General features: G+C 37.9%; 4 protein-coding genes and 2 long non-coding RNA genes across 34 annotated transcripts; 4 read left to right on the top strand and 2 right to left on the bottom strand.

Annotated features, from left to right (window-relative positions):
• The first annotated feature begins 49,440 nt into the window (after positions 1-49,440).
• Positions 49,441-50,467, top strand: LOC110864632 (AT-hook motif nuclear-localized protein 23). Its single transcript, XM_022113744.2, has one exon. The coding sequence runs from the start codon at positions 49,512-49,514 to the stop codon at positions 50,268-50,270; it is 759 nt and encodes a 252-aa protein (XP_021969436.1). The 5' UTR covers positions 49,441-49,511; the 3' UTR covers positions 50,271-50,467.
• Positions 50,468-55,681: 5,214 nt separating this feature from the next.
• LOC110864634 lies at positions 55,682-61,529 on the top strand. 13 transcript variants are annotated; one of them, XR_004860041.1, is made up of 12 exons: positions 55,688-56,169; positions 56,351-56,402; positions 56,583-56,667; positions 56,797-56,979; positions 57,065-57,167; positions 57,255-57,381; positions 57,501-57,578; positions 57,702-57,777; positions 57,988-58,095; positions 58,606-58,822; positions 60,230-60,295; positions 61,296-61,529. It is a non-coding gene; the product is annotated as an uncharacterized LOC110864634 (long non-coding RNA). The 13 variants fall into 13 exon arrangements; XR_004860040.1 differs by having other exon boundaries at positions 56,583-56,675; XR_004860039.1 differs by having other exon boundaries at positions 55,689-56,169; positions 56,775-56,979.
• Positions 61,530-61,599: 70 nt separating this feature from the next.
• LOC110864633 (heavy metal-associated isoprenylated plant protein 4) lies at positions 61,600-64,740 on the bottom strand. Its single transcript, XM_022113745.2, has 4 exons — positions 64,565-64,740; positions 63,670-63,830; positions 62,137-62,224; positions 61,600-62,047 (listed from the first exon to the last, which is right to left on the bottom strand). The coding sequence occupies exons 1-4, from the start codon at positions 64,674-64,676 to the stop codon at positions 61,704-61,706; spliced, it is 705 nt and encodes a 234-aa protein (XP_021969437.1). The 5' UTR covers positions 64,677-64,740; the 3' UTR covers positions 61,600-61,703.
• Positions 64,741-67,820: 3,080 nt separating this feature from the next.
• On the top strand, positions 67,821-69,733 carry LOC110863732. Its single transcript, XM_022113063.2, has 2 exons — positions 67,821-67,972; positions 69,318-69,733. Exons 1-2 carry the CDS (start codon positions 67,892-67,894, stop codon positions 69,606-69,608), a joined length of 372 nt encoding a protein of 123 aa, XP_021968755.1. The 5' UTR covers positions 67,821-67,891; the 3' UTR covers positions 69,609-69,733.
• Positions 69,734-73,655: 3,922 nt separating this feature from the next.
• On the top strand, positions 73,656-138,564 carry LOC110864636 (3-hydroxyisobutyryl-CoA hydrolase 1). Of its 5 annotated transcripts, none has more exons than XM_022113747.2 (14): positions 73,656-73,881; positions 75,070-75,150; positions 75,324-75,392; positions 75,557-75,608; positions 75,750-75,829; positions 77,438-77,521; positions 77,687-77,771; positions 80,746-80,831; positions 80,938-81,062; positions 81,234-81,294; positions 81,532-81,630; positions 82,791-82,892; positions 83,501-83,542; positions 84,511-84,875. In XM_022113747.2, the coding sequence occupies exons 1-14, from the start codon at positions 73,864-73,866 to the stop codon at positions 84,646-84,648; spliced, it is 1,122 nt and encodes a 373-aa protein (XP_021969439.1). In that variant the 5' UTR covers positions 73,656-73,863; the 3' UTR covers positions 84,649-84,875. The 5 variants fall into 5 exon arrangements, with proteins under 5 accessions (XP_021969439.1, XP_021969438.1, XP_021969441.1 ...); XM_022113746.2 differs by having other exon boundaries at positions 81,529-81,630; XM_022113749.2 differs by lacking the exons at positions 75,070-75,150; positions 75,324-75,392; positions 75,557-75,608; ... (8 more) ...; positions 83,501-83,542; positions 84,511-84,875 and adding exons at positions 132,726-132,806; positions 132,972-133,040; positions 133,166-133,217; ... (8 more) ...; positions 136,193-136,234; positions 138,280-138,564 and having other exon boundaries at positions 73,715-73,881.
• On the bottom strand, positions 88,639-91,853 carry LOC110864637. 13 transcript variants are annotated; one of them, XR_004860037.1, is made up of 13 exons: positions 91,586-91,853; positions 91,489-91,510; positions 91,295-91,367; positions 91,133-91,186; positions 90,874-91,045; positions 90,711-90,797; positions 90,488-90,551; positions 90,105-90,167; positions 89,963-90,032; positions 89,782-89,873; positions 89,617-89,692; positions 89,470-89,525; positions 88,639-88,982 (listed from the first exon to the last, which is right to left on the bottom strand). It is a non-coding gene; the product is annotated as an uncharacterized LOC110864637 (long non-coding RNA). The 13 variants fall into 13 exon arrangements; XR_002549956.2 differs by having other exon boundaries at positions 89,617-89,704; positions 91,586-91,851; XR_004860036.1 differs by having other exon boundaries at positions 89,617-89,698; positions 91,586-91,851.
• Positions 138,565-144,179: the final 5,615 nt, after the last annotated feature.

Genomic DNA, 144,179 nt, shown 5'->3' with positions numbered 1-144,179 from the left:
ATGATATCAACTATGTCACGATACTCCCCCACCGGGCCCACCGGTGACACGTGGAAATTAGGGGTGTGACAGGTTGGTATCAGAGCCAACACTGAGTGAATTAAACACTAGCCTTTTATGTTTAATCTCAGTACACGAATTGCACATTCTTCGAGTTCCGAGTCTAGATAACGAACATAGGACAAACTCTGTTTTGTTTTGTTATTCGGTCTTTTATTTTTATATATATTGGTCGTTATCTTAACCATGTTTGCAGGTCGAAAATGCCGCCAAGATTTTTGAGAGGTCGAGGCAAGGGCCCAGTTACGGGCCACGATCATGAAGCCGGGCCTTCACACCGGCGAACGCCTTCCATCACCATGAGTACTAGCCCGCAGGAGCCGTGGAGGCTCTACGTTGAACCCGGGAGGCGATCGGTCTCTCTCAGTTCCTCACCTTCATATTTGCATTCTTTCGGGCCGTAGTCTGAGAACGAGCCCGACAACCAACCACCTTCTTTTAGACCTTTGCAAAGATCGAACTCACACCATTCCTTTGATAACCCTACCCCTGTCTTCCAGAGCCGGTTTAACCCGGCTAATATCTTTCAAGAACCCGTGGGTTTTAACCACTAGGACCTGAGGATCACTTCTCAGGGGATCACGCGGACGACATGGACGAAGACACGGATCCCGTGGAGCCTGCGTCCGGAACACCGAACCACCCCATTGAAATCTCCGATGGGTTACCGTAGTCCTGACGGTTACGAGGCGAGATTCAGGCAGATTGACTGGTATTTCACTCCCTCTCACCACTCGTCCCCTTATCAGCAGCAACAACAGCAACAGCAGGAGGATCCTTCCGAGGATTCTCGATTCGTGGCAGTCACTCCGCCACCACCACCACCAGTGGAACAGCAACCGCCTCCGGAGCCACCGAGGCGGTGAAGGTCAAACGCACGGAAGTCCGTGCGAGGAGGAGTCCGCATCAACACTCCTCAGCCCTCGAGTGGCAGTCATTATCCGCCACTCCAAGAAGAAGAAGAACCAGAGATGGGGGGTCCATCAAACCCCATCCCAGAGATCAACTTTGCGCCTATGGCACCACCAGTGGGTTTTGATAACCCAATACCTGCATACGCCGGTTCAGCGGCTTATAACCCTTTTGAGCAGCCTGCGCATACCCATTACAACTATGCTAATGTGGACCCATACCAGGAAGCATGGGACTATAATGCTAGTCACCCAGAGGGACCCTATGGTGGTCTTTGGACCACTGGTTACCCAACTTATGGGTACCAGCGTCCGCCACCTCCTCAACCTTTGTACCAGCCGCCGCAGCCACAATTGATCCCGCCTGAGCGCCAACAAGAGGTCCTTGAGAGATTGGACCGATGTGAACGAGAAATCCGAACAGAGCGCAGTAACACACGAGGATTATTCAAGGGATTATCAGATTTGATCAAAGGGAAGTCCAAAAGAAGGGGTCATTGAAGACCTTTTGTTGTTTATTTATTTTAGTTGTAATCAAGTCCCTGCGTGGACTTTTTGCTTCAGTACTCAGCCCCTGCGTGGGCTTGTCATTTTGTATTCTGCCCCTGCGTGGGCATGTCTTTTAGTTGACCCATGCGTGGGTTTGTTTTGATTGTCCGCCCCTGCGTGGGCATTTATTTTCGTAGAAGTCCCGTTTAGGGCGAATGATGTACTTGTTTAAAACAATTTATGAGATGTTCTAGTTAAATTTTCATCTTATTTATTATTGTTAATTATGTGCATAAAACATGAAAATAAATGAAAATAATTATAAGATCTGCCATTATCCTAAATGGTAAAATCTAAAAAGGGACAAAGACCTAGCCAAATGTTATCATAAAACAAGGCCAAGATGGTAGTTCCATAATTAGATTAAGATCCATATTAACATCTCAATTTAGGACTATTCTGCGTTAATTATTAAAGGAATCTTAGAGGTAAAACCTAGCCTTATGTTGTTGCAGACATGGCTAAGATGGTAGAACCCACATAATAGATTCCAACTATTGTTGACATCTCTGAGTATGTTAACATCCTTGGCAAACGGTGAATCATTAAAGTCACACAGGCCATCCTTTATAAAGGGTTAATTTAAATTCCCTTAATTATATAACCGCCCCTTGTGGACGAAGTGCCTGTGGGCAAAATGTCCTCTGGGACTAAAGACAGTGGTAGCTTATGACTCCCTGTCAATAACAGGTGACGAACTGTGGTTCAAACCTGAATACCGGGACTTTGTAAATTCCTGGTTCATAATTGAATTAAATTGTCCTTGTGACTAGGCCTTGTGTGCTATTATTAATATATTTTTAGGGTAATAATAAAGATCCTAAATTTTAACAAATTAACCTAAAATGGCAATTTAAAACCATGGTTAATAGAATATAAAATGCTGTAAAAACCTTTATATAAAACCTTTCCCATTAATTATATGTAGCAATTGAAGCTACATGGCTGGGTCGGATGAAGTGAATAGCCATCCGGTGGAAAACCATGATAACGCCAGAATACAGTTGACTGGTGCGGAGCTGCAAGCACTAGTGGACAACGTCGTTGCAAAAGCTTTGGATAGATAGTACAGTGAGTCCTCTGGGACCCAATGTAGAACTCTGTCTACACCTCATTCCAAGCCAAAGACCCATTCCGAGGCTCATAGCAAACCACCCTCTGTCCAGCCTAAGTCTAAGAAGGATGAACCTAAGAAGGATGATGATCGACACTCATCGAATGAGAACAGTGTTCACCCCAAGAAGATATGCACCCCGCTCTAAAGGATGCACATACAAGTATTTTGTATCATGCAAGCCCCGAGATTTCACTGGGGAGAAGGGCGCTGTGGATTGCATGACCTGACTGGATGAAATGGACACTGTTGTGGACATTAGTGGTTGTGCTGAAAGGGACATGGTAAAGTTTGCATCCCAGTCATTCAAGGGTGAAGCCCTAGCATGGTGGAGGTCATTAATCCAAGCCTCTGGAAAAGTTGCCTTGTACAACATGTATTGGGAGTAATTTGTTGCTCTTATCAAGGAAAACTACTGCCCTCAGCATGAGGTTGAAAAGATAGAGTCTGATTTCCTATCACTGGTCATGAAGAACCTGGATTGCCAGGCGTATCTCACAAGTTTCAACACCCTGTCAAGATTGGTCCCGTACCTTGTGACCCCGGAACCCAAAAGGATCGCACGTTTCATTGGGGGTTTGGCCCCAGAAATCAAAGCTAGCGTGAAGGCCTCTCGGCCCGCTACTTTCAGATCTGTAGCGGATATATCTCTGTCCCTCACACTGGATGCAGTGAGGCAGAGATCATTGAGAAATGCTGACTCAGAGAAAAGGAAACGTGAAGATGATAATTCACGTCGGTCAAGCAAGAAGCATAGGGGGAACCGTGACCACAAGAAAGGGTCTGAGACCAAGAAGGGTGATTAGCAGTCGGGCGATAGGCCCAAGTGCAAGGTTTGCAAGAAGCACCATTTCGGGAGGTGCATGTATGAACAGAAATCCCAGCCGAAGGCGTGTGGGATTTGCAAGTCCTCTGAGCATAGGACCCTCGAATGTAAGAAACTGAAGGATGCAACTTGTTTTAGTTGCAATGAAAAAGGGCATATCAAGACCAACTGCCCAAAACTGGCGAAGAAGGCTGAAGAAGGGAAGAAGACCAACGCCAGGGTCTTTCAGATGAATGTTCAGGAGGCCATCCAGAACGACAACGTTATAACCGGTACGTTTCTCATTAATGATGTTTTCGCAAGAGTATTGTTTGATTCTGGAGCAGATAAATCCTTTGTAGATAATAAGTTTTGTGAGTTGTTAAGATTACCTGTTAAAGCCTTAAGTATGAAATATGAGGTGGAATTAGCTGATGGAACCATGGAAACAGTTTCGACTGTGTTAGATGGATGTGTTATATCCATTAGGAACCACTCTTTTCCTTTATCCCTGTTACCCTTTAAGTTAGCCGGTTTCGATATAGTGTTGGGCATGGATTGGTTATCGCGTAACCAAGCTCAGATAATGTGCAATAAGAAACAAGTGGTGATCAAGACTCCGTCTGGTGAGCCACTTACCATTCAGGGAGATACTCAACATGGATTGCCTAAGCAAGTGGCTATGCTAAAGGCATCCAGATGTTTGAAGAAAGGTTGTGTCATTTATATGGCACGGGTAACCATTGGTGAGGAGAGACCCAAGATTGAAGATATTCCAGTCATCTCTGACTACCCCGAAGTTTTTCCAGAAGAACTACCTGGTTTGCCACCAGATAGACAAGTGGAGTTCAGAATCGACATCATTCCAGGAGCAGCTCCTATTGCTAGAGCACCATATAGATTGGCGCCAACAGAAATGAAGGAATTAAGGACACAGCTAGATGATCTACTTGCCAAAGGTTTTATTAGACCTAGTTCATCTCCTTGGGGAGCACCGATCTTGTTTGTCAAGAAGAAAGATGGTTCGATGCGTTTGTGCATCGATTACCGTGAACTTAATAAGGTCACTATCAAGAATAGGTATCCTTTGCCCAGGATCGACGACCTGTTCGACCAGCTTCAAGGAGCGAGCTATTTTTCCAAGATTGATCTAAGGTCAGGCTACCATCAATTGAAGGTCAAGGATGAAGATGTACACAAAACTGCGTTTAGGACTCGTTACGGTCATTATGAGTTTCTAGTGATGCCTTTTGGGCTCACTAACGCACCTGCCACATTCATGGATCTCATGAATCGCGTCTGCAAGCCTTATCTAGATAAATTTGTCATCGTCTTTATCGACGACCTTCTCATCTACTCGAAGAGTCAAGCCGACCATGAGAAGCACCTTCGATGTATTCTTAAATTGCTTCATCAAGAAAAGCTCTACGCAAAATTTTCTAAATGTGAATTTTGGCCACGAGAAGTCCAATTCCTTGGACATGTTGTGAGTGAGCGTGGTATCCAAGTAGATCCCGCTAAGGTTGAAGCTGTCATGAATTGGCAGGAGCCAAAGACGCCTACGGAGATTCGTAGTTTCCTAGGACTAGCAGGATACTACAGACGCTTTATCGAAAATTTCTCAAGAATTGCAGCACCCCTGACTTTACTCACTCGCAAGAATTGCAAGTTTGATTGGGGGCCTAAGCAGCAAGAGTCATTCGACATTCTGAAGCAGAAGTTGAGCAACGCTCGAGTACTGACATTGCCTGATGGAATAGAGGAGTTTGTAGTATATTGTGATGCATCACACACCGGGATGGGTTGTGTGTTAATGTAGAAAGGCAAGGTCATTGCCTATGCTTCACGACATCTAAAGGTGCACAAGAAGAATTACACCACCCATGACTTGGAGTTGGGTGCCGTTGTATTTGCACTTAAACTTTGGAGACATTACCTGTATGGGACTAAATGTGTGATCTATTCTGATCACAAAAGCCTTCAGCATCTGTTCAATCAGAAGGATTTGAACATGAGGCAGTGACGCTGGATGGAAACTCTGAACGATTATGATTGTGAAATAAGATACCATCCAGGCAAGGCCAATGTGGTCGCGGATGCCTTGAGCAGAAAGGAAAGAGTGAAGCCAACCAGAATCAATGCCAATAGCATTGAAATCAAGAATAGTTTGAATGAAAGGTTGTTAGCTGCACAGAAGGAAGCTGTGTCAGAAGCTCACTATCCTAATGAGAAGCTGGGAGTCACTGAAGAGCAGTTATCCTATGGCAAAGACGGAATCCTGAGATTAAATGGAAGAATATGGGTTCCTGTTTATGGAGGACTTCGAGACGTTATCCTTCAGGAAGCCCACAGTTCCAGATATTCCGTTCATCCTGGAGCGGATAAGATGTACCAGGATGTGAAGGCAAATTATTGGTGGATAGGCTTGAAGAAGTCTATAGCCACCCATGTAGCCAAATTTCTGACGTGTGCTCAAGTCAAGGCTGAGCATCAGAAGCCGTCAGGTTTGCTACAACAGCCTGAAATTCCCACTTGGAAATGGGAAATGGTGACAATGGATTTCATCACCAAGTTGCCTAAGACACAGAAGGGAAATGATACTATATGGGTCATAGTTGACAGACTGACCAAGTCAGCTCATTTCCTACCCATTAAGGAAACTTACAGTTCGTACATGTTGGCCCAACTGTATGTTGACAAAATCGTATCCCTGCATGGGGTACCAGTGTCTATTATATCTGATAGGGATACTAGATACACTTCGCATTTTTGGAAGAGTTTACAACAGTCTCTGGGGACGCAATTGAACTTTAGTACAGCTTACCATCCTCAGACGGATGGGCAGAGTGAGCGTACCATCCAGACATTGGAATACATGCTTCGGGCATGTTTGATTGATTTAGGAGGTAGTTGGGATAAGCACCTACCTTTAGTCGAGTTTTCCTATAACAATAGCTATCATACCAGCATTTAGGCTACGCCTTTTGAGGCATTATATGGTAGGAAGTGCAGAACGCCCATTTGTTGGGCAGAAGTAGGAGACACTCAATTATCCGGTCCCAATCTAGTCTTTGAAATGACGGACAAGATTGTCCAAATTCGTGACCGCCTAAAAGCTGCACGGGATAGGCAGAAGAGCTATGCTGATAAAAGGCGAAAATCCCTCAAGTTCGAGGTTGGTGATAAAGTTTTGCTCAAAGTATCACCTTGGAAGGGGGTGATGCGATTTGGTAAAAAGGGTAAGTTAAGCCCAAGGTATATAGGACCATTCGAGATCATCGAATGTGTTGGGTCGGTGGCTTATAAGTTGAACTTACCTGAAGAGCTCAGTGGTATTCACAATGTGTTCCACATCTGCAATCTGAAGAAATGTCTAGCTGATGAATCACTAGTCATACCACACACAGATGTGCATATAGATGAGAGCTTGAAATTTGTGGAAAAACCTATGTCGATTGAGGATCGACAGGTAAAGAAGCTTCGAAGGAAGTATGTGCCTATTGTCAAGGTCAAATGGGATGGCCGTAGAGGTCCCGATTATACGTGGGAGTTAAGAGTCCACAATGAAAGAAAAATACCCTCAATTATTTCAATAAATCTCGAGGTCGAGATTTCTTTTAAGGGGGTGAGGATGTAACACCTCGTAAAATCATACCCAATAAAATAAAGACACGTGTCATGAGACAAACGTGTCAGGAACCCGGATCAAATAAAGATGTATGGTAGGATTTAAAAAGGGCGTCATGTTATTAAAGATACCTCTGAACGACCCAAGGGCGACATGTTATTAAAACACCTCTGAGCGACCCGAATCATCAATCCCAAGATCCTTAAATCATTTTGATAAACATCTGATATATTAACCGATTGCTTCTAAATAAATAAAATTCCATGTTTTATATGGAAATTGGGTCATTAAGGATGTTACTACTAAAATCCTGATTTAATTCCTTGTATAAGGAGGATTGAAACTAGCTTAATAAAACATGTTTAACCTTTGTGAGAATCCAAGATTTAATCCTTGAAGTTTCCGTCAATCTAAGCTTTTACAAGATGCCAAAGTTGTAAGAAACATGCTAGGCATGCAAAGGCTGAGCAAAATTGTAACACCTTGAAAATTCGTGTCCAATAAAGTATAAACACGTGTCATAAGCTCTGAACGTGAGAAAGAATACTTTGGAGGGACTAAAGTTGACAAACAGGGAAACTATGTGAATATAAGGGTCCAAAGTGTCAACAATGGATAAATATATTCTAAAATAGCCCTACATAATGTTTTTACCTTCCAACGAATAAATCATGGATCATACGAAGCGAAACATAAAGGAAAGTGAGGAATTACAAACTACAGGGGCTAAAAGTGTCAACATGTGCAAAGTATACCTCTGAGTGACCTTTTGGCAGACCCGAAGCTTTGTAATGGTAAAATATACTCACTAGAATATGTGGTTAAAATTTCATAAAGTTTCGTTATCGCATGAGAAAGTTATGATCAAATTCGTGTTCGCGGGGTTAAAAGCGTCAACATTGAATTCTATGGCCTTATGAGTGGTTACAAGGTTGGTCAAGGACTTAACCAAGTTAGTAAAAGTCCCAAGGCCCTTAAAAATAAGGTTAAGAGGTCAAAAATGCAAAAACAAAGCTTAAAACCACGTTACAAAGGACCAGGGACCAAAAGTGCAAAAGATGAAACTTGTTTGGCAGGTTTTGCCGGTCCATGCGGCCCGCATTAAAACTCCCTATACCCTCACGCGGGCCGCGTCAGGGTGCCAGCGACAGAAAAACTTTGGCAGCTGCCAGTCAGACCTGTTAACCGACTTTGTGGCCTGTAAACTGATACCAGGGGCTGAACAAATGGGTTTTCATGCACTAGGGACAGTTGTGATGATCAGGGAGCATGCATAGGCTCTTGTGGCATCATCTTATGAGATCAAGAATGCTATATAAGGAGATGAATGTTGTGAACATTTGGGCATTCATTTGCAAAGTTCACAAGTATACTCTCTGGAGCTCTCTGGTCAGCAAGCACTCATCCTTAGGCTCTCTAATCTCAATTAGGACTCTTGTAAGTGTCCTTAACCCTTCCTAATTCGTTTTAGCTTAGTTAATTAGCTAAAAGTCAAACCGTCATAATTAAGGTTTGACTTCGTGATTAATTAAAATGTGCTCTGTCAAATCACGAATTAAAAGTACCTTTAAGTAGGTAATTATGTGGGTAACAAACCCTTAATAGGGTATTTCCAGATTCCCACTCTAACTATGTTAATTGTCGAGTCAAAGCTTGTTATAAAAAGTCAACAGAAAGGTTATTTGCAAATTAATACATAATTAGCAATGTAGGTTACATGCAACCTGTTTGATCATTAAAATAACTTGGTAATTAATGTAAGAACATGTTCCAACATGTTCAACTCGACAATTTTCAGTTTAAGCTCGGTTTGGAACCGAAAGTCGCAAAGTTTGACTTCTGCTTTGACTTTCAGTTCTGACCCGTTTAAGCCAAGATTAGGATTGCCTTAGAGCTTCTTTTGAACCTATTTACATGTTAGTATAACCCTCTGAGATTATACAACTTGGTTCATTAGATATCCTATTCACATGCATGTTTCCGTTAATCGCTTATATGTTGACCATTATGCCCAATTGACCTTAAAACGTGATTTTTGAAAATGTAAAAGGGTAGGCACCTTAGCTACTGATTTATAAACTTGCACCCAAAATTTGAAGTCAGTTTGAGGTCTAAATTAAGAGTTATGCTCAATAGCGTAATTAAGAGCTTCTTTACTTATTAAATGGCGTAAATTATGTATAGCCTATCAAAACCCAAATTTTTATACCAAACTTTTTACCCACTGTTATAAAATAATATTTTGGGATTTTGGTGATTTTTATTTATTTTTAGGCTGAGCATAACTTAGTATTCTAAGATTAATTCGGTTTATGCCAGTTTTGCCCTTTTTAGCCATAAAATGAGTTTTACAAATCCTTTTGACCTCAAACCAATTTCTACTGATTTGTTATGATAAATAAATTATTTTGAGCCTTCTGGAATATTAAAAATATCAGCTTTTTACAGAAAACCCGGAAATGTCTCCAAATCGCCTTTTTAGGCATTTTTAACGCATAAGTGTGCACTAGAACCTTATTAAGCTTAAGGGATTGAACCTATTTATGTAATTAGTTAATTTTTATATTTTAAACAGTAGACAAATGTTTTGAACTCAGAATTCCAGAATTGACCTTTTAGGCACATGTGAAATTACCAAAATGCCCCTACGGTGCATAGTAAGGTTAAAGATAATAAATTTCACATAAATTTGATACCCTACTGTTATAACTTAGTAAATTAAGTATATTTACTAACTTAATCAGACCTGTAACTCAGGTTATCATTTTAACCCTTTTACACCTTATAAAATGACCAAAACGCCCTTATGAGGCATAGTTTTGGTTTAAAATCATTTGGGGCATAATGGAAGGTATCATTCTGATATCACAACATATTTTAAGCATATTGACTACAGAAACTTGTATTTGACTCTTATGGTTACTCGTTACGCATTATACGCGTTCGGATCGGCTTATGTGACTAGTTTGGCCATTTTAGCCGAAACGGGCCAAACCATATCTTTTTGGTCTCAAAATCCAGAATGTGATTATGTTACCCATATAAAACAAGTGTGCAAGCTTGTTGGGACAAAACCACATTCTAAAACGGTCTTCGCCTTATTGTGCGTTAAAAACCGTAATCTTTATATAAAACTAACCGGTCTAAGCTTAAGACCCGTTAGGATTCTAATAGGTTATTAAAACCTTAATTTCCAGATCTAGGAGCCCAGTAAAAGCTACGTGCATTCATTATATTTGGTTTATACTTTGCTCAGGTAAATACGTTTAACTTATTTTCCCTATACGGGCTTGGGGTACGGTATATAAAATACCGCTTGGTCGGGGAATTGACCTTAACCGGTCTTGGTTATGCGCAGTCAAATTAACCCGTTTGAAAATGTTGTTTTGTTTGTTTAACGCCTTTGGGGGCTTAATGACCATGTCCCGGATATCCTTGGCATCATTCAAAGAATGGCCACGACCTTAGCACTCGGGTGTAGGCGTACACCCGTAGTGTTGTACAACATGTATAATCGTCGGTACGAGAGAAGTCTCGCGGCGGAATTATATTAAGTGGTGTGTCTATTAATCTTTAACCCGGCACGACCCGGGCTACCGAACGTAGAACGAACATGTAATTCTTTTACAAGATTATTAAGCAAAAATAATTATCCCAAGTTATAAAAAGTTTTATGCCACGTGCATTTAAATCAATTTTAAACATTTTCAAAACGAGTCAGTTAAATTGTATTTACCAGTGTAAACTGACGTATTTTCCAAAAAGACTAAGTGCAGGTACTACGCGTAATAGGCTGGTCACTCCTTAAGCATCCATAGAAGTCTCGCAAGCTTAGGATGCATGAAGTCTGTTGAAATGAAGTTTCCTTTTTATTTGATTCTGCCTGTGGATTCTATTTCGACAATTTGTGATACTCGAATATTACAATAATTTAAGTTGAAATGAATCTATCTTTGCTTCCGCTGTGCATTATAATTTGTGTTGTTTGACTATGACGATATCAACTACGTCACGGTAATCCCCCACCGGGCCCACCGGTGACACATGGAAATTTAGGGGTGTGACAGGTTGGTATCAGAGCCAACACTGAGTGAATTAAACACTAGCCTTTTTGTGTTTAGTCTCAGTGCACGAATTGCACATTCTTCGAGTTCCGAGTCTAGACAAAGAACATAGGACAAACTCTGTTTTGTTTTATTTTTGGGTTTTATTATTATATGTTGTTGTTGTTATCTAAAACTTGTATGCAGGTCAACATACCACCAAGATTTCTTCGCGGTCGAGGCAAAGGACCAGTCACGGGTCACGATCACGAAGCCGGGCCTTCGCACCGGCGTACCCCATCCATTACCATGAGCACTAGCCCACAAGAGCCATGGAGGCTCTATGTCGAACCCGGGAGGCGGTCAGTCTCCCTCAGCTCTTCACCTTCTTCACAGCACTCCTTTGGGCCCCAATCGGAAAATGAGCCCAACGAGCAACCACCCTCTTTCATACCTTTGCAGAGATCCAACTCTCACCACTCCTTTGGTGACCCAACCCCAGTTTTCCAAAGGCGATTCAACCCGGCCAACATTCTTCCAGAACCTATGGGTTTTAACCCACTCGGACCAGAAGACCACTTCTCTGGGGAAAATGACATGGACGAGGATACTGATCCCATGGAGCCTGCTACATGAACGCCGAACCACCCCATCGAAATCTCGGATGGGTCATCTTTTCACGGATCGCCTTATCGCGGTCCGGACAGCTACGAGGAGAGGTTCCGGAACATCGACTGGTATTTTACCCCCTCACACCACTCCTCTCCATATCAGCAGCAGCAGCAGCAACAGCAACAGGATCCTTCTCAGGATTCTCGTTTTGTGGCGGTCACTCCACCACCACCACCAGTGGAACAGCAGCCGCCTCCCGAGCCACCGAGGCGGAGGAGGTCAAACGCACGGATGTCCGTGCGAGGGGGTGTCCGCATCAGCACACCCCAACCATCAAATGGCAGCCATTATCCGCCACTTCAGGAGGAAGAGGAAGAACCACAGATGGGGGTTCCATCAAACCCCATTCCAGATGTTAACTCAGTGCCTGTGGCGCCTCCGTTGGGTTTTGACAACCCAATCCCTGCTTATGCCGGTTCTGCGGCATACAACCCATTTGAAATGCCGGGCCACAACAGCTTTAACTATGCCAACGTGGACCCATATCAGGAGGCTTAGGATTACAACGCTCGACACCCTGAAGGGCCCTATGGTGGTCCTTGGACTACCGGGTACCCTCCATATGTGTACCAGCAGCCACCACCTCCTCAACCATTGTACCAGCCGCCACAACAGCAGCTTATCCCACCAGAACGCCAGCAGGAGGTCCTTGAGAGAATGGACCGTTGTGAACGGGAAATCCAAACTGAGCGCAGACACAACAGAGGTTTCTTCAAAGGACTATCAGATTTGATCAAAGGAAAGTCCAAAATGAGGGACCATTGAAGATCTCAGTATTTTAGTTGTAATCAGTCCCTGCGTGGACTTGTTGTTCTGTATTCAGCTCCTGCGCGAGCTTGTCTTTTTGTATTCTGCCCCTGCGTGGGTATGTCTTTCAGTTGACCCCTGCGTGGGTTTGTTGTTTGTTAGTGTGTTTATTTGTTTGTTGTATTTCGCCCCTGCGTGGGCATGTTGTTTGTAGAAGTCCCGTTTAGGGCAAGTGTTGTACTGTTGAATCTTTATTAATGAAATGTTGCATTTAAATTTTCATGATTATTGTTATAAATAAGTATATGAATAAACTTAAAATAAAAAGGTAAAAATGAAAATAACATTTCCTAAAATAAAGAAGACCTACCATTAATTTAAAATGGCAAAATCTAAAAAGGGACAAGACCTAGCCACATGTCATTTTAAGACAAGGCCAAGATGGTATCTCCATAATTAGATTCAGGTCCGTAATTAACGTCTCAACTTAGGATTGATCTGCGTTATAAAGAGAATCTAAGGGGTAAAGCCTAGCCACGTGTCGTCGCAGACATGGCCAAGATGGTAGAACCTGTCTAGAAGATTCCAAATTCTGTTAACATCTGTAAGTATGTTGACATACTGGCAAATTGTGACACAGTAGAAGTCACATAAGCCATCATTGAAAATTGGGTTAATTTAAAATTCCCTGTAAGTAAATGTCCATTCCTTGAGAATGAAGTGCCTACGGGTAATAATTAATGTCCTAGGGACTAAGAGACAGTTTGAGTCTGCAACTCACTGTCTAGAATAGGATAATGAACTGTGATTCAGACCCTAATACCTTGATTCTGTAAGAATCCGGGTTATAAACTAACACTGTCCTTGTGACTAAGTTATATGTTAATTCTTAACTATAATATAGGATTATAATACAGATCCTGAATCAATATTTGATTAATAAATTAACCTGCAATGGCTATTTAAAACCATGGTTAATAAAATACATAAAATACTGTATTAAGCTTTTAAATAAAACCTTGCCCATTATTGTTTATATGTAGCAGTGAAGCTACATGGCTAGGTCGGACGAGGTAAATAGTCGTCCAGTGGAAAACCACGATAACGCAAAGATACAGTTAACTGGTGCGGAGTTGAAAGCACTGGTAGATGATGCGGTTACAAAGGCATTAGAAAGACAGTACAGTGAGTACAGTGGGACCCATAGTAGGACCTTGTCTACACCGCATAATAAGTCTAAGACTCATTCGGAGGCTCACAGCAAGCCACCTTCTGTCCAACCCAAGTCTAAAAAGGTGGAATCTAAGAAGGAGGATGATAGACATTCTTCGAATGAGAATGGTGATCATTCCAAGAAGATCGTGCTTTATGATGCCCCACGTGCCAAGGGTTGCACGTATAAATACTTTGTGTCTTGTAAACCCCGGGATTTTACTAGGGAAAAGGGGGCAGTGGACTGTATGACTTGGCTTGATGAGATGGAGACAGTAGTGGATATAAGTGGCTGTGCTGAAAGAGATATTGTGAAGTTTGTGACACAATCTTTCAAAGGTGATGCCCTACAATGGTGGAAGTCGCTGATTCAAGCCACCGGGAAGATACCTCTATACAACATGTCTTGGGAACAATTTGTTGCCCTGATCAAGGAGAATTATTGTCCCCAACACGAGGTGGAAAGGATAGAATCTGATTTTCTGTCCTTAGTCATGAAGAACCTGGACTGCCAGGCGTACCTCACAACCTTCAATACCTTGTCAAGGCTAGTTCCCTATCTTGTAACACCTGAACCGAAGAGGATAGCCCGTTTCATTGGGGGTCTGGCCCCAGAAATTAAAGCGAGCGTCAAGGCCTCTCGGCCCACTACGTTTCGATCAGTAGCTGACATATCTCTGTCCTTACACTAGACGCAGTTAGACAGAGATCCCTGAGAGCTGCAGATGCTGAGAAACGAAAACGCGAAGATGATGGTTCACGACGCTCAGATAAGAAGCGTAAGGGCAATGACGACCACAAGAAAGGGTCGGGATCCAATAAGGGAGATCAACAGTCGGGTGAAAAGCACGGGTGCAAAGTTTGTAAGAAGCACCATTTCGGGAAATGCAGGCAGGAGTCTAGATCCCAATCTCAGCAGAAACTATGTGGGATTTGCAAGTCCCCGGATCATAAGGCATTAGATTGCAAGAAACTTAAGGATGCCACCTGCTACAATTGTAATGAGAAGGGACATATTAGACCCAACTGCCCGAAACTTGCCAAGAAAGCAGAAGAGGGAAAGAAGACTAATGCAAGGGTCTTCCGCATGGATGCAAAGGAAGCTATTCAAGATGATAATGTCATAACAGGTACTTTTCTCATTAATGATGTCTACGCAAGGGTATTGTTTGACTCTGGGGCGGATAGATCCTTTGTAGATAATAAGTTCTGTGAACTGCTGAAATTACCTGTTAAAGTTTTAAGTATGAAATATGAAGTGGAATTAGCTGATGGAACAATAGAAACAGTTTCGACTGTGTTAGATGGATGTGTCTTATCCATTAGGAACCACTCTTTTCCTTTGTCCTTGTTACCCTTTAAGTTAGCAGGCTTTGATGTAGTAATAGGAATGGATTGGTTATCGCGTAACCAAGCCCAGATAGTGTGCAACAAGAAGCAGGTAGTAATCAAGACCCCATCTGGTGAGCCACTCACTATTTAGGGAGATACTCAACACGGATTGTCAGAGCAAGTGGCCATGCTTAAGGCATCCGGATGCACGAGTAAGGGTTGTGTCATTTATATGGCACAAGTAACCATTGACGAGAAGAAGCCCAGGATCGAAGACATACCAGTTATTTCTGAATATCCCGAGGTTTTTCCGGAGGAACTACCTGGTTTGCCACCAGATAGGCAGGTGGAATTTAGGATTGACATCATCCCCGGAGCTGCACCAGTAGCCAGAGCACCATATAGATTAGCACCAACGGAGATGAAGGAATTAAGGACACAGCTAGATGATTTACTAGCTAAAGGTTTTATTAGACCTAGTTCATCTCCATGGGGAGCACCAATTCTGTTTGTTAAAAAGAAGGATGGATCAATGCGTTTATGCATTGATTACCGTGAGCTAAACAAGGTTACTATCAAGAACAGATATCCTTTGCCTAGAATCGATGATCTATTCGACCAACTACAGGGAGCGAGTTACTTTTCTAAGATAGATCTCAGGTCAGGCTATCATCAATTGAAAGTCAAAGAGGAGGACGTACATAAGACCGCGTTTAGGACTCGTTATGGTCATTACGAGTTCCTAGTGATGCCTTTTGGGCTCGCTAACGCACCTGCCGCATTCATGGATCTCATGAATCGCATATGCAAGCCTTATCTGGATAAATTTGTCATTGTCTTCATCGATGACATCCTCATCTATTCAAAGAGCCAAGCTGACCATGAGAAGCATCTTCGGTGCATTCTTAAGCTGCTCCATCAAGAGAAACTCTATGCCCAGTTTTCAAAGTGTGAATTTTGGCTTCGCGAAGTCCAGTTCCTTGGACATGTTGTGAGCGAACGTGGAATTCAAGTGGATCCCGCAAAGATAGAAGCTATTATGAACTGGCAAGAGCCAAAGACACCTTCAGAGATTCGTAGCTTCCTAGGTTTGGTTGGATACTATAGGCGTTTTATTGAAAACTTCTCAAGAATTGCAGCACCTTTAACGTCGTTAACACGTAAGAACATTAAGTTTAATTGGGGGCCTAAGCAACAAGAATCTTTTGATATCTTGAAGCAGAAGTTAAGTAACGCACCAGTGCTGACTCTACCTGAAGGCATTGAAGAATTTGTGGTGTATTGTGATGCATCACACACCGGAATGGGTTGCGTGTTGATGCAAAAGGGCAAGGTCATAGCCTACGCTTCACGTCAATTAAAGGTGCACGAGAAGAATTACACCACCCATGACTTGGAATTGGGTGCCGTTGTATTTGCACTTAAGCTTTGGAGGCATTATCTGTATGGGACGAAGTGTGTGATCTATTCCGACCACAAGAGCCTTCAACACCTGTTCAATCAGAAGGATTTGAACATGAGGCAGCGACGATGGATGGAAACCTTGAACGATTATGATTGTGAAATAAGATACCATCCAGGCAAGGCTAATGTAGTCGCAGATGCTTTGAGCAGGAAGGAAAGAGTTAAGCCGATAAGGATCAATGCCAAGAGCATTGAAATTAAGAACAGTTTGAATGAAAGGTTGTTAGCTGCACAGAAGGAAGCTGTGTTGGAAGCTAACTATCCTGAGGAGAAATTAGGAGTAACTGAAGAACAGTTGTCCTACGACAAGGACGGAATGTTGAGGTTAAATGGACGAATATGGGTTCCTGTATATGGAGGACTTCGGGATGTTATCCTCAAGGAAGCCCACAGTTCCAAGTATTCCGTCCATCCTGGAGCTGATAAGATGTACCAGGATTTAAAGGCAAATTATTGGTGGATAGGCTTGAAAAAGTCTATAGCTGCTTATGTAGCTAAATGCTTGACGTGTGCTAAAGTCAAAGCTGAACATCAGAAGCCGTCAGGTTTGCTGCAACAGCCTGAAATTCCCACTTGGAAATGGGAAATGGTAACGATGGACTTTATCACCAAATTGCCTAAGACACCGAAGGGAAATGATACTATATGGGTCATAGTTGATAGACTGACTAAGTCAGCACACTTCCTGCCCATTAAAGAAACCTTCAGCTCTGACATGCTAGCTCAACTGTACGTGGATAAGATTGTGGCTTTGCATGGCGTGCCAGTATCTATTATCTCAGATCGGGATACTAGATACACATCTCATTTCTGGAAGAGTTTCCAACAGTCTCTGGGCACTCAATTGAATTTCAGTACGGCTTACCATCCTCAGACGGATGGGCAGAGTGAGCGTACTATTCAAACGTTGGAAGACATGCTGCGTGCATGTGTAATTGATCTAGGAGGAAGTTGGGACAGGCATTTACCGTTGGTCGAGTTCTCCTACAATAATAGCTACCATACTAGCATTAAGGCTGCGCCATTTGAGGCACTATATGGTAGAAAGTGCAGAACGCCCATTTGCTGGGCAGAAGTGGGAGATACGCAATTATCAGGTCCTGACTTAGTCTTCGAGACAACGGACAAGATTGTCCAAATTCGCGACCGCCTGAAAGCTGCCCGAGACAGGCAAAAGAGCTATACGGATGAAAGGCGAAAACCTCTCAAGTTTGAGGTTGGCGATAAAGTTTTGCTCAAGGTATCACCTTGGAAAGGGGTGATGCGATTTGGTAAGAAAGGTAAGTTAAGCCCAAGGTATATAGGACCATTCGAGATCATCGAATGTGTAGGATCAGTGGCTTACAAGCTAAACTTACCTGAAGAGCTCGATGGTATTCATAATGTATTTCACGTCTGCAATCTGAAGAAATGTCTGGCCGATGAGTCGCTAGTCATACCACACACAGATGTGCATATAGACGAGAGCTTAAAATTTGTGGAAAAACCTGTGTCGATTGAGGATCGACAGGTAAAGAAGCTTCGGAGAAAGCTTGTGCCTATTGTTAAGGTGAAGTGGGACGCCCGCAGAGGTCCTGAATACACGTGGGAGCTAGAATCCTCAATGAAAGAGAAATACCCTCATCTGTTTCCTTAAATCTCGAGGACGAGATTTCTTTTAAGGGGGTGAGGTTGTAACACCTTGAAAATTTGTGTCCAATAAAGTATAAACACGTGTCATAAGCTCTGAACGTGAGAAAGAATACTTTGGAGGGACTAAAGTTGACAAACAGGGAAACTATGTGAATATAAGGGTCCAAAGTGTCAACAATGGATAAATATATTCTAAAATAGCCCTACATAATGTTTTTACCTTCCAACGAATAAATCATGGATCATACGAAGCGAAACATAAAGGAAAGTGAGGAATTACAAACTACAGGGGCTAAAAGTGTCAACATGTGCAAAGTATACCTCTGAGTGACCTTTTGGCAGACCCGAAGCTTTGTAATGGTAAAATATACTCACTAGAATATGTGGTTAAAATTTCATAAAGTTTCGTTATCGCATGAGAAAGTTATGATCAAATTCGTGTTCGCGGGGTTAAAAGCGTCAACATTGAATTCTATGGCCTTATGAGTGGTTACAAGGTTGGTCAAGGACTTAACCAAGTTAGTAAAAGTCCCAAGGCCCTTAAAAATAAGGTTAAGAGGTCAAAAATGCAAAAACAAAGCTTAAAACCACGTTACAAAGGACCAGGGACCAAAAGTGCAAAAGATGAAACTTGTTTGGCAGGTTTTGCCGGTCCATGCGGCCCGCATTAAAACTCCCTATACCCTCACGCGGGCCGCGTCAGGGTGCCAGCGACAGAAAAACTTTGGCAGCTGCCAGTCAGACCTGTTAACCGACTTTGTGGCCTGTAAACTGATACCAGGGGCTGAACAAATGGGTTTTCATGCACTAGGGACAGTTGTGATGATCAGGGAGCATGCATAGGCTCTTGTGGCATCATCTTATGAGATCAAGAATGCTATATAAGGAGATGAATGTTGTGAACATTTGGGCATTCATTTGCAAAGTTCACAAGTATACTCTCTGGAGCTCTCTGGTCAGCAAGCACTCATCCTTAGGCTCTCTAATCTCAATTAGGACTCTTGTAAGTGTCCTTAACCCTTCCTAATTCGTTTTAGCTTAGTTAATTAGCTAAAAGTCAAACCGTCGTAATTAAGGTTTGACTTCGTGATTAATTAAAATGTGCTCTGTCAAATCACGAATTAAAAGTACCTTTAAGTAGGTAATTATGTGGGTAACAAACCCTTAATAGGGTATTTCCAGATTCCCACTCTAACTATGTTAATTGTCGAGTCAAAGCTTGTTATAAAAAGTCAACAGAAAGGTTATTTGCAAATTAATACATAATTAGCAATGTAGGTTACATGCAACCTGTTTGATCATTAAAATAACTTGGTAATTAATGTAAGAACATGTTCCAACATGTTCAACTCGACAATTTTCAGTTTAAGCTCGGTTTGGAACCGAAAGTCGCAAAGTTTGACTTATGCTTTGACTTTCAGTTCTGACCCGTTTAAGCCAAGATTAGGATTGCCTTAGAGCTTCTTTTGAACCTATTTACATGTTAGTATAACCCTCTGAGATTATACAACTTGGTTCATTAGATATCCTATTCACATGCATGTTTCCGTTAATCGCTTATATGTTGACCATTATGCCCAATTGACCTTAAAACGTGATTTTTGAAAATGTAAAAGGGTAGGCACCTTAGCTACTGATTTATAAACTTGCACCCAAAATTTGAAGTCAGTTTGAGGTCTAAATTAAGAGTTATGCTCAATAGCGTAATTAAGAGCTTCTTTACTTATTAAATGGCGTAAATTATGTATAGCCTATCAAAACCCAAATTTTTATACCAAACTTTTTACCCACTGTTATAAAATAATATTTTGGGATTTTTGGTGATTTTTATTTATTTTTAGGCTGAGCATAACTTAGTATTCTAAGATTAATTCGGTTTATGCCGGTTTTGCCCTTTTTAGCCATAAAATGAGTTTTACAAATCCTTTTGGCCTCAAACCAATTTCTACTGATTTGTTATGATAAATAAATTATTTTGAGCCTTCTGGAATATTAAAAATATTAGCTTTTTACATAAAACCCGGAAATGGCTACAAATCGCCTTTTTAGGCATTTTTAACGCATAAGTGTGCACTAGAACCTTATTAAGCTTAAGGGATTGAACCTACTGATGTAATTAGTAAATTTTTATATTTTAAACAGTAGACAAATGTTTTGAACTCAGAATTCCAGAATTGACCTTTTAGGCACATGTGAAATTACCAAAATACCCCTACGGTGCATAGTAAGGTTAAAGATAATAAATTTCACATAAATTTGATACCCTACTGTTATAACTTAGTAAATTAAGTATATTTACTAACTTAATCAGACCTGTAACTCAGGTTATCATTTTAACCCTTTTACACCTTATAAAATGACCAAAACGCCCTTATGAGGCATAGTTTTGGTTTAAAATCATTTGAGGCATAATGGAAGGTATCATTCTGATATCACAACATATTTTAAGCATATTGACTTCAGAAACTTGTATTTGACTCTTATGGTTACTCGTTACGCATTACACGCGTTCGGATCGGCTTATGTGACTAGTTTGACCATTTTAGCCGAAACGGGCCAAACCATATCTTTTTGGTCTCAAAATCCAGAATGTGATTATGTTACCCATATAAAACAAGTGTGCAAGCTTGTTGGGACAAAACCACATTCTAAAACGGTCTTCGCCTTATTGTGCGTTAAAAACCGTAATCTTTATATAAAACTAACCGGTCTAAGCTTAAGACCCGTTAGGATTCTAATAGGTTATTAAAACCTTAATTTCCAGATCTAGGAGCCCAGTAAAAGCTACGTGCATTCATTATATTTGGTTTATACTTTGCTCAGGTAAATACGTTTAACTTATTTTCCCTATACGGGCTTGGGGTACGGTATATAAAATACCGCTTGGTCGGGGAATTGACCTTAACCGGTCTTGGTTATGCGCAGTCAAATTAACCCGTTTGAAAATGCTGTTTTGTTTGTTTAACGCCTTTGGGGGCTTAATGACCATGTCCCAGATATCCTTGGCATCATTCAAAGAATGGCCACGACCTTAGCACTCGGGTGTAGGCGTACACCCGTAGTGTTGTACAACATGTATAATCGTCGGTACGAGAGAAGTCTCGCGGCGGAATTATATTAAGTGGTGTGTCTATTAATCTTTAACCCGGCACGACCCGGGCTACCGAACGCAGAACGAACATGTAATTCTTTTACAAGATTATTAAGCAAAAATAATTATCCCAAGTTATAAAAAGTTTTATGCCACGTGTATTTAAATCAATTTTAAATATTTTCAAAACGAGCCAGTTAAATTGTATTTACCAGTGTAAACTGACGTATTTTCCAAAAAGACTAAGTGCAGGTACTACGCGTAATAGGCTGGTCACTCCTTAAGCATCCATAGAAGTCTCGCAAGCTTAGGATGCATGAAGTCTGTTGAAATGAAGTTTCCTTTTTATTTGGTTCTGCCTGTGGATTCTATTTCGACATTTTGTGATACTCGAATATTACAATAATTTAAGTTGAAATGAATCTATCTTTGCTTCCGCTGTGCATTATAATTTGTGTTGTTTGACTATGACGATATCAACTACGTCACGGTAATCCCCCACCGGGCCCACCGGTGACACGTGGAAATTTAGGGGTGTGACAATAATGGTCCCTACACTACAGTAAAAGCATGAGAAATTCGGCATTATACATTGCATGGTCAATACTTGAAAGTTGCAAAAATTTTTGGTTCTGGTCAGCGGTTACGGACCGTATGGCCCTAGGCTTACGGTCCATAAGTTGCATACCTGGGCGATTTCAGCAAAGGTCGGTTACGGACTGCAACCATTTCAGCATACGGTCTGCAAGAGGAGCATACGGACCGCAAGGACTTAGGCTTACGGTCCGTAAGCCTGTCGCTGGCAGCAGAAAATGGACAGCTGCCTGTTCAGCCTGTTACACCGACTTCATGTCATGGTTTTCGAAACAAGGGACTTGCTAGGTAGTATTTAGCCACATAGGGACACCTGGGGTGATCTTGTAACCATCCTAGACTTCCATGTCTTGATCTTAAGCTCCTTTGTTCACTATATAAGGACTTGAGTAGTGACACAAGAACTTGTTCATTTTCATTCGCACTCAAGGCATTCTCTGGAGCATTTCTGGACAGCAAACAAGTTCTCATTAAGTCCCTAATCCTATTTAGGATCTTTGTAAGTAATCCTAATCATTCATAATTAAGTTTAGCTTAGCCAATTAGCTAAAAGTCAAACCGTCGTAATTAAGGTTTGACTTCGAGATTAGTCCATAATTACTCAGTCAAATCTCGAATTAAAAATACCTATAAGTAGGTAATTATGTGGGTAACAAACCCTTAAAAGGGTAATATCAGATTCCCACTCTAACCATGTTAATTGTCGAGTCAAAGTATACTTTAAAAAGTCAACAGAATGCTTAAATCCAAATTAACTCATAATTAGCAATGTAGGATACATGAAACCTGTTTGATCATTAAAATAACTTGGTAACTAATGTAAGAACATTTCCCAACATGTTCAACTCGACAATTTTCTATTTAGACCCGGTTTGGAACCGAAAGTCGCATAGTTTGACTTTCGCTTTGACTTCCAGTTCTGACCCGTTTTGTTCAAGTTTAGGATTGCCTTAGAGCTTCTTTTGGACCTAGTAACATGTTAGTATAACCCTCTCTGATTATACGGCTTAGTTCACTAGTTGTCTAATTATTATGCAAATTTCCGTTAAATGCCCATATGTTGACCATTATGCCCAAATGTCCATAAAATATGATTTTTGAAAATGTAAAAGGGTAGACATCTTAGTTACTGAATTATAGACTTGTAACCAAAACTTGACATCAGTTTTAGGTCTATATTAAGAGTTATGCTCATTAGCGTAATTAGAAGCTTTCTTAGTAATTAATTAGCATAATTAGCATGTAGCCTATCTAAACCCGATTTTTATATCAAAACTTTATACCCACTGATATATAATAATATTCTGGGAATTTTAAAGATTTTTATTTATTTTTAGGCTGAGCATAACTTAGTGTTCTAAGCTTAATTCGGCTAATGCCGGTTTTGCTCTTTTTGGCTATAAAATGAGTTTTATAAATCCTTTTGACCCCAAACCTTTTTCTACTGATTTGTTATGTTAAAATAATTACTTTGAGCCTTCTGGAATGTTAAAAATATCAGCTTTTTATACAAAACCCGGAATTGGCTCCAAATCGCCTTTTTAGGCATTTTTACGACATGGTATGTACCAAAACTAGTCTGTATGTATTAAGGTTGATACCTACTGATATACTCAGTAAATTTTTATGTTTTAACAGTAAACTAAAGTTGTAAACTCAGGTTTCCAGTTTTGACTTTTTAGGCTTATGTGAAATTACCAAAATGCCCTTTTGGTGCATAGGATGGTTATAAATAATAGAATTCACATATGAGTAATACCCTACTGTTATAACTTAGTAAAATGAGTATATTTACTGATTTATTCAGACCTGTAAATCAGAATATCATTTAAACACTTTTATACCCTTTTAAATGACCAAAATGCCCTTATGAGGCGTAGTTTGAGTTTAAAATTATTTTGGGCATAATAGGACATATCTTACTGATATCACAACATATTTGGTGCATATAATCTCAGGAAACTTGTATATGATTTATACGGTTACCCGTTACGCACTTCCGCGTTCGGATCAGTTTGTGTAACTAGTTTACACATATTAGCCGAAACGGGTCAAACCGTATCATCTTTGTCTTAAAATCCAGAATGTGTTTAGTTTACTCATATTATACAAGTCTCCAAACTTGTTGGGTCTCAAATCACATTCCTTCCCGGTTTTCGCCTTCCATGCGATTAAACCGTATTTATCCTTTGAAACTAACCGGTCTAAGCTTCGGCTAAATAAAAGACCCGTTAGGATTCTAATAGGTTATTACAAAAACCTTCGTTCTAGAATAGGAGACTAGTAAAAGACACTTGCATTTGCTTATTGTGGTTTATACTTGCTCAGGTAAATACTTTTAACTAATTTTCCCTTATACGGGCTTGGGGTACGGTATATAAAATACCGCTTGGTAGGGCAATTGACCCTAACTCATTAGTAGTTGTGTATTATCAATGTGACCCATTTAAAAATTGGTTTTGTTTGTTTTACGCCTTTGGGAGTTTAATGATCATGTCCCGGATATCCTTGGCAACATTCAAGAAATGGCCACGACCTTGACACGCGGGTGTAGGCGTACACCCGACAATGTGTCCATATTATTAAGGTATAACCGTTGGTTTCCCGCCGCGGATTTATACTATGTGGTGTGTCTATTTATCTTAAACCCGGCACGAACCGGGCGACTAAACGCATAACAAACATGTAATTCTTTTACAAGTTTAGATTTGATTAATTATCCCAAGTTATAAAAAGTTTTGTGCCATGTGCATTCAAATCAATTTTTAAAACATTTTCAAAATGAGTCAGTTAAATTGTATTTACCAGTGTAAACTGACGTATTTTCCCCAAAAAGATTAAGTGCAGGTTCTACACGTAATAGGCTGGCCACTCCTTAGCATCATTAGAGTCTCGCAAGCTCGGATGCCATTATCTGTTGAACAATTTCTCCTTTTTATTTTGATCCGCATGTGGATCTATTTCAGCTACATTGTGATACTTGGATATTACATTTTGTTTGGTTGAAATAAATCTATCTTTTTTGCTTCCGCTGTGCATTATAATTTGTGTTGTTTGACTATGATGATATCAACTACGTCATGATACTCCCCCACCGGGCCCACCGGTGACACGTGGAAATTATGGGTGTGACACCAAAAAGGCAAGAACACCCTCGTCCCAAGCTCAGTCCGTTGCTCGTGATCAAGAGTATGATCTTAATTTGGATGATTTTGATGATTCTTCTTCCCGCCCACCCGGCAGAGACATGTCAAAAAAACGGATTCAAAGAACGAGATCGGGTTCGGCATCGGGTCCGGCCCCAAGTTCGGCCTCGGGTAAAGGGTTGTACACCGACCAGTTGGAAGATCTTGGGACGAAATTGATACATTTAATTTCCTCCAACAACAAAGGATCGAATTGAGGAAAAATATCCAAGCGTCGTACGATAAAAATATATCTCTAGAAGAAAAACGCGAGGATATGAGTCATGCCCGTTGATCACATTACCGGCCCACAATTGGCAATGACGTTGGAAATGAAAGAAGAAATCATGAAAAAATATAATATGGAGAAATAATGAAGTATTAAATTTTATATAGTTTTTTTTTTAATTTTATGTAGTTTTTTTTTTATTTTATGTGGTTTTTTTTAATTTTATTTGTAGTTTTTAAAAATATTATATGTAATCTTCCATTTTAATTAGTGTAGTTTTTAAAATTTTTAATAGTTTAAAAAAATAATAAAATACACATGGCTGGCCACGCCAGCCAAAGCCACTCCACACCACACCCAGCCGAAGCCACGCCCACACCACACCTTGTGGATTCCACACCTGTCACGTGTCGAGCAATGCCCCCCCCCCCCCCCCCCCCCGCCTTAAGGCTGATGATTCCATCCCTCGCGACAAAATAGATTATTCACATTGTGCTGTCTACAAAGCTGAAAAAAAAAACAAACATAAAGTACCCAAATTTAGATTCTTATAGGTTGTTAGGAATTGATGCACGATTTCCCAAAATCTGTACTAAAAAAAACAACCAAAAAAATACACAAAACAATCAGATACACGTACAATTTGGTCAATTGATCAGGTAATTCATGTTTGCATAATGAATATTCACACGAATATGTCAAATTGCAGAGATCAAATACTAAAAACGAATTGGTGGGTCTCATGGAGCGAATGGGCTGGAACGAATTGATGAAAAAAGGCCTAAATCGTGCGGTTTGGGTGATTGAACAATTGGTCTGATGGAACGATGGTTGTGATCTTGAATCCGAGGACACACTTTTAACTGCTTAGGGTTGAAAAATTTTGTAGATGAAGAAGATTTAGGATTAGGGTTTGTAAGGGAATGGAGAGAAGTTGGGTATTAGCGGGGATTTAAAAAAAAAGAAAATTAAAAAAATTAAGAAGTGACAATTTTACCCTTCATTAAACTGAAAATTTTAACTGGGTTTAGTTTTTTGGACTGAAATGACACGTTTCGAGAATGTTAGAGAGGAAAATGGTACAATTTTGAAATTTAGCCTGAAATGGTATAAGTGGACAAATCATAGGGACGTAAATGACACTTAACTTTTTATTTTACTTTTACAATTGGTTTGGCATGAGACACCTCATGGTCTTCCAATATGTAGGTCATAGGTTGAAATCTCACTTGGTGTAATATTTTCTAGGTGAACAAAGAGTTTTACCATAGTGGACCTTTGAGTAGTGGGTTTTCCCTAGAATGGTGGGCGGATCTGGTCACCAACGCTGTTTGTGTTCGCAGGCGATAAGTGGCCTTTCTACAATGAGTTTGCTCGAGTGGCTGAGCTTGTATATTATTTGTTGGCAGTTCAAAAAAAACTGAAATTAATTCTATAAATATTTGTATATCTATAAATATTTGTATATGTTTGTGAGTACGCCAACAGTTATCATTCATATATAAATCGTGGAGCAAAGTTTTTATAAATATCATTTTTTTTTTGTAGTGGTAAGTTTATTATTCAAAGTTTATCAATATTTATAGTAATATCTTCATTTGCACACAAAAAAAGAAACAAAGAAGAATAAAGAAAAAAAACTTTACCAGTGTTACTTTGGTGGATTAGGCAATGCCAAGCCTCCTTGCAGAGGCACCAAACTCTATCCTGAGCCCACCTAGGTTTTCGTCCCACCGCATGTTACGTCAGAGCGTTCTTCTCTTGTGGTGATAAAACGACTGTCAAGTGACGACCGATGATATGGTTTTGCCAGGGGAACACCCAAGGCTTTTCAATAAAATCTTTGTAACCAGCGTGGGTCCAGTTAAAACAACATAGTTTGACCGAAGTGAGGTAACGAGGCTTTTCAATTTGGGATTATAGTCTAGTGGTATCTTGGTGGTGGGATAAGGTTTATGACCATTAGGTCATGGGTTCGATTCCACAAAGGGGGTTTTTCCCAGATTTATTGGGTTTCCTCCTGAATTGGTGTATAGGCATTATTGCCTAGTGGAGATGGATATGATCGGGTGGTTCTGCTGGTGGCACGATGATACTGCAGTGGTCCGTCAATCATCCAAATTTGTCGTTCAAAACAAAAAAAAAAAAAAAAAAAAAAAAAACATAAGCTAATACAAGGAAATCCTCATTCCAAAAAAAACCAAACATGTTCCTCATAACTTTTAAATGAGTTAAAAAATATAGTTGATTTTATTCTTTTGTTTGTCCTTTACGCAAACGCAATAACAAACATGTTCCTCATATGCAGCTTTATTTTTTCAAGTTTATTATTGTTTGTATAAATAAAAAAAATAATAAAATTGCAAAACGAAACTTAATACTAGAATTTGGTGTGTTGATTTGTGTCCAAAAGAATATTTTCAGGCTTTTTATGTTTGTCCAAGAATATGACTCCGATACTTAGTCGCAGGTTAGAATGATCACAACGTAGTGTCAATATTAAAGGAAGAAATGATTGTTGTACTAGCTATAATCTTTATACACTTGTATCTATGTCTTTTTGGAACTGAGCTGACAATATCTGAATGATTAAGTGCTGAACCAGTAAGATGTCTGAATATTAGGCCATGGGGTATACTCTAACATCTACAGTGTTAACAATGACATGACATGTTAACTAACATTGCAAACCACTCCCTCGTTGTGTTAAAGTGCATTAAATGAGTTATGTGTTAACATGTTAACCCAATGTTAAAAGATTGAATTAATTATTATTTTCATTTTTGTACAAAACCCAATGTTAAAGTGCATTAAATAAGTTATGTGTTAACATGTTAAACCATTACCTTAGAGTGAGACAAAGTGAAATGAGGAAAAAAAGTTGATATGTCTCTTAGGTGGAGTTAAGTTAGGTTAAAGTATACCCAAATGCCTTAAGAGCCTTTATAATGCTTAACCGTTCAGAGACAAATGTCTAACCAATTCAGATTAGAGGTCTTAACCATTCAGAGGCAAATGTCTGACCAATTCAGATTAGAGATCTTAACCATTCAGACTCTGTATAATGCTTAACCATTCAGAGGCAAATGTCTGAACCATTCAGACATCTGCTCGTGAAACAAACAGTCTGAACCATTAAGTGATGAACCAGTAAGAGGTTTGAACCATTAAGAGGTAAACAAACAGCTTCTTAATATATATACTACGTATTATTGTATATTGTGAAAATTGTTTTGTTAATTAACATTGTAGTGTCGATTTATATAGTGATCCATAAATAGTAAGGGGCGGGAGGGGGTGGCCGACCCCTCAAACTTTTCGCTTAGTAGTGGAGAGTATGTAGTTTTCGTATAGAAATTTTTGGGTATATACGTTTACGACCCCCCCCCCCGGTTTATAGAATTTTTTTGGTTTGGTGACTTCCGCCCACGGTTAGAAATCTCAAGCTTCGCCACTGCTACGGGTAAAGTGCAAAAATAATTTTTTACATTTTAAATTTAAATCAATCAAAGTTACAAAAGAGTCCAATTCTATTCATCTGTATCAATCTATCCATATATCTATCGAATTTGATTTTTTCTCCATGTTATCCCATTATTTCCAGTCAACAACTTTTGCAAACTATTCGATAGTATGGATTGATTTATTATTATTACAAGTCCATGCGTTGTAGCGGTTGTCATAAAACTGTGTTAAGTAGTAGTAATACTAAACAACTGTTAGCGAGCACCAACACTGGAAAACCTCGTAAAAACAAAATAAATAAAAACGGAAAAAAATAACGACAAGCGAAAAGTAGACGCAAAATCTTTGAATCACGCATACTCGTTGCTGATAAATTAAACCGAAATGTAAAACATAGAAAAAATAACTAAGTCCATACAGGACCCGCGTGTTGGACGAACTTGTCAAACGCAGAAAAATAGATGTGACGCGACGAGCCAGTCAAACGGGAAAAAAATATACGAAAAAATGTTGAACCCCACACGCACATTGTGGTGCGTTAACTAACAAAATTTAGAACGAAATGAAAAACTTGGGAAAAATGAAAAGCATGGTGGACCAAAATTGAAAATAAAAAAGAGTTGGGTTAAATTGGAAAAGGTGAAAAACTTTGGGCTAAAAGTAAAAAAACAAAGGGTTTAAATTGCAAAAAGTGAAGTTATTTATTAATTTTAGATAAAGATAAGGATAAAAATAAGTGATATCTATATATTGGTTATTAATTAATATGGGGAAGGTTCAAATGAAAACCACTTTTTATTGTGAAAACTTGAAAACTAATTAAAAAAAGCTAAAAAAACATACAATTTTTTTTTTTTTGCAAACCAAAATTCGCAGGTTTTTTTATATAAAAAAAATTTTCAAAAAAAATTTTTTTTTTTGTGTAGTGCACATGTGTAATACTACACCTGTGTTACACATGTACACTACACAAATTTTTTTTTTTTTGAAAAAAAGTTTTTTTTATATATAAAAACCAGCGATTTTTATAAAAAAAAATTGAAAAAAAAAATTTTGTGTGTTTTTTAGGCTTTTTTTAATTAGTTTTCGAGTTTTCACAATAAAAGTGGTTTTCATTTGAACTATCCCCTAATTAATATTAATATTAAAAGAAATTTATTAAACAAAGATAAATAAATTTTATAAGGTTGAAGGAGAAAATGTCATGTAACATTATTTGGAGTCTTTCATTATAAATTATATTATTAGTATCCCATGGATTCAAAATTACAAAAATAAAATTATGTTTACTACGGGTCTCTTTAAGTTTAAAGATAAGCCACTAAAAGTATTAGGGTAGAAGAAATCAACTCATTTACCATTTGTTTAGTTCGAGAAATCAACTCATTTACCATTTGTTTAGTTCGCCAATACATGATAGAAATCAACTCATTTAACAATATCGAAGTGTATTTGTTGATGTGGTAAGTTATCGTGATTGTCGGTATAGTGGTGTTATGACGAACCAAACTGCTTCTTAACAAATAATATCGCTACCAGCATTGTTGTTGGTGAAACCAGTACAGGTACTTGTTTTTAAGGTTTATAACTGATACACAGCATGTGTTGGTATTCCTTTTAAATATATTACAACTTTATTTTTTTTGTCATGTGAGACAACTTACAAATTTGATACAGTGTCTAATAAAATTTCTAATATAACCATCACAATGTACTTATTTTTATTTAAATTTTAATATAAAAATGTTTTTTGCCTTCACTTTTTTTATGTAATTACGTTTAAGACTACTGTTAATAGCAATTTCTGTTTTCCACCTATAATACTGTCCGCAATGCAAGAGGCTGCATTTACTACATGCATCCTAGTCATCACTGCCACATCAGCTTTTAATCCATTCTTCCCACATGCATTCTCTCTCCTCTTTTTAACTCCAACCCATTCTTCCCACATGCATCCTCTCTCTTCCACATCACCATTCCTTTTTCTATTTTTCTTTAAAAACATTTAATTTGTAATCTTAAAAAATATTTAATAAATAATTGTAAAAATATATTTAAATAATATAAAATAAAAAAAAAGCTAAAAATAAACATTTTATTGATCGCTACTGGGCCAAAGACCCATTCCAGAAGTGTGGGTATTTCGGGTGGGAGGGTATTTCAGGTGGGAGGGTATTTCGGGTGGGTAGGGGTATTTCAGGTGGGAGGCACTTTCGGGTGGGGTGTTTGGTCCAAGGGTGGGTATTTCGGGTGGGTAGGGGTGTTTCGGGTGGGGTGTTTGGTCCAAGGGTGGGTATTTCGTCCAAGGGAGGGTGTTTCGGGTGGGTATTTCGGGTGGGGTGTTTGGCAAAAATGGCACTTTATTAATTATATAAAACATATATTAATAATATAGGACCCACCTTTACCTTCTCTCTCCTGCATGTGTGTGCATTTCTCTACGTGCAAACCCCCTTAAATGCTATCAACTCCAGTGCTTCATTTACAAATGCGTCCTTCACGTCATCAAATGCATCCCCTTCAAGTACGCATTGGAGGCAGTCTAACAAACGCACTGAACGTGCGTACGCTAAGCACGCTGCATCATGCGATTGCATTATCTGTTTCTGCCTATAATAAGTGCACTACACTGTTTATACATCAAACATAACTATTTTTAGATTAAATTAAAAAATGGACACAAAGATACCCTAGTTATATAAAACATAACGATTTTGAGATTAAATTTTAAAAAAGACACGAAAATCATAATAGGTCATTTCAAATAATTTTAGTATAGTACATGAATATTATAGGCACATGTGGGATATGGGGACACCACTTTTCACTTTAAATGACTGTTTCTAAATCAAATGGGGAAAGGACTCTCACTTGGTGAGCACTTGGATAATGATAGGAGACTCAGACCATGTATAGTGGGTAATATTCATCCTTGGACGTTCTGCGTCATGTGACAGCCCAGTCAGCAATGGGGCATTATTAGGCGTTTTCTAAAATGGGTGTAGTGAGGATGGGCATTACTGGGCATTATGTTTTGTAGTAAAATAAAATAAAAAAAACATTTAAAAATCTTATTGGCTGAAGGGTATGGTCCCAGATCTCGCGTAAGCACGACCGCGAGTGACCATTACCCTTATCAAAAACCCCCACCAGCAAGAACTTATATGTGTCCGTGCGGGCATGCGCGAACACAGCTGTCGAATCCAATCTGTCAAGTGATGGGAAAATAAAGATAGACATAAGCGATGCTGCCTGGCACCTCATCTTATGAATATCTCCTTACCTTGTGTATGAAAACGGGTGTACGCATAGCGATGCGGCCTAGCACCGCATCCTATGAACACTTTCATCATGACAAGGAATCTGGACAACAGCAACAGTCAACATAAACGGTGATGCGGCCTAGCACCGCATCCCACAGTCTTTGCCAGGGTGGGAAAGCGGAAACAACAGCGGTTACCACAGGCAGCGATGCGGCGCGGTACCGCATCCTACCCACAAGGCAAGTGGGACTGACACTGCAGTGCAAGTGACACCAATGACAGTCGCCTGTCAGCCCATACGTAAGCAACAGACTGACACCGCAGTAGGACGTGGCTTCACCTCCACAACCGACAAGCCTGACACACCTGCATAAGGGCGACGCATCGTCAGTCTATCAACTCAATCACCCTCCTTCACTCCTCGCCTATAAATACCCATCCAAAACCAGGTTTGAGGTATCGCTTCTCTACTCCCTCACAACTATTACTAACACACACTTTACTTCTCAAGCAAATTACTGATTCTCACGCTGGAGAGTGGTAACAAGGAGCACCCCCACCCCTTTCTCTTTGTTACGAGTCACGGTGTGTTTTCCTTGTGCAGGAGACAGCCCAGCTGACGGTTCAGCCACCGATCCTCGGAAAGAAGGGATTAACCCTACTTGACGAGACCAGTAAATTAACCTCTCCTGGTTAACAACTGTTTCATCATTGGCGCCCACCGCTACTTTTAACACTTTTTACGCAACTCTTTCTTTCTGAAGATCATATCTGATCGTCCAAACAATGCTACCGGGGATAATATAAACCCCGTAAACCTAGGGCCTACGGGTACTGCTCCCCCAGCCCAAAATGTTGGCCACATAGGCACATCCGCAGCAGGGGGCACTCCCCCCGCGGTCACACCAAATCTGTCACAGTATGCTTCTGTGATACCTCCAGGCATAGACCTTCATGCTTGGTATTTACAACAACAAACTATGCTGGCCGCAGCATACAGTAAAGATTGCGCTGATACGCAAATTCCTGGCGGTCCCACACCCGCACCATATACACCTGCGGTCGTATCTTGCAATACGATAGCAGGATCCCCATACATCCAGCCTCTCGCAGTAGGCACGAAGACCGCGGTTCCTCTTACTGCAAGGTCCGCACACTTGATGAGGAAGATTCCTCATATGGGTCCCGCCGCAGGGGCCCCAAACAGAGCCGCCTAGGCCCTCATGGCAAAACTAGGCGACAGTCTACAGCCCATCGCGGCTCCGACATCCACAGCCGCCTGGGACCGCAGTCCCATAACGAAGGGTATGGTCGTACCGACCCGGACGACCATACATATTGCGGGGAATCCCACACAACCAACAGCAGACCAGGAGGACGCAATTATGTTCCTCCCACTGAACCCCGCACTACATACCTCCGCGCTGCAAAGCGCCACCAAAGCCAACCCTACAGGCCAAAATCTGCGGCCGAAAACTCCAAGTTCGTCCGGGAGGTTGCCCACGCGGATGTCACCACGACTAAATTTCCACTAACGATCGGGAAATACAATGGTTCGTCTGACTAGGACGACCACATGAATATTTTTACTGGCGCCAGGTGCAACGGCAGGTGGGACGAGTCCACCTGTTGTCATTTTTCCCCCAGACCCTTACTGGTCTGGCGAGGGCTTGGTTCGATTCTTTGCCAGTGGGATCACTGGCTTCATTTGAGAACTTGCAAGCAAAGTTTCTCGCACATTTCATCCATCAGCGACGTCACGAACGTGATTCTATAGACGCCATAAACATCTGGCGCGGAGACAACGAATCTCTCGAATCGTTTGTCATCCGTTACAACAAAGAGTGCCTGAATATAGGCAGCGTTGAAGACCAAATGGCACGCAACCATTTCATTCGAGCCATCAAGGACGAAGAAATGGTTATGACCATCTCAGGCAAGAAAGGCTTGCCAAAGAAATGGGACGATGTCATGGCCGCGGTCAAGACATACGCTCAGACTCAGCGGTCCCTCAAGCCGCACGTTACAAAGGCACAGCCCCAAGCGGAAGGCCAGTCCTCCCGCCAAGATCCCAAGCGCAACAACAAACGCAACCGGGACACGTGGAATCGAGGCAACGATTCCAAGTCATACGTCCCGCGTAGTCACCAGCCCAACGCAAGGGCAACAATCAATGCCCAACGCGAAAACCAGGCATCAAAAAAGGAATCTCGTGACCCTAACTGGACCGAGATTAACCAGTCGCCAAGCGACTTCCTCCTTACGGACGCGCAATTCTTGCGACCAGCCCAACCAATGAAGTCCAAGAAGAATCAGGATCTCACACTTTACTGTGAGTATCACAAGGACTCGGGCCACACAACAAACAACTGCATTAGTCTCCGACTGGAGATTTAACGAACCCTGAAAGAGGGGAAGTTGCAACATTTGTTGCCAGCCGCGCAAAAGCAAACTAAGCGCATCACCCCCCACAACGAGGGTACCTCCGCAGGTAAAAGGACCATGCATGTGGCTTCAACCTACATGATCAATGGAGGACGTGGAAAGCCGCGCAAGGCGGGAAGGAGACCGGACAATGACTGGAAAGACGAACAAGTCGTTTTTCCAAAATTTCGAAGCGGCCCGCGCGACAGACGCGCCGCCGTTATCACAGGCTACCTGTCTCACTACTGCACGGAGCGATTATTCATCGACCCGGGCAGTACATCTGACATCATATATGAGCAGTGCTTCAACCAGTTCGATCAAGAAGACAAAAATCGGTTGCAGCCGGTAGATTACCTTTTGGCCGGATTCATGGGGGAAACCGTATTCCCCCTAGGCCAAATCACTTTCCCCGTGCGCCTCACCAACGGAAGGCACACGTGAATAGAGGAGGTAAACTTCATGGTTTTACCCCACACCTCCAAATATGACGTACTTCTCGGGAGGTAATCTCAGGGCGATTTCAACATGATTACATCCGTCTCCCACTCTGCCATCGGTTTCCCAATCGAAACGGGGGTTGCGATAATATACGCCCGCAGAGAAGTTATGACCACGGACGAGCTGCGTCCGATCAAGATGGCGAGGCTAACTCCCAGCACCCAACCGGAGAAATGGGTTCTTAACGCAAGACACTCAGAACAAACGGTCACGTTGGGTCATGCCTTGTCCAACAACAACAGAGCGCGCCTGAAGCAGCTCCTCTTCAGAAATCAAGATATTTTCGCATTGACACCCGCAGACATGACAGGGGTGCAACGCGAAGTCGCGAAACATTTATTGAATACCTTACCAGGTATCAAACCAGTGATCCAAGGCCAACGCCACCTTGGGTCCACAAAGAACGAGGCGATGCATGAGCAGGTCAAAGAACTGCTCTCTGCAGGCATCCTGCGGGAAGTCAAGGACCAGACTTGGTTATCCAACCCAGTCATGGTAGAAAAACCAAACGGGGGCTGGCGCATGTGCGTCGATTATAAAGATCTCAACAAAGCCTGCCCCAAAGACTGTTACAAACTTCCCGAAATCGACGAAAAGGTCGATAACCTCGCCCCGTTTCGATGGAAGTGCTTCCTCGATTGCTACAAAGGCTATCACCAAGTACAAATGGCAATCGAGGACGAAAATAAAACGGCATTCCGCACACCTACAGGGAATTACTGTTACACAAAAATGCCGTTTGTATTGCGCAACAAGGGCGTAACCTATCAAAAGTTGATGAACGACACTTTTGGTGATCAAATCAGCAAAAGTGTCGAAATCTATATGGACGACCTGGTCGTCATGAGCATGGAAGAGGATACCATGCCCAACGATATTGAAAGAACATTCCAAACTCTGCGTAGCATCAACATGAAGCTCAATCCAGGGAAATGCTCGTTTGGAATGGAAGAAGGCAAATTCCTTGGGTTCATCATAACTAAAGATGGAGTCAAGGTGAACCCGGAAAAAGTTCAGGCGATCGAGCGCATGCCATCGCTTTCTACGATGAAAGAAATGCAACGACTAGCTGGCAGGCTAGCCGCACTGAACAGATTCTTAGCCAATCATGCAGCTAAATCTTACCCTTTTATCAAAACTCTGCGGAACTGCTTAAAAAAGGAACAGTTCCAGTGGACCGCAGAGGCTGAAAACGCTTTACAAGAGATGAAAGAGTGTCTGATTCAACTCCCAACTTTAACCGCGCCATGCAAGAAAGAACCACTCATCTTATACCTATCTGCCGCAGACAATGCGGTAGGTGCAGTACTCATAATGGAGCGGGAGGGAGTTCAGACACTCATCTACTACATCAGCAAAATGATCAACGACCGAGAGACAAGGTACTCTATCATGGAGAAGTTGGTACTCGCACTAGTACACGCATCGAGACGGTTACGACGTTACTTTGCAAATCACGTCATCACCGTATTAACCAACTACAGGATCGGGCGGATCCTCTCCAAACCCGACATCTCTGGGAGATTAGCAAAATGGGCCATTGAACTAGGCGCGCACACATTGACCTACAAACCGCGTCCCGCGATTAAAGGCCAAGTTCTAGCTGATTTTGTTGCCGAGGTAACGGCGAATCGCATCCAGGAATGCGAAGAAGAACAAAAACCCACACCACCACCATCCACAACAGATACTTGGGCACTATTTACCGATGGTGCATCCAATGAGGATGGTGCAGGTGCGGTTCTGCGACTCGTCAGCCCCGATGGCCAAGAACTCACCTACGCAATCCGCCTCGATATCAAAAGCACAAATAACGAGGCAGAGTATGAGGCTCTACTAGCAGGGCTGCGTCAGGCAGTTAAACTCGGCGTCCAACATTTGGAAGCACACGTCGACTCACTACTCGTTGCAGGGCAAGTACGTGGCGACTATGCCGCAAAAGGGGATATTATGATTCTCTATCTCGAACAAGCCCCATAACTGAAGGCAAATTTCACTTCCTTTAATATCCACCATATCAACAGGAGTGAAAACAAACCTACGGATGCACTTTCAAAACTCGCATCCACCAGTTTCCAACACTTGGCAAAGGAGATACGCATTGAGATTCTGCAGAACCCCTCAGTACCACTGCGCCAAGTCAACGTCATCCAGTACGGTACAACATCCTGGATGACACCAATCATTGCATACTTGCAATCAAGTGTTACTCCCGAAAGCAAGGCAGAGGCACGCAAGTTGCAATACAAAGCGTGTCATTATCAAATGGGAGACGGTATTTTATACCGCAAATCATACCTGGGGCCACTCCTACGGTGCGTCGACCCCCAAGATGCCACGTATCTAATCAAAGAGATACACGACGGAATATGTGGCATACACGCGGGCCCACGCATGGTGGTGGCCGAAATCATGAATGTCGGGTACTACTGGCCTGGCATGCACCTGGACGCGGTCAAAGTCTTACGCAAGTGTTTCAATTGCCAGCGGCATGCTCCCAAAACCTTGCGCCACAAGAACAACCTGATCCCCGTCACCACCGCATGGCCATTTCAAAAATGGGTGATCGATGTGGTGGGACCATTTCCAGACGCACCAGGTGCGGTGAAGTTTATCATAGTGGCTGTTGATTACTTTACAAAATGGGTAGAGGCAAAACTGCTCGCCTCGACCACCGCTATGATAACAAGGAAATTCGTTTGGGAACATATCATCTGTCGTTTCGGTTTACCGATGTGTATCGTTACCGACAACGGCACCAATTTCGCTGCCGACGACTTCCAAAAATGGCTAAAAGAACTAAAAATTGAACACATATTCTCCTCAGTGGCGCATCCGCAAGGGAATGGCCAAGTAGAAAGCATCAATAAAAGTTTAGTCGAAGGCATCAAGGCACGGTTGGGAACAGCCAGACGCGGCTGGGTCGATGAACTCCCTAGTATCTTATGGGCTCACAGGACCAGCCCAAAGACAAGTAACGGCGAGACACCCTTCAGTCTGGTCTATGGCTCGGAGGCGGTGGTCCCCGCTGAAGTAGGTCTCTCTTCACCCCGAATGTTGGCTATCAACAAGATAGACAATGGCGTTGAACGCAAGATTGACTTGGACCTCCTAGAGGAAAGTCGTAAAAACGCAGCAATCAACGAGGCCAAGTACAAAACCAAACTTGAAAAGTACTAGAATGCACGCGTTCGCGTTTGCACCTTCAACCCGGGAGACTACGTCCTTCGCGACAATGAAGCATCTAACGCGGAACGCCCAGGAAAACTTGCTCCAAGTGGGAAGGACCCTACCTCATCCAAGAGGTCCTGGGCAAAGGCGCGTATAAACTACAAACATTAGAAGGCGAACCTATCGCACGCACATGGAATGCACAGCAGCTTCGACGCTGTTACATGTAAGCCATGTTTACATTTTCCATGTAACTTATCTGGCCGCAGACCATTTGCAAATAAATAAATGACCGATTCAATGCAATATTGTTTGTTTCCTTCTATTACAAATGCGTGTTCCACTTTGCGGTATCTGCAAAAACAGATTGGCAAAATCTTCATTCGCGATACCCACACAAAGTGGTAACCACACACAAATATTGTAATAGCCCAGCAAAGGCAAAACGTTAAATGTCTATCCGGCTGGATACGCACATACGGTTTTCACCAAACCTACACAATTCCTAAATCTTAACGGGATGAAAATAGGAATTGACCAATACTCATACGACAAAGGTATAGAGTATACTCAACTGCGCTTCACAGCCAAATAGAGTCATCGATATACGCGCTCACACAAAGAAAGTAAAAGATTTTTTTACATACTTTGAGCCGCACATACTTGCATATCACCTAGATATGCAAAAGGCAAATTCAGACTTAGTGCTATTCACAATAACATTAACTCATACACGTTCAAACACGCAAGTAATAAAAAACAATTGTACAACTTGAACAAAACGATTAAACTTTATATTCAAAAAATTTCTACACATACGCGGTGCCTAAGAGATTTACATAAAGTTTTCTAAACATTTGCATCAAGTAGGAAACCAAAAAGGGCACGCAGGCCAACCTAGTCCTTCTTAGTACCGCTGGTACCCGCATCACCCTTGCCACTACCAGCGTCTCTTCCTCCTCTTCCTCCTCTTCCTCTTCAGGATCACCAAACAACAACCACAAGCGGTCCACGTAATCCTCCGCCTCCAAGTAGTTATCAATATCATTAAGGGCGGAAAAGGACAGGTTGTTGTACGCTTCAACAGCTGCTGCAAGCTGCGCTTCAGTATCTACGCCATGAAACCCAGACCGTTCATCAGTAAATCTGCCTTGGGATAAGAGGTTCATATGGCTAATGCATCGGTTGTAACCAGCCTAGAAACCCGCCTCACGCGCGCGCTCCTTAAGCACATCTACAGCAGCTGTGTTCTCAGGCGCGTCAAGAATGGTTCGAACAATCTGCAACACACAAGCAATAAGATTAGAAAAGGCAAACCTAAAACAATAGCAAAGGTACCGGGTACTTACATGCCCGATACCGTGATCACGCATCCCATCGCGATCTGCCTTAAGCTGATCAAATGAAGAAACCAAGCTATCTCTAGCCTCGGCAGCCTCCCTTGCCCGCGCTTCAGCTACGGCTGCACGGGCAGTGACCTCCGCAAGAATAGTCACACGGTTCTGCACTTCAGCCTGTCAACAACAAAGAAAACACAAGTATACAAAGATAATCAATCATACTTGTGAAACAAAGATACAAATTCAAGAGCAAAAGCAACTCATACCTGGAGGCCCTCAACAGTCTTGTTTAAGTTGGTGCGGTAAGCGTTTGCCTCTTCAAGAGCCTTGCCAGCGCGGATCTCCGCCTCCTTGGCCTCTTTGGCAACCGCCTCAGCTGCGGCTTTCTCCTTGACCAAAGCAGCATTCGCTGCCTTGACATTAGTCAGCTCCTGACGAACACGAAAAATCTTTTCATTCTGTTTGGCCCAAGATTCTTTCCAACTCTTTCGCTCATCAGAAAGCGATTCTTTCCAACTCTTGCGCTCATCAGAAAGCAATTTGGCAAGAGTACGAACCTGTTTAAGGCCAGCAGTCGCAGCCCACTCCTCAGTCTGCTTATAATGCTCAAAAGCAGCCTTCTCCCTTTCAAGCTGCTCCGCACCCTCCCGAGCAGCTTTCACCAACGCTTCAGCCTCAGCCCGCAAGCGAGCATTTTCCTCCTCCATGCGCCCCAGCACCTTGAAGTCTTCCTTAATGGCATTTGCCATTATGGAACTCTCAACAAGCATGGAGGAGAGTTAGTTGATCCGGAGCTCACGGGGCAAAGCGCGGGCCTGAATAACCTCAAACGGGGTGCCCAAACCACCCAAAATCTCCTTGCAAGCGGAGGGATCATTCGAAATATCATCCCCTTGCATAATACTCCAAGGGGGACGATGATAGTTCACAGCCCGGTCACCCGTATAAGTATGATAATAAAACTCCAATTCAGACTCACCAGGCTGAATGGAGGGTCCCTCAAAGCCCATACCCACAGCAGCAGGAGATTTATGCGTTTCAGCATCAGCAAATCTCAAATTTTCGATATTCAGCGGGGAGATCAGATTATCATGGGAATCCACCGTATCAAAGATCTGATACGCGGTCTTCTTCCCAGTATCCTCTGCCTGCACAGAGGGCTCAGTCACCACTTCAACCGAAGGGCCTCTTGTAAATTCTTTATTAACCCCGTATCCGTAGCCGCGTCATACGTGGTGGAAAGAGGGCATCAAAAAAGGAGAAACCTCCATCTTGCGGTTCTGTGAACAAAGCAAAGACAACTATCAATTACAAGTTACAATGACAAACACTTGTAAAGTTAGGATTCACTTACCAGCCACAACCGCAGGCTTCGGCTGCGAGACAGCAGTTGTCCGTTTCGTTTGCAACCTCGGACGTTTCTTCTCGCCAGCACCAGCAGCCTTCTCTTCTGCCTTCCTCTTATTCTTCCCATCAGCAGGCTTGGAACTCGCAGAGGATCCACCTGCAGCCGCACCACCACCTGGAACACCCAAACCCTCAAGGGTGTCAGACACTACCACGTAATTGGTGTATCTACGGAAACGAGAACAAGAGATACCTACCGCGTGCGGCACCAAAGGAGGAACAACTGCGGGTTCATGCTTTTTCCTCTGGTGACCCCGCACAGTTTTCTACACCTGCTTCTTGGGAGCACCCTTCACTTCAAAATCTCTCAAGGCCCCAAGATCACATACGTTTAAATCGTCAAGCAAACAAGTCAGCAAGGACATCTCCTTTACAAAGCGAATAAGGAAATAATCTACTATACCTTTGCCTTGCGGCAGTGGTTCCTTCATCGCATCGCGATCAGGGATGCGAAAGTTGTCGAGGATGGTCAAGTTAAAACCTTCTTCACCCTCCGCGACCGCAACTACCTCAACCTTGCCCTTGAAATCCGGATCAAATATCCTCCACAGGGCAGCATCCTCTGATAATACACTTACAAATCAGTAACAGAGAAAAGGAAGTAAGAAAATCGCACAAAAAGAAAAGTACTTACCACCACTTTTCTCCCGCACAACGGGCCTTGCCTTCTTATTCGGCCTGCTCAGCATCATCCGCAGCACCCACAACTGTGAGTTGTCCAGCTTCTTGAACTCAATGGTCCGCAACTTTGGGAACCAGTCCACTGTATCAGCCCTGGGAACGTCAATGCTCTCCGCTAAGATCGTCTCGTTCACATTCCGAAAAGTCATCCTGTCAACGATCGCGGCAGCCTTAATATAGAAGAATTTGGTTTTCCACTTCGTAATACCTTTCGGAGGGGTCATCAGCTTGGTGCTACCATAGCGCTGAACGAAAGAAAAGAAACCAGTGTTCACTGTCAACTGGTAAAACCGCCGGAAGTCATCAACAGTAGGTTCCATACCAAGAGCACGAAAAGTGTACTCAAAGTTTCGAATCCGAATCATCCCGAACGGGCTCAGTTGGGAAATATGGATATTGTAATACTCCAAAACTTTGGCAACAAACACCGTCAACGGCAGTCGGAGGTTGCAATCAAGAAAGAAGTCAGCCCACAAGGTAACGTATCCCGCCGGAGCATCGGCACCGGTGTCACCTTCCTGTGGGTAGACAAACCCATACTCTGGGGGCATCTGGATACTGGTCATTAGGGTATCAAGCTGACCCTTCGACCACTTCAACACTGGTAAGCCCCCGCCGGGGGTAGCACCACTTTCCTCCTCCTCCGCCGCCGCCGGCAATGAAGGATCTGGGTTTTTACCCTCAGCATTATGTGGATTCGATGGTTCAGCCATCAGACAATGTAATGAAGAAGATAGAAGATGAGTTCAGAAGAAATTCAGAAACCTCACCGGAATATCAAACTAGTTCTCGGAGAAGACCAAGGACACTCTCTTTCTCTCACCGGAAATTTTTTGAAATTTTGAAGAAGTGAGGGGAAACCACAAACAGTTTCCCCTTTTATAGTCACCGCAATAAATGCAGAACAGAAACCGAAAGGTCGTGGGAAAAAGAACAAACCATGCAACGACACGTGTACAGCGACGGTTCCGCTGACGGTTACCACGCGTGAATGGCCGTTCACGCGCCTGACAAAGAGACTTTTACACTCCTGCTACATTGCAGTGATTGTCTCGGGCAGTGCAAACGTCCTTTCATTTTAGCACATGTCAGACAAATCTTACCAACTTCCACCAACTCGCACGTGCGGTCTATAACATTTCACAAAAGAACGACAACAAAATTCAGCATGAAGCGGCATGCGGTTTCTCTGGTATAACGCACCATAACCCATACCGCATGTCGTTTTTTACATCCCCTCAAAAAATAGAAAAAATATATTTACACTATGTAAAGGGGATAAATCAATATCCGCATATACCCACGAGCATACGTGGAATATGCGGAGATGACACACACGAGCCCGCACAGGTGTGTCAGATACTCAGAACCAGCGTTGTTCTTTGAACTGCGAAAACCGCTTCTCAGGAACAACAAAACCGCATCTCCTTGAAGTTCTTCAAGCTTCAAATCCCTCGTGTCCGGTTCACAACCGCAGAGGGTACGTAAACAGCTTCTCGTTAGGGAAAAGGATAAGTATGATGAGCGACCGCACATCAGCAACCCTGACTCCTGATCCTTCAAGAGCCATATCAAAGAGAATTTCTCTTTTAAAGCGAGTCTTCTGCTGCAAACCACAGACACTCATGAGTAGCTGCGGCGGAACGCAACTATTCAAAGGGTAGCTACAGAAGAGCCACAACTAAGTCATCATGCGGTTGAGCAAAACTACTTCCAAGAAAACTGAACTGCTTTCCAACGAAGCATGAAGGAAAGTGGCTACAAAACGGATGCGGACGAGGTTCACCCAGATATCAAAGTATCTAAGGTGATCTCCTTGAGCAACAAGCCAAGCAACAGTGGTAACAAGTCTGCTTATGACTTTGTTTGCCCACTTATGAGTTGGATAGAATAAACAATGGTGGGCACAGCCATGCCTATGACCATGTTTATTTGACCATTATCTAGATTCACATTGTTTGACCAAACACGGCCAACAATGACGTAAGTACCCCAAGTTGTTCGACCAAACATGGCCAGCAATGCAAAGGAACGAGGTAACCGCAAAGGATGTGCGGTTACTTGAGAGCTAACTGGAAGAACATGAACACCCCACAAAGTAGGCATCATCGTTGCATGTCCAATTGCTGAACATAGAGCTTGAGCAAAGCACTTACAACATTGCATCAGCTACCGCAGAGGTTACAACTAGAGTTGCAGTTACGGACATCTTCCGTCACCGTCTCAAAGGTTGGTTCGAAACCCTGCCGACATATTCAGTCACGATCTCAGAGGTTGGTTCGACACACCAACAGGTGGCACCCAACCCTGATGACATTAGAAAAAGGTAGACCATACTACCAGATCAAAACCCTAGGCTGAGAATTTCGCATCAGACGAAAATTGCTCACCGGTACGGAAGAGACGTCACATGACTCTACCGGATCCCCAGCTTGATTTTCTAGAAGCAGGAGCCATCTACATGGCCAAGAATCTTCTCCAAACTACGAACTACCTTCTAGACACCATAGTCCAGTACTCCTCCCACATGCAACTTGCACAAGGGAGCAACACTAGACTGGGGGACTTGAAGGGGTATGGTCCCAGATCTCGCGTCATCATGACCGCGAGTGACCATTACCCTTATCAAAAACCCCCACCAGCAAGAACTTATCTGTGTCCGTGCGGGCATGCGCGAACACAACTGTCGAATCCAATCTGTCAAGTGATGGGAAAATAAAGATAGACATAAGCGATGTGGCCTGGCACCGCATCCTATGAATATCTCCTTACCTTGTGTATGAAAACGGGTGTACGCATAGCGATGCGGCCTAGCACCGCATCCTATGAACACTTTCGTCATGACAAGGAATCTGGACAACAGCAACAGTCAACATAAACGGCGATGCGGCCTAGCACCGCATCCCACAGTCTTTGCCAGGGTGGGAACATGGAAACAACAGCAGTTACCACAGGCAGCGATGCGGCGCGGCACCGCATCCTGCCCACAAGGCAAGTGGGACTGACACTGCAGTGCAAGTGGCACCAGTGACAATCGCCTGTCAGCCCATACGTAAGCAACAGACTGACATCGCAGTAGGACGTGGCTTCACCTCCACAACCGACAAGCCTGACACACCTGCATAAGGGCGGCGCGTCGTCAGTCTGTCAACTCAATCACCCTCCTTCACTCATCGGCTATAAATACCCATCCCAAACCAGATTTGAGGTATCGCTTCTCTACTCCCTCACAACTTCTACTATCACACACTTTGCTTCTCACGCAAATTACTGATTCTCACGCCGGAGAGTGCTAACAAGGAGCACCCCCACCCCTTTCTCCTTGTTACGAGTCACGGTGTGTTTTCCTTGTGCAGGAGATAGCCCAGCTGACGGTCCAGCCACCGATCCTCGGAAAGAAGAGATTAACCCTACTTGACGAGACCAGTGAATTAACCTCTCCTGGTTAACAACTGTTTCATCATTGGCCAAGCAAATGGAAGCTCAAATGTGATTGGCCAACAATCCCCCCCATTCGATGTTTTTCAAACCACGCCAAGGGGTTTTTTTTGCAAGATAACGCCTAATCACGCCCAGGGGGTGGTGAAGTGGCGTTTTTGGGCGTGATTGGGTAATTTAAAAAAAAAACGCCCCACCATGCTTGGTCTCAGGAAAATCTGGGTTTGACCATTAAGTCAAGCGAGTTTTACCGGTAATTTCACCATTATGTCTACGGGCGGGTGGGTTATTGGGTTTTCTCCGGAATTGATGGTGGACTCGGGTTACTCTCAGAGTACTCCGTTTGGTCCAATGAGTGCTCCGAAAGTGCTTAGGATTGATTCTGTTAGCCGTTAAAAAATGACTGTTATATGCAGCTTCACCAGCTTGTTGTAAGTTAGTGTTCTAAAAGTATGTGAAGCACTGGTTAGTACCGTGCCGGCGTGCCATTCAGTGCACAGAAAGCAATAACATATATACCAGAATTCTACTCAAGAATATTGTCCGTTCATTATTGTCTCATCGATTGAGTGCAACATTGACCCTAGAGAAAAAAAGGAAATCAGTTCTCCATAAATTATATATAACTACAAATTATATATATATATATATATATATATATATATATATATATATATATATATATATATATATATATATATATATATATATATATATATATATATATATATATATATATATATATATATGGTTGGGCTATATAGAAAACCCTAAAAATTTAAGAAACGCGGGAAACTCAAAGCTCCCGACTTTTTTTTTTTTAAAAAAAATAACACATGTAATATACATGTTTTTAAGAGTTTTGGGCCAAAAAAATCAAAAAAGCACCGAAGGGTTTTTTTTTAAAAAAAAAAACAAATTTCAGCAACTTTCAGCATTTTTTGTCTAACACATGTTAGCCACCGAAGTTTCTGGAACTTGTTTATTTTTTTTAAAAAAAAGTACTCGGCGCTTTTTTGTTTTTTTTTTGTCCAAAACTCTTAAAAACATGTATATTACATGTGTTATTTAAAAAAAAAAAAAAGTCGGGAGCTTTGAGTTTCCAGAGTTTCCTAAAATTTTTAGGGTTTTTTGTCTAGCATTAGCTTATATATATATATATATATATATATATATATATATATATATATATATATATATATATATATATATATATATATATCTATCTACAAAGGACATGGTTAGCAATACACTTCGTTATTTGTCCTGCCAAATTATGATCTTGTCATTGTTCAAATTTACATTTTTGTTTCTGTTTTTGTTTTTTTCACCCTATCAAATTACGATTTTGCCTCGAGTTTAAATTTACAGTTTCGTCATTGTTTTTGTTTCTTTGGCTCTGACAAATTACGATTTACCCCCATTTTAAAATTACAGTCATGTCATCGTTTTGGTTTTTCTTTTTTCGACAAAAGTATGGTAGTGTTTTGTTTTAATTGGTTGACTCGATTTAATTTTTATTCGTGCCAGGCAGTTGTCTGACACTCGTTCATTTGTCTTGACAAATTACTAGTTTAAAATTAAAGCCTTGCTATCATTTTAGTTTTTTCCTTTTTAGCAAAAGTATGGTAGTGTTGTGTTTTGATTGGTTGACTTGATATAATTTTTATTGAGATCGTGTTATGAGTAGTATGTATAAGTAACCGAAACACAAACATACATGTTATAAGAGTGAGAAATATTCGGTTTAGCGTCCTCCGACGCGAACAGGACATAAAACTAGTTATAAACGATGATCAATTGTCTTTCTTCTTCTTTTGTTTTTTATATTAATATTAATCAAAGATGTGTACAAATTCAAAGGTCAGCCAAACTAAAGCAAGATTCGATCAAAAAGTAATAAAATTTTGCTACGTACAAATTGCTTTCAAAAAGCCCGAAATCACAATGTACTTTGATATCTTTTCAATATTAATTCATTTGTTGTATTCGTTGATTTTATTTTCTCTTTCACTTTTATGTGGACAATTAACACGAGGCACCCCTTTGACATTAGGACAAAAGAGTTTCGATGTAACGTGACATTTGGACCAGGGCCACCATGACCCCTCATGTTACACAGAGGGAGCATAATGCGACATATGTGTAAATGCGCAAATATTGACTTGGTGTGTCAATGTCATGTTGGATACTTTGGGCCATCATGACCCCTTATGTTACACCGAGGGAGAATAATGCAACATATGTGTAAACGCGCAGATATTGACTTGGTGTGTACGTCGAATGCCATGTTGGACACTTTGGGTGGTGGATGTTTCATCATAATGATTATGTATGACACTCAAGATATATCGAAACTAAATAAGTTGGAATGATGTGTGTTAAAAGGGCCATGATTTAGCCCCACGTTACATATTGTGAAATATGGCATTAGAGTCATTACGCATATGAATGGGTCGATCTATATAGTTAAATATGGGTTAAGGATGACTAATAATGCGAAGCATAATGAATGTGTGGCTTTTATCTGCGGTTTTATAACACCTCGTTTTTCATTAGTAGAAACAATTATTATCAAGTCCATTTGAGGACCCATTATATTAAATGGATGAAAACCATTCATGTAAATTCCAGCAAATTCGATTTTAGGGACAAATTAGATACAATTACATTAGGATTGATTTCTCTAAGACCTAGGACCATAAAAGACAGATTAGATAACATTTGTCCTCAATAAACTCACGAACCCTAAAATTTGATAGTAGAGGATTGAACATGCATCCTTTTTTGGGCGTTTATTCCCAACGAAATCAAAACCACTAGAGACAACTTTTTTAAAAATAACTTCTTTTTACAACTAATATCATATTATCAAGCATTTGAAAGAATTTGAAATTACATCACTTTTATGAAAGGCAAGCCACTGAACTACTAAATAAGAGTTATTAGGTACAATTAATCAAGCTCCTTAAGTGTGTTTGTGTGTTCTTTAGCAAGTGAATGAGAGGAAATGGTTTAAGCCTTGTCATATTTCATCCAATGTCCTGTCCAAATAACCAAATATCCATTTTATACATTTTTGTAAACAAATATCATTAAATTCCATTGGCAATTACAAGAATCCAAGATTTGAACTTTGGTTACAAAAGGAAAATCCTCATGTCTAAGTGGCATGTGACCATGTGTAACATTATATATATTATAATTACTATTATCCATCTTTTGTGAATAGTACTCTAACTTTTTTACTCATCAATTTTCAGCATTAACACTTATAGCCCCTTAACTTTCTAAAAACTTTACAATCGAGCTCTACATATTTGTCTTGTACGTGTTAGTATAAATTCAAGCTGCTTTATGTTTTGAGTTAAATTTTTCACGTAAATGACTTGGGTCAAATATAATATGTTCTTTTGCTTATTATTATGTACATTTTTTGTTAGTATATGTTTTGGCGTAAATTTTTTTCCCCAGAAATGAGTCTACTCAAATATAATGCGTTTTCGTGCTTATTTTTATGTATGATTTCACTTTATCTACATTTTGACGTACAATTTTTCGGGAACCTTAGGTCAAATATAGTATTTTTTCATTAAACGGTATAAATTCAAGGTATTTTACGTTTCAACATCATGGCAACGCACAGGGCAAGTTACTAGTTAGTTATAGTATTAAAATAATTAAAAGTAAAATGCCACTGGATTATAAAAAAATAAACCTTGAGTAGCTTTGGTTATTTGTAAGTTTATTCATCAATAACTTTGTATAACCATTTTTAAAACTGTGTAGTTGTTTCATTAAAAAATAAAAAAAAATGAATGTCACGTTATTTTCACGTAGGTTATAGGTTCTCATTAATTAAACCATTAACAGTTTGTAAGACTGAACGATGCGGGCGGCAAAATGGCATGAAAGCCTCCTCAACGCCGGAACACCACCCCATGTGGTGGCGTGGGTTTTTCCACTGCGTGGGTGGGTGGGTGGGGGGGTTAAGGTGGTGAAGTGGTGGGCGGTGATTGGTGGGTGGAGTTAGGTGTAATTTTGATTGGTTCGGTTTTTTTTTTTTTCAAAACGTCCTCTTTCAAGCCCATTTCACCCATGATTTCTTTAACACATCATGTGCAGATTTAACTTTCTCGTGACTCTTCATGTCCTTCCACACCAGATAATCTTATAATGTTTGAACCTTTGGTTCTCCTTTTCTTTGAAACCAATTCAACATATCGATCCATCCTTGGCGCTTGTTAAGGAGGTAACGCCCCAAGCCATAGCGTCCTAATGAGTGGCACGACTCGATGTATGGCTCTCTATCTAAATGATATGATAGTGGTTTAACACCAACAACACATAATAAAATACTTCTTTATGTCATTTCTAGAAATCTTGATGCTACCATACGGCCATATGGGGTTAAGCTCTCCCTCATTCTTCCCACGTGTCATAAAATAAAACCCTCATTTCTTTTTATAAGTTTTAAAAACCTTAATCTCCACCGTTACCATCACACTTTATTCTTCTTCCTCTCTTTTGTTCCTCATTCTTCTTGTACACACATGTCTACTTCCCCTTTCAACCTCCACCAAACCCTCCAAACCCGCCCGGATTCCGAAGACGACAACAACCAAACCACTTCGGAATCCGGGGACGGTTACGGCCGCCGCCCGCGCGGCCGTCCTCCCGGTTCCAAAAACAAGCCAAAACCACCCGTAATCATCACCCGCGAAAGTGGCCACACTCTCCGCGCTCACATCCTCGAAATCAGCGACGGATGCGACGTGTTCGAATCCGTCTCTGATTACGCTAGGAAAAAACAACGTGGGATTTACATAGTCAGCGGTACCGGTACCGTAAACAACGTTAGTTTACGGCAGCCGGCTGCCGCTGGCTCTGTTCTCACGCTGCATGGCCGGTTTGAGTTACTTTCGCTATCGGGTTCATTTTTACCACCCCCGGCTCCACCGGGTGCTACTAGTTTGACGATTTTTTTGGCGGGTGGACAAGGTCAGCTTGTTGGTGGTAATGTGGTTGGTGCTTTGGTGGCCTCTGGGCCGGTGATTGTTATAGCTGCTTCTTTCACAAATGTCGAATATGAGAGGCTCCCGTTGGATGATGACATCCAAGACGAAGCCGCTGCAAGTAGCGGTGGAAACGGGGACGAGGATGGTGGTGTTGATGTTGGTGTTGGTGTTGGGGTTATGTTTCCTGAGTCTTCATCTATAGGGTTGCCTTTCTTTAATTTGCCGGTTAGTGTGACTAACGTGGTTGATGGTGGTGGTTGGTCTGGTAACGCGGCGAACCAGCCGCAGTTCTAAGGAAGAAGAGAGGTTGTCAACTTGTCATCGATTTGATCTTCATTTTTGTTGTGTTCAATTTGTTTGGGGTTTGGTTAGGTTTCAATGTGTTGATGTAGTTTTGGTTTTTGGTTCTTTAGATTTGCGAATTAAGATATTGGTTATGTCTGTCCTTGTGAAACTATTTTGATATTTTGAAAAGTAAGGTTTGCTATGAAGGTTTTGTAATTAATAACCTTTCTTGGGTTGGTGAGTTAAAATAGACCAACACAACAGTCATGCACCACTCACTAGTAATACGGGTGGTATGACATTTTTGTCGTATCATATGCGTCGTATAGACTATTGGCTGGTTATATAGACTAACACACAATTCATACACTATTGGCTGGTTATATTGGTTGTATAACATTATGATACGTCGTACAGACTAACACACAATTCATACACTACTGGTTGGTTATATTGGTTGTATAACATTTTCTCTGTATCATATTCGTTGTATAGACGATTGGACCACTACTTTTTTTTTCGAACGGAGGCTATTTTATTAATCAAAACAAAATAGGAACAAAGGGCCAACAAGAAGCTGAGAATGTCGAAAGAAATATAAAAACGACATTACAATATAATCTCTTGCATTAAACGATATTCATACACTTCTGATTAGCTATATGGGCCGTATAACATTTTCATCATATCATATTGGCCGTATGAACCAACACACCATTCATACTGATACACTACCCATTAGTTATATAAGTCGGGTCGAAAAACATTTGTCACGTCATGTGGGTCGTATAAACTAATTAACTCACCATTTATACACTACAGGCTAGTTATACGAGCCATATAACGTTTTCGACATATCATACCGGCTGTATAGGGTGTTATAGCACGGGTGTTTGAGTTTCTAACTGGGTTTCACATTATTCGGGTTTGTTTTGACTTAACAATCATAATTATTCGGGTTTAATTTGTTTTGACTTTTAAGGAAAAAGATAAAGAATTAATGTCAAGATTTTGTATTAGGTTGGTCAAATTTAACGATCTTAACGGATACTTTTATCCTTTTATGAAGCTGACTCCATTGTGAGTTATAGAAAAAGAAAAAAGAAAAAAGAAAAGTAAGAGGCATGTGAAGACCTAGCCTTCTTTCCAGAATGGTTGTACTTTTCTTTTTTAAATCCTCAACGCAAATTTTAACAATGAAAAACAAATATATACAAACAAGAGTGTCTTCAGTCTTCACTACCATACAGGCGTGTCTTCAGTCTTCACTACCATCATTATCTTCATACCGAGTACACTGTTGCTAGGCTTTATTGCTATAAAGTGATGGGAGTATTGGACGACTCAGGTTACTCGGAGTACTTCGTTTGTCCAGTGGGTGTCCCGTGAATGTTCGAGATTGATTTGTTGGCCGTTAAAAAAAAGTGATGGTAGTATTTATGCAATAAAAACCTTAAAATTCAATAAGTTAATTTCAAAAAAAAAAAAAAAAAAAAAAAAAAAAAAAAAAAAAAAAAACCATTATTTGCAGAAAAAAAGTAGTGAATGAAAATCAAGTCTTTTTAGACATGTATACACATTTGTTTATTTTAATAACCACTAATTAATTGAAAGTTTGGAACGTTCATAGTATGCATGTTGGCTTAGTCTAAATTCTAAACCAATGCTTTTAGGGGAGGCGGGGTGGGACGATTTTGTTCCGTGATAAACCATGTTCAACGCGTGGAGAAGTGTACAAGACCACCGCCAGTGCCACCATCATCTATAACGCGTGGAGAATTTTTCCCGTGATAAAATTCACGCGTTATGTCTTGTTCTGTGATAATTGGATGTGAGGGGGTGTGAGGGTTTATTGTTGGGTCTTGTGAGTGATGACCATTGCCACTAAAAAGGTTGTGAGTGATGGAATAATGGTTGATGACATGGCGGAACTTGATTGGATGTTGTGAGTGATAGAATTTTTGCAAGTGATAACCACCCCCTCCCCCGGTAGATAATGGTTTTCTTAAGCTACTACCTAAATGCGTATCATTAATGAGAATTCACTTTAGATAATGGTTTTCTTAAACTACTGCCTAAATGAGCATCATTAATGAGAATTCACTGACGGACGAGATCCGTTTGTGACTACCGACAGAAAGCAATGAAACCCAATAAAAGGGGATAAAGGAAAGTTAAAAGTCCATCGATAATTCATCGATTATTACTAATAGATACCATAACTCAAAAAACGGCTATATCACCGGCCGATTATCAACAGACACCTGACACGGCTAAGGGGGTGTTTGTTTTTTTGTGAAAAGTATTTTCCAACCTCTTATGTCTGCCACACGCAGACCACACGCACACAATTGAGTCTGCAGCGTGTTTGTTTTTTGGAAGTGATTTCATTAAACCTCTCCTCGCACAGACCCGGCCTCACATCTTCAACCCTCTTCTAACCTATGCTCTTTCAAAACACATCTAAAAAAACCCTAGCTTTCTTCTTCTCCACAGCCGACCCCCATCCTTCTTCTTCGTCACCGCTCATCTCCGCGCTTCTCTGCCACAGCCGACCCCCATCCTTCTTCTCCGTCACCGCATGCTGCTTAAAGATGACATCCAGGTGCTCACTATTTCAGCTCCCTGAGGCTGCGGGAAGACCACATTGGCGAAAATGCTTTGTCATGATAATGATATCAAAGGTATTAACTCTTGATAATCTTCTTCTTTGTATTTATTGTTAATCCAGCGAAGTTGACAATGTGGCATCTTAACTTGCTTTAGTTGCAATATTATACAGATGGTTAAATACACACTTTCATGTGCTTGTACTGTTCAGGTATTTTTGGGGACAACATCTTCTATGTTACTGTTTCTAGAACTATATCCCTCAAAACTATTGTCCAGAAGTTATTTACACATCATCTTAATGTAAACAACCCTGATTTCCGGACTGATGAAGAGGCAAAGAACGCGCTAGAGAAAATGATGAGACAAATGGGATCATAGAAGATATTTCTGCTTCGTTTATCTTCAGCCCTAAAACTATAATTGTTATACACATAGAACGAACCGAATATACTGCATAAATTGCTAATTTTAACCACAAACATCCATGAAAATAGCTAGAAAGGGGGCTAGAAGGTTAGTGCCGGCCCGGCCACTCATATTTTCATAGTTAACAAAAGTAATGAACATTTAACAATTTTAATAATAAAATGTTACCCCGTAAAATGATAGTTATATCTAATTCAAAAGTTTCACTCTCTTTCGTGAATTTTCTTGTAACACCCCAAAGAATAATTAGTAGAAAATACCATATGTTTAAAATATAAACGTGTAGGTGATAATTTAAATAACACTAAACCAACAAAGAAACTTGAGGGGCTGAAAATGTAAAGATGGAAACTTGGTTTTAATAAAAATAAAATAAATCAAAAACCCCACACACAGATGTGTGCATGGTGGGGGTGTTCGACCAGAAGAAAAAGGGGAGCAAAACCCTAGCTTTTGTTCTCCATCACAATTCCAGCAAATTCAACAATAAATCAAGGCTAATTTTGTTGCATGTTTGATGAATTAGGTGCTGTTTGTTTTTTCAGAGGCAAAACGTCTGCAGTCTGCGGACCACATCTGCAGACATCTGCAGCTGAAGAGGTGGACCAAACCTCTGCAGTCTGCAAGAAGAAGACTGTTTGTTTTACAGAAGTGTTTTTTAACTTCTTCAATCTAAACTACTTCCTTAACATGTGCATCAGTAAACTACTTCGATAGTTCGAACAACAATCTAAAACAACCATAATATTTGAAATTTAATTCAGATCTGCAGGTAAGGTATCAAGCAAAATCTACTTACAAATCCTTTCTACTTCGATTGTTCAACGAATCAATCCGATATACACAAACGATACATCGAAAGATCCGAGTCAGTTTGAAATTTATCAATCTTCAATCGAAAATCATCTAAACAGACTGAATTTCAACAGATTCAAATCTGAATCGTTCAAAAGTTTCACCGAAATGATCCGAAAATCAAACGAAATCGATATGATTTCACCGAAACTGATCAAATCTGAATCGTTCAAAACTCAAACATCGACAATACAAACATCGACAACACAAATATTCAAATCTGAATCGTTCAAAACTGAATCATTCAAATCTGAATCGTTCAAAACTCAAACATCGACAACACAAATATTCAAAAACCTAACAACTAATTTTCCGATCAAACCATTGACCAAAACAACAAGGTGCGTCTGCCGTTTCGGTGAAATCAGATCGAGGTGGAGTCGACGGAGGTGTGGTGGCTTCGACGGAGGTGGAGTCGGCGGTGGAGAACGGCGGTGGAGAACGACTCGGCGAGGGGTGGAGGCCGGCGTGGCGGCGGCTGGAGGTGGAGGAGCAGGGGAGGTCGCTGATGAATGGAGGAGCAGGGGAGGTCGCTGATGAATGGAGAATGGGAACTAGGGTTTGTGTGTTTGGAAGAGGTTGAAGGGATATGAGAAGAGGTAAAACAAGATCTGCCCGAGGAAGAGGTTCTGAAGAGGTTTTTTTAATGAATCGTCTTCTGAAAAACAAACAAGCTTCTGGACCCTATGTCTGCGCGTGGTCTGTTTGGTGAAGACAAAAGAGGTCCTGAAGCTCTTTTAACAAAAAACAAACAGCACCTTAGAGTCCATAACATCATCTCTTCATAAGGTATGTTGAGAATTTGGTGTATGTTTGTGTATTGAGTTCTTCTTGAAACTTATGTTGCATAATTGAGTAGAAATCTGCTGAAATTGTGATAAGGATAGTAAAATCTACATGATTCTAAGTGAAATTTTGATGAATATAAGTAGAACAAATGTTATGAGTAGGTATTGAGTTAAATGCACAAGTATGAACTAATGGGTTTTGATGTGTAAATCGAACTCATGAAATCTGGTAGATTAATAAAGATGTTGAACATATAATAATCAGAAAATTTGATATAAATGGTTATAGTAAACATGTCTACTTGTTAAGTGGGAGTTCTAGTGGTTAGAGACTTCAATAACTTGAAGGACATGGCTAATTATATATATCTATGGAACCCATTAAGTCTAACCATCTTCCAAATCGATATCCACCGTTAGATCTTGCTGAAATAAAATCTGAGCCGTTTAAACTCACTAAAATAACCGCTCTTGTGGCGGTTACAAGAGGTTATGGTTGGTTTTTGTAGATGGTAGTTACATCCACCTTTTGCTGCCCACTATCTCTACAACTCAACCACCTAATGTCAACTGATTAGGAGGTGGTTATATATATATATATATATATATATATATTTTTTTTTGAACAACAAAACATTATTTTCATTCATTCCACCAACAAGTCAACATAGCAAGATGCTATGGAGACATGATTACATCCAAGATCTCCACTACACCAATCAAAATACACAATGTCTGATTGATTTATGTTTTCTTATGTTTTCATTAATGTCGACTGATTTTTAGGTTGATATTGACCATTTAAACTCTTCAACTTCTAATCCTAGCCCTTTAAATTTCATTTTTCCTTCTTGAAGCGACAGTTGGCAGTTTCTCTGGTGGTTTACACACTCTCTCACCCCCTTGCAGTTCTCGTCCCACTCTCCTGCTCCTTCTCCTATTTCCTTGCACTAACTGCCCATCCAAACTTTCATCTTCGAGATTTTTGTTTATGGTGGACCTAGAACAAATTAATCACAGCCCGTGGATCATGCTGAAACAAAATCACAGCCGTTTAGATTACAAATTTTCTTCTAGAAGCGGAGGTTTAAAACAGTTTCACTCCTACGCTCCCACTAACTCCATTCAGTTTCTCACAGTTTTCTTCCATGTAACGATATATCTCAATTTCTTCTTCATTATCTCCACCATGGTTCCGCTCCAGCACTTTCAACCCTAAATTTATGGTAAGTATTCCCTCCGGCACCGTCTGGTTTTGACGATGGTACTTCCCGAATCAGTCACGTGTTATCAAAATTACTTGATTACTTTGATGGATTTCATCGATTAGCCTATTTTGATTTATATATTTCATCGACTTGGGTGGTGGTAACACTCGGGGTTGTGATCGCTTGTGTTTATTTATAGGTTTCCGTTCGAAGTTGAGAGGGTTTACTTGGACGACTCCCTCAGTGCCTTGGTGAAAATAAGCTAGTGTTATCTCTTTTTATTTCTCTTCTTTATTTATTTTTCTTATATGTAGCTATGTGAAGTTTGTTTAGGGTTTACTTTTGGAACGCACTTTTGTTGCTTTTTATCTGATATTAATGGTGATTTTTTTTTACTTTTGATATGGTAACTTTTGTTGTGATTAATGCAGATTGTGTAAGATATCTTTTGTCCCAATATATTAGATATGTTTGAACCCAGAGTATTATTGCTAAATCTTGAAGAATCATAATAAGGTAGTTAGGTAATTTTCCACTTATCTCAATAGGTGTTTTTCTATATTATCTTGAAACAAATTCTTACTTCACCACTTATATGTATTCTGTTTGGTGATAATCTACAGCACTTGTATACTGCAATCACAGGCACACTCTGTTCTTGATCCTGAGGGTTGCTCTGTTTGACATTTATTACCATAATGGAGTAGCAGCAGCAACTCATATGGATCATTAAAACGTTGGTGAGTAATGGCATTAATCTTGTCGTCTTCATGCTCCTTTGGAAGGGTACATATCAGCCACTCAAAGTGCCTTGATCAAGACTGAAAGGTTTTGTATGGTTAATCATTATATAGAAGTTCATCAAGAAAATGAGATTCTTTTTGCTTTTTAATGCAATTCTTTTCCCTCTTAGATACTTGCTAGAGATTTTGGGCAAGTACAAAAATCAATGCATTCAGTTATATCAACGAACAAAAAAAGAGATACTCGATACTACGCTAAATGAATTCTCAGAGGTGAGAAAGTGCATTCTGTTTCTTTTCTTATTGTTCGTGTAAGTTGCTGGTTATAATAGTGTTGACAATATGGATGTGGTGATGTAGGGTTATTTTAGTTTTTCTAAAGAAAACCGCCACAAATTTCTACTCATTTGTGCTTGAGAGTGTGATCTTAATTGGACTAAAGTTTGGGGCTTGATGAAGCACTATGTTGGTCTTGAGATCCCTAATGGTAAGTCTTCTTTTGTTACACCTATTTATATTGTTTGGATGTAAAATGATTAACTATCAGGTGATGAAACTGATGAGCATGGGCATGACTTTGATGGTCATCTTTTTGCTTTTTTGTAGAATTGAAAGAAATCGAAAGGGTCATTATACATCCTGACGGTTTGAAGTTTTTGGTCTCTATTTGTGCTTTATTATCGTGTAAGTTTTTGGCCTCTGACCTTTGTTGTTATTTTATCTATTAAGGATGGACTTATGGCGATTTGTTTATTTATTTATCATTCATCAACGCAGAAACTAAGTTTGACTATATGATTTCCTTAGGTTCACTATAACACAAGGAAACTTGGTACAGATGGGATGGTCTACACAATGCAGACCCGACACAACCTCAACGAAGGTTATTTTTAGACTCTCAATAATCCTGTGGCTCATTTATCTGACCCATTTTAGATAAAAACATAAAAGATATATCTGTTTAAAGAGAAATTGTGTAGATCCTTGACAACCTCAACCAAGGTTCTCTTTAGACTCTTTTTAAATAAAACTGGATTGACTGTTTCATATATTTAATGTGATGAAACATAAAATATTTTCTTTTTTTATGCAGAGGTTTTAATATGCATGGTCTTTTCAAGAAACACAAATTAGAGGGCAGAGAAGAAGTTGAAGAAAGTGAAAATATGCATTGCCTTTTCAAGAAATTAATACAAGTTAGGTGAGACCCTACATAAAATGGTGAACTTCTATATGGCTGATGGAAGGGAATCTTTGTACACGCATATTATACTATGCTTTTTTTTTGTTTTTCTCATTTGAGTCATTAGACTTTTTTTTGGTACATAAGAGTCATTAAGAGATAAATTATATATATTAACATATTATACATAAATTTAATATTTGTTACATAAAACTAACATTTTTTACATTCATTTTTTTGCTAAAGCGTGTAATTTTTATCCATTCTCTTATAAGTCTTATCACTAATGGGCGCCTAAAAAACAAAACGGGTCAAATGGGTTGAACGGGTCGAACTTGGTATATTCTTATTACATTGTTGTCTTTTGCAAATCAATAGTTTTTACTTATTACTTAGGCCCAACGGTATAGTTTGGCACCCCTCAACATTTGGAAGGTTCTCATTGGCCCATAAGGATGACATTGGTCAAACTATACATGGGTTATGTAGATGGGAGTTAACCTTTTTTCCCTTTGACCTCTATCACAGGCTATGAAGAGGCTATGAAGGTGGATAACATGTTGAAAATCAAAGAATGCAATTACAAACGTTGTGTAAAAGGCTTGAGGTACATATTCACAAACTGATTGCAGAAATGAAAGACATGATAAAGCATTTAAGGATGAAGTTGAAAGGACAACAATATAAGCACAAGAGTGTATATCTAAGGCTGAAATCAATTGTACAGACTACATAAGCTTTAGAGGTTAGCTTGGAGATTTGTGTTTGCAATTTAGCCTTTTTACTACAATAAATTCTAGTATGCCTCTAAAATTCCAAATAGTTGTTATAAATAAGGTAGTAAATTTCCAATGTTATAAATAGGACATACTACACTAAATGGGTTGTATTTGTATCTCAAACGAATATTGTCTTCATTTAGAATGCAAAGAAAGATAATTTTGCTATTATGACATTAAATTACTTGGCCACTAAGCCATGTATAACATTTCAATTTTTCATTTAAGGGATTTGTCTTTCCTTCTATTGTTACATTTTAAAATGCAAACAAATATATAAGACGAATTTACATCGAGATAGTTGGTAAACGGGCAACAAGGTGCGCTGCTACCCCTATTGGCCAGAGAATATGGGATTTGGATGATAGCCATAATTGAGATACAGAGCCTAGCAAAACTATACCTTAGTGTAAGACTGTAGAGGTGCACAAAACGGTTTTTTTTCAAGAACCGGGAACCGGGTAGCAACCGGGTCCGGGTTTGGTCAACAAAGTCAATAACCGGGTCGGGTAGGAACTGGTTTCGGGTACATTGGGGTTTTTGACCGGTTTGTTTGGGTTTTTTTTCTCGGGTTTTGGCCGGTTCGGGTCTGAGTAGAGGTGGAACCGGTTCCGGCTCCACCAAGTCAGGTCTGGTTCGGTTCTTTTTCCAACATCGGGTCTGGAATTGGTATGTACCCCCGGGTCGGGTAGGTAGGAAACTAGGAACCGTTTTTTTTAGCACCTCTAGCTTGCTTAGTGCAATATGCCAATAGGGGTTAGTCGTTTATAAAATATGTGTGTTTTTGCTTTATTACAATTGGCTACTTTTTAAGCAGCTTGAAGAGTGTTTTTTTTTTATACCGACTTAACAGTGAGACTTTGTTTCATGTTGTCCGCTATCAATGATATTATATGGAACCCTTTAGTTCATTGACATTTTTGGAACAAGTAGCCCCCGGTTGATTCTTCGTGTGCATGCAAATCTTTCTGCAAACCATTTTGGAAAATAATGTAGTTCAAAATTTGAAAAAAATATGTATGGGCTCCCCTGGGTTAGTAGGTGCACTTTGGTCCACTACCAATCCCGTGAATTTTGCCAAATCGAGGCTGCTCATATAAGTTTGTCTAATCTGACTCTATTTTTTTTTGTGTTTATAGGTTTATTCATGTTATTAGTATATAATACATCAACATAACCTGTCCACCGGACGGGTATTAAACTAGTTGTAAATTATGCACATAAAGTGTTTGACAAAATGCTTAAATGAAACGTTGATTCTAACAATTCACCAAGTAACATTGATGCGAAATTATGAATGAAATATGCACAATTGTACATATTTTGAGTATGTGAATAAGAGGCATTAATGATAAACGGGTTGTGCAATATAGGCGACTCGAAGGATAAGCCCGGAGACCAAGCCGGAGTGGATAATCGACAAAAAGGGAAGCATTAAGGTACGCGTTTTTAGCGCTTAATTAATACTAGTTATGTCATGCCGATGTTAGATATAAATTTGTATTTTAGAACTTGGGACTTGGTATTGTTTGGTTTGCCCAAAGCAAGGATTTAATGGAAACAAACCAAACGGGTCAAATGAGGATTCATGTGCAAACCGGGTTGACGGGAGCACTAATCCGTAGAAAATAAACCCGTGGATGCGGGTAATGAATTATTGAATACGCAAGCCAGTAATGGAAGCGTAAACGTAAAAAGGAAATTTGATGAACCCGGGATTGGGTAAAAAGGGATGTGCATAATATCAAGGTATACATTATAAGTGATTAAGTTTAGATACTTAGATCACTAACGGGTCAAATACTAAAGGCGCAAACCCAGTAATGGGAGCGCGAGATAAGTAAGATAAAGAACCCGGGAATGGGTCAACATATTGTAAAATAAATCCCGTCCGTATGGATTTGGGTAAAATGAACTAAAAAAGTAAATTTGTAAAAATGTCGAATAAATATCTATATGTACGATCATGTTTTCGATGGTGCATAATTGTTATAGTTTTTCCCTATGAGAAGGTTAATAGTTGGAAAATAGGGAAGATCATAAGCATTACTAGTAATTTTGATTGTTTCTTGTCTTGTTTCGATGATTAAAAAATGCGAAATGGAACAAACGGGTCAAAATGGCAAAAACAACAATCTTTTGCTGCAGATTTAGTCCCTGGCGGGTCGTGACAGATGAGCCCTGGCTTAGGCGGGGCGCGCGAGAGCTACCGTAAGCTATACCGATTAAAGTTGTTACGCTGGTTCTCTACTGCCTTACGGCAGCCCTAAAATGCCCAGAGGCTACCGTAGCTTACGGTGGCTACCGTAAGCTACGGTAGTGCCCAGCCAATTTTGTTGAGTTTTGCATATTTTAGTTAATCGAATCCGTTTCCGAGCGTAGTTTTCGATTATTCTAATTCCTAAGAACCCTATTACTAATATTTATTATTATTTTCAGCTTTTAGGATGATGCTAGCTAGTGGATGATGATCAAGCCAATACTACCGAACCGAACACATTCAAGATCTTATTCCGCATCTTTTGTCATTATTAGTTATTAATATAACTTATGTAATTAAAGGAATACTTATGTATCCTAATAATGTTTTGAACGTTTGTTAAACTCGTAAGAACTAAGTTTAATGTCAATGTAAATGGTTTGACTTGGTGTTTATAAAGAATAGTTCTATTTTGTCGTTAGAATTTATATATAAAAAAAAAGATTAGTGTTACATTTCTCTAGCATAGCTCTTATGTGCTAGTTTATGTGACAAGATGGTAGCTAGCTTAGATGTTTTTACATATATTTCCGGTACAAATGATGAATCTAATGAACAAAATAAATTAAGTCATTTGTTGCCATTGTTTACATTACTAGACAAGCATTCGGATTTTCGTCACTAAACAACTGAGGGGCATAAACATAGTGAACAAAATACGGGACCTCATCGTCCTTACCCTTTGCTTCTACTTTCTTCTTCTCTTCAAATTCTACAACTTTTGTTGTCACAGTCACCTTCTCTTCCACCTTCTTCTCAACCACCGTCTCTTCCACCTTCTTCTCGACCTTTTCCTTTGGAAGAGGCTCAGGTATGATTTCTGCGTGTTTGCGAGCTCGTTTTTGTATGTAGGTCACGATCTTTTCAGCTTCAATGGTTCCTTCTACTAGAATAGTTTGTGACTTTATGTCGGTTTTGACATTGTGTATACCTGCGATTTAATTTCTGTGGCTTTTAGTTCAACTTAATTTGTCATATTACATTAAATTTATATAATTAATTTAAATGTTGTGCATTTACCTTTGTGTTTGAGTAGCTTGGCTCGAAGATCATGCTCGCATTTGTCGCAGTGCATATAGGCTTTTATTTTGGTCGTCTTTATAATTTCCTTAATTTCGGCACAAACAAACTCAAATCATTATTGATCACTTTCGCCTTTGCTCAGGGGCGGACTCAATGTATAGTGAGCCGTAGCACGGGCTACGGCTCAACTTTCTTGGCGAAGTATAATTTTTCTTTTAATCTCCGTTTTATTTATCTAGGATACCTCTAAACAAATGTTAGGATACCTCTAAGTGTTTGTGAAAATAAAATGAAATGAAATTTTACATTTGATGGAAACGAAAATTTATGGGAAGGAACTTGCAGGTGGCACACATTGTTAAAAAGATGAAGTTATGTTTAAAGTTAATTAATATGATAATATGGCATTTGGACAATAAATGAAAAGGCGGTACTATTCTACAGATGTTAGAAGTCAAATTTAATTACTATGCTACCATTTTTTACCACCTAAATTCAGAGGCGGATCTAGGCCACTTTTGTGGGTTCTCAGTAACCCATTCGGTTTGGAAAAAAATGGAAAAAAAAATTAGTGAGAACCTTGTATGGTTATGAAAAAAAAAACTGTGAAATTAGTGAGAATCTACCAAAAAACCCAGTGAAAAAAGGACAGTAAATTACTTATTTGTGTTTTTTTCTTCATTGAGTTAAATGTCATTTTAGTCCTTGTGCTTTGGGTCATTTTGTCAGTTTAGTCCAACTGTTTCATTTTTCGCATGTGAGTCCAAAAAGATTTCACCGTTGCCATTTTAGTCCACTGGGTTAACTTCATCCATTTTTTCTAGTAACGAGAAGGGAAATTCGGTCATTTTATATGTAAAACTGTTAACTAGAAGGCCAATTCGGCCATACAAAGGACCATATTGCCCTTCTCGCTAACAGAAAAAATGAATGAAGCTAACCCAGTGGACTAAAATGGCAACGGTGAAACCTTTTTGGACCCACAGAAGAAAAATAAAACCTTTGAACTAAACTGACAAAATGGCCCAAATCACATGGACTAAAATGACATTTAACTCGTTTATTTATTATTTTACCTGTCCCTAAACATTACTAGTCGCATAAGGCCCCTAAGGGTTTTCAAATTCTCAGAGACGACCCTAAGTAAAAGAAAATTTAAAGAGCCTATTTTTATTAGTCGGCCCTTTGGGGGCCATTGAATTCTCAGGGACGGATATAGGTAAAACTTTTTTTAGGATACCCCTGAATTTTTCTTCTAGTTCCGTCACTGCCTTTGCTAAGCTCATCGACAAATCTTGATAATACATGAGGACTAACACAACTTTAATTTATGGATTTGCTATAATGGCATTGAATGATGTTATGATTTAATTAAAAGAATTTACATAAAAATATGTATATAAAAGTTTGTATTTTTAAGTGATTGGATATCATTATAATTGAATGAACTTAATTACTTAATGATTTAAACTAAAGTTGCTTAATTGGTATATTGAAATTACATAGAATTTGGGTTGAAGCAACTCTTACTTTCTTAGTTTCTTTCTTCTCCATTAGTTTCTTGTCTTGTGATAAAATCTCAACCTTTTTCCTGCTCCATTTTTCTAACCTTTCATGTATTTTCTTTACTTCAAAAGTGCCCTCCACTCTAATTTCACCCTTCTCATGCTTTACATCCACTTTATGGACTCCTGTTTACCATAAGAAGGATACATGAACACTAAAATTTCTCTCTATAATTTATACTATATTACTATAGAAATATTAGGGTCTATATGTTTTGTAATGTGTTTGATCGACTTTATAAAAAAGTGATGGTTACATGAATGTGAAAATACACATAAAAGCAATAATAATTTATAATCTGAATGTGATGACTCTAGAGACTAACAAATCTATCTGCACTTGTAGGGATTTAAAGTCAGACCATTTTTGTGCGGGGCAATCACTAATGCCACTAGATTACACGATCATAGGCTTTAGGCATATAGATATAGAAGAAACTAATAACAAAGAACTACCTAGCTTGGCCCGTTGTATTAAAGTTAATATGACCAAACGTAAAAGCCTCGTGGTTGGCCAAACCATGAGCCACCACGAGGGCCACATCACCCCCTCCCCTTGTGAAGTGCTGATTTTGGCCTCTGTACGAGGTTGGGATCACGCGGTGAGAAGTTCGATTTCCAAAAAAAAAAATAGCCAATGGCTAGTGAGTGTAAGCCATTAATTTTTTTTCAATTCTAAACCAAAGTGATTTCACATGCCTCACCACTACACTTTTTCATCAAGTGGTTTGGTTAAGATGACGTGGACGGCATTTGTCGTAAAAGACCAAACTACATGCTATACCACTACACAGGATCTAAGATTAAGAAAACTTTTCGGTTTAAGAAATAATATTGTACAATGTGGTTACAAGGATGACCTGGTGTTCTCATAAGAGGCTTCTTGATATCATGAGCACATTTTGGGCAATGTAAATTAGCTTTGTAAACTGCAATGCTGATTGTTTCTTTCTTTGCTTCTACTTTAGCCATGGTCGCAATATTTCTTGGGGTTATCACCAGTTATATGGTGTACAAACCAAATGTATAATGTTTGGTGGGAATTTAACTAGAGTGGTTCACTAACCACTGCAAAATATGAACCAAAATGATGTTTTGGTAGGTGTCACAATCTGAAATGTTCTAACTTGTGATCTCATGGCACTCAAAAACTAGGTCAAAAATGTGTCGGTGACATGTGAAACATGTATATACGTATTGATTACGTTGTTTGATAAAGAAAAAATGGAAACCCTTTGTTGGATCGGGGCACCTGCGGTGACCCCTTGCGGGAAGCCCCTTGCCGATTAGGGGGGGTGCCGCCATCAAGGCGGTGAGGTAGGAGAGAGGGAGGAAGTCGGTGGGAAGTCACCGAAGAGAGAGGGAGGAGAGGACCAATGAAAAATTTATGTTTTTTTTTTTTTTTTTTTTTTTTTTTTTTTTTTTTTTAATAAAAACCAAGTCACCTAAGAGGGGAGTGCCGCCATCAATTTAGGGTGTTAGGGGAGTTTAAGAAGGGAGTTGACGTGGCACACGAGGATTGGTTATGCGTAAGAGAGGGGACTCCCCTCTTAGACCATGTGTAGTGGGGCGTTTTTTTTAAAAAAATTTCAAAAATAACGCCCGAAAACGCCCACCCCTCCACTACATGGGGCGTTATAATAAAAAAAAAAATTGAAAAATGCACCCTTGGCGTTATAATGAAAACGCCGGATGCTTAATGTTGGCAGGGAAATGGACCAATGGTGGCAGGGAACAAGTTTGACTAGCCAATAGGATTAATGTTGCTTTTTTTTTTTTTTTTTTTTTAATAATTGGAAGGGGCATTATTTGGGCATTATCCCCACTACACCACTTTATGCTATAACGCCCCATGCTGACTGGGTTGCCACGTGTCGGATAATGCCCCATGATAGGGGCATTATAACAAGTTACCACTACACATGGTCTTAGGGGAGTGCCCCTTACACCCTTAGAAGCTAGGAGGTGAAAAGGGTCCCCTCACTTCTCCAATCACCATAATTTGTTGAGCTTTAATGCTTTAAGTTTACTTGTGATCTCATGGCACTCAAATACTCTAAGTTTCTTTTTAGAAAAACATGAGTTGGACCCCTAAGTGTTTTCAGTCGAAAAAAAGCTCAAGATGACCCCGGCTAAAAGTTTACCTTTGCTACCATTAAGACTTGTCTCATGCATATTGCGGATTATGTCTCTTAGCTTGAATATTAGCTTACACAAGGTGCACTTGTCTAAAGTCTAAACTACCATAAAAAAAGAAGGAAAGGGTTTGATTATTCTCACCAAACGTGGATTAAAATATTAAATTGGTGTAATTTGTCAATCTTAGGAGGCAAAATTTTGAAACCTATCCATGTAAATTAAATCATTTATATATGCTCTTTGTATGCCCATTGGTTTTCACAACGAGATAATCATTCTTTGAAAGTTTATTTACCACTTTTTCCCCTTTTTTTATTTAAGAATGCAAAAAAAGGTATAAAAGCAAAAGGTCAAGTACACACATGCATGCTTGGTAGGTAAAAAAAAAACTAAAAATCAATAGCCGGGTCACCGGTCACTTGAACTTATGGTTGTATGCCGTCGCTAAAAATCATGTTAGGCTAAAGATGCTTTAATTTGGCTATAACAAGCTTCTTTAAAACCGTTGCTAACCATGACAAACTTTAAGACTATTTTAGAAATAGTGAAAAAAAACAGTTATAATATAACTTTGGCGACGAGTTTAAGTGAGTCGTCGCTAAATTAAATTATTTTTGATTTTTTTGTTTTACGTATATATCGACTTTGATTAGGTGATGCATGCCTTAATTGACTATGATATGTCTTATTAGGTTGTATTAGGCCACATATAATGTTAGTAATATGTCATTATTGGGGTCTTATTATGAATTTTGTTTTCAACTTAACTTATACATATAGGAGAAAGTTACTCTACAAATAAAGTTAACGTACTAAACGTACGAATATCATGAAAAAGCAAAAAAGCACACAGTGGCATTTTTGTAATTATCTGCTTGTAGGGTAATTATCAAAATTACTCTACAAATGATACTGTAGATTAATTTTGATCTTGTAGATTAATTTTGTAAAATGTTCTTGTAGAGTAATTTTTTTTGTTCTGTATTTAGGGGCGAAGTATAGAAGGGGCGGGGAGGGGCGTCCGACCCCCCAACTTTTCGCTTAGTAGTGTTATAGATGTAGTTTTCGTACAGAATTTTTTGGGTATATACATTTTCGACCCCCGGTTCTATAGAAATTTTTTGGTATATACGTTTTCGACCCCCCGTCATTCGGGTCAAGCTTCGCCACTGTCCGTATTGTAAGGGTGAGCAATAACTGAACCGAAAACCGAACAAACTGAACCGACTTAACCGAAAGTCGGTTATCGGTTATTTTTTTCATCGGTTAACCGAAATTAACCGATCCAAACACTTATATTTTCATATATTTTTAGCTTTTATACCTATCTTTCATGTATTTCATGTTTTATACTTTCATGTCATGTATTTATACCACCATTCCATTTATTTATAGCTCCATATCATGTATTTATACCTTTGTTACACTTATTTATACCTAATTTCATGTATTTATACATCTATTTCCTGTGTTTATACTTTCATTACATGTATTTCTAAGCAAAAAATTTAAGCCCTTATTTAATTTAGTTATTAACCGAGATTTACCGAACTGAAAACTGACAAATTAACCAAATAAACTAGACCGATTAATCGATGACTTCAGTTACAGTTTTGGTTATTGCTAATAACCGAAGCGAACCGAATCGTGCACACCCCTACCATAGTGTATTTCTACTACTTGTATGGTTAAAAAATATAGTATCATTATTATATTATATGAAATAGTATTTTACATCATATTTGTGTACAAAATATTAATGACATTTATTCAATCTTAATGTTATGATGTAATTATTGGTTAATTTCCCAAATTAATAAACCACCTCTGGAATTGGTGATAGAAAACAAGGTCAGCATTAAATCACTCCTAGATTTAATGTGTTCCAATACTTTTGTCAGTAGCTAAAAAAAGGATGCACCTTATTTAGGACATTCAAATGCCTATATACATCCATATATATGTAAATGTATGTTTGTTGAATCATTCCATCAAAGACTCAACCTATATTCCTGGTTTGACTTTTAAAAATAAGAAAGTCAACAAATATGCAGGCGATTAGGGAAAAGATTAGTGATATTCGAGGGGCTCGCAAGGTGAAGTCCGATGCCATACATGAACAACAACAGGTATGCTCTTCGGTTCTTTTAAAATCTAATAGAACCGTAGAAGTAGTGTGGATAATAAGTTTGAAACCAAAAGCGGTTCAAAAGTGACTGCCAGGTTTAGACTGGTCCCACCTTAAGGCTGATCAAAACCTTCCGTAATAGATTTATTATGTCATTTGTATACATTTTATGGAACATTTAATAAATATTTGGGTGCTCTTATAAAACTCATGTATCATTTTCATCAAACAAAGCATGAATCGATATCCTATAAGACCACACGGTATGAATGATAATTGAGATGGGTAACGAAAGAAAATATGTTGTGGCTCTCGGGTGCCAAAAGCTACATCATTCCAGATGGTGTGGTACCAACCGAATTCGGAAATAGTGGGGAGGATATAACAGATGATCCTATTCAAAACCACTTTTTACATGGCCAGTCACCTCATGCCACCTAAGCATTTTTTTTAAATTATTATCACAATTTGTTTTGGGGTCGGTGGGAAGAAATAGATCCATACCCCCTCCCTTTTGAGATGGAACTGAAATATGTTGATGTGAATGAGAGAGAGTCGTGGGATGACCGGGAAGAAAAAGACCCATACCATGTGTCTAACTAATGTCGATCATGCTTCTTCCTACAACTCCTTAGACCATCCGTAATGGGGCGTGATCTTTCAAAAATTCTCGAAAAAAACGCCTAATAACGCCGACACCGCCATTACATCCGGCGTGTTCGGGCGTTTTTTTTGGCAAAATCCGATTTAGCGTTTTTTTAAATAACGCTTCAAGGGTGTTTGACTGGCCAATCAAATGAGGACATGTGGGTTTAGAGAGAGAGATGGAATGTGGGGTTTGATTTGGCCGGATTTTTGGCCGGAATTTCAAGGGGGTTTGCAGGTCACAGACACGAAGAAGAAGAAGGGCCTTTTTTTAAAAACTTTGATATTGACACATTAGGCCCCTATAGTTTTAAACTTTAATATTTTCTGTTTTGACACATTAGGCCCCAAAGTAATGTTTTAGTATTGTATTTTTTTAATTTAATGAATTATTTTAAGTTTTTTTTCGGTTTTTTTATTTTCGGTTTTTTTATTTTCAGTTTTTTTTCGGTTTTTTTTTAATTTCAAGTAGTGTAATTTTTATTTTAAATTAATGAAGATTTTTATGTTTTAAATTAAAAAAATAATAATAATTGTGAAATGATTGCTTTGGCGTTATTGGAATAATGCCCCCCTACGCCACTTTTGGAATAATGCCCATGCTGACTGGGATGACACGTGTCGAATAATGCCCCATGGTGGGGGCATTATTTTCTTTCACCACTACACATGGTCTTATGCCCATTGAATTGGTTTTCTAGGCTGAGTTGGCACGGGCACAGGCACAAGAGATGGCTCACGAGGCAAGGTTAATACGAGAAGCAGAAATTGCAATGGGTATACATACCGAAGAATATATCCAACAAGAAGCTAAGCTCGCGGGTGACCACAAGAACACAACTGGCTATGGCGGTAGTGGCCTAAACAATCGGCATTCGTTGAGTCCACGTGGCAGCTTTGGTGGTTCTAGCTCACGTTATTCAGGTGGCACATATTCCACATCACCAAATCATGACAGCCGGAAGATGGCAATACATCACAAGTATTTGTAGGCTAAGCCATTTCGGTTTAACATTAGGTTTTGATGTTATGGTGGTTAGGAATTTTCCAAAATGGTGTACACTCAAAACCCTTAATGGGATTGCATATAATATATATATACTATATGTTTGGTTTCATAAATAGTTCATTTTGTTTAACTTATTGGACTTTGGTTACTTCGAGATTCATCATTTATGTCTAAAGGATGTTATAAGCTCGTGTTGAACTGATTCATTATTAAACTACTAATTTTATTTATACGTATAATTGTATATATTAAATTTTATTATATATATGATGTATATAATAGCATGTTCATTTAGGCTCGTCACTTGTGAGTGTAATCAACTTGAAGCTCAGACTTGAGCCTAACTCGATTCAAGATTTTAACGATTTGAGTAGCTAGCTTTGAGTGGCTGCTCATTTACACGCCTGGCCTTTTCTTTAATGACGGAGAATTTAATTTATATATATATATATATATATATATATATAGGGTAGGGCTCCAGCGTGAACAACCTCCCAAGAGTGAACTGCGTGAACACATATGGACCCTTGATTTCCTTTTTAGTTGTTAAGGGTAGGATTGTAATTATATAAAAAAATTAGATTTAAATCATTATTTTAATGATTGAATTAAGTTACATCTTTCCTAATTTAAATTCATTATCCACATTATGTTTATTTATTAATAAGATAATTATCAAAACAAACAACAAATCACCAGATTTCAATTTTAATTTTTATTTCAGATTTCATCACCAGAATTCAAATTTTGATTTTTAAGATCCACGTAACCTTCATATTTCAACGGTATACACATGTGTACTTGGATATAAATAGAACAGTACACATGTGTACAGTAAGTCACAGGTGTACATCAATATTCAATACAAAAAAAAATTCTGAGACATCACAAAAACAGACGATATACACATGTGTACATCGCATTAAAAAGAGAGTATATATATATATATGAAAGAAGATAGCCATAGGAAACATACTAAGGTGGTGTTTGTTTTTTTCAAGAAGAGCTTCCTGGCCTCTTCTGTCTGCACCGTGCAAACGCGGGAAGAGGTTTAGCCTCAGAAGAGTGTTTGTTGAGAAGTGCTTTTTACCTCTCCCCAGCCTCTTCCTGAGGAAGATATAAACCAAAGCTTTTTACCTCTTCTTGGCACCACCTCCACCTCCACCCCTGCTCCGCCACCACCACCCCTGCTCCGCCACCACCACCCCTGCTTCCCCACCACCACCACTGCTCCGCCACCACCACCCCTGCTCCGCCACCATCATCATCATCATCATCATCATCACCACCCCTGCTCCGCCACCATCATCATCATCGATGGGAAACAAAACCCCCAAATCGATTGGAAACAAACCCCCACCTCCGCCGACACCCATCGACCTCCACCTCCGAAACCCTAAATCGATGGCAAACAAAACACCCCAAATCGATCTGTTACATCATCATCATCATCGATCTGTTAGAGAGAGAGTAGAGAGAGAGTAGAGAGAGATCAGTGTGTGGCGGTGATGATGATGGTGGTGGTGAAGTGGTGGTGATAATGGCGGTGGTGATGATGACGGTGGTGAAGTGGTGGCGGTGGTGAAGTGGTGGCGGTGATGATGATGGCGGTGGTGCAGATTGTAGAGAGAGAGTAGAGAGAGATCAGTGTGCTGTGTGTGTGTTTTAAAATGGTGAAGAGGTTTTATATAAAAAAAACAAACCCTCTTCTCCTTGCAACTGCAGACATTTGGTCCACCTCTTCTCCTGCAGATGTCTGCAGATGTGGCCTGCAGCAGAAGAGGTTTTCCTGCAGAAAAAACAAACAGCACCTAAGAACCACGATATGAAAGTGAGTTTAGAAATATCTCCGTCTTAATTTCTTTAGGCTTAAGGGTATGGAATGGAGCCCTTAGGGGCTCCACTACGCCACGTCAACAACACCTGAGCTCTACCTAAACACACCAGTGCCACATAAACAATGGAGCTCTCCCCTTTAACAACCAAGGAATGTGTTAAACAACCCCCCCCCCAATTTATTATTTTGGTTTTAAAGATTCAAAATTGAAGTGGGACCCATATTTCATCCGTTATTGCTTGCTATTGTGATGGGTAGCATTTAATACCTCTAACTAGGGGTGTTCAAAAGTATCCGTATCCGAAAATCCGATCCGAAATATCCGATATCCGAATCCGAAATATCTGAAAAATCGGATATCTGAAATTTCGGATATCCGAATTTTTTTCGGATTCGGATTCGGATAGTGATTTTCAAAATTTTCGGATATCCGAAATATCCGAAAATTTAATTTTCATTTTTTTCGGATATCCGAATATCCGAAGTATCCGAAAATATCCGAAATATCCGAAAAATATCCGAAAATATCCGAAAAATATCCGAAATATCCGAAATCCGAAATATCCGAAAAATATCCGAAAACTTATATTCGGATATCCGAAAATATCCAAAATATCCGTTTCCGAATATGAAAAAAATAATAAAAAAATAAAAAGTTGGATTTTCGGATATCCGATTCACTATCCGAATCCGTATCCGAAATTTCGGATATCCGAAATTTCGGATACGGATTCGGATAGTGAAATTTGGTATCCGAAAATTTCGGATATCCGAAATTCGGATATCCGAATTTTCGGATATCCGGTTTTGAACACCCCTACCTCTAACAGCGCTCATTGTATGGGAAAGGGGCACTATTGATGGAGATTTGCTGAGGTGGCTTGGGCATACCTTGTAGCCTAAGACCGAAGGGTATGGGCTCCGTTCCCGGTCCGTTCACACCGCCCCCCGGTCCGTCGCGTCGGTGGCGTCCTCTCCCGGATGCTGGAGACGAGCCAAAGCAGTGGGCCCCCTCTTCCTTGTTCTCTCTCTCTCCTTGCATGCTTATTTTGATTGGCTGCTTTAATTTTGGTAGGCCCCTCTTGGGTAGTCATGGCTTCCCCTCCACACCCTTGGGTAGTCCCCAAGGGGATAGTCCACCACCTTCATTTAGTTGACGCCTACATAGCGAATGGTCCCTTTGGACATTATCCTCACCATACCTCATGTTCTAAAGGTTTGTCGTTACCATTCTTCGAAAATTTACACGCCTAGCTATTATTCCATATATAAGTTTGCAACTTTTTTGTGCAATACCACTTGTACATTGTGCTTCAAGAGTTTAAAAAAAAAACCTTGATTTTTTACTTTAACCAAAATCTTTTTACCTTTTTCAATTTTAACCTTACCTAATTTTTTTTCTAACTTTAACCAAAAAATTTTCATTATTTGCAATTTAACTACGCAACTTTTGTCACTTATACTTTTCATCTTTCGCAAATTTTCGTTTTACGTATAGCTCTAAATTTTTCGAGTTAATACGACGCAACGCGCATGTGTGGTTCAACGTTTTTACCTCTATTTTTCCATGTTTGACAGGTTCGTCGCAACACACATATCCTAGGTCGAGTCAGTGTTGGTGGTCGATGACGGTTGTGTGACATTAGTACTATCTGACACACCGTTTTACGCCCCGCCGCAACGCGGGGTGGTTATACATATGGTTGTCGTAATGCTGGCTTTGTGAGTTTTCCAAAAAAAATGTTTTTTTTTTACTTTTCACCCAAAAGTATTTCATAAATTACTTTTAACCCAAAACTATTTGTTTTTTTTTTTACTTTTAACCCAAAAATTTTTATCTTTTGCAATATATTCTCATAACTTTTTTTTACTTTCAACTTTGGTCCTTTATAGTTTTCATTTTCCGCATTTTTTTGCTTTATGCTTGGTTCTAAATTTTGTGACTTAACGCATCACAACGTGCGTCTTTGGTTTAATGTTTTTACGTTTCGTTCTAAATTTTGCGAGTTAACACGACGCAACGTGCGTGTGTGGGTGAACGTTTTTACATCGTCTATTTTCCCCCGTTTGACAGGTTTAACATAACGTGCGGGTCATAGATTGACTTAGTTATATCTAAAGAATCCCCGCCGCATTGCGGCGGGTCGCAATCCTAGTTTAAAATAAAAAAGAAAAGCGGTAATCATTGATTCATTTTAGTCAACTTTCAAAAAAAATAAAAATTGATTCATTTAGTCAAAACAAAACGACGCCGGACAACCTGTATTCATTCAATTCAAATTCAAACAATAAAACAAAACGAAAGTAGTTGTGGTCTTAGCCCAATTTACCGATGATGATGATCTGGTGCTAACACTCGTCATTAATACATAACAGTTACGGTTCTCTGCGGATCATCATCATGGCGCCAACAAGTCAGGTATTGTCTTTATATATATTTTTGGTTGTTTACACAAAGAAATTGCACACTTTTATTGGACGTTTAACCTCTATTTCATGTGTCATAACTGTCAATGTGTCCGTATAACTAAATTGATTTCCAGTTCAATTGATTCCCCCCCCCCCCCTTTTTTTTAGCTAATGATTTCGGGTCCTGAATTATTTAGGGTTTCGGTATAAGATGTGAGCAGAGGGTTCCCGGGAAATATATAGACATAATTAAGGATATGTATTCAAACTAGCGTTTGTGCACCCGTAGGGGATACTGATTTCTTCCCTATGCCCGTTTCTTTTTGCGGTTGTCCTAAATGATGAGTTGTCAAAGTCGAAAAAGCAAAGTCTGAATGCGGGGTTAGAGGAGTGGCGGGCAGCTTTAGAGGGCAAAGGTTTAAGGTTTAGTCGCTCTAAGACTAAGTATCTTTACTGCGATTTTAGTGGTGCAGAGTAGATGAGGACACTCAGATTACGATTGAGGGCCAAGTGGTTCCGCAGACAACTAAGTTCAAGTATTTAGGATCGTTTGTCTAAAGGGGTGGGTAGATAGATAGCGACGACTCGACGTAGCCCACCGTGTTCAGGTTGGATGGTGTAGGTGGAGACCAGCCTCAGGGGTATTGTGTGACAAGAGGTTCCAACTACATTGGGGGGGGGGGGGTTTAGTGTGACAATTAGACCTGCTATGTTATACGGAACAGATTGTTGGACCATCAAGAAGACACATGCGTTTAAGCAGGAGGTTGCTGAGATGAGGATGTTGAGGTGGATGTGTGGCCATACTAGGCTCCACAAGATGAGAATGAAGTTTTTCCAATTCTATGTGCATATGTTTATCGTATTTTGATTTGATCGATTGTATGATATCAAAAAAAAGTTTATCTTGAAAATTGTGGTTTCTTAAAAAATGGCACCTGGAAATGATATAGCAAACCGAAAGTAGTGAAATCGGAGTATGATTATGAGTTCAGACGATCAGAAATTATCGTATTTCTGAAAAACGGTCTTAAATTTTAGCTTCGCTTTAGAACCCCAAATAGGTCGGGCCGCCCTTGCTAAACAAAAATCGGGTTGGTGTTGTCGCAAGAAAATGTAAGAAACAGGAGCCATAGGCGAATTATAGAACTATAGATATTAAAAGATTAATTGGTAACTTTTTTTTTTCATATTTCAGGTATTGACCAAACATAGCTCAAATGTGAGAACCATCATATTAAACAGGCCTCAGCAACTAAATGCGCTTACCCTTGAAATGGTAAGATATGCGATCCATCGCATTCTCGCAGCTTATACCGTTTTCTTCTGTGATGACATATAACATGTTTCCGACGCTTTATTTAGTTACTGCCATAGTTTTCTTTTAATTGTGAAAACTATATTGTGTAACTTGAAAGAAAAAAAAAGTATTAACTTATTTACCATTTCTAGGTATCCCAGCTCTTGGAACTCTTAAATGCCTATGAAGAGGATCCCAGTGTCAAGCTGGTAATTATGAAGGTAATTCCTCATTCAAACAAAATCTTTTTTTTTTTTTTTTTCTGTATAACATTAAATAAAAATTATCTTTTCTCCGTAAAGCTAGGAGTAAAATAAATGTTTTTCATATTGTTTGCATATTTATTTTTTATGGACTTATGGCTTATACCAAAATTTGGATGCAGGGTGAAGGAAGGGCCTTCTGTGCTGGTGGTGATGTTGCAGCTCTTGCTAATGGTATAAATAAAAAGTTAATACCATACGAACACTTCAGTTACATGGTGCAAATTGTTGAAATGAGTTTTATGGTGCTTTATTGCTTATGGGATGATTTATTTATTTAATTTTTTTTTTTTTTTTTTGCTGTTGTTGTATCAGGTAGTTGGAAACAAGGTGCAGTTTTTTTCTCAAGGGCATATACAATAGATTATCTGGTTGCAACTTACGCCAAAACCCAGGTACGGCTCTCAAAACCATGGTTTAAAAGCTGAGGCGGCACCTCAGGTCTCATAGGGCTGAGGCGCTAAGAAAAGCTGCGCCTCAGGGGGTTTTGTTGTTTGTTTTTGACTTTTTGTGCCAATTTCAAACATTTTGACTTTTTTGTGCCTTCACCTTTGGCTTTTTTTGCCATTTTCATCCAAACCACTAAGTTAGTTTACTTTTTCTATTAAGTTGAAGGATATTTGGATGAAACTGACAAATATAAAACCTCAGGGACTATTTTGGCAATTTACTTAAATTCTTTTTAGTTTCTTTTATTTAATTAATTTTGTCACATATATATAAAACAGAATATACATTTGTCACATAATTTCTATAAATATTTATCCAACCATGAACTCAGTTATTTTTTTCTATTAAGGTGAAGGATCTTTTAAATTTTATAAAGTAAGACAAAAATTAATTCCATTTTTTTTATACATCAGTTTTATAAAAATAAAATCTACTTCAACCTCTAAATTTTATAAAACTAAAATGCTAGTGACCTTATAGAAAAAGGTCAAATAACAAATCTTATCATATGTACAAAGTTTGTAATTCATCTTCTACTCTTTTAAATTCGCTCCTAACAAAAAAACAGAAGCCACCCCCCCTATCAAACAACGTATCGTTACCAAACCTTAAAATTACCCACGAAATAGTAAGTATAATGCCATGAACCAAAAGTTTCTTTACTCAAATCACTCGGAATAAATATTAGTTAGTTACCCTCATAATCTTAATTAGATAAATATTTTATTTTTGCCAACATATTTTTTAGGTGCTCAACAGATTTAAAAATATGTAATGTTTTACAATTTTTTTTTTCGATCTCTACACTTGATTTAATACTAAAGTTGTAATCGGTTGTTATGTGTTGCACACCATTGATATTTATTTTATATATTGTTTTCTCTTTATAAAACTAATCTATATAAAAAACTGGATATTAATTTCTGTCTTAATTTATAAAATTTAGAACATCCTTCACGTTAACAGAAAAAATAAACTGAGTTAGTGGTTTGGATGAAAATTTATAAAAATTATGTGACAAAACTATTAATTTTTTTTTTATAAAACTTGCATGTATATTCTGTTTTATATATATGTGACAAAATTAATTAAATAAAAGAAATTAAAAAGAGTTTGAGTAAATTGCCAAAATCGTCCCTGAGGTTTTATATTTGTCAGTTTCATCCAAATATCCTTCAACTTAACATAAAAAGTAAACTAAGTTAGTGGTTTGGATGAAAATGGCAAAAAAAAATTGCCAAAGGTGAAGGGCTGTTTGGCACAAAAAGTCATTTTGGATGAAACTGACATACATGCCTAAACCTCATGGACAATTTTGGCAATTTACTCTTATTTTTATATTTTAGTTCCGCCTCAGGCTTACGGCCTCGAATTGTACGCCTCTGGAGGCGAAGGGAAAACACCTCGAGGCACAATTTCATACTTTTAAACCTTGCTCAAAACCAATGCTGTCTTTATACCAATTGTTCAAAAAGTATGAAAATCTTACATCGATCAACAAATTCATATTTATGTATATTAATCATTATGTTAACCTGAGATCATACTTGAAGGTATCACTCATTAGAGGAATTGCTATGGGAGGTGGTGCAGCCCTTGCAATACATGGTAGATTTCGAGTAGTTACAGATAATACGGTATGCCTCTTGCCATAATTTTCAACTTCAAGAAACTCTCAACCATCAAATTTGGCATGATATGCATGTATGTATAATTGTATATTGTTTCATAAGAGTGGTAAATTTTATAAAATCTAACATTTTTTTTCAAGATTAACAAATTTGATTGTATCATTTTTGCAGCTTTTTGCAATGCCAGAGACTGCATTAGGGTCATTTCCAGATGTAGGTTCCTCTTATTACTTATCAAGACTGCCTGGATTCTTCGGTAATTTGAGTTTGATCTTACACTGATTGTGTCTTACATTATACAATACAAAAAGGGAAAATTGGATTTTAATAAGCCCAACTTTGACATATTGGCCGACAACAATCCCATCCAAAGAAATGTTTTGTGACAGTCCCAACTTTTAACCTATTTTCCCTCAACGATCCCACACTAACTAGAAGTTAAGCCAGTTAGTTTTTTTGCTGACATGGTAAAAACTCAGCCTACTTATTCCACGTTAGTAAAAACTAACTGGGTTAATTTTAAGTTATGATGAGATCGCTAAGGGAAAATAGTTTAAAAGTTGTGACTGTCATAAAACATTTCTTTAGTTGGGGCTGTTTCCGTCTAATATGTCAAAGTTGGGATTATTAAAATCCAATTTTCCTATAAAAATGATTTATATGTAATAACTTTAAGTAGGTAGATATCATATATCGGGTCGGGATTTGGAGAAAACGGTAGAAAGTGTGAGAACGGTGAGAACGCTTATCGATCGTCCAATCAAAACAATCTATAGACTAGATTGGCGCGCTGGCGTTTTCGTAAATAACATCAATTTTATTACGTGGACACGCTTCATTAAGGGTAAAAGGGTCTTTTGACTTCTCCACACAAAACGCCATCTCACGAAATAAAACGGCAAAAACAAAAATCCCAGACCATTCCCAGTAAAAACGCCATTATATATAAAACGCCAAACTTAATTAGAGTAAAATCTCGCCTAAAAAAACGGCCAAAAAAAAATCCTATTTATACATCTGAGACCTTCAATTAAAAACACACACAAAAACCCAAACGCCATATTTCATATATCCCATTCGCCTTAGAAATGCCAAAAAACCCAAACATCAAATACCTTCTAACCCAAAACGTTTTCTTGAAATTCAGTTTGGTTGTCTGTAAAGATTTCGCTCAATGAAATGGACAAAATCCTTAAGTGAGGATGTTGTCCATTTCATTGAGTAAAATCTTATTGACTAATCATCAACTTCCATCCAATTTATAACTCCAAAACATACATAAACATTATTGAGCTTTGTTGTCAATAAAGTTTAGCTGTATGGGGTGGACAACATTGTCAGTTATCTCTCTTAAGAGAGGATTAACAATGTTCTCCATCTCATACAGCAAAACATTATTGATTTTAGCATGATAAAAAATTTAAGGTTTAAGGTGCTCTTATTTCGTGGCGTTCTTTTTATCGGTAAAACATCAAAAAAGTTAAAAAATCAAACATCGTTCATTGTGAAATTCAAGATTGTTGGCTGGAGGGTCTAAACTCAATAACATTTTGCTGCATGAGATGGACAAATCTTCTAGAAAAAGATGTTGATGTCAGACTGTGTGCTTCCAAACAACGACACATAAAACTACTTGAAAAACAAAAAAACAAAATGAAACATACGAAAGTCTAACCAGCCAGTGAACATGATTCAAAAAAGAAGAAAGAGACTGGTGACAGTGAAGATTTGGAAGATCAATTGTTTATGTACTCTTTTTTTTATTTTCCTTTTCAGTTGATTGCTATATAATAAAAACGCCATATATAATAAAAACGCCAAAACAGCCAAAATGCTTGTTTAAACGATATCATCCCATTAAACGCCACAAAAAACTCCCAAACTACAATAAAATTACTTTGAAAACGTAATATAAAAAAACCCCAAAAAAGCAAACTTGAAAATGTAACTAGAAACAGTAAATACAAATTCAGTAATACTGAAGATAGGGAAAATTTATTATATTAGCGCCAAACTTGAAAGATGGGACGTGTTACAGACTTCAGAGATAAAGCTTATCAAAAACAATAATTACAAACAGTAACTGAAAAGACGAATCCTTTATTATAATAATGCACCGCCTAACTTAGGCGCCAAAAAGACAACCTATAAAATGATACGTCTCAGCAACTTTCATTTGATCAAACATAAAAAACAAACGCCAATACTACTAAATACCACTCACTGAAAAACGCCAAAAAAAATCAAAGATGGCTAATATGCTTTCTTGGATATTCATAATTGTTCTTCGGGAAGTTTCACTGAATGAATTATTATCAGAAGGGAGTAACTCAGAAAGATTTTGCTGCATGAGATGGACAAAAATCCAAGAAAAAGATACTGATGCCAGTCATATGACATTTTGTATTTTTTGTTCTTAAAGAAAATTTGGATGACGAGAAGAGATCAATGACAATGAAGTGTGGTTTGATTATAAAGATGAAGATCAAGATAATCAAAAAGCGAAAAACCCACCCACACGTCATAGATCTATTTCCCCAAACATTCACAAAAAAATCAACTTCAACAGACGGACAGGCAAAATAATCAAACCAATGGTTTGTTAAGTTTTACATAAAACGCCATATGTTTGGTGACAGTTCTAGTACTATTAAAGAAGAGAGAGACTAATGACAGTGAAGATTGGGAAGAGAGATCGACTAGGATTTTTAATTTATTTTATTCGCTTGTATTTTTTTTTCTGTGGTTGAAATAAAATATACCAATAGAAAAACGCCAAGATAACACAAACGCCAAAATGTTTATGAAAAATAATAGAACAATGGGCCATCTTGTTTAAAACGCCTTGGAAAACCCCATTCAAATAGACAATGATATACGAATTTGAATAAACGCCATAAACACCAAAATGTTAATACAATGAAACCATTAAAACGCCATTTAAAACATTGAATTTGCTTAACGCCAAAAATCTCAAAAACCAACAATATTAGGAAAAAGCGAAACTGGAAAAGAAAAGAAGAAAGGACAAAAAAGCCCCTCCGCCCTTTTCTAAGCGGCGGGACACGTGTTAGGCCAGGAAGCGTTCCCATCGTTCTCACACTTTTGAGCGTTTTCTCCTGATCCCGTTTCATCATATATCTGTAACATTTTGGGTGCTTATCATATTCATGGGGAATTTAAGTTGAATGTTGAACCCTATTTTGATATTGTAGTTCATATTGTGCCAGGGGAATATGTGGGTCTTACAGGTGCGAGATTGGATGGTGCTGAAATGCTTGCATGTGGTCTTGCAACCCACTTCGTCCCGTTAGAGGTTCATTTTATTTTGATTTTCAAGATTTTTTTCTCCCTTCATCCCAAAATTGTTTTATTGCTATCAATGCTTGACTGACATTATGTATTATTCTATCTGTGAACAGAAATTATCCTTATTAGAAGATGCATTATGCAAAGCAAATACAGGCGATCCGGAAATTATCAACAATATTATACATGACTTCTCAAACAAAAATCCTAAGTTAAAAGAAAAGAGTCACTATTTCCGGTATGTGTTTTTTCTGTGACTGCCATTCTTGACTTGAGTGTTTTTGGTAACCGTGAGAACCAGTTAGGAAAACTCACGGGACCCCACCAATCCACTTCTAAGCACAACGTAAGGTAGCATGTGCTTACCATTGTAAGGTTTTGACTTTAGTTTTGCTACCGTATGCTGCAGGTTAAAAACCATTAATAGTTGTTTCTCTCGGAGAACTGTTGAGGAGATTATCTCTGCACTTGTAAGTTCTATAAACATGAAACGTACTCGTTTCCTGCATTTTTTTGCATGAAAAATACGTTTTGTACTTTTGTAAAGTCTGTTATTCTAGATATCCTTTGAAAATCACAGCTTTTGAAAATTTATTATTTTCCAATCTTTAAGGAATGGATGGATAGTACCATATGGTATTATTTACTTTAAAATTAATTATATTTACTCGCCATTTAAGATAAAAGCGTTTCGCTTTTGCCAGGAGGAGGAGGAGGCTGATAGAAACATGGATGACTGGATCTCATGGACTATCCAGGCCTTAAAGAAAGCATCACCAACAAGTCTCAAAATTTCTCTTCGCTCTGTAAATATTTCTCTTCGCTCTGTAAATATTTACTATTGACGGTCAATAGGTTCCGCAGGTTACTAAGTTCAAGTATTTAGGATCGTTTGTACAAATGGATGGGGAGATAGATAACGATGTAGCACATCGCATCCAGGCTGGTTGGTGTAGGTGGAGAGCAGCCACTGGGGTTTTGTGATATAGAATGTTCCCAGCTAAATTAAAAGGGGAAATTTTATAGGGTTGCGATTAGACCTGCTATGTTGTATGGCACATAGTGTTGGTCCATTTAGAAAGCACAAGAGCGCAAGATGGAGGTAGCAGAAATGAGAATGTTAAGGTGGATGTGTGGGCACACAAGGCTAGACCGGATAAAAAGTGAGGATTTTAGGGAAAGGTTAGGACTAGCTACTATTTCGGATAAGATAAAGGAGGGAAGATTGAGATGGTTTGGGCATGTGAAATTGAGGCAATTGACAGCGTCAGTTAGAGCAGTAGAAGGCCTAACTTTGGAAGGGAGGAGTCGAGGTAGGCCCAACTGCCCAAGTTGACTTGGATGAGCGTATTAGGAAAGATTTGCTAGAGTTACACCTCTCTAAGGACACGGTCCAAGATAGGGGTTTATGGAGATGTAGGATTAAGGTTAAGGACTTTTAGGAGTAGATTCATTAGGTCTAGGTCTGAGCATTGGGGTAGTTGCTTAGCGTTTCTTTCTTTATGGTCTTGGCGGATTTTCCATTGATTGTTTTTTTTTCTTTTTTTTTTCATAAATGCTTAAGTGGGATTTTGTAATTTGAAATATTTGTTCTATTTCACCATGTTACCTAGCCACCACTTCTTTGCTATTTAATAGTGCTCTATTATAGATTTGTTTGGCTTCTCGCTTTTCTACAATTCTACTATACGCCTTTGGTATCGGGGTCTCTCTGGAAGCAGCCTCTTTATCCCAAGGGATAGAGGTAAGGTGTGCCTACATCTCGCCCTCCCCGGCCAGACCCTACCAGTAGCTTTGTTATTTGTGGGATTTACTGGGTCCGATTGATTGATTGATTGCTCTTGATTTCTTATATATATAATACGTTATCCTATACTATAAGCCAATCTTTGTAGAATAAGTGAGGTTCCTTCTTATGGTTTAAAATAAAGATTTTTTTTTTAATTTCTGAAGTTATGGTGTGCAGATTAGAGCAGGGAGACTTCAAGGCGTCCGTCAATGTCTTATACGTGAATACAGAATATTTTGTACCATCTTGCAAGGAAAAGTCTGCAAGGATTTCTTTGAGGTACCATTAAATTACTTTATTTAAAAAAGTTTAAATACCTTTGACACGCCGCATTGAGCCATATGCCCGGCCTACCGGCCTGCTCTGAAGAACTCATGGGTCGGCAGGCAGTCGAGACAGAATACACAATTATTTTAGGGCTAAATAAGTAAATATGTATGATCAGTTCTTCTTCGGAATGATAACAATGGACAAGTAATATTAGCTTGAAAATTTTTAATGATTGGAATTCTAATACTTATGCATGGTCTGCAGTCTTTAGAATTATCAATTTGGAAAACATGACATTCCTATCTGCATATCACATGTACTTTATGCAATATAGATGGTACTATATGTTGCATATTAAATAGTATAAGGGCTAAAAGTGTCATTTTGGTTTTAATAAGGTGAGGGGTCTGTTTGTCCTCGTTGTAAACTTGAGGGTTGTAAGTGAGATTAGTTAGTTAGCTGTTAGAAGTCGTTATAAGTCGTCGTAAAATCAGTTGTAAGATCTATCTCGGTAATGAATTGATCTTCATTTCTCTCTTACGATTCTTCTTCCAGTTCTTATCGTAACACTATACTTGAGTTATTATTTCATGAGACCATAACTCTGTCTAATGCAGGGATGTAGGGCGCTGCTGCTAGATAAAGATAAAAATCCGAAGGTAAAAGATAGTAAAGGAAATCTGGGCGTGTCAAGCGGGTTGGGTAACAAGTCAAAATGGGTTCGGGTAGCTCAAGTCGGGTTGGACACTTGGACCTACTTGCAAACACTTTCTTATTTCATTTTTTTTAATTTAAAAAAAATGTTAATGTTATAGATATGATTGATTACGAGTCAGGGTGGACCTACTTTGCAAACACTTATTTGTTTTAAAATTATAAACTAAACCTTTTTTTTAATAAAGTGAATTAGAAGGTTTTATAAGGCTGCAAACAAAACAAACGTTTGTCGAATAGTTCGTGAACCGTTCAGTGGGAAGTTCGTTTGTGTTCGTTCGTTTAGTTAAATGAATGAACATGAACAGAGGCCGCGTTTGTTCATTTATGTTCGTGAATGTTCGGTAACATGTTCGTTAGTGTTTGATAGTTCATCAGTGTTTTTAGTTTTTATATTTTATTTAAATACTTCAAAATTCCGATAAATAAAATATTTAATAAATGTCATTGTGTTAAATATTTTGTTCATGTTCGTTTGTTTCCATTTGTGTTCATGAACATTAACTTGTGCTCATTTGCGTTCATCAACGTTTGTTTTCGTTCGTTGCTGAAAGTTAACAAACAAACACAAACGAACACGAACACGAACACGAACAAGTTCATTTCCTTAACAAACAAACACAGACATAAAATCTCGTTCCGTAAGTGTTCATGAACAGTTCGTGAACATATATATATTTCTTAAAAACTAAAACGAACAAGGTCTTGTTCATGTTTGTTCGGTTCATTTGCAGCCCTAGTTTTATGCAGTTGAATACATTTTAAACGACTTTTAACTCTTTTGGTCAAAGTTCTTTGCTTTGATCTATTTGATCTGTTAGAGATATTGAAAGCAACCCATTTGTAAAAAAATGGGTCTAGAAGTGTCACCTCTATTGACATGTTCTTCGTTCTTTCGGTTTCGTTGTTTTAGTGGGAACCTTCAAAACTGGAGCTTGTGAGCAAACAGATGGTTGACTCTTACTTTGCACCACTTGATGATGAAGATTGGGAAGACCTCAAACTCCCTGTTAGGCCAAACTTAACTTCTTATGCCATTTCTAAGCTGTGAGGGAAATCTGTGATCTACCTTATGATTATTGATGTCAAAAGGATAATTAGGTATATGTACTACTTATGTGCAATAACTATGTATAAGTTTTTGATCACTTAATTGTAATCTGTCCAATCCAATTAATGTCAAAAGGATAATCAGGTAAACATCCTTTTGGCATGATTCTCATTGTATTTGGAATCTTTGGAATCTAATTTGTATACACATGTATTTTATCTACCAAAGGGCTTGTAGCCTAGCGATACTAAGATGTGAATTCTCCGTGTGATGTTGAGGGTTTAATTTTCATGGTGGGTTAGAGGATGTGTAAGTTAGCCAATAAAAACAAAAAAAAAAAAAAAAAAAAAAACACACAGTTTTCGAAATGTTTGTCAATGGAAATTAGATCACATTTACCCATCTGTAATTTACCAAAATCTCAATGTGAGTCTGTTTCACTATTCATTATTCATTTTTGAATGTTGTTGATTGGTTGATATATTTTGTAGGCCAATTGTTGTTGATTGGTTGAAAAGTTTTGTAGGCCAATGGGTGGATGTCATGTGGCATCCACTAATTTTTTATTTTTTTAGAGTTAAATGCCATTTTATTTACCCATCTATAATTTACCAAAATCTCAATGTGAGTCTGTTTCACTATTCATTTTTGAATGTTGTTGATTGGTTGATAAATTTGTAGGGCAATGGGTGGATGTCATGTGGCATCCATTAATTTTTTAATTTTTTTAGAGTCAAATGCCATTTTAGTCCATATGGTTTGGCCATTTTGCCAGCGTAGTTCAAAGGTTTGAAACGTTGTCATTTTAGTCCAAATGCTTTCAAGCATTGCCATTTTAGTCCACTGGGTTAACTACGTCTTTTTTTTCTATTAGCTAGAAGGGTAATTCGATCATTTTAAATGGTCGAATTGCCCTTCCAATTAACAGAGTTACATATAACTGAAATGCCCTTCTAGTTAACAAAATAAAGGGATGGAGTTAACCCAGTGGACTAAAATGACAACGTTTGAAACTATTTGGACTAAAATGGTAACGTTTCAAACCTTTGGACTAAACTGGCAAAATGTCCCAAACCACAGGGACTTAAATGGCATTTAACTCTTTTTTAATATATATGTATAGGTCTTATAGCTATGTGTACAAGTCTCTGTTGCATATAAATATTTATGTTTTCTTCCCTTAGACTATTACTAAATGTAAAAATATTTCCTTATATTAATATAAATTACACTTATGGTTTACTTTTAATTTTAATAAACCCTATATTTTATAAATTTATTTATTTAATTATTATTATTATTATTATTATTATTATTATTATTATCATTATTATTATAAGTTCAAACTCGATTGAGCTGCGAGTTAATATATCGCAACGTGCTTGCGTGGTTTAATGTGTTTACGTCTAATTTTTGTTCGATTTAACAGTATCTCGCAATGTGCTTCACTTTTTTACATAAGATTTCGATATTGTCAACGTCTTTGCTATAACGTGTGGAAATTCTTTTTTGTTTTACATTTTGGTATAAATTTTCGGTTTAACGTTTTTACATCTATTTTTGTTTGGTTTAACAGTCATGCCGCAACGCACGGGTCCTAAATACTAGTTGCGATTAATTAGTGATATGCAATTAGATTTTAGCATATATATTGGACCCAAAAAATTAATTAGAAAAAATTACACCGTCGGTCCTTGTGGTTTCTGCCAAATTTCAATGTCGGGTACTAATAGTTTTGTGTTGAAAAATCAGGTATTAACGTTCTAATTTGTCACAATGTTAAGTACTAAGGTCATACCTTGTCACAATGTTGAGTACTAAGGTCATACCTTGTCACAATGTTGAGTACTAAAGCCAAACCTTGTTAACTAGAGGGTCTATTTTTTAATTAATTATATTTGATTAAAATAAATTAAAGTAATGTTTTCTGTTTTATTTATATTTTTTTTTAAAATTAAATGGATTTAAAGTTTATTATTTATAAACTTTGATTTATAAATAATGTGCTAGTAAAAGAAACTTTTTAACTTAATCTAAATAATAAACCAAGTTAAAATTTAAGAAAATAACGAATTGAAGATATAACGGATCAATTGCCGAGACGAAATTGGCTGTGAATTTGTGTGGAAATGAGGTCGCATCGGGTCAAGAGGGGTATATTTATACTCGAATTGAAGATATAACGGATCGAGAGGATGATGCGAATTTCGGAGTTAACTGGTTAGCGAATATGCACAATTTGTAGTTTATACGTGACACAAACGAGTTTTTGTTTTGATCATGATGGAGATAAACAATAACGAAAAAAATGAGTTAAACGGACAATTTTTACGGATCCGATATGGCCGGGATCCGGCGACTTTGCCGGAGAAGACCCCCTGAAAGATGGGCTTTCTTTTTGTGTGATTTAACAAGTTTGGTTATTTAACATATATAGTCCCTGCGGTTTCTAAGTTTTACAAAATGACTAAAAAACTTTAATTATTATAGGGCATTTTAGTATTTTTTATAAGACTTAACAAAAATGTTAACAAGGTTTGGCCTTAGTACTCAATATTGTGACAAAGTTTGGCCTTAGTACTCAATATTGTGATAAATTAGAACGTTAATACCTGATTTTGCAACAAAAAACTATTAGTACTCGACATTAGAATTTGGTTAAAACCACAAGAATCTAACGGTTTAATTTTTTCAATTAATTATTTCATATTACTCAATAGAGTCATATGCAATAATACTATTTTAAAAAAGGGATTATTACTTGTAAACTATATTTTTTGTAATGTCATCATCTACATGTTTACTTTGTGCAATAACATAATTATGAATACATCATTTAGGTTGACATTTATCATTCTTCATGGGTAGCAAGCTAACTCATACTTCACATGAGTAATTTGTCAACACATGTCTAATTAAATGAGTTTTATTTGAGTAGTCTACTAATTGAATTGGTTTTGTTTGAACTTTGAATAGTCTACGTACGTATTTACAAAATAAAATGAAGAAGAAGATGTATTCGTCAATCATAAATTCTTTTATGATGGTTGCACAAAGTTGGGCACAATTTCTTTTTTTAAGGTATGACGTATTTACATTTTTTATGAGGGAGATTATTGTAAAAACAGATTTTTCTTAATGATCCTAAGAAGTATCATGGATGAGCATTTTTGTGTGTGTGTGTGTGTTTTTTTTTTTTTTTGACTAGTTACAATTATAAATAAATCGAAGACGGTTATTGTGTAGGAATATAGTCACATCGTCAATTGGTTTCCATGACGCATTTTTGTAATGAATTTGACATGCAGTTTTATGCATAAGTATTAAACCCATTACAACAATGGAACAAGCATGTGAAGTTGGATTCACAATTATAATGGGTTAGACACATGTTTATTTAATACTAGGTTATCACCCGGGATTGCTTCCCGGGCAGCAAAAATTAATTTTAAATACTCAAAGTGTATACTTTAAAACTTAAATAATGTGACGTATTAGGTAAGTTAATCACAAAGTGCATACCTTTTTTTGGAGCATTCTATAAGCATATAAGTTCCACGGATTCGTGTCGTGGATTCAAAAGTAGATAAACGTCAAATAATAATGTCGAAATTGGACTGCTTCCCGGGCAGGTAAAATTAATTTATAATAATCGAATTATGTCGTTGAATAAAATGAAAAGACATGTTTTCAAACGTTATTAAATGTTTAAATAAATAAATTAAACTTCGTTGTCCATACTATGCTACTATGCGGTACCAAAGGCGGACCCAGGATTTTAATTATTGTGGAGGCGATCAAGACTTTTGCTGTGAAATAACACTATCTTTTTCATGGGGCGGCTCTCTCCTTTTCTTTACATGTGGGTGCACCCCTATGCTACTTGAACCAGTAAGAAGGAACTCGAGGAACTCGAGGAACCCGAACCCAATTATTACTAATACCCGAACCCGAATACCCATCTTCAGTTTGATAATCCAACCATTCCTAAAAAGAAAGAACCCGAGGAACCCAGACCCATTTATTATTAATATTCGAACCTGAATACATATTTTCAGTTAACTCCCCTGATGGGTTGTATGTATATATCTAAACAATATGCTTGAAGAAAGCGACACCTATGCAAGGTAAAAAATAACAGGAATAAACCTAAACAAAACTATAGACTTCTGATTAACCATGTATTGATCCATTTGGTCCTGTGTACACCCTATTAATAGCAATTGCTACATGTTGACATATTCTGGTGTTGTTATCGTCTGTAAGAAGTTGCTTGAAGGCACTTTCACATGCTGCTATATCCATTGTAAAATATTAAATCTTTTCACCAACCACTGTAACATGACAATATACAAAGAAATTTAGCATATATCAAAAGTAAAATAATGAATTCAAGATCAAATATAAAGAATAATTATGATGTAAAAAGATCATTAATCCCTAAAAAAACCTCAAGTATAATGCCATCCAAAGCCATTGCATTCAGGGGCGGATGTACCATATGAGAAGGGGTAGCCTCCGCTACCCCTTGGCGCTCCGGCGGTAGTGTAAATTTTGGAAAAATTTGAACTTTTTTTAACGTTTTTTCGATTTCGTTACCCCTTTCTTTTAAGACGTTACCCCTTTGATAGTTTTCTAGATCCACCACTGATTGCATTACTGGCTTACTCAAGGATCTCATCACAAAAGCAAACTTCTTTTATTAATTAATATATACATTGACAACATCACCTAGCCATGTTTATTAAAACAAATCTTTAGAATGCGAAGTTAAAAAAGCTGAGTTGCTGCCATATTTAAACTAACATGTAATGTACTAACCTGGACCAACATATTTCTACCAGTTGCATACACATGGCTAAAAATGTTTCCACAATCTGCAAAGAAGACAATGAATTAGAATCATTTGTGAACAATGAATTACAAAAACTAACATTTGCAGGTAAATTACAAGAACCGCATGTGTACCCAGAGCGATCAGCTTTGAATACATTCGTTCCTCGCCTTATTCCTCCATCAAACAGAACTGGTACTCTTCCTTAAACTGCACCTACCACTTGCAAACAGAAATTTCAGTAAACCTTGCTACTTTCGAGTTTTATATACTCGGTAAGTGATGATAAGATTAAGCACCTCTTTGAGAACCGCAAGGGTGGTAGGAACATAATCTAACTGGCGAGCTCCATGGTTAGACAATATGATTCTTTCAACTCCTACTTCCATAGCTTTAATGGCGGCCAAGATTCGTAGACATAATTAGAGGTAGCACGATAGGTGGAATGGGTGGATCGGATAATGGTCAAACGTGTCTTACCCTCTTCACGGGTGAGTACACAATTGATCATTATTGGCATTTTTGTAATGGACTTTAACCAAGCAATGTTCTGCAAAACATATGAGTTGTAATTGCTTCTAGTACAGACCTCATAGATTGAAATTATGGTTCCTTTCGTTACCATCCAAGATAAAGAAGGATCAAAGTTCCTGGATGCAGAAGCTTCAAGATTTGAACCCACATTCTGGAAAACACATAATTAATTGTTATAATTAATGCATAATAAGGAACTCCATAAAAACCAAACAACATTATGGTTATTTCACTTGCATCATCAACTTCAGTTAACACAAGACCTTCAAAACTCTTCAGTGGGGCGCAATCATTCTGAGTAAAAATGTTACAGAGTTGCATAATAAAGGATATTATAAATATTTCTAGAAAATAATATAATAAAACTAAAAAAACGGGGGAAAGATCACTGATTTTAGGATGATTTTCACTTGTTTTTTATGCCGGCTTCCCTACGGCCAAATTTAGGATTGTCAGCAGTAAGAATAATACCTTTGAATCCATTTGTTTCAGCTCTTTTCACCATCAGAGCATACATTTCACGTCTCTTGTAGACCTAAAAACAAATGCAAAACGGTATAATATTTCACATTGAAATTAAAAAGTTGCTTGATGCAACAATGGAGTACTTGTGTGGGGCATTAGTTTTCTTTAATGGGTTCTCATGGTCACCCAAAGGAAAGAATAAAAGAATAGAGTTACAAAAATTGCTTACATATAATTCAAAGAATCGAACAACATCGGAACTGGAAGAAACCTCCTCTATTGTGCATGTAGACATGAAAGATAACCCCTGAGAAAACTAAATAAAAGTAATATTAAAAGTAATCTAATAAGTTGAAACAATTCAATTAATTTACCATTATGATATTACATACAGTCTGCTTTGGCTGTCAAGATCTCTCCTAAAACACACACATAAAAGAAAGCCTTTCCTCTCCTCTACTGTAGTCGACACCACCATCATCACAAACCCTAACCGTTATCTCTGTTATAGAGCAACTTACAGTCCCATCACCATTCTGGAACGATAAACCTCGCCATAAGGTGCTAAAAGAAAGAGAATATTAAAAAACTGTTATGTAGAATAAACAAATAAATGTATATAAAGAATATTAATATAAACGCCACCAGTACCATTACCACAATGCATCCACCATCTACTAATCTCAATCTCCAACCGTTACAAACCTAAAAAAAGAAGATAACTAAAATTCATTAGAAACTCCCACACAAATTGCCCTAATCAACGGCATGCAAACAATTTTTTATCGATTTACTTAAATATAAACAATGAACCTGATCTTGCCGTTAAGACAACAATGGCTTCGTTTCCAATAGAGAGGGGAGATTTAGATCGAGATACATGGATCTGAGATAGACAATAATCAACAAAAACAGTTAACCGAATCACTAAAATCTTCAACTTCATTACAATTAAAAAAAACTAACATAATCAAGAATCAGATTAAAGTTGGTTGAAGGAATCATACCTGTGATTGAAAGGAATCATACCTATAATCACAATCGGTTATCAAAAAGTGAAATCAATATAGATACAACCCCTATTAACTAAACAGATTTGGGTACCTGATTATTGAACCATTTGATGAGAATATGATTGATCCAGAAGAGCGAGATGAAGGAGGCTAGGGTTTAGAAAGAAGCGTCCTTTGATTTGGGTCAGAATAGCCGTGTTGAATGAAACGAATGAAGGATTCACGATGCTCAGATGGAATTTATTAGGAAAGACATGTGAGGAGATGATCATTGGAATGGAGATGGAGAATGGAGATGGAGATGGAGGCTCTCTAGGGTTTTGGAAAAGAAACGCACGTACAAATAAAGTCGGGTCATAACAATAGGAAACGGATCCCGCCTCAACCCGTATACAAAAATCTTTCACCCGACTTTTTGGAGCCAAAACCAATTTGTAGAATGCATAAGGTTATGCCACATCATTTTCCAAGCCCTCATAACATGACACATAAGCCCTTATTTATGATGTTTATATATATATATATATAGATTTAAATATGCATCAAAACTCGACGTTGTTTGAAAAATCTCTATATGATAATAAGGAAAGCGAATGAACAGTGAAAGAACCCAACCACACCTGCCTGGCACAAGGTCAGGGGGCCATGTGGACGTTGATACTAGAGCCACCAAGCCTTTGCCACTCCCACATGTTAACTTTTCAAGATCAGGGTCATCCACGTGTATGGGTTTGGGTACACCCCTGTGTCATCACATCATTCTGTTCTTCCTTTGCTTTTAGACTTTTTTTAGGTTTCTCAAGAGAAAGAAAGAGGATAAGAAGAGTGTGAAAAAGGGAGAGAGAAAGATATGGGTGGTGACCAGACTGTTACCACCGTCGCACCACCACCCGGACGGTTACCACCGTCAGCACCACCACCCGCGTCTCCCGGTGTCTCTGCATTATCTCACCCCATTCTTCCCTTTTAAAAAAGTTTTTGGGCTTCTCAAGGGAGGAGACAGAGAGGGACAAAGGAGATAGAACAGAGGCGATGACCGGACGGTCCCCATCGTCGCACGGTCACGACCGTCGCGCCACCACCACGGTGACGATCTCAGTTGTTACACCACCACAACATCATTGCTGCTATTTTTACCCCTTTTTAGCGCTGGGGTGACCGGAGAGTCACCACCGTCACGATTTGAGAACATTTTTGTTTAGTGATGATGGGTTTAGTCTCATTTAAGAACATTTATAAGTTTTCAGACCTCTGTGGCTTCGGTGGTCCTATGTGATGGCTTTTGTCTCTCTTTCTCGCTTTGAACTTTTAGTGATGGTGAGTTTACTCTTATCTGGGAACATTTTTGGTTCTGAGATCGCTGATTTATGTGATTTTAGTTAAACGGGTTTCCATTAAAATGGTTCCCGCCGTGATGTTTTGACGCATCGGTCGGTGATGGCTATTATTTAGTTGCCTGAGACCCTATTGTTGTCATTGTCGGTCGCCGTTCTCGGTAGCGGCTTTTGCACAACCGATTTGGTGTTCGTGTTTATCTTTAATAGACAAAGTAAATGAATATTGTTTTGATGTATTTTTGCCCATCTATGGTCATTTGAGGGCATTAAAGGGGTGATTTCCTCACGTATTGGTCGATGATGGTTGGGCTTTAGTTTCTTGAGACCCTAACTACATTGTGATGATTTTTGGTCTTTGATTGGCGGTTGTGTATGGGTTTACTCATAGGTGCTGGGTTGTGATGAGTTTATAAGACCGACAAACTGTTGGATGTGGATTCGTTCTGTGACGACAATGATGATATTTTTAGATCTGAGTCGATTGGATGATAGCGGTTTGCAACTTGGTATGACAACTCTGGTTGCAACCGTAGCGCAATTGAGCGGGCTGTTCTTGAAAACGATGAGGAAATGTGCTCTAGACCCTTTCCGCTTTTCAACGTTGATGATAATCTTAGGATATGAGTCGATTGATATTGGTGATTTCGTTTTTGGTTTGCTTCTTTTTTTTGGGATTGATGAAATGACTGTGTTGGTGGTGGTGGAGTTGGAACTGTTTGATGATGATTGTGTTGATGGTGGTCGAAAATTTTGGTCCTGATTGGTGGTGTGATTATGGTTTTGGCTGTCATGTTAGTGGTTGTCGTTTTGGTTGTGATGTTGGTGGTTGTGGTGATGACGATGGTAGTGAAAAAAACAGAGACTTACTTATGTTTGTGGTGAATAGTAAAGATTGTGATTGTGATTAAACTTATCTTAATATATATACATTTGTATGTCAATTTGTTTTGGATTTGAAGCGTTGATCGACGATGATGGTGGCATGCTACTTGGCATGCCAACTCGGTTTGCATATCCGTAGCAGCACTGGGGCAATGATGATGCACATGAATGTGCGGTTTCTACTTTTTTGGCAAGGCAACTGTGATGGCAACGTGAAGTCATTTATGTCTTTACATGGCAACCGATATGCAACCATTCTGAGCTACCAATTCTGAGCCCTAACTATCAACGTTATTGAAGATTTTGTGGTGAAACTCTTATTTTGTCTTCACCAGTTTGGCCAAGTTTAGATTTATAAACTTAAGAATTTGAAATATTGTTTTGAAAAAGGTAATGCTTAAATTGTGAATGGCTGAATGAAATTGACTTTTGTTCTTAATTCTGTATATTATTGAACCATTATGTGCCGTATGAATTGGCAGCTGTAATTTAGTAAAGGCTTGTAGTTTTCCTTTTGTTTCAAAAAATTAGCAATCTCAATGGTATTTTTGAGAACAAGTGTCTTAAGTTGTTGCATATTATAGGTGGTCCACATTAAGTATATGTATTCAACTATTGTACAACAATTTACAATAATACCTACAAGTCTTCCGTTCAATATTTGTGTGATTTAGCGATCATTTATGTAATACAGCTTTTTGCGAACCGGGAACCACAGGCGCAGCGCGCCGGATTGATACCCCTAGCTAGACGAATAATTGTAATTAGATACAAATATCACAAATTGATGTAATTTATTAATAGATGTAGCCAAATGGTACCAACGTGTTGAATTAGTGATCATGTCCCAAAGTATTGAAGGTCCAAGTCTCATTATGTTACACCCCAACCGATGGCGAAAACATCAGAGTAAGACGAAATAGATTGCTCGAGACATCATAACACTAGTATTTGCGACAAGTATTTAAATATTGAATTTCATTTCATTTCTAAAGAGTCAGTTAAAATGATTGAAGACAAATACAATAATTTGAAATAAAAGAATTACAATAAGAATACAAAATTTAAAATGAGTATCTAGGCATCCTACTATGTTCCATGCATCATCAACATCATCTCAAAACATGCAACATGTTTTAAAGAGCATGGTTCAATACAACGTATTGGCAAGTACACTAGTTTTAGACACGTGACATAAGTATAAAAAGTATTTCTCAATCCAACATAGCAATTGATATACAAGGTCAATCTAGCATGCATAACTAAAAATCAAACCCAAGTGTCCACAAGAATTATAAGTATCCCTCGCCACAAAAGTGGCGAGACAAAGTATGAATAATATGTGTCCCTCGATACCAAAGTAATCAAGACTAATAAGAATATAACTTAACAAAACCCCGCCGGGTGGTGTGCTACTCCTATAGCGCTATAATTGTTAAGGCGGGTTAACAAGTAGCATGAATTCTAGCATGAACTTAAGCATAACAAAGCATGTATAAGGATTGAGTAAATAAAGCATGTTTGTGTAAAGTGTGCATTTTGACAAATAAAACATGTTGCACCCAAAGTGTATTAAAAGCAAAAGGGGTCAAGTGTACTCACAAAATTGCATATGTTTTCCGATCATCCAAGAGTGACGAGTTTGTTGAAAATAGGAGAATGAATATGTTCGAATTGGAGTTTATGGGATGTTTAGACTCGGGATTAGGAATTTAAATACACAAAAGTATGTATACGAGAAAGTAATCGTCTAGACTTAATACTCGTTTCTGACACTATAAAACCCGTAGGGCTAGAATGATTTCATGGGTTAAGATGCCCATTAGAATCGTAACGAGAAGTTAAGTACTTAGATGATGTAACTTAGTACCATGACTAATAATCATTTGATTATCATCAAGGGTTCGGTTATTATATGTACTTTATGTGTTTTATATATTTTATATAGTATATAGTACAAGTATAAGTCCAATAAGTGTTTCAAGGATTTCATATAAGTCATGCATGGAGGTAGGAGGATAATTCTTCCATTAAGACCTCTTTCGTAGAATCACCAATGCACAAGTTGTCACAAGAACAACAAGGATGGTCATGATTGTAACAAAATGAAAATGAAATGAACTAACTAACTCAAGGGGCAAATCATCAAGTAAGGTGGTGGATTGAAGGTAGGAAGCCAAGGCTTCCAAATAATCACACACATCCAACACAAGTCTTGTTTCAAGAACAAGCTTTGTGGATACAACACCTGTGGGTTAAAACCCTTACAAAACAGAAAGTTTGGAGTGATAAAACACCTCCGAATTGTATGTAACAACCTTGTTTTTAAGCTTACTAATCATAGGCTTGATTAGTAGCATAAGGACATAGGTTTGTATGAATAAAACATAAGTTTAAAGTAAGTTTTAATAAGTTTTCTTCCAAAACATAAAGTTGGACCTCATTATGGTGATGTTTCACCTTGGTTTTCCATGGAAAACCTTGTGAAAACAAACCTAGAGATGTTTCACACTTTGTAGAGGAAGAAGAAGTGAAAGAAGATGGAAGAAAGGTGAGATTTAACTCACTTTTGCTCTTAGAAGTTTTTGCCCTTAAACTGAGATTAAACTGAGTTTTGCAACTGATTTGGAGTGATTAGAGAGTGAGCATGAAGTGTTTGCAAAGTGGAAGAAGTGTGGGAATGAAGTGGGTTATATAGGTAAGGTTTAGGGTGAGTTAGGTGAGTGTTTAAAGAAGAAAACACAACCAAGAAACACAAAATTGACCAACCAGGGGGATGGACACAACTTTTTGTGGATTATGGGTCGTAGCGTGACGCGACAACGAAATGGGATTCCCGTGGCGCGACACGATGGCTAAGATTTCTGGATCTGAGTTTGTTTTTGTCACATTTAGTCCCTGTAGTTTATGTAGGTCATGATTTAATGTGTTTCAAGTGAAAAGGCATATAATAAGGGGGTATTATGTAATTTTAACACAAGAACAAGTATGAATAAGTATAAATAAGTATTCGTAAGTATCAAAGACGTATGAACATGCGTGGAAACGTATAAATTCCGTATGTATGATATGTATTCAAAAGTTTATTATACGTTTACAAGAATCAAGAACAAGGTATCAAACGTATAACGAATCAAGACGTACAAGTGTAACGAATACATAAGGTCTATTTTGGGATAAAACAATGGGTTTTATTACGATTAAAGTCTCGGTTTTTGCAACGATAAAACGAAATACGATTAAAAGATGAACAAGCTTCCAAAAATAGAATTATAAGATAAGTTTTCTAATTAAGGAAAGTTACGAAAAAAATGGAACGTTACACATTATAGGCAAACACTGTAATTTAGAAGTAGTTGTTGAGACGCGTAAGTTTGTAGTTAAGTGAAAATAGTAAAAAATAAATGATTTAAGAAGCGTGATTTTACTTTCAGATCAAATTATTTCGGTGGTTCTACCAAATAATTCAATCGGATACAACTCATAATTTCGACAACAAGAACCAGTATGTGTGTGCGTGTGTGTGAGAATTCGTATTGAACCAGAAACCGTGTAACCAAAGACAATTTCGAATTTGTGATGAAATGCCTGGTAATTGCCTATTGGCATGTATCATTTTAAATAAATAAATTTCCTCCAAAATACCTTTCATTTGCATTTCGAAAATAATGGTAGTTGTCGTTAGTTGAGGTGCACTTTTGTAACGACGTAAAAGTTTGATGACCTCTAGCATCATATTTCGTTTGAAAGAACGTAAAATTTCGCTGAAAATCACCTACGATTTACAAAAACAAATCTTTATACATTGGAAAGCGCCTGCAAAACATCACAGGTGTGAACGTTTGATCTTTGCTGAAATATCCTCTAACTAGTCGTGCTCGAGATGCTTCACCGTCGTCTCTATGAATACCTAATTGAATATACAACGTTTTATTGAAACTAATATTCACAATAACAAAATATAGAAAACAACGATGAAAATTATTAATAAGCAAAAATATTAAACAAATATAAATAATTTATTAACATATACCTTCTCGACGAAGTCCGATGTCTTGAGTATCGTTTATTTGTAACGCAATTAAGGTAGACATATAATTACAACCTTCGTTATGTAACTGCACTTCGCCGCCTGATGGAGTGTGTGAAAACCGGGTGCTAAAGTGTATTTTAACAAGTGTTTTATTGTCGTAAACCTGATTATACGTGTCGAATGTGATATCTACGAGCGTTTGTGGTGTTACAGGTTAATCGGGTTAAACCGGCAAAGTTAGAGTGTTTGAGGATGAAAGGGAACGAGTAAGAATGATGGTCGAGATACGTCACTTCATTCGGTGCTTGTTCGGGTCGAGATATAACTTAAAGATGAAAGAAATGTGAAATCATGAAGTCCAAGGGCAGTTTAGTCATTAGTTGAAAGTGAAATAAAAAGAATGAAGCCTACGGTTCAAGTATATCAGCCTACAATGTTCTCAGCGATCTCTTAACGTAGCCTACGTTATATGGGCGTAGGTTACGATAGGTAATAATAAAAGAAACAGGAAGTATGTATCGTAGCTTACGGGTACAAACCGTAGTTTACGGTTTGGATATAACAATAGTACCATACAGATTTTGAGCCGACATAGGGGACGTTTGGAGTTGCTTGATTGGGCCGATAATATCACAGATGCAGACCTTGGGACTTGGGGGTTTTTGGATTATTATATTCCACTTATAAATGAGAATCATCATCACAAAAATAAAACATCACGTGAAATATGAGGGAAGCCAAAATCACATGAGATTGGATGATGGATTTTATTAAATTATAATCTACCTCACATGTTGGACTCTCTTGGCGGCAAATGCAAAAGTCAACAAGCATTAAGGATGATCATTTATTGATGTGAACTTTGGCAGCCATGTTGGGAGGATTATTATATTGTTGAAGTGAATTCACAATTGAATTGAGGGGACACACACGTAAACAAGTCAACAACCCCGTCATCACTATGGGCCAACATAAAATACACGTGGGCTTAAGGCCGCACATATGGGCTTCATCTTTGACGGCAAGGAGCATCATCACAAGTGGGCCGGTTTTTTATGAGAGGGGATCAATTTTGATGTATCATAAAAACATCATCTTCGACGGCAGTAGGGGGCGAGCATTCAACCATCATCATCATAATTATCATCAACCACAAGATCCGATTCGATCATGAATTCGACATTCTTTCAAGCTATTGAGGATCGCACAAGCATCATGAGCGGCTAATTCTCTCGTGGACACTTCGGGTGAATGATTCTTGTGAGACACTTTTAATTCTAGTTTCTGTTTGTATTGAGATTTGGATTTGTAGTCGGGTGACAGCCGACTATTTACATGATTATATTATTTGTGTGACAGACAAATCCTGAGTTACAGTCAGAGTTATAATTATGTGTTGAATCCAATTATGCTTTGTTGATTGAATGATTCCTATGAATGTTTGTTTTAATATTTCTCTGATCAATTAATATTAAGATTTTGAACTACATAGGTAATTGGTAGATGTGACAGATTTACTATTCAATCAATAGCATCCAATAAAATCAGAACTAGGTTATTAGTAACTACAGAATCTGAATCCCGGAGTGACCACGTTTTTTTTCTATGTTTTTGCAATCTCAAAGTTATTGTTTATAGTTTTCTAGCAAGTTCTCAAAGTAATTCAAATATTTACAAACAAATAATAATTAGCATTAACCACAGACTCCTCTGGATTCGATACCCTGCTTACCCTAGCTACCTAGGTTAATTAGGTTTTTGCATGTCCATAACGACAGACATCACCACCCTCATTGGAGCTTGGTTAATCGTACAAATATGGTGCACGTTCGGGCAGGGTTGGTCCGAAGGGTGTGCGGGATCCCAAACCCATTAGGGCCCAAGTTTTTTTTGTTTTTGTATAAGTTTTACACTGTAAAGTTAGAACATATACGTAATGAATCGGAAAAATACCATCCTGAAGCATTTGGTTTGGTGGTTTGAAAGTCACTTTAATAATAAAGAAGACACGTGTTCTAATCCCGACTTCCTTAGTTTTGTTTAGGGGTGTGCAAGAAACCGAATTAACCGAACCATAACCGAATTAACCGACAAGACCGAACCGAAAAACCGAACCAAATAAAAAACCGGTGGGTCGGTTAATGGTTTTTTTGAAAACCGAAAGAAGCGGGTCGATTATGGTTATCATTTTTTCCATACCCACCATAACCGAACCGAACCGACATGTAATAAATTTTTGTAGGATTTAGGACTTTTCACCATATTTTTAATATTTGATATTTTTGACTGAAGAATTTTAGTACTTATGGATTTTTTATATCATTTTGTGGTTTTGGTTGAATGTTTATTTGAATTTATGAAATGTATCATATCACTTTATTTGAATATTCGATAATAACTGATATTAATATTATAGATTATATGTATTTTTAGGGTAAAGATCCTGTAAAAAGTGCTCAAAGTGTAAGAAGTGTGAGAAGGGTATTATAACACTATATATAATACTATATAACACCATATAAACACCGTATAATAATATGTAACACCATATAATACCATATAACACTATGTAACACTATATATCATTATATAACAAATATAACACTATACATCTATCATAGACATGCTATCAGACAACCTATAGTGTTATATTTATTATATAATGATATATAGTGTTACATAGTGTTATATGGTATTATATGGTGTTACATATTGTTATACGATGTTTATATAGTGTTATATAGTATTATATATAGTGTTATAATACACTTCTCACACTTTTTACACTTTGAGCACTTTTTACCGGATCCTCTACCTGTATTTTTAATACTATGTAATATAATAATATATACAAATATGCAATAATAATTTATTCCATGTTAAAAAAAATAAAGTTATTTTTAACTAAGCTAAATACACGGTTAACCACCCATAACCGACCCGTATAACCATCAAAACCGAATAACCATAACCACCATAACCGATCGGTTATGGTTATGGTTATCTAATAACCGACATCACGGTTATGGTTATGGTTTTTGGTCAAAACCGACCCAAACCGACCCATGCACACCCCTAGTTTTGTTTTTCTTTTTCTTTCTTATCTATTTATTAAATGCAAATGACATTAATTTCCTTATTTTTTTTTCAAGTTACATTAAATGATTGGTGTTGATTCAAATGACATTAATCCATTTTCATATATTAATTTTTTTTATATATATTCTTTTTAAAAGTTTCTATTTAAGAGGCCCGTATTTTCCGTTCGCACAGGGCCTAAAGATTTTCGAACATTTTCAGAGAGGGCCCTGCGTTCGGGTATTTCGAAAAGATCCATTTTGAGTGAGTAAAATCTTCGAAAAAAATTGTAGAATATGATATGTAGGTGGAAGAGAGTAATTTCTTTGAGAGAGAAATGCAGGGTGTTGAATGAAGAGAGTTTTTTTTGTGAGAAAAATTAAGTAGTATATGTTATATTTATAGGTGTGTGCGTATTAAATAATGGCATTTGACCGTTGCCAACGGTCAAAAACCACACTCCCCAACTTTTCCCGCTAATCGGTGAGGACTCCCCACTCACTGAGACACAGCTCCGGGGGGCCAGTTTTCCCGGATGAGGTCGGGCTTCATCGAGCCTTTCCCGACTCCTACACTGTGCACCCTAAAGGATGGTATAAGCTCGCGTTGAATTGATTTATTATCAAACTAATTTGTTATTTAATTTATAGGTATAATTTTATACATATACTTATAATAAGATATTATAACAGAATATATATACATAAACATATAGTCTTTTAATCATAATGATATTTACTATGTAATTATATATTATATACTAGGTTAAAACCCCGTGTATTACACGAGTTGCATAAATATAATTATATATAATAAATAATAAAGAGATATATTAAAAAATCATATATTGTACGTATTGAATAAAATATACTGTCATATGTTAATACAAACAGTTATCAAGATTTATCTTTTAAAAATGAACATTAATATGATGTACTATTTACTTATTATAACATTTCACTTTATTTCTTTTTATTTTGCTTAAATGTGTTTTTATATAATAAATAATAAAAAAAATATATCTTTAAAAAAACTCGTATATTGCACATGTTGAATAAAATATAATGTCATATGTTAACACATACACTATTTACTTATTATAACATTTCACTTTATTTTTTATTTTGCTTAAATGTGTTTTATATAATAAATAATAAAAAAGATATATCTTTAAAAAAACTCGTATATTGCACGTGTTGAATAAAATATAATGTCATATGTTAAAACATACAGTTGTCAAGATTTATCTTTTAAAAATGAACTTTAATGTACTATTTACTTAATATAACATTTTACTTTGTTAAATATGTATTTTTAACTAATTATTTGTTTAAATTTATTATTATTATTTAATATGATCATAATAAAACAAAGGGTTATTAGATTTTAATAATCCTCAGTTTCACCAGTTGGCTGATAATAATCCCAACTTTAAAAATTCCCTCCAATAATCCCAACTTGTAAAACTTTGGCCGCCATTGATCCTTTTCAATGACCGGAATGATGAAATAGAGATTGAAGAATCGGTGGGCGCCAATGAAGAAACAGTGGTTCGAATGACCGGAATCAATCAGACCAGGGGTTTAGTTCTGCATAAAAGGGTTAGTCCTCTCGCTCGATTCGGGGGTTTAACTGAGCTCCTTCTCATGATTTTTGCTACTACCATGCGCGGTCCTGCATGGATTCCGCATAGTCCCTCATGAATTTCTCGGACTAGATATTGCGCATCGTGCTTGTCTACGCATCTTAGGAGAGGACCCATGTAAGATTTGCGATACAAAATTCCATCCGCCATCTCGTAATTTAACGCCTTGTGTTGAATTTTCCTTGCTTCTGTTTTCCCTTCTGGGAGAGTTCCATGTTGTAACTACATAATGATTGGGGACATCTAAGATGGATTCCCGACTTCTATTATGTTTACGTGTTTCAGAAGAATGGATGGATTTGAGAGAACTTCAATACGGACTTCCTTTGCTAGGTGCTTGAAGCTTGTAGCGGCTAACTTACTTAGCGCATCCGCGTGTTTGTTCTCGCTTCTGTTGATGTGGATTATTGTGAAGGTCTGAAACTGGTTGATCAGAGTTCTTGCCTGCTCAAGATATAGAGCCATTGCTTCACCTTTTGCGTCGTAACGACCATTGATTTGCTCCGCCACTAACTTGGAATCGACGTGTGCTTCAAGATTTTTTGCTCCCATTTTGAGTGCCAAGCGGAGACCTGCGAGGAATGCCACGTACTCCGCTTCGTTGTTGGTACTCTTGAAATCTAGCCGAATGGCGTAGGTAAGTTCGTGGTTATCGGGGCTAACTAGGTGGAGACCTGCTCCTGCGCCGTCATCATTTGAAGCACCATCTGTATGTAAAATTGTAATGCCCCAAATTATGTATCACGCACTTTATGATTTTATATTATGCAGAAAGTAAGTTATAATGCTTATAACCTTAGAATATGAATGCTTTTGATGAGAATAGTAATAATAACAAGATTATGTGTAGAAACGAATATTAATAGAAGGATGATAAAAAAAATAGGAACTTGATTTTTATGTGAATGTTAACTACATAGAATGGAAATTAGTCATAAATGTAAACACTACATCTATGAGGGGCCAAAAATGACAAGGTATGAAAGGTGAAATAATAAAAAGAAAATTTAAAACACAAGGACACACACATCAGGTGTGTGTGTCGCCCAGGATATCTAGAGGAAAGGGGGAAACCCTTTTCATCTTCAAAAAAATCAGCAATTAAGGGGAGGAATTGAAGCTAACTATCTGCATGTTCATCTTTCTCTAATCATCTTAGCATTCTAAACATGAGGTATGTTGAAATTTGCAATTTATGATCATGAATGAAATGGGTTTCAAGTAAATCCATGAAATTGTATGAAATTAATATGGGTATGTGTTAGGAACATCCCATGGAACATGAATTGAACTTGAATTCGATTAGATTGATAAGTGAAAGTGAAAACCCATTTAAAATATGAGTGTTGTGATGTGTAATATGGAACTTAGTGTAGATTAGTATAATAATGTTCATGTGATGATATTCATGATGAGATGTTGTTAAGTGAAATCGATTTAGGATGAAAGTTGTATGAGATTTTGATTAAAATTGATGTTATTGATATGAATTGGCTAAGTTATGCATATAATATGGAACCTAGGGCCGTCGCCGACGCCCTCCCCAAGTCCAAAAATCTGAAATTTGTTATTTAAGTTGATTTATGTATCCTAGGCTTCGGTTTGTTATCCGTGGACTACGGCGGGCTTTCCAAACATGATTTTGATCGATCCTTAGATGTGTATGGGCTATAAATCAAAGTCTAAGTCCCATGTAATTAACGTATGAGTATGTAAGAGGTATGCAAGATCTTGTACGTGTATGTAGATGTGTAATTATGTATATATGGAAGATATGTATGAGTGTATGCCTGTATGTAGAGACGTACGAATGTAGGTACGTATATAGAAGCGTATTTGTGTATATATGAAGATACGTAGGATAGTATGTATATATGTGAAGGCGTAAGAATGTATGTACATAAGCAGATGAGTATTTATGTATGTATGGAAGTACGTGTGATCGTATGCATGTATGTAAAGACGTAGGAACGTAGGTACATATGCAGATGTGTACTTATGTATGTATGAAGATACGTATGAGTGTAGGCATGTATGTAGAAACATACGAATGTAGGTACGTATGTAGTAGAGTATTTAAGAATATATGAAGATACGTATGAGTGTATGCATGTATGTAGAGAGGTATGGATGTATGCACGTGTATATATTTAAGTATGATTTTGAATACGTTGAGTGTTAATGATATTAACCGTGTGCCTGGAAAATGAAGATTTATGCAGGTACATTATTGAAGGCTCACCAGGGAATGGATATGCGAATGATATGCTTAAAATCAGAGAGAAAGCTGAATGGAAAGTGTACATGTATTGGATCTTGTTTATGTATTGTGTACTAATGTGATGAATGTATGTGGTGAGTGCAGGTTGTACGAATCACGGGCGGTTATCACGAGGAATAGAGATCGAAGACCGAGTCACAAGATAGATTGTACGGGAATAATTGAGTATGTACTATTAGTAAACAGGACTTATGCTTTATTTTTGTAAAAAATACATATTAAGACGAACTTTCAAGTAAGTCCAGACGTTTGTAACGAAAGAAATTTTATGGCACGAATTTCCGCTGCGACTTTTTATCAAATACAAATTAGGGTCTTACAAAAATCCAGACCCTATCATTGAAGACTGGGGTAGGATTTTTTATGGCTTCGCATTCCTGGATCTTGTCGATGGGAACTTCAGTAATAAAGTCTACTAGGACTTGTCCTTTGATAGCTGGGCATGGTTTGTAAAAAATGTTATATCCGCCTAGCTTGATAGCCTATTTGGCTAACCTGCCCGCGACGTCTGGTTTGGACAAGATCTGTCCCAGATGATAGCTGGTAAGGACAATGATAACGTGACCAGAAAAGTACCTTCGTAACCTGCGCGATGCGTGAACCAGCACGAGGACAAGTTTTTCCATGATGGAATAGCGCGTTTCTGGACGAGTTAGCATTTTGCTGATGTAATATATTGGAGTTTGGGCTCCGTCCCTTTCGACCACCAATACTGCGCCGATTGCTACTTCTGCTGGTGAGAGCTATAAGATTAATGGTTCTTATTTTCGCGGAGCTGTTAAGGTAGGTAGTTGGATTAAGCATTCTTTCATTTGTTGGAAAGCTTTCTCTGCCTTTGGGGTCCATCGAAATTGGCTTTTCTTTACACAGTTGCGTAGGGTGCTGATTAATGGATATGATTTAGCGGCATGATTTGCCAGGAATCAGTTGAGCGCGGCTAACCGACCCGCTAGGCGTTGCATTTCTTTAATGGATGCCGGTGATGGCATGAGTTGAATAGCCTCTACTTTTTCCAGATTGACTTTGAAACCGTCCTTGGTAACGATAAACCCTAGGAATTTGCCTTCTTCCATTCCGAATGAACACTTTACAAGATTCGGCTTTAGGTTAACTCTGCGCAGAGAGTCGAAAGTGCGTTGGATGTTCGTGAGCATGGATTCTTCTTCACGACTCATGATGACGAGGTCGTCTATGTAGACTTCTACTGTTACACCGATATCTTCCCCGAAGACTCTATCCATTAAACGTTGGTAAGTAGCTGCCGCGTTGCGGAGGCCGAAAGGCATTTTTGTATAACAAAATATACCTTTGTCCGTGCGGAAAGCTGTCTTGTCTTCGTCTTCTTCCTTCATTTGTACTTGGTGGCATCCTTTATAACAATCTAAGAAGCATTTCCAGCGGAAGGATGCTAAGGAATCCACCTTTTTGTCTATCTCTGGTGTCACACCCCAACTGATGGCGGAATCATCGGGGCATGGCACTGAGCGAAACAGACTGTTCAGAAGTTTCCACAACAATTATCATTACTATTTAGTTTAATTAATATGTCCCATACCGTATCCCAAATAGTAAAACAAATTATTACAGATAACAACTAGTCAAATGTTCTGTTCCGACAACTCGGATTCAAATATAAATATTGATCAGATGCTTCTAGAGACTCGATCTGCAAGATCTACAGACAACTATGCTCTAGACGCTTATTCTAAGCTCGCCTTCCTAGCAGATAAGCATCCTAATTGCCTGTCACATACGTTAAAATAAAGTCAATACATAAAATGTAAAGGTGAGCATACAAGTTTGATAATAGCATATAGAGTTTGAAATAGTTTACGCATAACCAGCATGTACACAGAGGAAAACGAAGCATGTTAATTATCGACATGGATCTATCGATACCAATGACTGCGGGTTGACTGCGTGTGTTCGATTGTGATTTTAGATAAGTAACGTATGTAACACCCAAAAGTGCTAAAGCAAAAAGGATTCGAGTATACTCACAGAGATTGATTGATGGATTGAAGGGAGCGCTTGAGAGTAGGGTTAGCCTGAATAGTTCGATAGTATAATGATGAGTGACGCGTTAACTGGAAACAAGTGTTGATGGGTCGAACGGCCTGGTCGATCGAACTGTAGGTTCGATCGAACGGGTTGTTCGTTCGGTTAGACAGTCCGTTCGGACAGCCTGTTCGATCGGCCGGTAGGCTCGATCGGTTGGACTGTTCGAGTGGATTGTTTCTTCCTTTGAGTAGGATGTGTTTGTGTATGATGGCTTGTCCTTTTGAAGTTTTCGTTGTAGTATTTGAGAACATTGAAGTGTCCTTACCTTTCAGGTCGATCGATCGAACGGCCTATTCGATCGGCCGGCTTAACCGATCGGTTAGGTACTTCAGAATGGGTCCTCAGTGGGATGTCACCTGATCGAACGGCATGTTCGATCGGGTGGCACTCCAATACGTCGAACGAGTTGAAAATCGATTAAGGGTTGAAGCATAGTATCTCATGATTCGAAGAGTAATGTTATCAAACAGTCGTTCGATCGAACATCACTTCGTTCAATACTATACTTCATGAAATTGTCAAAGTGTGGGGCCATGTGCTAGCCGATCGGCTGGCCTGGTCGATCGGCCGACATGTCCGATCGGTTGGGTTGTTCGTTCGAACAGCCTGTTCGATCGGTCAGCATTCTGACCTGGTCGGCCTATTCGTCTAACACTTGGTTGTTCTGATTGTTTGACGTTATATCGAGGTATTTTGACAACGAGCTGAACCATAGCACTTTCGTTCTTACTTGTTTCCCCTGCTCGGACAGGAATCACCCAATGTCCGGCCGGTGAACGGTTCGGAACGGTAGTTTAACGCTTAACCCGAAATCGGTGAACCTCGTAGATAGATTCCGAATCTTGAACCACACAACCATTAGAATGATTAGTGAGTTGGCTCAAGCTCCGTTTCTACCGGTTTGAAGGCATTGAGTGTGAAAGAGTTGAAAGAAAGTTGGAAATCCTTCTTTCAATCCTTCACACCATGTAAACGTTCAGATCTGTGATAGATCTTAGTTTGTTTCTGTGGAAATCGGCTAGATCCAAGTGATTCTTGGTGGATTGAGGCCAAAACATGAAGTTCTTAAAGAACACCATGATGACATCATCCTAGAACACTTAGATCTTGATGATTTCACGGTTAGAAATCAAGATTTGAAAGATAGAAAGGTGTAGGAGTGTGCATAGATAAAAAACGTACAAGATTTAAGATGAAATCTTACCGGGATTGAGAGAAATCTGAGAAATAGTGAAGAACACGAGCTGGTCGGTCAGGGGGTTTCCAAAAGTGGAAAGAATGACAATGACAGGCCTATTAATAGGCTTCCAAAAGAGGAAAGAGCTGGCCGATCGGCCAGGCATCCCGATCGGACAGTCCGTCCGATCGGCTGGGCTGTTCAATCGGCTAGGAGCCTGATCGATCCACAGCCTGCTTTGAGTGTTCGGTGTGACGATTTCTGATATTTCGACTCCGATTGAAGACGATATGAATGCGATAGAGTTTCCTATTCAAATTACTTTTAGTCCCAACCACTATATCTACATACAAGCATCTACATTTCACACTATCTTTTCGCTGCCATTCATCATAATTCGATTTCGATTGAGTTTCGAGTTTCGATTCGATTGATCACCACACATAACATAAAGTAAGCACGCACAGATAACACGTAAGGCACACACACGTAATATAACACCAAATTCGCATAATTCGAGTTTCGAATTCGATTGATGATTCAATTAGCTTGATTATTGATTGATTGACTTTATCACATTGCTACTTCCTACTATTCACAGTCGTAAAGTGTTTCGCGTCGATTAAACATTCGATTACTTTGATTCTTTTGATTAACAATACTTACTCCACATAATACAAATAATAAAACATAAAATAGACTAATTACAGTCAAAGAGGTCAAACTTGACTTGGACTTTGACTTTGACATTCGATAACACGAGGTGTTACATCTGGAATGGCGTAACAGTCTTTTGGGCAGGCTTTGTTGAGATCCTTGATATCAACACACATGCGCCACCCACTGTTATGCTTCTGCACCATTACTGGGTTAGCTACCCAGGTTTGATATCGTACTTCGCGCAGAATCCTTGCTTGAAGTAATTCGACTACTTACTCATTCATTGCGCGAGCCTTTTCTGTACTAAGACTGCGCTTCCCTTGTGCGATTGGTTCTGCGGAAGGTCGGACATTCAAGCAATGTTCCGTTATCTCTCTTGGTACGCCGGTCTTGTCCGCTGGGGACCATGCAAAAATGTCCATATTCTTAGATAAAAGTTCTTTCAGTCTTGCGCGGATTGCTGGTGAGATGGCATGCCCTAATAGAATGGTTTGCTCAGGGTATTCATTCATTTCATTGTTGAGGACCCATTTTTCTGGTTCATTAGATGGTGATGGTTTTGCGACCTTTACTGGTGGCTCATCGTCTACATACATCACCTCTTTGCTGGAATATAAGATTGCCACTCCAGTTTCTGTTGGAAAACCGCAAGCAACGTGTGGTATGGAGGTAATCGTGCTAAATTCCCTCTGTGAACGTCTTCCCAGCAGTACATCATGGCGTGATGTAGCTGGCATAACCATGAAATTGACTGTAACGGTGCACGAGTGCTCTCCTTCTGAGAGTGTTACAGGAAAGGCGATTTGACCCAGTGGGAAGACGGCTTCATTGAAGAAACAAGTTAGAGGAAAATCGATTGGTTCCAAGCGCGCCTTATCCTTTGGGTCTAATTTTTTAAAGCATTGTTCGTAAATTATATCCATGGAACTACCCGGATCAATGAACATGTAATCAGTACGATAATGGCCGAAGATACCAGTTATGATGACCAGACGCTCTTCCTGAGGACCTCCAGGAACAACGGGGAAGACTACTTGTTGTTCACGCCAGTGCTGACTGTGGCTTCATTTGTTCGGCTTGCGCGAGGGTCCTCCTTGCACCATGTATGTTTGTTCCGTACCGGTTGCTGGGCTGTTTTCTACATTTTGTCTCATATACTTGAAAGTTTTTAGATATTCCCCATTGTGGAGCTGGGTGTCCCACTGCTGCGGTGAACGTGGGCCCAACATTGTATTATCGAATTTCTTCTGAGACGTGTGTTCTGCCTGAGATTCCTGATGACCAGATCTGAGATGGAGGAATTCAGATTCGTTGCTTGTCTGAGGGTATACCTCTGTTAATTTAATCGACAGTTTTGAGGAATTATAATGAGATCTTTTGGATGTGTCTACGATTTGCAACTGAGTGGCAGATTTTTGTACGAAAATTTCGTTTATGGTCTTTTGGAATTTGGTAAACCAATAAACTGAAGTTTCTTTCGAAAGTAGATATGAACTAATCTGAGTTTCAGATTGAACTTCTGAGGTAATAGGGCTATGTACCTCATGATTAATTTTGTTGCTACGTGATTTCCCCATGGTTCCGTCGACTTTAAAAGTATGAACCGGGACGTCCCTACTTTCCGATCGAGGACTTGGTGGGTAATTTGCCGAAACCTCTGCCATAGAAAACAGAGAATGAAAAGAAATGAATCAAAACGAGAAGATGAAATAGAGATTGAAGAATCGGTGGGCGCCAATGAAGAAACAGTGGTTCGAATGACCGGAAATCAATCAGACCAGGGGTTTAGTTCTGCATAAAAGGGTTAGTCCTCTCGCTCGATTTGGGGGTTTAACTGAGCTCCTTCTCCGGTGATCACTGTAAAACAGAAAGCCGTTATACTCGCCACGGGGAGAATGGGGGTTCTCTCCGTGACCACCCTCCGGCGTGAGAATAAGTACAGTGATCTCGATGAAGAAGAAGAAGAAGTAGTAAAAGTGAAGTGAATGTAACTTGTGAGATCATACCTGACATGACTTATTTATAGCTGGATTTGGGCGGGAAAATTTGTTGACGGAGATAGAACGGAAAGTATTTTCCGTCGGCGGTTATGCCCTTTTCCGTCAATCACTAACGTCACATTCATGCACACGGATCGTGAGTGTGATCGACGGCTGGGGAGACGCCACGTGGAAAGTGGGTTTGTGTGAATCCTTCTCCAAGTTAGTGCTATCGTCGTGACTTAGATGAGCATCTAGGATGATGCCACGTCACTATTCAGTTGTAACCGAATGGTTGTGCACGATGAAGTCTTCTAGAAGGTTTACAGCTGTAACCCTTCATACCCTCGCCATGTGTCTATTTTGTTATAATAGTAAAAATACTTTGTTCAACTCTTGGTTCCTGGCGCACGAAGATGTTTAAGATCTTGTCTTCAAACCTAGTATTATATATTCTAGTAAGAAGATAGCCATAGGAAACATACAAAGAACCACGTACGTTATGAACGTGACTTCAGAAATTCCTCCTCCACCTTTATTTTTTACATGTGTTGTGGATGTTTTTGTCCTAATTATTCTTTAAATATTTGTCGTTTCTTGTTCCAATATGCACCATAGCCATAGGGTAATCCGCCAACAGATTAGACCAAACATAAGACGATTTCAATTTTATATATAGGAACTTGTCACACCCCAACCGATGGCGGAATCATCGGGGCGCGGCACTAGGCGAATCAGATTGCTCAAGAGAATCCATAACAACTATATTGCGATAATATTTATTACATTTGTCATCCCATACTAACAAACAATACAATCACATAAGTTATCACAGATTTCTTGTCCTCTCGAACAATTCAAATCCGACAACCTATAATTTAGATGAGTTTCTAGACTTCCTAGCTTGATTTGATGTAACTTCGGCTAAACCTGCAACATACGTTAAAACTTTGTCAATACAAAAGTATTGGCGAGTATACAGGTTTGATATGTGATAGTGTGATAGATTGAAAGTGCTGCGAATTTCCACATGCATAAACGTAATACACAACATATATACTCACAAAACTGATACTACCAGCTAAGTCCTCGATGCTCGACTCTTGATGGCATAACTAGACCCCGTCGGGCGAAATAGTACTATACTAGTCTTGGTGGGACGTCACGAGTATAAGTCCTAGCATACATGTACTAGCATCACGTATATCTATGCAAACAGTTATTCGCAAGTGAAAAATAATCCAATTAAATCATTCGTTTGATAAGTTTGGTTTTTATGGAACGTATGTTACACCCAAAATTCGATAAAAGGGGTCAAGTATACTCACAGCGCGTTTTCGGTTAGGTTTGCGGAACCGGTGCCAGAGAATATCCTGATTTCAGATAATTTACGTGAGTGATAGATTACTATGCGTGAAACGGCATCGATTTGCGCGAAATCGGGCGAAATTGGGTTAAAATTGGACGAAATGCTGAAATTGGGCTGGCCCAGTCGAACAGGCCACTCGATCGAATGGGCCTGTTCGATCGATTGGGCCTGTTCGATCGAATGGGCCTGTTCGATCGAATGGGCCTGTTCGATCGAATGGGCCTGTTCGATCGATTGGGCCTGTTCGATCGAATGGGCCTGTTCGATCGATTGGGCCTGTTCGATCGAATGGGCCTGTTCGATCGATTGGGCCTGTTCGATCGAATGGGCCTGTTCGATCGAATGGAATGGGCCTGTTCGATCGAATGGGCCTGTTCGATCGAATGGGCCTGTTCGATCGATCAGCTGTTCGATCGACTAGCTGTTCGATCGACTTAGCTGTTCGATCGACTAGCTGTTCGATTGGCCATCCTGTTCGGCTGTTTTCGATGATTTTTCGAGCGTTTTTCGGCGTTTTGGGTCGAGACGTTACGATGAGGTGTTAAGCAACTGAAATCCCGTCAATTCCAACCTGTTTCATCGGCCGGGAATCACCCCGTTCGTCGGAACTGGTCGTTTTTGTCGGTTTTTCAGTGTTTAACTCGAAATCGATCATTTTATCACTAGAAATGTGTAGGAGATTGGTCTAAGTTCTGGTTTTACCATTTTTATGTATAGATCTGATGTAAAAACCTTGATTTTACTTAGGAAATGCCCTAGATCTAAGTTGTTCTTGATGATATGAGGTCAACACCTTGAAGTTCATAAAAACTTGTGATGAAATCAGTCAGAACATCTCAGATCCATGACTATCTTGATAGGAAAACACTGATTTGGTTGAGATCCATGAAAAATCGTATGTAAATCATCCGAATCTGAGTTGTTCTTCATGGGATGACATCACCTTTGAAGAACTTTATGGTGACATCACCTTAGAACAGCCCAAATCCGTTGATTTCACGGTTGGAATTCAGATTTTGAAAGATAGAAAGATGGAGAATTGCATTTGGATCAAGAAAGTACAAGATTCGGGTTGAAAACTTACAAGAATCGGAAGAAATCGAGAGATTTGAGGGCTGGAACGTCTTGGTCGGTTAGGAGCAGCAACACAAGTGTTTGGGAGGAAATGGAGGGGTATTTATAGGCAAGGAAGGAGAAAAGGAGGAAAAACAGCAGTTGGTTCGGCTGGCCCGTTCGATCGGCTGGCCCAGTCGATCGGCTGGCCTAGTCGATCGGCTGGCCTAGTCGATCGGCTGGCCTAGTCGATCGGCTGGCCCAGTCGATCGGCTGGCCCAGTCGATCGGCTGGCCCAGTCGATCGGCTGGCCCAGTCGATCGGACTGGCCTATCTGATTGGGCCGGTCTGACCAATTGGACTAGCCTGATCGAATTGATCCGTTCGGAAGTCTTTTGATCCCGTTTTTGGTGCGATTTCGACGGTTTGAGCCATATTTTCATATATTCATATAATTATTAAATTATTTATTATTATTAATCACAAAAGGGCCGTATATACGTATTTATGTATCCAATTCTCAGTGCGGTGATCGAGTTACGCGTGCCTTCGAGTGCGTTCTTCGATGTGATGTGCCACAATGATTATCGGGGCACCACTTACTCATATTGCCATCATCGTCATGACGGTTAGAGTCATAGTACTCTCCCAATAACCCTCGTTAGCGTTGATTACTCACATTTTGACACCTCACGCTCATCGAGAAGGGTAGTTTAGGCCCATATTCGACATCATCGTGAGTGTTATGCAAAATAGGTTTGTAGCAGCGATAGAATATGCGTAATTATTCGATTATACTTCGATTTAGCGATAAAATTGATATGATTACATTATGATCCGAATCTCCGGTGCTAGGCGTAACGAGTGTATCGAGTAGTAACAACGCACGAAGGTGCGGGTTGTTACAGTATCCCCTCCTTTAGGAAATTTCGTCCCGAAATTAATCCAATAGTAGGGTCGTAAGAGTTGATGCGATTGAGAGTAGAGATTAATAGCGTCTAGATAACGAGCGATCGATTACGATTTGGCGAGTGAAAATAGAGAGAGCATACGATTCGATTATTTAGAAGTGATAACACATACAAAAAGCAATTTTTATAGCGTTTTAAACTTACCAATACTCGATTAATTTCCGAAGTTAATTAAGAAAAATCTCCTCATGGCGCGGTGTCGACCGTTTTGATGTCCACACCAGCGCTATGTGGAGGGTTTTGTTATTTGATAACAGGTTTTGAGTTTTACATTTTAAAAGAATCAGGTGGCAAAATAAGTTTTAAGAAAACTTTCCTACAACGTGGGTTCGAGCGGAACTCGACTGCCGAACCCTCGTTCTCGGGAAGATTCCTGTCGGTCATTGCAAAGGTTTTTAAGAAAAGAATTGGACTTATGAAATTTTCATTGGGCACGGAGCCAAACTGATTCAATGTTTTCTCCATGTTGTAAGTAGGGATGGCAATGGGTCGGGTTTGGGACGGGTTTAGGTAATCCCAAACCCAAACCCAGTTAGATAAGATTGTCCCAAACCCGTCCCAAAACCCGTCGGGTTTCTAGCGGGTAAATACCCATCGGGTATCGGGTATACCCGCGGGTTTTGGGTAAACCCGTTAATTTAAAAAAATTACTCGTTGGGTATACTTATCTCAAAACTCACTTGGTATCTATCGGGTAACTACTAACCGATTACATTTTGTATTGTTATTATAAAAATATATATCAAATAACTACAAGGTATACGGAATAGAATACTTATATGTGTAAAAAAATGGATGTATCATATATATAAATGTTTAATAATATAAAAAGAAATTATATCGGGTAAACGGGTACACCTTATCGGGTAATTGGGTCGGGTAAACGGGTATATCACTAAATCCCAAACCCGTCCCAAACCCGCGAAAAAAATAAAAACTATTCCCAAACCCGTCCCAAACCCGATTATCCGACCCTAAACCCGTCCCAAATGTGTCGGGTTTCGGGTTTACCCAGCGAGTTCGGGTTTGATTGCCATCCCTAGTTGTAAGGAATTTCATTTGTCCAACGGTTTTAGTAAAAATTTTAAAAAAATAGGTTTTCCTTAATACTATGGAAAAATAACTTACATCGGGCCCCACGTGGCACCTTCCCACAAAAGTTCGTTAATATGGTTAAAACACTTATATATAGGAAGTACCAGCGGCGTATCCACCATGCTTTACCCATATTAACTCTGTTTCATGAGGCAGTGTCATGCGTGCCGATAAGACACAGATAGAATTTCGATTCCCTTGATCCTAGCGATGAGGTGCTAGACCGAGTTTTGAATAGAAATAAGTTGGATGCAAACCAAGCGTAGGCAGCGGGTGCGAGTAGTCCGGTCGCACAACGCTGATATGGTATGCTTGGTTGGGCAACGAATGACACGATTTTGATTCGGGTAAATGAGATTTCGATTTGATTCCACACGAAGTTCGCATGGCACGTTTCCACAAGACTTGCTAATATGACAAACACCATGTTTCCATATTAGTCTTATCTTGTGAAGCAATGTCATGCACCCTAACATTACACCACCTGCGATGACCTCCAAGTAACATTCGAACATCGATAGACAATAGATTTCAACAGATTGATAAGCGACGATTGTTGCGTTGCGAGTGATAGACGATTGATTGAACTGATTACACCACATTAGTACTAATGTTAACCCACACGCCCTTTTTCCACGAAGGTCAACTAATATGGTCAAAACATCACCATGTTTCAGCCTCATTAGTTTCGTCTCATGAAGCGAGGTCGTGCGCGCTAACATGACATGTAGAATGCGTGCATTGATAAGTAATAGCGAACCATGATAAGAGTATCGAGTTGGTGGATTAGGTGCGAGGCGCGTTAAGAGTGGAAGGCGGCGAGTGATTCTTGATACTCGTCTAGCGAATCCACAATAGACGATCCACATCAGCTGATAGAAGTTCACACAATTGACAACAACTAGCGTTAGAGATTTCTAGGCAAACACATGATGCAATTGCGATTTCGAGCCACTTATCGAATGATTTGATTGCGAGATTGATCCGGCAAAACTGTGATTAAGTTGCGTTCTAGACTTTCCGACCAGTCTCGCGTTGCTCCAATTGCTCTTCGGGGTGAACTTACCTAAGTTCATCGATGTGGCAATTTGGGTACGCGGACTTACGAGAAGCCTCGCAGTGATGCGGTTTAGTTTTGTTACGCCTTGTGATTCATGGTAGAGTGTCAAATTAACCATAATAGTATAATAGGTCTAATAACGTCCAACTCCACATGGCACTTTCTTCACGAAGTTTCGGTAGTATGGTAAAGCGTACCCCCGCGTCACCCCTACTACTTATGCCCCGTGCTTTGGTGTCACACTTTGTTGACACGACCAAGACCCTTGATCGTGCTTTTAAACGTTATGGCACTTTCTTCACGAAGTTTCGGTAGTATGGTAAAGCGTACCCCCGCGTCACCCCTACTACTTATGCCCCGTGCTTTGGTGTCACACTTTGTTGACACGACCAAGACCCTTGACCGTGCTTTTAAACGTTATGGCACCATTAGAACTTCACTACGATCTCCGTGCACTGACCAAGGTAATCCCGTGTGCACCCGTGATTAGTTGTCCCTTGCACGTATACCGTACCTCGTTCTAAGAGTGTTATAGGGATAAAATACATAATATAGTACATAGTGCTAGCGTTTAGATAGTGCTTGATTATAAAATAAATAGAATCCACATGCGACGATAGATAAATTAAGTTCTAGAAATGGTAGAGATAAGTCGTATTATTACAACAACATTAGGATCAAAATAACGTTGCTGTGGACACTTGCGGAGATGGCGGTTGCTGATGACCTCCTTCCAGGTTACGGTCTTGTACGGCACTGCGACGTATAATGCCCATACCAGTTGCAATTTGCGCAATAGCGACATTTTGCTTCTAGCGGGTGATGATACGTGCATGTGAAACACAGGGGATGAGATCCATTGTAAGCACGTTTTGACTGAACTGGGACTGATCGGAGAGGTTCGGGTTGCGGCAATCCAGTTGTTGAAGAGTCTGGGCTCACGGTCTTTCGTTTGCGGCTCGGTTGGGCTTCTTGAGTTGATGCAGTGTCGTCTTCGGATTCGCCTGATGATTTGACGGAGACATTGTCGGAGCATTCCTTAGAAGAATCCTCCGAGGAGCTGTCAGATGAACCACCGACCGATTCTCCAGAGGAATCGTCGGATGAGTGGATGATGATTGCTTGATGAGCTCGTGTGACAGGCTTCTTGGTGAAGGATCCGTTTACGACTCGTTTGCTGTTGAGCTCTGCGGCTAGACGGTAGGCTTCTTCGATGGTAGTAGGTTTTGCAGCTTCGACAAAATCACCCACACACTCTGGTAAGCCACGAATATACTTCGCGATAGCTTTCTTCGGAGTGTCGACTTGACTTGGGCAGATTATGCTGAGCTGTTTGAACCTTGCTGTATAGCTCGCATTGTCACCTTCGGTTTGCTTGATTTCCCAAAATTCGTTCTCTAGTTTCTGGACTTCGTGAGGAGGGCAATATTCTTCCTTCATGAGTTCCTTCAGCTCGTCCCATGAGAGGGCGTAAGCTGCGGAGATCCCACGTTTGTTGCGTTCGGCGGTCCACCAATCGAGTGCTCGGGATTGGAATACTCCGGTGGCGCAAGTAGTTTGAAGGCCCTCGGGGCACCCACTCTGACGAAGGGTAACCTCGATGGCATCGAACCACTGGAGTAATTGAGAAACATCTCCTTCACCCGTAAAAGGCATTGGATCACAGGCTTTGAAGTGTTTGTAGAGGAATGCAGATTCCGTCTTGACGTCTTCCGGGGCTCGAGAGTGGCTTTGAGAGTGCACTTGCGCGACAATTTGAGGAATGAGCTTGACCACTTCCTTGGTCACAATTGAGGCAATCCTCTTATCGGCGCGTCGTTGGGCTCTTCTCCTAGCTACTCGTCTCGAGATCGAGTTGTTGGAAGGCATCTAGACAGAAGGATTCGGAATGAGATTCGATCATAATGATTTTGAGCTTTTGATGCGATTTGATTCGATCAAAACTTGGTATAGAATTTAATTAAACACATAGGAGCCACATAGGAAAATTCTAGGTTCCTAAACTCTCACATAATTGATTCGTTTTGTATATAGTACATATAGATATAGTTGTAGGTTACACATAGATATTGATTCAGAATTCGCGACGACGCGACGAGAGAAATGGCGTAGGCGAATTCGAGTACTTAGGCGTTTGTTTTGTTGCGATCATTCGGTCTTTGTTTTAGATTGCGATGGCTGTGCAGGTTGTGCGCTTTGTAAATCGAGGTTCGTAAATTCGATAAATCGAGAAATCGGTAAATCGTAAAGCTTAAATTTGAAAACTCATAGACGTAAACCATACACGTAAAATTTAGATGGAATGCCTTGGGTGTTTAGGCGTTGACTACCCAAGTAACCCAACTATACCCAACAGGTTCGGGCATACGCGTTGACCTAGAGGACTCACGCTTCCACTGGGATGCAGCTCCTAACATTCGTCTCTCTAGTCTTCGCGTAGCCTGAGTCGTTGTTATGGTCGTGACCTTGGTGAGAGCTTTTGTAAACCATTTTATGGAGTGGAACAGTTGGTTAAGGTATGGGTTTCACCCCTGGCTTAACAACTTCGTTCCCATTTGTGGTTGTGCTCATCGAATAAATCCGAGAGTTCTACCAGAATTTCGAAATGGAGACCTTTTGTCGAGATGTGGATGTCACTCCTAGCTCAACGAAGAGTTCTCGTGCTTGAAAAATACGCTGAGTGAGTGATCCTATCGAGAGTTATTGGTTTTCACACCTGGTCTCGACTAGATCACCCGGTTTTGTTATGCGAGTAGTTTTGAAAACATGTGTATTGTGTCAGCCTTAGGAAAGGCTCTTTGTGTGAAGCTGTAGTATGCGGTGTTCACACAATAGTTGTGACTTTCAACAAATTCGATCGAGAGTAGCAAGTTGGCCCAAACAAACCCTAACGAGTTCGTAAGAGTCGGCCTGTAGGTACTTAGACTATAGACTAGGTCAATTTTTCTAAGACATCGACCCGGACTAGGTCGAGTCTCAAACTTTGCCTAATTCCCTATAGTTATGGCTCTGATACCAATCTGTCACACCCCAACCGATGGCGGAATCATCGGGGCGCGGCACTAGGCGAATCAGATTGCTCAAGAGAATCCATAACAACTATATTGCGATAATATTTATTACATTTGTCATCCCATACTAACAAACAATACAATCACATAAGTTATCACAGATTTCTTGTCCTCTCGAACAATTCAAATCCGACAACCTATAATTTAGATGAGTTTCTAGACTTCCTAGCTTGATTTGATGTAACTTCGGCTAAACCTGCAACATACGTTAAAACTTTGTCAATACAAAAGTATTGGCGAGTATACAGGTTTGATATGTGATAGTGTGATAGATTGAAAGTGCTGCGAATTTCCACATGCATAAACGTAATACACAACATATATACTCACAAAACTGATACTACCAGCTAAGTCCTCGATGCTCGACTCTTGATGGCATAACTAGACCCCGTCGGGCGAAATAGTACTATACTAGTCTTGGTGGGACGTCACGAGTATAAGTCCTAGCATACATGTACTAGCATCACGTATATCTATGCAAACAGTTATTCGCAAGTGAAAAATAATCCAATTAAATCATTCGTTTGATAAGTTTGGTTTTTATGGAACGTATGTTACACCCAAAATTCGATAAAAGGGGTCAAGTATACTCACAGCGCGTTTTCGGTTAGGTTTGCGGAACCGGTGCCAGAGAATATCCTGATTTCAGATAATTTACGTGAGTGATAGATTACTATGCGTGAAACGGCATCGATTTGCGCGAAATCGGGCGAAATTGGGTTAAAATTGGACGAAATGCTGAAATTGGGCTGGCCCAGTCGAACAGGCCACTCGATCGAATGGGCCTGTTCGATCGATTGGGCCTGTTCGATCGAATGGGCCTGTTCGATCGAATGGGCCTGTTCGATCGAATGGGCCTGTTCGATCGATTGGGCCTGTTCGATCGAATGGGCCTGTTCGATCGATTGGGCCTGTTCGATTGAATGGGCCTGTTCGATCGATTGGGCCTGTTCGATCGAATGGGCCTGTTCGATCGAATGGGCCTGTTCGATCGAATGGGCCTGTTCGATCGAATGGGCCTGTTCGATCGAATGGGCCTGTTCGATCGATCAGCTGTTCGATCGACTAGCTGTTCGATCGACTTAGCTGTTCGATCGACTAGCTGTTCGATTGGCCATCCTGTTCGGCTGTTTTCGATGATTTTTCGAGCGTTTTTCGGCGTTTTGGGTCGAGACGTTACGATGAGGTGTTAAGCAACTGAAATCCCGTCAATTCCAACCTGTTTCATCGGCCGGGAATCACCCCGTTCGTCGGAACTGGTCGTTTTTGTCGGTTTTTCAGTGTTTAACTCGAAATCGATCATTTTATCACTAGAAATGTGTAGGAGATTGGTCTAAGTTCTGGTTTTACCATTTTTATGTATAGATCTGATGTAAAAACCTTGATTTTACTTAGGAAATGCCCTAGATCTAAGTTGTTCTTGATGATATGAGGTCAACACCTTGAAGTTCATAAAAACTTGTGATGAAATCAGTCAGAACATCTCAGATCCATGACTATCTTGATAGGAAAACACTGATTTGGTTGAGATCCATGAAAAATCGTATGTAAATCATCCGAATCTGAGTTGTTCTTCATGGGATGACATCACCTTTGAAGAACTTTATGGTGACATCACCTTAGAACAGCCCAAATCCGTTGATTTCACGGTTGGAATTCAGATTTTGAAAGATAGAAAGATGGAGAATTGCATTTGGATCAAGAAAGTACAAGATTCGGGTTGAAAACTTACAAGAATCGGAAGAAATCGAGAGATTTGAGGGCTGGAACGTCTTGGTCGGTTAGGAGCAGCAACACAAGTGTTTGGGAGGAAATGGAGGGGTATTTATAGGCAAGGAAGGAGAAAAGGAGGAAAAACAGCAGTTGGTTCGGCTGGCCCGTTCGATCGGCTGGCCCAGTCGATCGGCTGGCCTAGTCGATCGGCTGGCCTAGTCGATCGGCTGGCCCAGTCGATCGGCTGGCCCAGTCGATCGGCTGGCCCAGTCGATCGGCTGGCCCAGTCGATCGGACTGGCCTATCTGATTGGGCCGGTCTGACCAATTGGACTAGCCTGATCGAATTGATCCGTTCGGAAGTCTTTTGATCCCGTTTTTGGTGCGATTTCGACGGTTTGAGCCATATTTTCATATATTCATATAATTATTAAATTATTTATTATTATTAATCACAAAAGGGCCGTATATACGTATTTATGTATCCAATTCTCAGTGCGGTGATCGAGTTACGCGTGCCTTCGAGTGCGTTCTTCGATGTGATGTGCCACAATGATTATCGGGGCACCACTTACTCATATTGCCATCATCGTCATGACGGTTAGAGTCATAGTACTCTCCCAATAACCCTCGTTAGCGTTGATTACTCACATTTTGACACCTCACGCTCATCGAGAAGGGTAGTTTAGGCCCATATTCGACATCATCGTGAGTGTTATGCAAAATAGGTTTGTAGCAGCGATAGAATATGCGTAATTATTCGATTATACTTCGATTTAGCGATAAAATTGATATGATTACATTATGATCCGAATCTCCGGTGCTAGGCGTAACGAGTGTATCGAGTAGTAACAACGCACGAAGGTGCGGGTTGTTACAGAACTAGTCTAAGATCCCGTGTGTTACACGGGTGATCTCACAATAAATTTTATTATTTAATAGTGTTGACATAAACACACAAACTTTTAAATGAAATCAGCGTTCCATTAGTAAGGACCAAATCTGCAAAATACCAATTTGGTATTTCACTAACTCACTTATTACCCGCATAACCCGGTATTTTATAGTAACCTATGGTATTAGTTTGGTTTGGTATAGTACCATGTGGATATAACAACCGAAAGTGCAACTTCGAATATTAAAGTCGTGATATTCCAAAAAAAGGATATCGACATATCTTATTAATCAATCTAGAACCATACAAACGGTATCGTTGTCAATTCCATTCTACGTACTTAATTACATCGTTTTTGCTCGTTACGTTATCGGCGCTCACTATAGCAATTTAATATTTAATAAAAGATATTTAAAATTAAACTTACTAAATGCAACACAATATGTGATAATATGCCAAACACGATTGTAATGAAACACAAATCTTTTAACACAATCTAGCTAGTGAGACCACAAACCAACAATTATAATTCGCAAGCAACATGAAATGGGTCCCACATATCTTGATTTATATGTAAAGATATAATAAAAACTTTATTAGGATGATATAACCCTCCACAATTATATTACCTTAATGAACATCAACATAAATAACTAGAACCCGTTTGCAACCTGAATCCAAAGTGTATCGAATCGCAAGACCCGCATTGTATAGGAAGCAATAACATCAACTTGTGAAGCACCGTATACCTTTACAAAAAAAACATATAATTAAAAATGTGTATATACCTTTTTATAACTAAGTTACAATCATATATATTAGGTAACAATAATAAAAAATGAACTTACCATCTCCATTTAAAAGAACAATTAAAAAAAAGTTTTTATATCAAATATGATCATTCTAGGCTATAGATTTGTGTATTACCCTATTTGAATGATGAAAACAATTTAATTCATAAATCTGAATAATGCCAATTGCTTCAGCAATGATAATAGTACCTCTTGGCTCAAAGGAACATGATTGCTATCTAAAATAACCCTGTAGATCAACCTGCATATTAACAACATAAAAAATCAACTTTTATCTAACAAATGAACAAAGCGGCAAGTGATATCATTAAAAAGGTCGGATATTGCGAAGAAACAATATTTATTAACATATCTGATACGCGAATTATAATTTTAAAATGTAGAAAAAGAAGTAATTCAGATCAGTATAAACCCCCATTTTGACCAATTAAATACCTAATGAGTTAAAAAAAACAAATGACCACTAATGAATTTAAAAAAATAAAACTAACGAATTTTTACTTAATGTTGGAGGTCATGTTGAAGGGTCACTCCTATCATCGTTCCTATTGTAGGCAAGCTACATTGCACATCAAACTTTTAAGTTGTTCAACTGGACATTTATACTATATCATTTCTAAATGGGTTAAACACATAAATCTAAAAAAAAAAAAAGATAACTAAAAAGACTAATATTTAAACAACATCCAACCCATAGCCATTTTGCAAAGTTCCTGAAATTTACCTTATAATCGGTTTTTGCTTCCCTATGTCCCAAACCACTAAAACAACAACAAAATGTTCATCAGTTTTCCTAAACTAAAGTAGCTTAAAACTAACCTCGATTTTTGTGCATACCGATTGTTCCATTAACAGAAGTTAATACCAAAGATCAGTTGAACCTTCTTATTCCATGATAAGAATAATATTTCACTCTGTGTAACAGATTCACTTCCCTACAAATAGTGTTTTAGTACTCTAAACATAAAGATAAAAACTAAGTTATGTATACTTGGGTATTTGCAGTATATTACTTCAACTGACATGAAAAAATCAATAAATTATCAAGACACATACATATAGAAATTGTCATAATCATGTTGTGGATAATGACTCGGTAATGTTACCTTCAAAGGTAGAAAATTTGTAGGTTCTGCTGGTTTAGCAATATCCCATATACAGATGTCACTCAATCGTTCAGATAGATTCCAAAAAGCCCATGAGCTTTGTTATTGTTCTGTTCAGCTACCGAGCTCGAAATCCCGAACCCTTTGATTCCAGTTCTGGACCCTTCTAAACATTAATAATTGACTATTGCAACTAAAAGTGATATTTAAAAAAATGAAACTATGTATAGGCATATACGCCTGTATTTCTCAAGTATATTACAACCCTTGTGGCTTATTATGAGGGTTTTAACCCAATCGCTTTCTTGCTACGAATTCTATAGTAAAGTGGTATGTCCAATAAATAAAATATTGCTCTATCTGGTGAACTCAAAAATCTTCAATTCTGCAACAATTTAATATTGTGTGTTGTCAGTTTTAGGTTAGGAAGAAGAAAACCAATAAAAAAAGTTCATACCTTTTGAGTTTTAAGTTCACATCAATGCCTCGTGTAGTCGTGGGAGCAAACCATTGTATGCTTGTTGCCTATTCTCACACAGTTGACTCAAGTTTGAATTTTTTACTTTCATGAGGCATATAACTACACAGCGATTTCAAAGGCAAATAATTTTAGATGTCGATTTCAAAAAATAAAAAACCCAAATATAACATCTAACTTTGTATGCCAATTAATGGCTGGTGATTTAAGCTAAGGTCAAAATTTCATCAGCCAAGAACAAAGTTGTATAAATTTTCATAAACAAAAACTTTTCTTAAGACAAACTCAACTCAAAATCCTACGAATTCATCTTCTTCTCCAAGAAATCCTTGTCCTCTTCCCTCAAAGGCGGGTTCGTCCCACCCAAAAATATGTAGCTGATTGCCTCAACTCTTTAAACATCATGACAACATCTCTCCCTCATGTCCCCTGATGCACCACCTCTCTACTATCAACAACCGCACCCATATTTGCGGCATTCATCACTGACAAATTCTCATACACCTGCAAAAACACACTCAAATCCTCACTATGCTATATTTCTCCAAAGCCACCTTCCTCTGCTTAACAAACCGATGCTTATGCATAGCCAGGTTCTCAACCGCACCTTTATATACATCGTGGGAACAAAGCACCCTTGAGATGACTCCATAACCGATCAGATAACATCACAACATCCTTAGAACATCTCAAGACACTAAATTCGGTTTCATTAAACTCCGGAACATGTGTTGAATGTGCAGTAGCCATAGAACCTTGCATCTGCATCCCAATCACATATGTTCACCCACAATGGTCAACCAGTGGTTCAGTATCCATACAAAGTAATGAACAAAAATTCAGATTATTATCAAAATTATAAAATCTCGCCAAGCATATTATCTTAGTTTTTTGTTTAGAAAAAAATTGAAGACAAAAATGATTTTGGTTAGCCTCCTGGTTTGAACCGTTAAACGTACCTGGGAGCATAACCGAGCAGCTAGAAACAGTCTAAAATATCCAAAACTGGCCTGGAACCTATAACATCTCAGAACCCCTAGAAAATGGTCTATTTATATTGTTTGCCTTGTTTAAAAAAAATCCTCACTTTTTAAGCACCTAGGCCCAAGGCTCACCCTTAGCGTCTTCGACTCCCTCGCTTTCGAATCATGTGACTAACCCTAGTTAAGCCATTTCCATCCCCTCTTTTCAAACTTGCTCAAACTGACACGTTGAATACATTAGCTAACCAAATCGTGTAGTTTACCTTCAAGGGATGTCTTGGTCTTGCCATCATGAGAACCAATTCAAACCTTGACAAAAAAAAAAAAAATAAATGATTTAACTATTAGTATCAGGTGATACACATCTGACTGCGAGCATAGAATCTGAATATATTATAGTATCTCAAAAGATAAAATGAACAGTATGTAGAAGTTGTTGTAAAACTTGAAATGATTTTAGTTTTATACTTGATAGAAGTGTAGTTGAGTATATGATATTTCAAGTGTGTATTTGAGATGAGTTTAAGATCAGCTTCCAGGTTATGAGCATACCGAAAGGTAATTTTTACCCACATAAAACCATAAACGTGTACACCCGATACCCTTTAAAGAGCCAAAATTATCTTATTACTTTTCTCGAATATACTCATTCTTAAATGCAACTGCAAGGCTTTCATGAGTCTGTGACAAAGAAGAGACAGTTAGTATATTGGTTTTGCACATTTGGGGTCTAGTAAACAAATTAATATAAGAGGCTGGGATGCATATAGGAGCAAGGCTCTTGCAATGGCCAAACCTGTAACAGGAAACAAAACTGTAAAATGTAAGTGAATAATAATTAGTTAACTTATCCAGAATAAATTAGAAATTGACTCTATAAAATGACCAAGGAGACCGTGAAAACTATAAGTAAACCAAACATGACTGACCAGGGAGCATAGAAGTCGACCAAAACATCCATTTTGCCATCCAATACAACTTCATTCAAGTTGTTAGAATTCGGCACCACCATACTTAACTGAAGCATATTAAATATACCAATAAGACTTGAACTTATAACCTTTAAATAAAATGACATTTATTTTTGGTTGGCGAAAAATGTTGATAGTAAGTACCTAAATGTGTTACTGTCTACACTATGTTCCAATCTTACTAATTACTTCGTCTTGTCCCTTTCAAATGGTAGGTTCACTATGATCAGCATATATACAATCTAACCCACATTCATATATGTGTATGTCTGTATATATGTATATATACGTAGGAATGACACTTATGGGTCAATTGTTCACAGTTGGTTTATTGCTGAATTTTTGCGAGTTACCTGGTAGAAAATAAATGAAGATATAACATTTTAATAATAGAGATTAAAAAGAATTATGTTAAAATAAACAAATCAAAACACCAAAAAACACACTCTTTAGATAAAAAAAAACATATGGAAATCAGTTTTAAACATACCTACTTGCAATTAACCTATAAACTTCTTATTATAAACAACTCAAAACGCTACAAACACAATTGATTGAATAATGAAGTGAAACTTGCTGCAACAATAATAAACAATTGATTGATTAAGTAATAAACATTTCAGTACTCAATCCAACAATCAATTTACCTAATCAATGAAATCTCATCAAATAATAATAACTATAAAATCTATAAACTTGCTGCTGGAATAATAGTGTGGAAGTTGGAACGAAACAGAGGATCAAGAAATTTGTATAGACATCAACATAGGGGTATCCAACAATCAATTTACCTAATAAATAAAGTCTCAAGAAATTTGTCATTATGCCCCAATTAAGAACAAAGCGTATCTGAAAAACATACTACTAACATGAAAAACTATGAGCATACCTTTTCCTTGAATAATAAGAATATGATATCACATAGGCAATTCCTGAAAAGTAAAAGAACATGATATCTTTATAAGAAAATGTTAACGAAAACAATCAGAAAATGTTAATGAATTATACCAACTCAGATTTATACGGGTCCGTCATATCAACCAGAAAGCCACGATCCATTCCTGCAAACAAAAAAGTATACTCATTGTCAATACAAAAATCATATGAGTAAAGGGGAAAAACATAAAACAAAACAGAGAGTTAGGGTTCATATTTATTTATGAAACAAAAACAAACAATATGAAGAAGAATGAGATGAAAATTAATGATTATTGCAATTACGCTTAATATCAACCAAAAAACAACTAACCATACCTGAATAAAAAAAATCATTGTCAGTTAAGAGATTTATGAAACAATAAAAACACGTTATGAAGAACAATGAGAATAAAATTAATGAGTAATGCATTGTGGCTTCATATCAACCAAAAAAACACTAACCATACCTGAAATAAAACAAAAATCATCGTCCGTTAAGAGAAAACATAAGTACACAGTAAAATAAAATTACAAAAAAAAATCAAGGATTATGATATGTAGCAAAAAAAAAAAAAAAAAAACAGAAAATATGAAGAATCACCAAAACATAGATTGAGACAAATTAACTTAGAGTTTATAATAGCAACACAAAACACACAAACTAAGATTGAAATTAGAACAATAAACTCATTACAATCCCATATCAAAGAACAATTAACGGATTAAACATCAACAACAACATAAAAATTGAGACATATAGAAATTAGGGCTTTCTTATAACAACTAAAAACACACAAACAGAGATGGAATCCGAACAATATATCAACATAATCCATAATATAAGTAGCAATTGAAAGAAACCACTAACCGATGATTCAGATTTGAAGACTGATGAAGAGAAACCAAAACAGGTGAAGCTAATTGGCATTTGAATTCTCCAATTAAACATAATAAACTGTTTATACGCGATAAAATTGGAAACGTATTCATAGTTTTGTAGAAGATTTTCAAGTAATTGATGATTGATTGCGGTTTCTATATGAAAAGCATATCAGTGGTTTCAAAATTGAATGAAACGTATTGGAGAAGATTTATAACTGTGATTGAGAATTGAGTGAGTTTCCATATAAATCATTTTGCCGCTTAAACAACCAATTCTCTGGCCAAAGAGAATAGCCACATCAAGGTCAAATAGTCAACCATTATTTTGCTTTAGTATAAGAGATATATACAAACTCACCATGAACAGTAATTTAATATTTTTGTTTAATATTGTTTTTTTTTTCAGTTTTTATTATTTTATTGTTATACTACTTTAATTGATTTTAATCATATTCTTATATTACTTTTAAGATATGGTCAACCTATGTGTTATTAAACAAAATACTATAAAAATGAAGGCACATCGGTACCTATTTTTTTCGGTTCAGTTCGGTACGACAACGATACAATAGGGTGTCAGTTTATGGAAAGCATTAACAATAAAATTAAATATCGGTACCGATGGATACATATGTTGTTTAATCGGTTTCAATTCGGTTTGGTACGACAGCGATACAACGTCCGTTTAAAAAAAAATATTGCAATGTTGAAATATAATAAACAAAGAATGCAAACGAACATAACCAATATCCAGTGAACAAGATCATTACTGGTATTGATATTCGTTTTTATTGTTTTCGACTGATGTTATGTTTACTTTTGGAATGATACTGCCAGTACCGTAACGAACCGAACTAATACCGACTGATTCCCGCTGCGAAACACGGAGGAATATCACTAGTTGTATAAGAAAATAAAGGCAAGTTTGAATAAACAATATCTCATAAAAGTATAAAACATGTGATAATGTTGATATTATAGTCCAAACATATTTCTGTGGGCCACATGTAACCAAGCCAACCGCAATTGACTAAAATACCCTGTTCTTACATTTTAATAACGAAAATACCCTTCCTAACCCTACGTACAACAAGCAAAGTTCCCATGACCAGTACACAAAATATTTTTTATAATATTGTTTATGCTTTTGATTATTTCATAATTTTATTATTTAATTGATTTTATTAACACTATAACATTTATGAAATTTGGTGAAAAGTAGTTCACCTGCTTTAGGCCAAATCAAATTATGATTTTATCCCCGCTTTAAAATTACGATTTTGTTGTCAGTTTAAAATTACGTTTTTACCTCCGGTTCAAAATAAAATTATGCTTTTGCCCCAGTTAAAAATTATAATTTTGCCCTCGGTTCAAAATTACGATTTTGCCACATTTAAATTTACAGTTTCGCCATTAGTTTTGTTTTGTTCCTCCCAGCTAAATTACCATTTTGCCCTCAATTTAAATTTACATTTTTGTAAACGTTTTTGTTTGCTTTCCCAGTAAAATTACGATTTTGCCCCCAGTGTATAACTACAGACACAAGATGGGGGAATAGTGTCAGGAAGCTGCCTGACACTCCCCCATTGGCCCAACCAATTTACGATTTTATACTCGCTTTAAAATTACGATTTTGCCATCAGTTCAAAATTACGTTTTTACCACCAGTTCAAAATAAAATTGTGCTTTCGCCCCCATCTAAAAATTATCATTTTGCCCTTATTCAAAATTACGATTTTGACCCGTTTAAATTTACAGTTTTGCCATTAGTTTTGTTTTTTCCCCACTCAGCCAAATTACAATTTTGCCCTCAATCTAAATTTACATTTTTGCCATCGTTTTCCTTTGTTTTCCCAGTCAAATTACGATTTTTACCCCAATGTAAAATTACAGTCATACCATCGTTTTAGTTTAGTTTTCTTTTTTTATTTTTTTGACAAAACTATAGCAGTGCTTTGTTTTAATTGTTTGACTCGGTGTAATTTATATTTTTCCCCCAGTTTAAAATTATTGTTTTTCTATAGTTTTTGTTTTTCTTAAGCAAAAGTTTGATAGTGTTTTAATTTAACTGGTTTACTCAATGTAATTTTTTTTGAGATCGTGTTATGAGTAGTATGTACAAGTAATCGAAACACAGACGGACATATTATGAGAGAGAACATTCGACTTAGTGCCCTGCAACGCGGGCGGGTCAAAATCTAGTTATCTATATGAATATAAAGAGACGATGAATAGTGTAACATATATCGCGTGATTTGATTGGCATGGTGAAAGTTAAAATAATATTAAGTTACATGTTTTATGCTTATAATTTATCAAGAAATGATGATTTCAATAGTGATTTTGATTTGAATTTTTTCTATTATAATATTAATTCATTCATTTATGATAATATCTAACTTGATTTTCCGCTAATAAATTGTTAAAAAAACATGAATACATGATCGTGCTTATTTTTTCTTGATATTCGGACATAGTTTTTGTATAAAATGGAGTTGTATTCAAAATATCGTATTTGTTTATATCATAATTATCTATATGAATATAAAGAGATGATGAATAGTGTAACATATATGGTGTGATTTGATTGGAGGGTGAAAGTTAAAAATAATATTAAGTTAAATGTTTTATGCTTATAATTTATCAAGAAATGGTGATTTCAATAGTGATTTTGATTTGATTTTTTTCTATTATAAATTTATAATATTAATTCATTCATTTATGATAATATCTAACTCGATTTTCCGCTAATAAATTGTTAAAAAAACATGAATACATGATCGTGCTTATTTTTTCTTGATATTCGGACATAGTTTTTGTATAAAATGGAGTTGTATTCAAAATATCGTATTTGTTTATATTATAAATCATACGAGTGCTGATAACAATTATGGTGAAAAGAAGAACGGTATTAAAAACATATTTTTTTGTATGGTAAACTCTACAAGTATCGATATTATACCGGAACGATGATAATTTCGATCGAACAACATCGGTACCGATATCGGGAGTACTGAAACGGGTATTATAATTTATGATTCTCGATTGAAGTAAAAGGTACCATTTTCGATAGTATAGGAACGAAGCGATACTCATTTTTATGGTTTCGATTAATGTAAAATAAGTTTCGATATCCTTTTAGTTATATCATAACTTTAATTTTAAGTTTCTATTTCGGTTATTATAGCAAGTGCTGGTAGTGAAACAAATCGAAGTGACACCAAGTGACTTCCCACCGTATAGAGCAGGGGAAACACACTAGTTTAAAATTAAAAGAAAGTAGATCAATATTCTTTAAAGATTTGTCGTTATTTGCTCCAATTGGTTCATTTATTTAATACAAAACGACGCCGGACATCGTGTATTCACATTCACATAATAAAACAAAACGAAAGCAGTTGGGGTCCTAGCCCTTTTTACCTACCGATGATGATGATCTGGTGCTAACACTCGTCGTTAATAGTTAATACATAACAGTTACGGTTCTCTGTGGATCATCATGACGCCAACAAGTCAGGTATTGTTTTTATATACATATATATTTGGTTGTTTATACAAAGAAATTGCATATTGTTGTTGTTGATGGGACTTTTAACCATTTGTCGTAACTGTCAATGTGTCGGTATATAACTAAATTGATTTCCAGTTCAATTAATTTAGAGTTTTGGTGTAAGATGTGAGTAGGGGCTTTGCTGCTGAGAAATATATAGATATGTATCTTAGCACTGAAACCAGGTAGGGGATACCGATTTCTTCCTTGTAGAGACAGACCTCCACCAAGGGTATGCTTTGAGCCCGTTTCTTTTTGCGGTTGTCATGGATGAGTTGTCATTGTTGATGCAAGAGGCGGTTCTTTGGTGCCTGCTTTTGCTTTTTGCGGATGATATTGTGTGATAGCTTGCATGTGTCATGTTTGTCTATTTGATGTGTTATTTGTTCCTGTTATATGTTTTCACCGTTTTTCGTGTTTGGTAGCTTACTTAGAAGATCTTTAGTACTTTCTTATGCGGTTATATGATACATATTTTTATTTGACTCTTGTCTCTGGATATGAATTTGGAGTCGGGGGTCTCACTGGAAGCAATATCTCTATCCCTCGGGATAGAGGTAAGGCGTGCCTACATCCCACCTACTCAGACCCTAACAGTAGCTTGGCTATGGGTGGGATTGTTGTTTGTTGTTGTATAAGATGTGAGTAAAAGCTTCACATCTTTTAAATTTTGGTTTGTGAATATAAAGATTTATGGGCCTAAAGAAAGAATGCAAACCCACTTTGTTCCATATTCACACTGCTCTTCAAACTGTGTTATATTCAAGGTGAATGAATGGCTAGAGATAATAAGAAACTGCCGTTTGGCAGTCTCGGGTAAATCCATTTCCATGTGCATATTTTTCTCGTATTTTGATTTGATCAATAGTATAATATAATATCAAAAAAAAAAAAGTTTACCTTGAAAATTGGAATTTCTCAAAAATGAAACCCGGAAATGAGTTAGCAGACCGAAAGTAGTGAAATCGGAGATTATGAGTTCAGACAATAAAAAATTACCGTATTACTGAAAAAAGGTCTTAAATTTTAGTTTCGCTTTAGGCCTCCAAATCGGCCGGGCCCCTCTTGCTAAACAAAAAACAGGTCGGTATTGGAGCTAGAAAATGTTTGAAACAGGAGGCGGCGAAGTATAGAATTTGAAAGATTAATTGGTAACTTTCTTGATATTTCAGGTATTGGTTAAACAGACATCAAATGTGAGAACCATCATATTAAACAGGCCTCAGCAACTAAACGCACTTACCCCTGAAATGGTAAGATATTCGATCCATCATATTACTATGCAGTTTATACTGTGATGACATGTAACATGTTTCCAACGATTTATTTAGTTACTGCCATAGTTTTCTTTTAATTGTGAAAACTATATTGTGTAACTTGAAAGAAAAAAAAAATATTAACTTATTTACCATTTCTAGGTATCCGAGCTCTTGGAACTCTTAAATGCCTATGAAGAGGATCCCAGTGTCAAGCTGGTAATTATAAAGGTACTTTTCATTCAAATAAAATCTTCTCAGTAAAGCTAGGAGTATAATTATAATATATTCTTTTTCCTGTTGTTTGTGGATTCGGTTTTTGTTAACTTATGGCTTATACCAAAATTTGGATGCAGGGTGAAGGAAAGGCCTTTTGTGCTGGTGGTGCTGTTTCAGTTCTTCTTAAGGGTATATATTACTGTTGTTGCAATGAGTTTGATGGTGCTTTATTGCTTATCTGATTATCTTTTTTTTGGTTGTTGTACCAGTTAGCTGGAAAGAAGCTGCAATTCTATTCTCAACGGCATATGCATTGGATTATCTGATTGCAACTTACGCCAAAACCCAGGTAAAAGCTCTCAAAAGTCAAAACCAATGCTATCTTTATACCAAGTTCGTTTGTTCACAGCGTACGAAAATCTTACGTTGAACACAAATTCATATTTATGTATAATATATTGATAATCATTATGTTAACCTGAGACCATACTTGAAGGTATCACTTATTAGAGGAATTGTTATGGGAGGTGGTGCAGCCTTTGCAGTACATGGTAGATTTCGAGTTGTTACGGATGATACGGTATGCCTCTTGTCATATTCTTCAACTTCAAGAAAATCTCAAGCATCAATTTTTCTTTTTTTTTTTTATAATATGCATGTATGTATATTGTTTCATAAGACTATAAGAATGGTGAATTTTCTAAAGGCAAATTGGATTTAAATAATCCCAACTTGCTCCATTTGGCCGATAATAATCCCAACTCAGTTATTGGCCGATAATAATCCGAACTGGTCCACTTTTGACCGATAATAGCCTGCCGTTAAAAATAGCTTAACGGAGTTAAGTTTTTTTCCGAATTACAAACCGATGTTTTATGGATTTTGATCAGAACGAGGATACGAGTTGATTGATATAAAATTTGCCCTAAAATATTGCCCCAAACGACGAAAACGGTGCTTCAATTCGGGTGTTTAAACTTCCAATTAACAAAAATCAAGTATTTTAAAGCACCGTTTCGAGGTAAGTTTTACATAAATCGAATCCTATCCTCGTTCTGATCAAAATCCATAAAACATCGGTTTGTAATTCGGAAAAAAACTTAACTCCGTTAAGCTATTTTTAACGGCGGACTATTATCAGCCAAAAGTGGACCAGTTCGGATTATTATCAGCCAATAACTGAGTTGGGATTATTATCGGCCAAATTGAGCAAGTTAGGATTATTTAAATCCAATTTGCCTTTTCTAAAAACAACAATTGTTTTTGAATTTTGCAGGTTTTTGCAATGCCAAAGACTGCATTAGGGTTATTCCCAGATGTAGGTGCCTCTTATTACTTATCAAGACTGCCTGGATTCTTCGGTAATTTAAGTTTGATCTTAATCTGATTGCGTCTTAGATTATACAATATAAATTAATGAATTATATGTAAGAATATTAAGTGGGTAAATATCCATTGCAACATTTTGGGTTCTTATAATATTCATGGGCAATTTAAGTTGAATGCAGCACACTATGTTGATATTTTAGTTCATATTGTGGCAGGGGAATATGTGGGTCTTACGGGTGCGAGATTGGATGGTGCTGAAATGCTTGCATGTGGTCTTGCAACCCACTTTGTCCCGTTGGAGGTTCATTTTATTTTGATTTTCAAGATTTATTTCTCCCTTCTTCCTAAAATTGTTTTAATGATCCCAATATTGTTTTGTTAAATACGCTATCAATGCTTGACTGACATGTATGTATTCTATCTATGCACAGAAATTTTACGCATTAGAAGATGCATTATACAAAGCAAATACAGGCAATCCAAAAATCATCAACAATATTATACATGACTTCTCGAACAAAAATCCTAAGTTAAAAGAAAAGAGTCAATTTTTCCGGTATGTGATTATTATTTTTTTTTTAACCGTGAGAACCCGTTAGGAAAACTCATGGGACCCCACCAATACACTGTTAAGCACAACGTACATTGTCAGGTTTTGACTTTAGTTTTGCTACCGCATGTTGCAGGTTAAAAACCATTAATAGTTGTTTCTCTCGCAGAACTGTTGAGGAGATTATCTCTGCACTTGTAAGTTCCATAAACATGAAATGTACTCATTTCCTGCATCATCATTATCATCATACTCAGTAAATCCCACCAATAGCAAAGCTAAGGTATGGTCTGAGGAGGGTAAGATGTAGACAACCTTACCTCTACCCCGTAGGAATAGAAAGGCTGCTTCCAGTGAGACCCACGGCTCGATAGTAGTTTTGCATCAAGCCTTGGACATAAGGCACATAACACTCAGCAATTAAGGCAAAGGCCGATTAGGGCATGTACTCCCTTGTCTTTCAGCTATCAATGCCACCACATGATGCATGATTAACCATCCCCCTCTTTTAACGTTATTTTCACGAAATTAGTAAAATAACGTTAAAATTAGTGCACTTTCACTTTTGACCCCCCGAGCACCCACACATATATACATTATATGCGCATACCGCAAGCGGGACATCCTGCATGAATACACATTTTTGTACTTTTGTAAGTTTCTACAGCTTTTGAAATTTTCTTATTTTCCTATCCTCAAGGAGCAAATGGATGAATGAAGTATTATATACTTTTGAGAATAATTTACTCGCCACTCATTTGAGATCAAATGGTTTCACTTTTTCCAGGAGGAAGAGGCTGATAAAAACAAGGATGACTGGATCTCATGGACTATCAAAACCTTAAAGAAAGCATCACCAACAAGTCTCAAAATTTCTCTTCGCTCTGTAAGTATTTACCGTGCTCTTGATTTACATATTCAATATGTACTTTATTAATTCATCTCGATTATAAGCCAATCTTTATACAATAACTTAGGTGCCCTTCTTATGGTCTAACTTTCTTAAGTTATGGTGTGTAGATTAGAACTGGGAGACTTCAAGGCGTGGGTCAATGTCTTATTCGTGAATACAGAATGAGTTGTACCGTCATACGAGGAAAAGTCTGCAGGGATTTCTTTGAGGTACCAATTTATTACTTTATCCGTTCTATAAAAAGGCTTCAAAGTATTTGAGCATCAACCATATGTCTTAATATTTATGCATGGCACATGTACTGTATCCGATATAGATGGAACTATACTTGAGTTTTTCCTTCATGAGACCATAACTCTTTTTCTAATGCAGGGATGTAGGGCGTTGCTGGTCGATAAAGATAAAAATCCGAAGGTAAAAGATAGTAAAGAAAATCTGGGTGTGTTAAGCGGGTTTGGTAACGGGTCAAAATGGATTCAGGTAGCTCAAGTAACGTTAGACCTACTTGCAAGTAGCAAACCAAACACTATCTTATTTCATTTTTCTTTAAAAAATGTTAATGTTATAGATATGATTACAGGTCAGGTTGGACCTTGGACCTGCTTGCAAACACTTTCTTGTTTAAAGTTTTCTTAATAACAAAAAAATGTTATTGTTTTAAATATGGTTACAAAACTATACCGTTGCAATAATAATCTAAAGAGTTAATTACACAAATGGGTTATGTGGTTTATAGCTAGTTTCGCCTTTAGGTACTAACTTTTTTTTGTAACAGGTTTAGGGTCTATGGTTTCAATTTTGTAACACCTTTGGGTATTAACACCAAAAAATGACTAAAATACCCCTGCATTTTTTTAAATTTATCAATGTAACACATTTGGGTACTAACATCTAATTTTATTTAAGTTTAAATCAATTTTACAAAATCTATTTATTTTTTTTTTGTTTTCATCTTTTCATTATATCTCTTAATTAACATAAAATCTATTTATTTTTTTATTTTCATATTTTTATTAAATTTCTTATTTAACATAAAATCTACTAGTTAACACCAGTATTTTTTTTAAATAGATTTTTTAAATAAAATCTACTAGCTATATAGTTTTATGTAAATTAAATTTCTTACCCGTTTTAATGCAATGACGTACCAAGGTTTCGTGCGATGATGTCGAATTAGTATTTGGTATGGAACAAGATTTCAATGATATCGAATTATTTCACAATTATGGTTGGGTATGTCGCTACATCGAATTATATATATTATTATTTCACAACTACTTTTAAAATAAAAAATAAAATCCATCATACACCGCACTGCACATACAAAATTCCGTCATTCAGATAAATTAAAAAAAATACCGATAAATTACTATCAAGGCAAGATGCCAAAAAATAATTATAAGGTCTCATTGACTTTATTTACGAATAAAGTGGTAGTAATATGATAAAGTTATTTAGACTAAAAATCATTGAATTAAAAAAAATCAAAAATATAAATTTGCATAATAATTGAAATAGAATTCGATATCATTGAAATCGAATTCGATATCATTAAAATTATGAAAATAAAAAAAATAAATAGATTTTATGTTAATTAAGAGATATAATAAAAAGATGAAAATAAAAAAAAAATAGCTTTGATGCATTTGAATACATTTTGAACAACTTTCAATTCTTTTGGTTAAATTTATTAGCTTTGATCTATTTGATCCATTTGAGTAGGGATGTTCTTCGAGTTTCGGGTTTTCCGGGTCAGGTTGTTCGGTTTTTTTTTGTTAGGAAAAGGTGACCCGATAACTGACCCATTTAAAGTTTGAGTTGTTCGGGTATGGGTTATTCGGGTTCGGGTTAGTTCGGGTCGGGTTGTTCGGGTTTTTTGCTAGGAAAAGGTGACCCGATAAACGACTCATTTAAAGTTCGGGTATGGGTTATTCGGGTTAGTTTGGGTCGGGTTGTTCGGTTTTCGGGTTTCGATGTAAAATGAAAAAAAAATCACAAAATATCATCAAATATATCATGTTAAAAAAATATATAATTACAATTTAAACATCATTTAACAATATGGTATGATAATGTTCAAAAGTCTCAAAACTCGATGTTTCACATACAAAACACTCCAAATCAAATCACATCTATAAAAAAAAGACAATTAATGTTCGGGTTTTTATACTGGCTTCAAGTTTCAGGTTTTTCGGGTCGGGTTGCTTAGGTTTTTGGTTGGGAAAAATTGACCTGATAACCGACCCATTTAAGGTTCGGGTTGGTCGGGTTCGAGTATTTTAAATATTCTCTAATTCGCGTTCCGGTGGCTTCAAATTCGGGTCGGGTTTCGGATAAAAAAGGACAGCCCTACGTTTGAGATATATATAATATGACCGAAAGCAACCCATTTATAAAAAAATGGGTTTAGAAGTGCCACCTCTGTTGATATGTTCTTTCTTTCGGTTTCGTTGTTTTAGTGGGAACCTTCAAAACTGGAGCTTGTGAGCAACCAGATGGTTGACTCTTACTTTGCACCACTTGATGATGAAGATTGGACAGACATCAAACTCCCTGTTAGGCCAAACTTAACTTCTTATGCCATTTGTAAGCTGTGAAGGAAACCTGTGATCTACCTTTATGATGTTAGTAGCTCTATAATTATGATTATTGATATCAAAAGGATAATCAGGTATATGTACTACTTATGTGCAATAACTATATATAGCTTGATAATCAGTGGCGAAGCCAAAAACTTTTTCTTATGGTGTCATTTTTTATGGATACCCCGGTTTATAGTAACCCAGAGTCGAACTTTTTGGATCGGTTCTGATCTAGTCGGGTCGAATCACATAATAAAAGTAAATATCACAGTAAAAGTACAATGTCAATGAACAAAAAGATATAATAAAATTACAAAGTCATTTGAAATATATAAAAAATTTTATTTACTAGTTGCTTTGTACGCATTTTCATGTTTTGAAAACAATTCATAATGTTTTCAACTAGTATTCGAGCATGCGCTTCGCGGCGAGTCGTAGGAAGTTGATGGTGAAGATTGGAGCCCACGCTTCGCGGCGAGGTCGTAGAGGTTGATGGCGAGGATGTATATATTTCATGACGGTAAAATTAAGCAATAACACAGTTAAGTAAACAATTTAGAGTTAAAAGTTCCATTTAACTATAATAAGGTAAATAAAAATATGATTTAAATGATACTAATTAAATTCAAGTAACTGTGCTTAAGTTTTGAACTATAAATTTGTTTATTATCTAATTCTTTAAGAAGAAAACAAAACAATGGAGTTGTTTTGACAATGGTGTCGCTCGTAAAAAAACAATGGTGTCGTTCGAATTTTTCCTATTATACGTTGTATTTGCTACACAAAATTCAATGGTGTCGAGCGACACCGTTGTTCAAAGTGTAGCTCCGCCACTGTTGATAATCACGCAATTGTAATCTGATTAATCCAATTAATGTCAAAAGGATAATCCAGTAAACATCCTTTTGACATGATTCTCATTGTATTTGGAATCTTTGGAATCTGATTTGTATACACATGTATTTTATCTACCAAAGGACTTTTAGCCTAGCGATACTAAGGTGTGAATTCTCCGTGTGATGTTGAGGGTTTAATTTTCATGGTGGGTTAGAGGATGTGTATGTTAGCCGATAAAAACAGAAAAAAAAACACACACACACACAGTTTTCGAAATGTTTGTCAATGGAAATTAGATCATATTTACCTATCTATAATTTACCAAAATCTCAATGTGAGTCTGTTTACTATTCATTTTTTGAATGTTGTTGATTGGTTGATAAATTTTGTAGGCCAATGGGTGGATGTCATGTGGCATTCACTAATTTTTTAAATTTATATATATATATATATATATATATATATATATATATATATATATATATATATATATATATATATAGGGGACCGCTAGAATGAGAACCACCCCGAGTTGTAAGAACCACGAGAACCGCGACCCGCGGGTGGCCGTTGACCACGAAATTTTTTTTACACCTAGATCCGTATATTTTAAGACCGGGTGTAAATTTTGGGTTCAAACGGCGCGCCCGAGGGGGTAGTTTTTTACGCCCAAAGTTTGGGTTTTTTTAATTTTTTAATTTTTCTTTTTTTTTAACCAAACTTTGGGCGTAAAAAACTACCCCCTCGGGCGCGCCGTTTGAACCCAAAATTTACACCCGGTCTTAAAATATACGGATCTAGGTGTAAAAAAAATTTCGTGGTCAACGGCCACCCGCGGGTCGCGGTTCTCGTGGTTCTTACAACTCGGGGTGGTTCTCATTCTAGCGGTCCCCTATATATATATATATATATATATATATATATATATATATATATATATATATATATATATATATATATATATATATATAGGTAGAGGATCCTGTAAAAAGTGCTCAAAGTGTGAGAAGTAAGAGAAGTGTATTATAACACTATATATAATACTATATAACACCATATAAACACCGTATAACAATATGTAACACCATATAATACCATATAACACTTTGTAACACTATATATCATTATATAACAAATATAACACTATAGGGTGTCTGATAGCATGTCTATGATAGATGTATAGTGTTATATTTGTTATATAATGATATATAGTGTTACATAGTGTTATATGGTATTATATGGTGTTACATATTGTTATACGGTGTTTATATGGTGTTATATAGTATTATATATAGTGTTATAATATACTTCTCACACTTCTCACACTTTAGGCCCTTTTTACACTATCCTTACCCTATATATATATCTATATATCTATATATATATATATATATATATATATATAGATATATAGATATATATATAGGGTTGGGCTATATAGAAAACCCTAAATATTTAGGAAACCCGGGAAACTCAAAGCTCCCGACTTTTTTTTTTGAAAAAAATAACACATGTAATATACATGTTTTTAAGAGTTTTGGGCCAAAAAAATCAAAAAAGCGCCGAAGGGTTTTTTTTAAAAAAAAAAACAAATTTCAACAACTTTCAGCATTTTTTGTCTAACACATGTTAGTCAACGAAGTTTTTGAAACTTGTTTATTTTTTTTAAAAAAAAGTACTTGGCGCTTTTTTGTTTTTTTGGCCCAAAACTCTTAAAAACATGTATATTACATGTGTTATTTTTTTCAAAAAAAAAAAGTCGGGAGCTTTGAGTTTCCAGAGTTTCCTAAAATTTTTAGGGTTTTTTATCTAGCACTACCCTATATATATATATATATATATATATATATATATATATATATATATATATATATATATATATATATATATATATATATATATATATAGGGTAAGGATAGTGTAAAAAGGGCCTAAAGTGTGAGAAGTGTGAGAAGTATATTATAACACTATATATAATACTATATAACACCATATAAACACCGTATAACAATATGTAACACCATATAATACCATATAACACTATGTAACACTATATATCATTATATAACAAATATAACACTATACATCTATCATAGACATGCTATCAGACACCCTATAGTGTTATATTTGTTATATAATGATATATAGTGTTACATAAACCTTAGACTATTCTTAAATGTAAAAACCTTTCCTTAGAGTACAAATCTCTATATATATATATATGTATAGGTCTTATAACTATGTGTACAAATCTCTATTGCATATAAATATTTATGTTTTCTTCCCTTAGACTATTCTTAAATGTAAAAACCTTTCCTTAGAGTATTAGCACAAATACCAAATAACCCTTATGGTTTACTTTTAATTTTGATAAACCCTATACTTTATAAATTTTTTTATTTTATTATTATTATTATTATTAGTGATGGTAGTACCACCATCACACGACTACTACTACCACCACCACTAACAGTATTATTATTGTTATTGTTAGTGGTAGTGGTAGTATGCAATAATACTATTTTTAAAAAGGGGTTATTACTTGTAAACTATATTTTTTGTAATGTCATCATCTACATGTTTACTTTGTACAATAACATAATTATAAATACATCATTTAGTTTGACATTTATCATTCTTTATGGGTAGCAAGATAACTCATACTTGACACAAGTATTTTGTTAACACATGTCTAATTAAATGAGTTTTATTTGAATAGTCTACTAATTGAATTGAATTGGTTTTGTTTGAACTTTGAATAGTCTACTTATGTATTTACAAAATAAAATGAAGAAGAAGATGTATTCGTCAATCAGAAATTCTTTTAAGATGGTTGCACAAAGTTGGGCACAATTTCTTTTTTTTAAGGTATGACGTATTTACATTTTTTATGAGGGAGATTATTGTAAAAACAGATTTTTCTTAATGATCTTAAGAAGTATCATGGATGAGCATTTTTGTATGTTTTTTTTTTCTGACTAGTTACAATTATAAATAAATCAAAGACGGTTATTGTGTAGTAATATAGTCACATCGTCAATTGGTTTCCGTAACAAATTTTTGTAATGAATTTGACATGCCGTTTTATGCATGTGCATCAAACCCATTACAACAATGGAACAAAATGTTAAGTTGAATTCACAATTATAATGGGTTAGACACATGGTTATTTAATCTATATCTATAATCTATAATACATCTTCTATGGACATAAAGGTAATTTCCATAGGAGATGTATCATAGATGTATTATTATAATATACTATATAATACATCTCCTATGGACATAAAAGTAATTTCCATTAAAATTTTAAGACGGGAGATGAAGAGTCCTCGCTTCTTCCTAATCTTTCATCCCTTTCTCTCAATTTTGCCCTCCGTCCTCGGTTATTAAGACGTGCCATTTACTCTAGACGCTTCAGATCTGCTCATTTACAAACCCTATCTCCAATGGAATCTTCATTCGGCGTCCCATTCCTCTCCATCACCTGCAATTCCTCTCCATCACCTGCAACACACGATGTCTACTACTTTATGTCCAGGTTCGATTTGGTTCATCAAATCATAGTCTGAAAGTACTTCTTTAGTTCTATATTGCTTCAATAATCTGATTCTTCTGTTTCCTTCTTTCAGTTTTAGGGAAGTTGAATTGGAAACCCTAAAATACTATGCATCCCTGTAAAATACTATGCATCAATCTGTAAGTTAATTTTAATTTAAGTTTTGATGAAGCTAATTTTATTCTATGTTGACTTCTTTCAGTTCTTGGAAAGTCCATATTGGTGCCCTAAAAGTTCTTGGGTTGTGTTTGACTTCCCATGCAGTTCGTGGTAAGATTCTATCTAATTGTTGTAAATATGAATGATTTAAACAGTTTAGCGTGTTTATTTGTGTGAAGCTACTTGGATTATTTAATTGGTAGTATAGCACGGTCTGTGCTTCGAGTTCAAAACTGATTCTAAAGGGGATTAAGAAATGGAACTTTACAGGTTATGATTATAATTATGATGGTCATTTTGTTGGTCATGTGTTCTTAATTGGGGACTAAAGATTAGGGCTGTTCTTTTTTATCCGAATCCGATAACCGAACCCGACCCGAAGAGACCCGACCCGATAAACTACTAGGACCGATAAACCCGAACCTGGTCTACGGTAAAATCCGAATCCGGTTGCCCTTAATTGGATTGGTATTTGAAAGTCCGCCAAAGATAATCTATCGCAAACTACCTTCTAAATCTTGCTATCGAAGATTTAAGTAATTGTTTTTTATATTCAACACATTCATATCTATAAAATAGATGGACGTAAAAGTTTTTGTGGGTACGTGTTGTCCGGCACTTTTGGTCCCGTAAAGTTGAACACAGACTCAGGAAAATTGATTTGAGAGAGCTTGCATCAGCTGAGAGCCCATATACTTTCGCACTTGTTTACACGCACATCCTCAATCATCAACCTGATTACCCAGTAAGTGTGGTTTAATGTCCTACTTGATAATTTATTTTATCTGATTGAATAAGCAGTTTACTCAGTTCTGCTTGACAGCTTGAGAGATAAAAAGGTTGAATCTTGATGAGTTTCTCTATTCAATTATCGGTTCATCCATACATCCTGTCAATGAAATCTCAAGACAATTGATGCCAAATTCCATCTGAAAATTAGTTATTTTTATACTTCTTATTTTGATGAAAAAACTCATTAGCTGGTTTAGTTTGCAATTTCATAAAAGATGGATATCTTGATTCACATGTGCCATTAGGTGGCTTGCATTTATGCTGGTGTTCATCAACAGTGTTTCTTTCATTTTGACTTTTGGTGTCGCATGTTGTAATCTGAGGATAGTCATAGAGATTGGGTATGAACCACTGCCACATTTCAACACCAACTATTCATTGCAAGGGTAAATGTGTTGATAATTAATGGCCTGAAGTCTGTTTGTATACA

This window comes from Helianthus annuus, chromosome 6, assembly GCF_002127325.2.
Source record: "Helianthus annuus cultivar XRQ/B chromosome 6, HanXRQr2.0-SUNRISE, whole genome shotgun sequence".
Lineage (NCBI taxonomy): Eukaryota > Viridiplantae > Streptophyta > Magnoliopsida > Asterales > Asteraceae > Helianthus > Helianthus annuus.
This window is presented reverse-complemented; position numbering and strand designations above follow the sequence as displayed.

What these genes read in the sequence shown, in the direction of transcription:
- LOC110864632 (XM_022113744.2), top strand. Translation starts at nt 49,512, where the DNA reads ATGTCTACTTCCCCTTTCAACCTCCACCAAACCCTCCAAACCCGCCCG.
- LOC110864633 (XM_022113745.2), bottom strand. Translation starts at nt 64,676, where the DNA reads ATGGCTAAAGTAGAAGCAAAGAAAGAAACAATCAGCATTGCAGTTTAC. An exon ending in GCCTCTTATGAGAACACCAG is followed by an intron (nt 63,831 to 64,564) that starts GTCATCCTTGTA and finishes TATGGTAAACAG; the next exon opens with GAGTCCATAAAGTGGATGTA. An exon ending in CAAGCTACTCAAACACAAAG is followed by an intron (nt 62,048 to 62,136) that starts GTAAATGCACAA and finishes ATTAAATCGCAG; the next exon opens with GTATACACAATGTCAAAACC.
- LOC110863732 (XM_022113063.2), top strand. Translation starts at nt 67,892, where the DNA reads ATGCAGGCGATTAGGGAAAAGATTAGTGATATTCGAGGGGCTCGCAAG. An exon ending in CCATACATGAACAACAACAG is followed by an intron (nt 67,973 to 69,317) that starts GTATGCTCTTCG and finishes TTGGTTTTCTAG; the next exon opens with GCTGAGTTGGCACGGGCACA.
- LOC110864636 (XM_022113746.2), top strand. An exon ending in CAACTTACGCCAAAACCCAG is followed by an intron (nt 75,830 to 77,437) that starts GTACGGCTCTCA and finishes TCATACTTGAAG; the next exon opens with GTATCACTCATTAGAGGAAT. An exon ending in CCCACTTCGTCCCGTTAGAG is followed by an intron (nt 80,832 to 80,937) that starts GTTCATTTTATT and finishes ATCTGTGAACAG; the next exon opens with AAATTATCCTTATTAGAAGA.